The sequence below is a fragment of the Eumetopias jubatus genome, unplaced genomic scaffold (genome assembly GCF_037043125.1).
Source record: "Eumetopias jubatus isolate StellerSeaLion01/CBP00866 unplaced genomic scaffold, mEumJub1_p1.0 scaffold_4, whole genome shotgun sequence".
Taxonomy (NCBI): domain Eukaryota; kingdom Metazoa; phylum Chordata; class Mammalia; order Carnivora; family Otariidae; genus Eumetopias; species Eumetopias jubatus.
The window spans coordinates 89088682-89231640 of NW_028274810.1; the positions used below are offsets into that span (position 1 = coordinate 89088682).

At 48.5% G+C, this 142959-nt stretch overlaps 2 protein-coding genes and 1 pseudogene across 3 annotated transcripts; 1 reads left to right on the forward strand and 2 right to left on the reverse strand.

Moving 5' to 3' along the window:
• Positions 1–5882: 5882 nt before the first annotated feature.
• Positions 5883–46410, forward strand: STPG1 (sperm tail PG-rich repeat containing 1). 2 transcript variants are annotated; one of them, XM_088023028.1, is made up of 9 exons: positions 5883–5955; positions 13206–13324; positions 22881–22982; positions 27410–27580; positions 30789–30845; positions 32010–32118; positions 36054–36219; positions 43976–44166; positions 46334–46410. In XM_088023028.1, the coding sequence occupies exons 1-9, from the start codon at positions 5883–5885 to the stop codon at positions 46408–46410; spliced, it is 1065 nt and encodes a 354-aa protein (XP_087879154.1). The 2 variants fall into 2 exon arrangements, with proteins under 2 accessions (XP_087879154.1, XP_027969387.1); XM_028113586.2 differs by lacking the exon at positions 30789–30845.
• A 5923-nt stretch (positions 46411–52333) lies between these two features.
• Positions 52334–81270, reverse strand: GRHL3 (grainyhead like transcription factor 3). The gene is made up of 16 exons (XM_028113985.2): positions 81236–81270; positions 72093–72279; positions 68819–68880; positions 67086–67431; positions 66756–66829; positions 66138–66291; positions 65817–65928; positions 64277–64371; positions 61960–62118; positions 61295–61373; positions 61039–61172; positions 60462–60496; positions 59227–59315; positions 58053–58138; positions 56498–56562; positions 52334–52448 (listed from the first exon to the last, which is right to left on the reverse strand). Exons 1-16 carry the CDS (start codon positions 81268–81270, stop codon positions 52334–52336), a joined length of 1827 nt encoding a protein of 608 aa, XP_027969786.2.
• A 25270-nt stretch (positions 81271–106540) lies between these two features.
• LOC114217251 (U4 spliceosomal RNA) lies at positions 106541–106611 on the reverse strand (annotated as a pseudogene).
• Positions 106612–142959: the final 36348 nt, after the last annotated feature.

Below are 142959 nucleotides of genomic sequence, written 5' to 3' on the forward strand. Positions count from 1 at the left end.
CCGCAAAGCCTTCTTGAGTACTCGGGGGGTGGGGTGGGGTGCATATACAATTCCCTTGCGAGCCCTCCCCTAACAACCTGTTGACTGCGCTCTGTGCCAACCCTCCCAGCGCGTCCGCCGCTCCGCAATGCCTAAGGTCTCCTAGTGAGCCTAGCACTTGATGAGTGCTTCGGTAATGTACAACTGTATACAGTAAGCAATAAATGTAATCAACACGTGCTTGGAGCTTACACTTTTTTACTTACACGCATCTCATTTCAGATCCTCGCAATAACCCCCTGAGTGAGACTTTGACCTCATGCCCATTTTACAGATCATTTGGGCCCAGACCCCAAGGAGGAGAAAGCCAGTTTTGGTTCAGATCTGGAGGCAGAGAGAGCTCAGAGGGAACACCTGAGAGCAGAACGAGGTTGGCATTTCGTAGGAACTACCCAAAGGACAGCGTGGCTGGTGCAAGATTTTTCTGGGGCGTGGGGTGGTACGAGCTGCCATCAGAGGACGGGCCAGGGACAGAGGTTTGGATTCATCCTAAACTTATGCGGGGCCACTGCGTGTTCTGAGCAGGGGAGTGACAACATCACTGTGACTGCTCTGAAGCTTGTAAAGGGGGGGATTCAAGGAACACTGTATGTCTGTCCTTGTATCGTTGCCCGTATCAATCTTTTTTCTTTTACTATTATACACAGGGCTTGGATGAATGTTAGTCGTTGTCTTCTAACTAGGATTTCCTGATAGACAAAATTCTAAGGCTCTTGGTCTATCACAAGATATTTGAGGAGTCATTTAGATAACCCCCTATTAAGTTTCCCCACTAGTTCTGATGTAATTAACCCGAACCCTAAAATTCTGGCAGTTTCCCTAAGGTTTTGTTTTTTGTTTTTTTTGGTTTGGTTGGTTTTTTTTTTTTTTTGAAACGCCTCTAACGATTGGCCAACAACTTTTCACTCTAAAGAAACAGGAAACCATTGGCTAGTTACTCAGGAGGCGGCCTAAAGGGGGACTCTAGAATGTTAGGCCGGTGGTTTCCATAGCGACGGGAAGGCTGGGTAACCCAGATTCAGCCCAGGGAGACCCAAAGAGGTAGGAGGCAGTTCCTGTCTGGGAACCGGTGGCAGGGTCGTGGGGAGGAGGACCTGCTGGGTGCGCGCTGGTTGGTGCTCCATGGTGGGAAGAAACCGCAGTCGGAGGTGCACCTCCCTGATGGTGTGCCCTCAAAGCCCCCACCTAAAGGGGTGCTGATTATCGCGGGGTGCCCTCCCCATGGGGCTCCTGTGAGGGGCGTGGCCACCTGAATCCCCTCTGCCTCTGCAAATATACACACAGATGGGGGCTCTGGTGCCGGGCAGAGGGTGGATGAAAAAGAGCTGAGTTCTAACCCTGGGTCCGCTCCGGTGGGGGGGAGGGGGGAAGGGGGGGCGGGAGGGGAGGCTTAGCAAAATCTTCCCTGCCCTGCGCCTCAGTTTATCCATCTGTAAAATGAAAGGGTAAGATTGGAATTTAGTGGTCACTAGCCGGCTGCTAAAGCTCCTTCTCCCGGCTGCTAAAGCTCCTTCTCGCTCTCCGACATGCTTTCTTAGTTTCTCATAGGAAAAGTATGAAGTGGATTATTTCCCTGAGTGCGCTTTGAAAAATGTAAAATACTTTCAAGATGCGCCATAGCATTTTGTATAACTGAATTGATAAAAATCTCATGTCCTCAAAACTGCTCATGCAAATACCGTAAAATTCCACATAAGGTAACAGTATACATGATTTGGTATGTGTTGACATACACTGCACATTGATATGCATGTATAAATGTATAAAATATGTGATAATACTATAACATAAATGATAAAGGGTTTTTTTTTAAACATATAGCAGAGTGGAAACACATTTGTATTTATAGTCAGGTGAGTTAAATCCTTACAGAATGTAGCTCCCAAAGGAAAGAGTTGTATTATGACTACATCAGTATGCATTATGGCTAGAATATATCTACCCCTGGTATTCATTCATTACACAGATGTTATTGAGCAACTACTATGTGCCAGGAAACAGACTGGGGATTTAGTGAGGATTCTATTCTTTTGGGGAGACCATAAACAAAGAAATACATATAATATGTGATTTTGGGTAGTAAAAAGTGCATTGAGAAACATAAGGCAGGGTCAGGGGTAGAGAGAGAGCCGTGGTGCTCCTTAAGAGAGAGTGGCTAAGGAATACATCCCTAAGACAGTTTGAGGAGAGACCCAGATGAATTTGATGACAGGGCCAAAAGATGATACCCAGCATAGGGAAGGAAAAAATCCCCATGCTACAAGGAGGAATTGCAGATGCTGAAAATGTCCCATGTCTTTAGGTGGTGGGATATGACAGCTGCCTTCAAATACTTGAAGAATAGTCATATACAACCGTGGCTTTCAAACTTTTTGATGTGACCCATGGTAAGAAATGCATTTTATATTGTGGTCCAGCACATACACACATGACAAAAACTTCACAAAAGACTGTAGGCTGTGACTTGCGTTTTGAAAATCACCAATGCGGAAGAGGGGTGAGATTTACTCCAGGCTGATTCCAAGGGGTGGGGTCAGGATGAGTGAAGGGGCAAAAACATGAATCAGCTTTGATACAGGCAGGAACTTTCTAGTAACTGGAACTACCCACCAGTGAACTGCCTCAAGAATTTTCAAACTGAGTTCTGGGGAAGCCCAGCATTCTGTGAAAATTCGACGGCCTCAAATATTTGTTTTATATTTTGAAAACTATGATGTAATTAACCCGAACCCTAAAATGCTGGCAGGGTTCTGAAATTCTGAACCCTAAAAAACCAACCATATCCACTTAGGGCTGCCAAATGTCAAAACTGAGCATGTTAACATTTAGTGTTTGCTGCCTTAGCGGGTATGATATTGGTTAAGAGTGAGCAGAAGTCAGGCTTCCTAGGTTCAAAACCTGATTCCACCTCTTACTTCTGGTGTGACCTTGAGCAAGTCACTTAACTCCTCCCTCTAAACTTCAGTTTTCTTACCTATAAAATGAGGATAATACCTCACTGGATTGTTATAAGGACAGCATGAAGTATTCTGTACAAGGTATTTAAGACTATAAGTGTTCAATAAATGATAGCTATCATTTTAAGCTGTTACTACATTATTCCTGTGCATGTGTTAAAACCTAATATTCATAAAAGCCTACTGTGGACCAGGCAGCAGCATCTACTTCATTATATGGATCATTGTATTTATTTATTTTTTTAAAGAAGGATTTATTTATTTATTTATTTATTTATTTATTTTAATTTTATTCATTTATTTGACACAGAGAGAGACAGTGAGAGAGAGAACACAAGCAGGGGGAATGGGAGAGGGAGAAGCAGGCTTCCTGCGGAGCAGGGAGCCAGATGCGGGGCTCCATCCCAGGACCCTGGGATCATGATCTGAGCCGAAGGCAGACACTTAATGACTAAGCCACCCTGGTGCCCCTGGATCATTGTATTTAATCCATAAGCACCTTGAGAAGAAAGTACTGTTGTTATCATTCTCAGTTGATGGAGGGGGCAGTGGGCTCAAAAGATGAAGTAACTCATCTAGAATCAGAACTAGTAAGTGGCAGAGCATAACCTTGAACCCAGGGATACTCTTGATTTACTGTACAGGTGCTCACCTGGGAGTTGCTTGGACATATGCCATTGATAAGGAAGGTGGTATATCTTCATTACTCTTTTTCGAGATTCTAGGCCCATGACATCCTGTCATGAACAGTGACACGAGGAATTTTGCCAGTAGGGCACATTTGGGCAGTGCTCTGTTCACACCTGGGCTGCACCCGCTCTCATCCTGGCTTCACAGGTATGTATACCAACACTGGAAAGCATTATCAATAGTGTTGTCTTTAGGTGGTAGGGTTGTGGATTGTTTTAGAAAGTTTTTTTAATTTCTTACCTTTTCCAAAAATTGATAAGGTGCCTATATCACCACTGTAATAGGAAGCTTAAAGTTTTTCTAATCACTTGTAGTTCTAACATATTAGTGCATTTTAATTTATCATTTATTTATATATTTTAAGATTTTATTTATTTTTTAACAGAGAGAGAGAGACAGCAAGAGAGGGAACATAAGCAGGGAGAGTGGGAGAGGGAGAAGCAGGCTTCCCCCCTGAGCAAGGAGCCTCATGTGGGGCTCGATCCCAGGACCCTGGGATCATGACCTGAGCCGAAGGCATACGCTCAACAACTGGGCCACCCAGGCGCCCTCATTTATTTATTTTTTAATTAAACTTTTTGTTTGAGTGTAGTTGATAAGCAATGTTACATTAGTTTCAGGCATACAACACGGTGATTTGCCGAATTTGAACATTAAGCTGTGCTCACCTCATTAGTGCGTTTTTAAAATAAGAGCTTTATTGTAGCTAGGGAAGTAGATGGTAGAAGTACTAAGTACTTAGTAGAAGTACTAAGACAACAACACAGCACTGTAGGGTGGTAAGGGAAGGGTGGGTGCTTTTATAGATCCTAAAAGACATTTTTATACTGGAGTGGCGGTGTTGCTGTGAGCATTATTGATTTCTGGTGCTTTGAATCTCTCAGCTTCTTGGAGTGTGTTGCCAATAACTCTCGTAAATATTAAAATTTCAGTATAGAGTGTTATGCAGAGAAGCTTGAGCATTGCCGCTGTGAGAGAGTCAAGTGAGGAACAAACACTGAAGGTGGAAAGGATTGGTAGAGCACGCCATCATTCGTTCAGTCCTTCCTTTGTCAATAAATGACGTGAGTGCTTGAGGAAAAAAAGATGGGCGAAATAGAACTCATCTGTCCATGAAAGATTAACTGCTATGGAAACTGAATCCTGCTCCTGCTGTTAACAACTAAAACCCAGACTCCCATGAAGCAACTGGTTTTAGACATAAGATAGCTTGGTTTGGCATTTCCTCAGAAAGGAAAAACAAGGCGAGCCCTGCAGTTACCCGAGCTTCCTGCTGGGGGCAGTTTCCAGGCCACCGTTCAGGGAGAGGGGACCCAAACAAAGTCCAGCTTTCTGGGTTGGGGAGATAGAAATCAGAGTTCGGGGAGCCCAGAGAGGTTGGGATCTATAGGGAAGAATGCCACAGAGGAGGGACCTGCACAGATAAAGTTCAGGGATAGGAAGAAGGTTCTCCTCAAGTATTGGACTGATTGGTGATGACCATGACAGTGAGATACTACCATTCAACCACTAGAATGCCTAAAGTGAATAAAACTTATCAAACAAGTGTTGGTCAGGATGTATAGCAATTGGAACAACCTATTGCTACACACATCGATGTGGAAGAATCTTAAAAGCTTTGTGTGAAAAAAGTTACAGAACGGTACATACTGTATGATTATATATATATGACATTCTAGAAAAGGCAATTGTTGGGACAGAAAACAAAGCAGTAGTTGTTAGATGCCATGGTTGGGAGGGTATTGAAGGCAAAGAAACACAGGAAACCCTTTGGGATGATGGCTGTATTTGTGTGTGAATTGTGATGGTATTTGACACAATTGTAAACATTCACCAAAACTAAAATTGTACACTTAGAACCAATGAATTATATTGTATGTCAATTATCTTGATAAGGATACATTTATAAAATTCAGTAACTCTGTAAGCAACATCAACAATGAACACTTACAGAATTCCTATTACAGGCAGTGCAATGTGCTTGGGAGTTAGGGTCATAGGACTAGGTAAATCCCAGCCTCTACCCAGAAGATTGCTCAGTCTGTTCTGCAGATAGAACAGAACCCAATCAACATAGTTAACGAGAACGTGAGATGGTCCCTACAAATGCTGTATTTTGCTGTTCCAGGTACTTAGAAGAACATGTTGTAGAGTTTTTCATCAAACAAATGGAACATGTCACAGAACTTTGCTAAGATGGTTAACTCGACACACAAAGACCAACACCCTGACAAAAAATGTTCCAGCCATGCCAACAAATTACAGAAAGGTCTTGTGAATTTATTAACAGATATCTTTGAGGGGAGGAGAGAACTCTTATTTTTTTTAAGATTTTACTTATTTATTTGAGAGAGAGAGAAAGAACATGAGTGGGGGGGAGGGGCAGAGGGAGAGGGAGAAGCAGGCTCCCCGCTGAGCAGGAAGCAGGACTTGGGGCTCCATCCCAGAACCCTGAGATCATGACCTGAGCCGAAGGCAGACGCTTTAACTGACTGAGCCACCCAGGCGTCCTGAGAACTCTTGACATATGTACTTTTTGGCACATAAGAACACATTTTAGAGGAATATTGTAAATTCTGCGTCATACCCATAAGGCCATCCTTAAGACATACCAGATAGATGGCTTTGGTGGCTCCTCACTGCTTCTAGGGTGATGACTGGGAAGAAACTGAAAAGAAAGGATGAGAGGGGAAGTAGGAAGAAGTCTATTCCCCACACTTGTTATTTCTAGGTATCTGGTAAGAATCTCAGTCCTCACACTTAGGTGTGTAAAGAGATCTTACTTTCTTGATTCCTAAAATTAATGCAAGCCCCCCACGCTGCTGGGTTGGGTGGCAAGTTGAACTCCAGCCATTATGTGTACAAACCCTATGTCCTCCTTGTTTCAACTTTTGGATCCTTCTCAGTAGAAAGAGGTGGTGTGATGGCTGCGTGGGGGAGGGGAAGGAGCACTCGGGTCATTGGTCATCCATCCACATGGGGGAGAGCTCTACTGTCCCAGCCCCCAGACTCCCTTTGGTTTTGTTGGTATGCGCTAATTCTGGACCACACCTGGGCTTTCGGAATCCTTACTGGGGCTGGAAACCTCATTCCAAGATCCTTACTCCACCACTTTTTCTTTCTTTTGGGGTATTTCCCCCTCTCTGGTACACTTCTAGAGTCCCTGCTACTCTCCAACCCAGAGCCGGACCTTTCTTTCTTCCTCCCATCCTTCGATTTTGTGCTCTTTAATACTTTTAAAAATTGAAGCATTCAGAAAAAGTACACAAATCATAATTATACAGCTTAATGAATATTCACAATGAAAATACAACTGATAGAATCACTCTCTCAGACCAAGAAAATAGAATCACAGCAGTATCCCAAAAGCCCTGTCTTGTCGCTACCCCTTCTCTGTGAAAATAAATACCACAGCTATCCTGACTTCTAATATCATTAATTACTTTAGCCTGTTGAACTTTTTTTAAAAAAGATTTATTTATTTATTTTAGAGAGACAGAGACAGAGTGCACCTGCACGGTGGGGAGGGAGGGACAGAGGGAGAGAGAATCCCAAGCCGACTCCCCATTGAGCTTGGAGCCCGTGGGGGTGGGGGCGAGCTTGATCTCATGACCCCGAGATCATGATCTGAGCCTAAATCAAGAGCCAGATGCTTAACCCACTGAGCCATGCGGGAGCCCCTACTCTGTTTTTGAACTTTAGATAAATTGGAATCATACAATATGAACATTTAGCTTCATGTTTCATATATCAGTGAATAGTTTGTTTTTGTTGCTATTAAGTTTTTCTCTGTTTGAATACAGCACAATTTATCCATTCTACTATTGAAGGACATTTGGGTTGTTTCCAGTTTGGGGCTACTATGAATAAAAGTTCTTCTAACTAGGCTCGTACATGTTTTGGGGACATACGTGTAATGTATGTATATCATCAATACCTCAGAGTAGAATCGATGGGTCCTAGGATGTGTTTATGATCAGCTTGGTGGATACCGCCATTTTTCCAAAGCACTTTTGCCAATTTTACTTCTTTACAAGCAACGTATGAGAATTCCAATTGCTCCACATCATCACTGGCATCTTTTGCACACAATGGTTTTAATTTGCATTGCTCTTTGATCGATGAGATTGAGCAATTTTTCATACGTTGGTTGACCTTTAGAATATTCTCTTTGGAGCAGTGATTGTTCAAGTTTTTTGCCCTTAATTTTATTGGATTTTTTTATAAAGATTTTATTTATTTGACAGAGAGAGACACAGCGAGAGAGGGAACACAAGCAGGGGGAGTGGGAGAGGGAGAAGCAGGCTTCCCACCGAGCAGGGAGCCTGATGGGGGGCTCGATTCCAGGACCCTGGGATCACGACCTGAGCCCGAGGCAGACACTTAATGACTGAGCCACCCAGGCACCCCAAGAGTTCTTTAAACCATTCTAGAAATGAGTCAATTTGTCAGCTACAGGGAGAGTAAATACCTTCTTTCAGTCTGTGACTTTCCTTTCCATTCTTAATGGTGTGCTAAGCAACAGAAGGTATTAATTTTAATATAGCCCAATTTATCCATCCTTTCCTTTTTAGTGTGTGTCTGTCCTATTTGAGAAATCTTTGCCTAGCCCCAAATAATTTCTTCTAGAAACTCATTTATTGAAAGGCCATTCTTTTTCTACTATTCTGCAGATCTGCCTTTGTTATAAATCAAGTGTCCATGTATATGCAGGGCTACTTCTGGATTCTTTATTCAGGTCAAATACTACACTTTTTTTTTTTCAAATACTACACTGTCTTAATTACTGTAACTTTATTTTTTTAAATGTTTTATTTATTTATTTGAGAGAGAGCGAGCATGAGGGGGGGAGGGTCAGAGGGAGAAGCAGACTCCCCGCTGAGCAGGGAGCTCCGCTGTGGGACTTGATTCCTGGACTCCAGGATCATGACCTGAGCCGAAAGCAGTTGCTTAACCAACTGAGCCACCCAGGTGCCCCTAATTACTGTAACTTTATAACGAGTCTTGAATCTACTAGTAGAAATCTTTCAACTTTGTACCTTATCTTGATGATTCTTGGCCCCATTGCATTTCCATGTAAATTTTAGAATCAACTCATTAATGTCCTAAAGATAAAAATCCATACTGTCATTTTGGTTTGGATTGCATTGATTCTAGCAATGAATTTAGGGATAATTTACATCTCTACAATATTGAGTTCTCCCATCCATGTGCATTTCTTTTATTTAGATCTTCTTAATTTTTCTCAAAAACGTTTTACAGATCTCTATGTAAAGATCATGTGTATCTTCTTTATGTCTGGGCATTTGATTTTTATGCTGTTACAAATGGTAATATTTTAATATCCTTTTCTAATTGTATCCTAATATAGAAATAAAACAAATTGACTTTTGTATATTGACCTTGATTCTAGCGACCTAGATTGATTGATTCAGTGATTACCCCTCATAGGTTGTGTATAGATTCTCCTCAAATTTTTCCATGTATAATCTTGTCATCTGTGGATAATGACAGCTTTATTTCTTCCTTTCTGATCCATACATTTTTATTTATTTTTCTTGACTCTTGTACTGGTTGGAGTCCTTTGGGACAGTATTAAGAAGAGTGACAACAGTCTCCTGGTTTATCTATCTCAGGAGAAAGCTTTTAATGTTTCACTATTCAGTATTGTGTTTGCTATAGGCTTTAGCATAGATAGCTTTTATCAGATTAAGGAAATTTGCTTCTATTCCTAGTTGGCTAGGTTTTTTTTTTCTTTATCCTAAAAAGACATTAGATTTTATGAAATGCTTTCTGTATCTACTCAACAGATACTTCACCAAAAAAAGATATGCAGATGGGAAATAGCATATGAAGAGATGCTCAGATCATTAGTCATTAGGAAATTACAAATGGGAACCACAATGAGATCCTACTACACAGCCCATGGGATGGCTGAAATGAAGAAGCCTGCTCATTGTGGATGAGGATGTGAAGGAATAGTAACTCTCATACACTAATAGTGGAGACGTACAAAGGCACAACTTCGGGAAAGAGTTTAGCAGTTTCTTTTTAAAAGTTAAACATTTGAGGGCACCTGGGTGGCTCAGTCAGTTAATCGTCTGCCTTTGGCTCAGGTCCAAGTCCTGCGTTGGGCTTCCTACTCATTGGGGAGCCTGCTTCTCCCTCTGCTGCTCCCCTTGCTTGTGCACACTCTCTCTCTCAAATAAATAGGATCTTAAAAAAAAAAACAAAAAAGTTAAACATTTGATCCAGCCATCCCACTCCCGAGTATTTACCCAAGAGAAATGGGTAATGTATAATATGAATATTATATTTATATACATATATATGTGTGTGTGTATATATATATATATATACACACATACATAATGAAAATGTATGTCCACTCAGAAGACTTGTATTGGAATGTAAATAACAGCTTTTATTTGTAATATCCCCAAACTGGCAACAACTCAAATTTCCATCAGCAGTGGATTAATGATTGTCACATTTCTATACAATGAAATACTACTCAGCAATAAAATCAATGAAGCATTGGTACTTCAACAGCATGGATGAATCTCAAAATAATTATGCTGAATGAAAGAAGCCAGACAAAAAAGAATACATGCTACGTGATTCCATTCTGCATCTACTGAGATGATCATATGATTTTCTCTTTTTCAGTTGATCAATATAGTGAATGACATTGACTTTCAGACGTTAACCTACCTTTGCATTACTGAGATCAACTCCACTTGGTCATGATGTATTTTTTTTTTTTGTATACTGTTAGATTTAATTTACTAAAATTTTTCTAAGAATTTCTGCATGTGTGTTTATGAGGGTTATTGATCTGTAGTGGTTCTCCCCTGCCCACCATGACTCTGTCTCATTTTGGTATTAGGGTGATGCTGGCCTCCTGGAATGGATTGGGAAATGTCTTATCCTCTTCAATCTTCTGGGATAGATTATAAAAAATTGATAGGTAGAGTGTTCTATAAATGTCAATTAGGTCAAGTTAGGTAACAGTATTGTTCGAGTCATATATCTTTTTTTTTAATTTTGTTTTTAAGCCAGGCGCCCTCAAGTCTTGTGTATCTTTACTGATCTTTACTGATCTTCTATCTACTTATTTAAATTATTGAGGGAGGAACTTTTAAATCTGACTATAATTGTGGAATATTCTATTTCTTCTGGTAGTACTGTCAGTTTTTACTTCATGTATTTTGTATTTCTTGCAATTGGGTGTATCAGCATTTAGGCCTGTTATATTCTCTTGAAGAATTGACCCCTATTTGATTATGAAATGACCCTCTTTATTGCAGGTAATATTTTTTACTCTGAAATCTGCTTTGCCTGATATTAATATCTAGCTTTCTTCTGATTAGTGTTAACATAGTGTATCTTTTCCCATTCTTTTATTTTTAACCTATTTCTGGGATATATTTAAAGTATATACATATATATATTTTAAGATTTTATTTTATTATTTTTTAAGATTTTATTTATTTATCTGACAGAGACAGAGACAGTGAGAGCAGGAATACAAGCAGGGGGAGTGGGAGAGGGAGAAGCAGGCTTCCGGCTGAGCAGGGAGCCTGAGATGGGGCTCAAACCCAGGACCCTGGGATCATGACCTGAGCCGAAGGCAGACGCCTAACGACTGAGCCACCCAGGCGCCACCCAGGAGCCACCCAGGAGCCCAAGATTTTATTTATTTTAGAGAGAGAGCGTGCAAGTGGGGGGAGGAGCAGAGGGGGAGGGACGAGCCGACTCTGCACTGAGCGCAGAGCCTAATGCTGGGCTTGATCCCAGGACTCTGAGGTCATGACCTGAGCCAAAATCAAGAGTCAGACCCTTAACCAACTGAGCCACCCAGGCGCCCCTAAAGTATATTTCTTGTAGGCAGCATATAGTTAGGTCTTTCTTTCTTATCCCTTTTGACCACCTGTCTTTTGATTGGGATTTTTTTTTGAAATTTAATGTGACTCTTGTTGTGTAGGTTTAAGTTTAGCATCTTGCGGCTTGTTTGCTCTTTGCCCCATCTGTTCCATTTTTACTTTTTCTGTCATATTTTGCATTGAGTATTTTTTTTTTGTTTCTATTTTCTATTTTTTGTTTTTATTTCTGTTTTATCCCCTTTGTTGGCACCTGGCTTGCTTTAGTGGGTGGAGCATGCAACTCTTAATCTCGGGGTTGTGAGTTTGAGCCCCATGTTGGGTGTAGACATTACTCTAAAAGAAAAAGGAATAACTTTTTGCAGTGTTTTCTTAGTGGCTGCTTTAGAGCAAGAGTTGGCAAACTTTGGCCTTTGGCCAAATCTCACCTGCTGCCTGTTTTTATGAATTAAATTTTGGTTTTGATTGATTGTTTATCTTTTCCTCGTTACGAATTGCATTTTTTCATCTTTGCGTGCCTATTAATTCTTAATTGAACACCATATATTTTTCATTTTATTTGTTGGGTGCTGGATCCTTTTGTAGTCCTGCAAATTCTTGTGCTTTTTTTCTGCAGTTAAGTTACTTGGAAACAGGTGGATTTTTTCAAGTCTGGCTGTTAAGTGTTATTATCTGGAACCCGGGCAGCAGCATTTAGTCTAGGGGTAATTTTGCTCTATTTGTGAGGCAAAACTCTCTGCATACTCTATGTTCTAGGAATTATAAAGCTTTCCATTCTGATTTGTGGGAATAGGGGCTATTCCTGTACCTGTGTTCAGGTGTTATTGTTCACTTAATTCTTTCAGTTGATTTTTTTCCCCAACCTTGGGTAGTGTTGTCATGTGTGTATCCTGATCAATACTTAGGAAACTACCTGAGGGGAACCCCGTGCAGGTCTCCAGAACTCTTTCTCTGTGTTGCTCTCTACTCTGGTTCTCGGCTTTGTGAACTCGAGAAGACTGGTCTTTCTGGGCTTCCCGATTCATTTCCTCAACTCAAGAGGACTGCCTGGATTCCTCCTTCCTGGGCTGTGGCCTGGAAAATTCTCCAGGCCGTAAGCTGGGGGCAATCTTACTGCTGACCCATTTGCTTCCCATTTCTCAGGGATCCCCATCCTTTGTGGCTTGATGCCCACTGCCCGGAAAACCATTGTTTCATATATTTTGTCCATGTTTAACTTCTATTTCCACAGCTAGGAGGGCAAATCCAGTCCCGTTTTGGTTGGAAATGGAAGTTCAATTATCCAGAGTGGTTTTTTAAAAATCTTATTTTTCTGGTTGTCTTCCTCAAGAGGGTTGCTTTTGTGCAGGTAGCTTCCCTCCACTTGTGCTCTCTGGCTCTAATTCTCTGTTAAATAAATAAGTAAAATCTTAAAAAAAATAAAACTTTAAGGGCTGCCTGGCTGGCTCAGTTGGTAGAGCATGAGACTCTTGATCTTGGGGTTGTGAGTTCAAGCCCCAGGTTGTGTGTGGCGATTAGTTAAAAATAAAGTCTTAAAAAAATAACAAGATAAAACAAAATAAAACTTTAAAGTGCTCTTTGTTTGCTACATTTGTCAGTTCTCTGGGCTAATTTTCATTTTGTTTTTGTTGGGTAGGTTTTACTGCTGCATATCCAACGCAATCCTCCATCCCTTTTAAAAGTCAGACTTCAACAATTCCGGAATCAGAGAAAAAGGGATTCAATAGTCAAGCGAAGAGATTTTATTATAAAAAGGTAATGACATCGTCTTAAGAGTCTCTTTTAGTTTGGGTTTGAGCGTCGGCAGACAGGCGCACCAGTTGGGCTGGTGCTGTTGCCCCTGTGACCAATAGAGGGCAGTGTCACCCAAGGAGCCACAGCCTCCTCTAGAATCCAGTGCTCTGAGTTTTAAGAATGAGTTGGGAAGGTATTAAATTCAGGGAGAACAACAGTGTCTGGACTTCCGGTGCCACATTGAACCCCCAACAAAGTTTTAAGAAGAAATGTATTTTAAAATTTCTTATAAAAATATAAAATTCAAAAATTGCAGGTATATGAAGTAAAAGGTAAAAATCCTTTTCTCTCCCGTCTCCCCCAGCTTCACTCCTTCTGACAGGAGAGGAAATAATGAGGTTTTCTTCAAATAACATACTAGTAAAAATAAAAGAGTCAAATTAAAATTGCCTTTGTGATGAAGGCCCTCCTCTTTTAAAAAACTTCCTTTAACAGTGTATTATTACTGTTCCTGTTTTTCCTCCATCCTCACCCTCTTCCCCACATATTTCTATGTCCCTTTTCCTCTTCCATCTGGAAAATTCTGCTTGGCTCCTGGTCCTCAGGCAGCTTGGGATTTCATTGGCTAAAGGCCCAAGGGTCTAACCTTCTCCTCTTTCACCAGCAGGGGGCTGAAGCACCTCACAGACGTCCATAGAGTCTTTAAAATTCTTCATTCCTTCATTCATTTAACCAAGATCTTTAGAATAACATTTTTTTGAAGGAGTCATCATCTTCAGCTACCTTTTGCTGCATTCTGAAAACGTTTTTGATCCCATAACCTTGCCAAGATGGCGGAGAGGGAAGGAGGAGATGTAGATTTTGAAGGCAAGTGAGTCAGGAAGGACTTGGGGCGGTTGCTCAGCAAGCCCCTTTGCCCCTAGGCCTGTTCCTGCTTTGTAAACAAGAATGCTGAACAAGAGAATGCTTAAGTTCCTTTCACTTCTAACATTTTAGGATTCTAAGAAAGCAAATAATAAAGAATATAGTATGTGTATGTGCACACGCACACACACATTTATTTTTTTATTTAAAAAAAATTTTTTTAAAGATTTTATTTATTTATTTGACACACAGAGAGAGATAGCGAGAGAAAGAGAGAGAGAGAGAGAGAGAGAGAGGGAGAGAGAGAGAGAGGGAGAGAGCACAAGCAGCGGGAGTGGCAGGCAGAGGGAGAAGCAGGCTTCCTGCGTGAGCAGGGAGCCCGATGTGGGGCTCGATCCCAGGACCCTGGGATCATGACCTGAGCCGAAGGCAGCGGTTTAACCAACTGAGCCACCCAGGCGCCCCCCCCCCACTTTTAATTACTTGACGGTTTTTCCCAAAGATGATAAATAAGGTATTTGTTCAGGAGTTTTCTCTCTTCTCCCCCTAGTTTCTGTGTGTTTTAACTGCCCCTCTGTCTCTCTGTCTCTTCTGTTTGGTGTCTTATTTGTCAAGCCCGTGATAATATATTTTCCATCTCTGGAACACTTGCAATTCCAATAAAAATAATAGCAGCCACCATTTACTGATGGCTTCTATGTGTGCAGTCATTTTTAGACCATATCTCTAATCCTCAGAACAATGCTGAAAGGAAGGGTTTATTATCTTAATTTAATAGGAGAGGAAATTGAGGCTTAGGAAAGTTAAATGACCCACCCAAGGTCATACAGCACAGGGCTTGGCATATAAGAGGCCCTACATGAATATTTGCTGAATCAACATGGAAAGAATTAGACCTCAAACCCAGGTCTAGCTCACTCCAAAGCCTCGTGTTCTTTCCACACACTGCCACACCCCCTTTTGTGGCCTGTGAAGCCACACATTTGATTTATGAAAGTCAGCACGTATGTTTCTGAATAGACCTCAGCAAAACAGCCCAAGCTCAAGAGAGGGAAAGATGTCAAGCAATGAGCGTAGGCACCATCCTACATGATCTAGTTCTGACGACTCAAATCCAGAAACCGAATGGGCCAGTGTTTCGAGGTAGCTTTCCAGCTAGTATTGCTCTTCAGAAAAGTTTTCGCTGAAGGAACCAAGGTGGCAACCTGCCAAAGCTACAGGCAGCATCAAATATAGAAAAAAATCGTTCAGAAATCTGATTCGCACTTTCCAAATGGAGCCACGTTGGTTTGACAATGTGGAAGTTTTAAGTACTTGAAAGCCTTCTGTAAATAAGTATGTAAATAATTTTGTGGCAAGAGCATGGGATCCGTAAATCAGTTTCCCTGCGTTCTGCCCCCTTAAAGAGCTCTGTGCCTTTAGACTGGTCACTTGGCTTTTCTTTTTTTTTTTTTTAAGATTTTATTTATTTATTTGACAGAGAGAGACAGAGACAGAGAGGGAACACAAGCAGGGGGAGTGGGAGAGGGAGAAGCAGGCTTCCCGCCGAGCAGGGAGCCCGATGCGGGGCTCCATCCCAGGACCCCGGGATCATGACCTGAGCCGAAGGCAGATGCTTAACGACTGAGCCACCCAGGCGCCCCCATCGCTTGGCTTTTCTGAGCTTCAGTTTCCTCATCTGAAACATAAGGAAGATTTGGACTATATAATTTTTTAGGTTCTTGAAGCTATAAAAGGAGAAAAAAAATATTCTCGTCCCATGCTCATTATTCTCATTTTTCTTGAGGGAAGCGGACATTGAGAAGTTAAAGATGTTGTTTAACATCACCCAATAATTTAGTGAGGCAATACAAATTAAAAACAGATTTTAAAACTCTGGTGTTTCACCACCCTTCTTAGAACATTAATCGTCCACACCCTGTGCCTGATCTCATAATTTGGTTGTATCCTCATATTAGTTCTGTGACCCATTTAACATCTTTAACACAGAGAACTGGTGTCTTGGGAAATGTGCACTCACCTTATGGGTCTAACGTTGTGGGGAAACACTGCCCAGCTCACGTGCCCCATACAACGCCGAGTCCTGGGTACAAAGAGTCCTTCACAGAGCTCGGCATCTTGACTGGCAATTTGCGCTGCTAGAAATGAAGTCTGCTTCCCTGCACAACTTATGATTATTTACAGATGTGCTGGTGACTCCGTGTGCATGAAGAGACATGCCTCATCTGGGACGGAACAGAGCCCAGGAACCCGATGGACGTTTTCTTCCTCCACCACCCTGTTTCCAATTCCTTTCTGGATGGTGGTCACTGCTTTCCAAGCCATGTAACACTAATGATGTCTTCACATCATTTTGAGAGCAAGGATGTTATAATAGTTAGGCCCTTGCCGGGGATTACCGTTCCATGATTCTAAACCTGACTTACCCCTTCCAGGCTCAAATGAATGAATGCTGGTAGCATAGGGCACTGTATTCTCTAGATGGGCACAGTTTAAAAATACATATTAATTTTTATATGTAGCTTGAGAGTAAATCCACCTTTCCAAATGGTAAGCAGGCCCATGTTTAATTTGTGATGAAATAAAATTAATACTGTTTCACTCACTAATGTGACAAGGCACTGAACCAGGGATATTTTACATGTCAAGGAGATTTAAGTGAAAGGAAGTTCAGTTTGCAGGGGCCACCATGTTCAGGGGATAATTAGCCCAAGTGTGCACTCAGCTGTGTGTTTGAACCACAACGGGCTCTGCCTGACCTTTTTGCTCTGGAAGCCAGACGTCGCCCTGTGGGTCACCAGCACGCCTTCCTAAGGAGTCTGCAGTCCCTGTTCCTGGAAATAAACACTTGGCTGGCACTGACGGCATGCCAGGCACCCCTCGAAGACTTTTGCATTTATTAACTCATTTAATCCCCATAATAACCCTGTGAGCTGAGTCTCATCATTATCTCCGCTTTTCACATAATGACCCAGAGACACAAAGAGGGTTGAGTGACTTGCACAGCCAGGGTGAGGCAGAACCTGAAGGACGCAGGCGGCAGCTTCTGGTTCCAGACACCGTTCCCCGTGTCTCCTGGGGACGGAAGCAGGGACACCCTCCTCTGTGCTCTGACAGCCACTCTCGTGCCCCCAGGCACCTTCTGCTTGGCCTGATGGTAGTAGGTGTGCACGCCGGGACCCTCCATCCCATTCCTGGAACATGTGAGCTGCTAACAGGTCGTGCTGCATCCTTGCGCCTTAGCCTGGGCTCTGGTCCGCCGTGGCCTTCCGCATATGTTTGTTGGGTTGAGTTCTTGCCGATATGCCACTCGGGACTTCCAGGGGCTGCTAATAAGCTGACATCAGATTTGAGCAAGAGGAGGGCTCTGAAAAAGAGAAGCAGGTGTGCTCTCAGGGACAATACCCACAGTAACCAATGCTTCAAAAATGCGGGTTTGACTTCTCTTGTCTGTGTTTCCAGCCCAGCCTGCTGCGCCAGCTGTGTGCAAACAGCTGGTGCCCGTTTTCATCTGTCAGGTGGCCGGTGTCCTGCTGCCTTGGCTCCCCCAAACTTATCTGAGGAACAAAGAAACAGTCTCTTCAAGAGACCTCATCCCGTTTCCCTGCTTGCTCCCTTCGGGCTCCCAGGGACCTTTCACTGCTGACACCCTCCCGCATTCTGAACAAAACAGTGGTGTTTTCTCGTGTGGAGTATGCTCGCTGCCTCTCTCCCTTTTCAGCCGTGACCAGAGGTGCGGAAACTTGATGCCGGACAGAAATAGATGTGGGGTGAGGCAGGGAAGGAGGGAAGGCAAGAAGGGGGAAGGGCGTCTTACAAGGGGCACATCTTAGAGTCAGACAGGTTGAACCAGAAGGGCTTCAGCGGCCTGGAATCCCTGGGCTCCGCAGAAGGGCCCTTTCTGTGACAGTGTCTCATGCTGAAGGCCACTGGTGGGCCAGGTAAAGACTGCTCAAAGCTGCTGCCAACTCCAGCCCCCTTTCCTGGGCTCTCTGGTGGACAACAGGAATGTGGTCTGAACACCACAGATCTCGACACCCCCACGTGCCTCCCTGCAGGTTCACAGATGAGGGGCCTGAGGTCTGGGGAGGGGACGTGCCCTGGGGGCAGATGCCAGATCTCCCACTGTGCAGTCCTCATCACTTTGGCCACGTCAACCTGAGTAAAAGCTTTCTGGCTTCAAGGAAGGCAACAGGGTCGATGGACACATTGTCCTGAGACCTTAAGACTAGAGGCATTTGTAAGAAGAAATTGTTCCCTCAAGGGCCCTAAATCCCTGTGTGGTTTTACCGGTGGATTAACCACAGCACAAGCCTCTGCTTCCATCTCAGACATGTCCGCCTTCTGTTAGATACTTCTAAGCCCTTCAGCAGACCCCCAGTTGTCATTCTTCTTGTGCACTCCTGAGAAATGCCAGCTCACCAGCCCCCAAAAGAAACCAAAGCAAGGTGGACTATCTTTGAAGAGTCAAAAGGCAGCTCTAGTGGGGTCTTTAGCCAACGATCCAACAGAGACGACATTTCCCAAGCCAAGAAACAGTTTGACAAACCATTGATTTGAGAGTATTAATTGGACAGAATTTCTGAAATCAGAACTAGAAAAGTCAGGCTATGTACCTGGCTCCAAGCCAGTGGATGCCAGGCTTCCTATAACCCATGGACATATCTGGGGGGAGGAGATACATGCCCTGTTCCCTGTTGCCTCCTCTTCAATTACCTATCTAACCTATCCCAGGATCAAGTAAACGTAGACCTTTGTTCCACCCTTGGCACCTGCAGGGGCTGCCATTTGGGACTCTAATCTTTCAAAAGGGCTCTCAAAGTGCATTTCAACCAAATGTCACCCAGATGCGTGTTGGGTCGAGGGGTGGGAGCACATCGGCCAGTCCTCCCTTGGTCAGTCCCCGTCTCAAGGTCTTTAACCCCCATGGGAAGGTTTGGCTCCATTGCAGGCAATGCCAAGAGTAGCAGCCACACACTGGCACTGTGTATCGATTCATTTAATCCTCACACGGTAGGGCAGGCCCGGGAGACAACAGTATGGCATCCACATCATCCTCTGGGCACTGGGCAGGCGGGCTGTAGAGCTCAGTTAAATCGTTCTTTTCCCTTCTCCCTCCCCACACCCATTTTTGCTTTGCTGGTTTATTGGTTTTTGCCCTCTGGGGTGGTCTTGGCCAAGAAACCAAGGGTGGCTAAGTTCACCCCAGGTGCAATCACCTGGGTTCTTCTTCCTGGGATCTGCACTGAGAGGCCTAAACTCACAAAGTCACAAAAGGTTAGTCATCGGAACTGTTATCCCAGAGGTGAAAGGTCTGGATTTTTATTGCCCTCCCAGCCAGCCATTCACCAGCCTGTCTAGCAGTTGCAGGAGAAGTCCTGAAGGCTCTGCAGTTGGAGGTTTCCCTCCGAGGAGCTTAGAAACCTACCTGCATGTTGTGTGAAGGTAGTGGTGTGCTGGTAAACCAGCTCTCCCCTCCACAAAGGAAAGTTCTGATTTATAGCGTTTGCCAATTTCTGGGGTGTAAATACTCCCACCTTGCTTTCAAGCTACCACTAGCAAAATCTCTGCCATTCTAACAGTCACCCTCTCAAGCTGCCATCCATGGGCCAGCTCTGACATACTGCTGCCTGGACATCTCAACAGGCAGCCCTCTCTCCCTCCAGGCTAAGAGGTGCCAGCCCTCTTCATATTTGGCCTGGACTCAAACCAGTTTGCGACACAGCGAAATTAAAATGTGATCAAGGTCCAGTGGGGTTGCTGGATTTAGCAAAAGAACACAGGACTTCCAGTTAATTTAGAATTTCAGATAAATGACAAACAACTATTTTAGTATAAGTATGGCCCAAATATTGCATGGGACATACTTACACTCAAATAGCTTTTCACGGTTTATCTGAAATTCAAATTTAACTGGGCAGGGTGGGAGGGAGCAGCCTTGCACGCCTTGTATTTTATTGGGCAACTCTAGCTCCTCAGGCACATGCAGGTGTCCAGAAAATGTGTGTGAGCTGATGGCCGTGTTGAGTGTGTGAGGGGACTGGAAGCCAGAGGTGCACGTCTTCCTTGTTCACTGTTTAAACCTGGGAGAGTCATGGTGATGTGTCCTGCTTCAGCTCCCCCTTGATTTAGGGGCTCTTGCGAAGCTAAGAGGCACCCAAAGGCATTGAGTCCGATGTCTTTCATTTACAAATGAAGAAACTGAGGCCCAGTGACATGACTTGCTCCAGGTCACTTAGCTAGTCACAGCACTGAGACGAAAATTTCCTGATTCAAAACTCTGTGGGGTTTCTTTTTTATCTTACACATTCTCATTTGAAAATCAATTTGGTTTAGTGGGTAAGAGTAGACTCTGTATGTTTGGTGGTGGTGGGGCAAAATGGGTGAAGGGAATCAGAAGGCAGAAACTTCTAGTTATCAAATAAGTCAGGGGGATGTGACGTACAGCATGGTGACCAGTTAGTGATGCTGGATTGCATTTTGGGAGTTGCTAAGAGAGTAGATCTTAAAAGTTCTCATCAGAAGGCAAAAATGCTGCAACTGTGTATGGTGACAGGTGTTAACTGGATTTACTGTGGCGATCACTTTCTAGCATGTACAAATATCGAATCATGCAGTACACACAAAACTAATATAATGTTATGTGTCAATTATATCTCAATTAAAAAAAAAGAGTAGGCTTTGTACTAAGACCACCTGGGTTCAAATTCTGGCCCTGACAGTTACTAGCCATGTGACCTTGGGCTTTATCTCTTTTGGCCCTGTCTTCCCGTCTTTAAAATGGGGATTAAAGGACGCCTGGGTGGCTCAGTCGGTTAAGTGTCTGCCTTCGGCTCAGATCATGGTCCCAGGATCCTGGGATCAAGCCCCACATTGGGCTCCTTGCTCAGTGGAGAGTCTCCTTCTCCCTCTGCCCCTCCCCCAGTTTGTGCTCTCTCTCTCAAATAAATAAATAAAATCTTTAAAAATAAATAAATAAAATAAAATGAAATGGGGATTAAGGGATGCCTGGGTGGCTCAGTGGGTTAGGCGTCTGCCTTTGGCTCAGGTCATGATCTCTGGGTCCTGAGATGGAGCCCCACATCCAGCTCTGCGCTCAGCAGGAAGTCTGCTTCTCCCTCTCCCACTCGCTCCCCTGCTTGTGCTGTCTTTCTGTCAAATAAATAAAGTCCTTTAAAATTAATTAATTAATAGTTAATTAATTAATTAAAATGGGGATTAAATGAGTTGCTGCATGTAAAGTACTCAGAACAGTGCCTAGCACACAGTGAGCGGCCACTCAATAAATAAATGCTAGCCCCACGAACAGCCCCCTAGAAAAATCTCTCCTGGGTTTCCCTGTAGCTCCTTGAATCTGCTCCCATGTGCTGATGTCCTCGGAACCTGGCCTAGGGCGCTGGTGCACCCCTGGTTCTGCCGCCCATCTCATGGTCTGCCCCATTCTCCCTGGTGATCAGTCCCCGCTCTGTGCACCTGAGATCATCATCACCTACAAAGTGGGAGTCAGTGCCCTGCACCCACCCGCTTTGAGCAACGCTCAAAGAATCCACTGCGTTTAAAATTCAGCACAGAGGAAGCTGTTAATCTCACTGATGGCTCTATCCCCTATATTAAACCATAATCAGACACTGCTCAGGCCAGACTGGAAAGTCCCAGAAGGCCCTGGTGGCACCTTAGGCTTTCTTTCTGCCCTGAGGAACGTAGTAGGGATGGTGGAGGCAGGATGACCCTCGGGGGCAGAGGTTGGAGAGATTTGATAACACCCCCATTGCAGAGAGTTTGTGTTTATCATGTCCTTAGCACTGAATTCAGGTACTGCCACTTATGGCAGTGGGATATTGGGAAAATTCATCTCCCCTGGCCTCAGTGTCTCCATCTGTAAAATGGGGACAATAACCCCTTCCTCGTCGGAGGACTAAGTGAAGCAACCTTTAAAAAGCTCATGGCATCAAGTAGACACCCAGTAAACTCTCAAGAGTGGAGCATCCTTGTCACTTCATGCCACTTGCTTGGCCAACTTCTGTCACCATATACTTCCCCTTGGTAACTAGCATGGGAAATGAGATGAAAGCTCGATTAACTACAAAAGCAGAAATGAGCTTCAAAATCAAGCTTCTGTTTATTCCTATCATACCTGCATCGTTTAGCATTTGAGCCCCATGAGCCTGCCTCTTTTTGTTTGAGAATTAGACATGGTCTTGTTTGGGATGAAGGTTGTTTTTGTTTCATTTTGCTTTATAAACAGAAACACTCCTTGATTTCTCTTCTGAAAGGTTGGTGAGGAAGCTGAGTCAGGTGGGTGCGGTTAACGTGAAATCTGTCATCGTTCCCTCACCTTGGGCTTGGCTTCCCCAATCAGCACACACTGACTTGCATATCAGCCACACTGAGCATCCCATCTTGTGCTCATTTCTCTAATGGCATGAAAAAAACAACAGCATTCTTCTGGAATGCAGGACGGCATGGTGGAGCGAGCCAGGGCTTTGGGGGTCCCAGACCCAGGCTGGAATTCCAACCCCCAGCACTTGGTAACCGAGACAGTGAGCGGGCAGGCTAGGCAATGCCGGAGGCAGACTATCTATCACCCATGAAGTGGTGGTGATGCCTAGCCTGGAGGATTACCGTGAGGCTGAGCGTTAGTGGATATAAAGCTTGTGGAAAAGTACGGTGGAAATGAATGTACCCCGATGACACCCCATTCTCTTCCTTTCAGGATAGCATCCCAGGTCCGGGGTTCTACAACGTCATTCACCAATCTCCAGTGTTCAACAGTGCTTCGTTGTCTAAGAAAGGGACGTGCACTTTTCCCTCTGTGGTGAGAACCCCTTCCTTGAGTAAGGCCACTAGTGGATCAGTAATTTCCTCCGTCCATTGCATAAACATGTATTGGACAGCTGGTCCCTTCTCCCCAAAGGCTGTGGTTCTAATTAGGAGAGTAACTGCTGCCTCAGGTGTCATGCAGGTAAATTAGAGCCTGTGTCTTTAAGTCATTATGCCCCCACTGCTACACATTGCCAAAGTGAGAAGAGAGGCTGGAAGGATATTTAGAACCTGATCATCCACATCAATTTTGTCATCATGGAGTGGACTAGGCAGATGTTTTCCTGAGATTTTTAGGCACCAGGGAAAAGTTCTCACCCTAATAGGATGTATTACACCACTTCGTCTAATTGGGTTCTTCAAATTATTGAGAAATCTTCTGGGAGCAAAAAGAAAGCAGGCAACAGGCTGACGTGGAGTGATCTTCTTCCCCTCCCTACTTCCCTTCTTTGTAAGATGTGGGTCTTTATCTTTGTGGATGGCTCTGAGAATCAAGGAGCTATATGAAGTGCCAATGTCCCTGACTAGACTTGGGCAAGGATTTTTTCTTTTGTTCTTAATTTGAGTATCTATAAATTGGCAAGAAGAAGAGATATAGCAAGGGAAAAGGCTCAAACTGGGGTTAAGATTAGCTGAGGTAGGAAAGTGAAAAAGAAGGCAAACCCAAACTAGCATCAACAAAACACATATGCCCTCTGTCCCTTTAAAAATTATAATAATCCCTTGCAAAATTGTATTATAATGCCTGACACTGGAACTGATTTCAAAACAAAACAAAACACCACACAAAGGATCCATTTAAGACACGCTGAATATAGCCACTTACTGGAATTTGATTTTGGCAGAGCTGACTTTGGAGCTAGCTCCCCATCGGCGGAGACATGGAAGTCAACCATGCCCCCGGTGAGCTCACGGAACAGCTATGCCTCTGCCTCGTTTTCTGCCCCAAGCCCTGCAAATAAAGGGACCTGAAAGCAATCGGCAATAGAAGTGCCATCTCACGAAGTCTTGGCACAGGAGACAAGACTTAAGACCTAAGCCTGACTCAGCAGAGGATTCTCGATGTGGCCTCAAGCACGTCACCCTTCTGTGTCCCGGTTACCTCATAAAAGTGGAGACTCCCTGGAGGCACTGGGCAAATCGCAATGAATGAAATGCTCTTTGAAACGGCAGACTATTGTAAACACGTTAAATATTATGAGTGTTACCACCTGAGTCACAAACAAGACCTCCTGGCACCTCCTAGGTTTTCTCTCTGAGAAATTCTTGGCCGTAGAGGGGCACTGCCCATTTCTGCTTGGTCCCAAAGAAGGGACGGAATGAGAGCGCACGAGCAATTCCCTACTAGGCTTTGTGCGCGGTAACTTTCCAAACGATGAGGCTGGGCCATCTGGAGAAGAGGCTCAGGGGAAAGTCCGAGTATTACGGAATCTAATCAGGCCTGTCAGGTCCTTAAAAAATTCAGACCAAACCCAAAAGGAAACAGACATGGAGTTGTGCAGCCTTTCCCTCCCTGCTTTGATGGATGGGAATTTATATTTATAGACATTTAAGTTCCTGTAACCAGCCTGCAGTGGCCGATGTAGATCTGTTAAGAGACCCGACATCTTACCTACTTCCTCCCTGCACCGATGTGAATTTCATGCCTTTCCCCCGCTTAGTGACTTTCACATTTGGCACCTCTTCCATTTCTGGATCTGAGGACTCTGAGGGTATGAAAAGTAGACCTCGTCAGAGAAAGAGCTGCCTGACTGACCCTGGTAGAGCCAGGAGGAGTGTGATTGTAGGTGAGGCTGACCAAAAAACTCTGTGGATCAATAAATTCTAGAAACTTCCTGATGACTATTGGAACCCCTACACCCAGCCTTTGGAGAGGACCCGTCATCTCGCTAAGTCCAAATAATTTAAAGAGCTGCGTTAATATATTCTAAATCTTTGCTCCAGGATTATTCATGAGGCTGACGGAAGGTTAAATTAGGCAGGTGGGAGGAGACTTTCATGGCCTTTCTCTATTTGCATGGTGACTGGAGTGGTTCTGGAAAAATCAGTAGGTGCTGGAGAGAGGTTCACAAATGCCAGCATGCAGCCAGATTGGAGCCCACAGGCCTGGCAATTAAAAGAAAGTCAAGGGGTGGGGAGGGTTGTATGGGTTAGTGTTACTTCAGCTATATTCTGAGACAAATTCTATCATAATGCTTTATGAAACTTGGCTTCAAATGAACAATTAGAACAATTTTTTCCCTATAAGTATGTTCATAGGTATTCTAGGCCAAAAAGATTTTATGATCTAGTTAAGTTTCAGGAAGGCTGGGTAAGTCAAGTTGGGTTTGTTTATGGTAGGACTTCTCAGGGTACTTAATATGATGGTGTGTATCATGAATCTTCAACATGGGAACACACTATGAGGCTTCTCAAGTTTATTTGGCTCTGGAACTCTCTTCCTGCTGCCACCACCAACACTAACTTATAGAACTGGTATGCCAGGGAACACTTCGGGAAATAGTGCTTTAGAAAAACGTGCTTGCCTCATCTGTTGGGTGAGTCAGGGTAGACATGCCACAAATGGGACCACCGGGGGTGGTGACCCTTCTTCTGTGGAAGTGAAAAGGAAAGATCCCATTGGGCAGCAGAGAGAGAGAGAGGGTAGTGATTCTCCTTGAACTAGGACATCCCACAGTCATTCATCAGCCGCTCCTCTTGTAAATGAAAACATGTATTGCTTTTTTCCTTTTGACTTTTCCTCTTTAGAATGGGATATCTAATCTATATCACATAGTGGGGGCTGACTGGTAATAATGTTGGTTCCACCCCTCAGCTAGCAGATGATAATCATAATATCCACTCCCCAGGTTTTTCAAGAGGATTAAACACAACAGCCCATGAAAAGCACTCAGTTAACTATTGCCCATAATGCAAAGGCAAAGCGCATAGAGGGCTGGGGTGATCTTACTTCTGGGAACATCAATGAATCCTGATAATTAGGAGAAGGCTGACATGGGACTTGAACCCAGGTTAGACTCTGGACAAGAACATGTTTGCCGCTGGGAGCACATCTACCCGTATACCATCAGTGGTCCATAGACTAGATGTTGAGAACCATTTTTTTTTTTAAGATTTTATTTTTATTTATTTGAAAGAGAGAGAGAATGAGAGATAGAGAGCACGAGAGGGAAGAGGGTCAGAGGGAGAAGCAGACTCCCCGCTGAGCAGGGAGCCCGATGCGGGACTCGATCCAGGGACTCCCAGGATCATGACCTGAGCCGAAGGCAGTCGCTTAACCAACTGAGCCACCCAGGCGCCCGATGTTGAGAACCATTACCACCGAGCACGGGGTGAGGAGTTGGTGAGGGTGAGGGTTAATGCCTTCCCACAGTCTCACCTGCTTTCCGTGCTTGTGTAGTTGTTGACCCCTATCCAGCTGAGGAAACCCAGGGCGATGTTCCCAAGCTTTTAACCATAAAATAATGAGAATTTGTTTGTTTTATCAGACTCCAATACTTGCCATACTATCCTAAGGTAAAGTGATGTTATCACCTAGTTTCTATGGCTTTTGCCCCTTTTCATTTGGCAAACATTGATTCTGCTTGTTTGTTGGGTTTTTTTTTTTTTTTTTTAACTGAAAATAGTTTATTTTGGCTTCCAGGAAGGAGTAGGATTGGTCTTACTGAAAGAGAAAAAAAAATTGTAGGGTTCTATGTAATCAGCAGTTAGGGGGCACCTGGGTGGCTCAGTTGGTTAAGTATCTGCCTTCGGCTCAGGTCGTGATCTTGGGGTCCTGGGGTTGAGCCCATGTCAGGCTCCCTGCTTAGCAGGGAACCTGCTTCTCCCTCTCCCTCTCCCCCTCCCCCTGCTTGCTCATGCTCTCTCTCTCTTTCAAATAACTAAATAAATCTAAAAAAAGAAATCAGCAATTAGGTGGAAGGTAGGAAGCATGGGTGGACAGCAAGCCCCATCGACCCTTGTGCCTTTAAGACATTAGAAGCAAACTTATTTAAGCAATTCAGATTACTTAATCTTAGAAACAAGATGTGAAGTTTTACTCAGAAGGAAAGCCTTGGCTGGAGGAAGAAAGTCTAAAGCTTCCCATCATATAAATTACCCAACAGCTGATGAGTCAAGGGTAAGTGGCCTGAAACGGGATTGGGTGGCAAAGCATTTATGGCAAAATTATTTTTGCCAAGTCCCAAATGTAAGATGAATAATTTGAGTTAGTTTACAGAAGTTAAAACAGGTCAGAACTTGTGTTCTCAAAGAGCAAATCCTCAAAGCCCGAGGTCAGTTTATCATTGTTACCTGCTGGAGTTTCAGCTTTCACACAATGCTTTCAGACCTAGTGCTGGGCACCATTCCTTTGACATCTGTCTTGTGGAGCCAAGAGATGATGATGTGAGGGTGCTGATTCCTTTGACTTTCTCCTTGCAGTGCGCCCGATTGGACACCATCATTTCTAAATACCCTGCAGCTAACGCATACACTATCCCATCACGTTTTGTCTCAAAGAAAGACTTCAGTAATTCCTGTTCCAGCATGTTCCAGTTGCCAAGCTTTGCAAAAGTCCTCAAATTTGAAACTCCTGCACCAAACCAGTACAATGTAAGAACGTTGCGTGTGCTTGTTAAATATATACTGAATGAATGCTTTCCTAAAATGAATGAAGGCGGGGAATGCTTTGGGAAATAGCATTCGAAGGCAATTGATAAACCAGTTAGCGTTTGTTGACTGTCCAGTGGGTAGAGGAGGCTGCACGCAAGGCTTTATGGAGAATTTGCACAACCTGGAGAAAAATGTGAGCAGCACGGAGGTCAGTGGGAAGCAGTGGGAAGACCACGCCCTGGAAAATACTGTAATCACTCCTACCACAGAAACTTTCTGGGACAGTATTCTCATCTGTAACAATTCTTATTTCCCATATTATCTGCAGTCGCTTTCCATTTACTTCTTAGGTTTTTATAGGGAAAGTAAGTTTCCACATTTCCATATCAGAAACTGGGTTTTTCACAGTAATGCTCCACCAATTACAATCACTTTGTAGTCATGGAGGCAGAACGGTATGATTAATGGTTAAGAGATGAAATCAGGTTCAAATGTCAACTCTGCCACTTTCTAACTGTGTGGCTCTGGGCATGTCCCTTCAGCTTTCAGGACTCAGGTTATCGATCTGCAAAATGGAGAAATGTGTCTGCTTCATTGTGTTAATGCAAATGTTAAATTAGGTCATCTGAGCTGAGTGCTTAGCCCAGCCCCTGGCGGATAAGGACTCTACCATCCGTGGAGATCCGCAGAGCTGTCTTTGGGGAAGTCATGTTACCTCTTGAGCCTCAGTTGTAAAATGGAATCAATTATACTCACCCTATAGGGTTATTATAAGAACCAAATGAGACAGTACATGTGGAAACACTCTAAAATACATAAGAAATTAATTGTATATAAGGTATTAATATGATTATGATATATTGCAAGATATTTTGGTCTTAGAGTACTTCATTTTTAATTTCCTTTTTCTTTTATAATACTTATAAATAATATTTATTTTTCTGACTACAAAAGCCCTGCTGATCTTCCGTGATTGATCCAATCAATTATAATGTGCTCAAAATGATGAATGCGCCTGCTAGGCTGGCACTGTCCAAAAGAAATATAACAGGAGCAACATATATCATTTAAATCTTGGGCGCCTGGGTGGCTCCGTCTGTTAAGCATCTGCCTTCTGCTCGGGTCATGATCCCGGGGTCCTGGGTTTGAGTTCTGCATCGGGCTCCCTGCTCGGCAGGGAGTCTGCTTCTCCCTCTGCCCTTCCCCCAGCTCACGCTCATTCTCTCTCTCTCTTTCGCAAAAATAAATAAAATCTTTAAATCTTCCCAGTAGCCACATTTGAAAGTAAAAAGGAACAGGTAAAAGCAATCTTAAGAATATACGTTATTTAACCCAGTATATTCAAGATCTAATTTCAATGTCTAATCAATATAAAATTATTAATTATACTTTTTATTTATAATAATTATACACATAATTATAAATAAAAATAACTAATGTTTTACATTCTTTCCATCTATCTTTACAACCCAGTGTGTATTTTATACTTTCAGCACATCTTAATTTGGATCAGCCATGTCCCTAGTGCTCGAGAGCCAGTGGCTACTATATTAGAACAACTCTAGATAGTCTTCCCCTGGGATAATCAGAGTCTGAAAATAATAATAATGATGATGATGATGAAGTACTATTCCAGGCCTATGTACTGTTCTAAGCATTATGTATTCATCTCATTTAATATTCACAAGAATCCATGAAGTAGGTTATCTCTTTTTTCAATTTACAGAAGAGAAAGCTGATGCTCAGGGAGGGGAAGGGAATTGCCCAAAGTTACCCTGCTCAAAGGGACCGTTTGCATATCAGTGAGCGCAGGTAGATGGCTGGGGTATACAGCTGGAGAGTGATCGGTCAGCATGTTCCGGCCCTGCTGGGTCTCCCTTCAGGGAATCTGTGGCTACTCTGTGCTACACCAGTGATACAGCTTAGATTCCAGCAGGGAGCGCATGACAAAACTAGTAAACAGGCAAACAAAATAATTACAAACTGTGGCCAGCTTTGAGGCAGACAAATAGTTGGACCCTGAGAGACAGAATATGTGGAGAATATGGGGGGTTGATAGCATCATGTATTTTAGACTGGGTGGTCAGAGAAGGCTCTGGGGCCGAGACCTGAGAATTGAAGGAAGAGCCAGAATTGAGGGAAAAGCATGTGCAAAGGTCCTGGGACAGCAAGCAGCTGAACCTTGAGGAACTACAAGAAGGTAGCTGGAGTAGCATTAGCTAGGAGGAGAGGGAAAAAGGCGAAGCCAGAGAGATAGGCAGGGGCTAGTTCGTTCAGGCCCCTAAAAACCCTGGGAGGGATCTTTAATTTGGTTCCCTGCGGGAAGCCTTTGAGGGAGAGACATCATCTGATGTACTTTATTAAAAAAGCTCCCGCCCGCAGCTGTATGGAGAATGGACCACTATTTGGGTGAAGAGTAGATTTTGAAAAACCAGTTAGGAGGCTGTTATACTAACAGGAGAGAGGTCAAGGCCTGGTCCAAGAAATTGATAATGTTCTTGGCCATTGCACCTTTGCCATTCCCGAGAGAGAGGGGGTTAGTGTTTCAGGCATCTGCCTCTGCAACCCACTGTGCACTCCTTCACCCAGCTTCGCATCTCCAGCACCCCCCGCAGGTCCTGGTATATGGTACACTTGCAGTAAATGCTCATGACGTTGAAGGAATTACTCTCATCATGTACAGTCGTTAATCTAGAAAAGACCGTTTCCCAAGTCAGGGCTCAGACCTTCTGCCAATGGATCAATTTTAAGTGCATGGTTTTTGTTGATTATAGTTTTAATGTGACTGTGAAAATAATTCATGCTCTTCATTAAATATATTCAAGTATTTTAGAAAGCCCTGAACTAGAAAAGCAGAATTCTCTTACAATTCTGCCCTCTAAAGCAAACCACCATCAAAAATAGGCGCAGTTTCTTTCATGGTCTCTTCCTCCCCCAACCCTACCTCCAGTATTAGGATTATGCTGTCCACGGTACACGTGCATTTTCTACTCAGCTGTATCTTGGATTTTTTTTTTTCCCCTGGTGATACAGTAAACCTGCTTCATTTTTTTCCCCCCAACCTGCCAATGAAGCTAGCTGACTGTTTTCCTCATCTAATGGTGAAATCTTCCAGTGACACACACTCGGAGTATACAAAAATGCTCCCTCTTTCAGTTGTTCTTCTGTCTGGATGAGGAATAAGGCTGAAATCGTGTTTTGTCTACAGGAGGCTTTTCTCAGACCTGGAGAACAATGGTTGAGTCAACTGGCAAGAAGCAGAAATGTGATAATCCTGTTAGCCACACCACAGGCGAGGTCTGTTAGGGCTTTTCTTTGCCTTTGCTTACCTCGATCCCTCACCTCTCTATTAGAATCCTTTTTCTCCATACCGTGTTATTACTTCCTCTCCGGCAACCCGGTTCCTGTCCCTCTGTTCAGTAATTAGCCTGCCCCATCTGATGTTTTTGTTTGCCCTCCCTGCATGCATTCTAGCCATTAGGACCCTGGGAAAAGCTAAATTCCTCCACCTTTGTAAACACAAAATCAAAATGCCATCTGCATTTCTTGAGAAACTTTTTTTTTTTTTTCCCCACAAAGGAGTATCTCAGAAAAATCAAACCATCCTGGCCCCAGCAAATAGTTTCACTCATTCAGTAAATATTCCCAGTCACTACATTTACGATTTTTATTGCATCTTTATCTAATGAATACAGGGGACTGACGGCAAATTGGCATTTAAAATATTTATGATTCACATATAGTAGAGGGATGATCTCAGGGTTCTTTTTTTTTTTTTTTTTCCTCTCTCCTATTATTTTCAGAGTGCTGAACATGCTGTATATTGTGTGGATCAGTCAAAATTCTTAATTTCTGGTCTGTCCAGAAAAGTCGAGACAAGGGAGTGTTACAGATCTGATCGTAATCTTAAATTACCTGATGGCCTTGTGTGCCCCAAATCCTGCGTTCATAGGAGGGCTGTTTGAACGGTAAGGACTCAGGATGGCGATGTGTAGGACTCAGCATCCTGAAAGGAATAAAAGTCGTAGAAAAAAATAAGGAAAACAATGCGCATTTGCGGTGTCACGGACTTGAAAAAGACACTTTTCTATAGGTGATGTCTCTTGACTGTTGTCACCCTCACTGCATCAACTAGAGCAGGGGTTACCTGATCCGTTTTACAGCTGAGGAAACTCAAGTTCAGAGAAACTGAACAACCTGTGCAGCATCACGCCCCATGTGTGGCAGACACAAGACCAGCCTGGCAGCCTGGTCTTCGGGCTCTCTTCTGGGCTCTGTCCTCTGTGCCATGGGGAGGTGACCAGACCTCTGCTGGTGATCACAAACTCCTCGGCCTCTCCAGCTCGGGTGATGGCAAAGGCACAGTCGGGGGGAACTTTTCCACTCTGTTCATTTTCTGAGGAATACCATGCTTGTGTTCTCCCCGCAGGCCTCTGTCTCTTACTGCAAGCAGAGAAACAACGTCTGTGCCCGAGCCGGGTTTATGTCCAAAACCCAGAGAGGATTTTTCACTGTCGCTGAAACAGGACCTGCCCCAGGTAAGCAGCCACCTTGCACTGGTCTTGACCCAAGGGTTAACATACCAGATCTGCTCTGTGGGGCACCATTGCTTCATAGGGAGTCTTTTTAGGAGTTCGGCTTTGGGTGGAGTGGGGTTGTTGAACAGGTGCTGAACAAAAAGGAGAGAGCTCAGGGGAAGAAGGGCTGCTCTGGAAATGGCCCCAAAGCAGCCTCGCTGACCTCCCTTTCCATGACCGAGCACATCTGCTCTGGGCTGCTAGAGGGGGAAGTGGCTTCTCACCACAGAAATGTGCACATTCCCGTGCCCCAGGCATCCTCACAGGCCCAGGGGTGGGGCACTCAATACGCTGAGTGTCCAGACCCTTCCTTTCCTCCTGAGCCTAGAGCGGACTTCATCAACTAGTCCCCAAACACTGGAAAATGGCTCCATTTACTGAGAGCCTAGTATTTTCCACGCAGTCCTCCCGCATTGGTCTTCCTGGGCCTGTACTCTCAGTCCTGTGTCTGGTGAGGAGATGGTGCTCAGAGAGCGGGAGTGACCTGCTCCGCATCCCACGGCGGACAGATGGCAGGCCTAAGCCCAGGGGTGTCTGACTGAGGAGACTATTGCCCCCATCAGCCCCCAGTGACTTCTGAGACCGCCCCAAGAGCTGGCCTGCAAGTGATTTCCCCTCTGGGCCGGGAGAGGTGTTGCTCCGCCCTGTTCTCTCAGACCTGCTCCCCGCTTCCAGCCTCAGTGAAAGGCTTCCAGAGAGGTCAGGGGATGCCACCACTGGCACTCTGGGAGCCCTCGTCAGAGTAGACCTTCCCGGTGGGTCCTCCCCGCAGGGAGCCTTGAGCCCCGGAGCTGAGGGAGGAGCAGGGAGGGTTTGCCTAGGCAATCACACCTCTTGAGGGCGGGGTGTGGATAAAATTGCAGCACACTTTGGATTTCACCAAATCCAGATTAAAGTTGAGAAGATCAGTCTGAAGCTGAATAACAAAACCAGCCCTAATTAGGAGGCTAAGCCCTGGCTAAAGCTCCCCTTGGCTTACATCATCATAGGCAAAGCCCCACCTTATTTGTTTATACAGAACAAAGGCCACATCCCTGGAGTTTGGCCAGAGGCCCTGCCAGTGAGCCCCGGGATGTGGGCACCTGCTCAGCCGGCCACATGCCCCCACTCCTTCCGGGAGGGTCCTCAGGGGCCCATAGCCCCTTGTAATGGAGCAGAGGGGGAGAGTATGTGGGTACCAGGATGTGTTAAATTCCTACTGTGTGCCAGAGGCTTTACGTTTCTCATCGAACGATCTCCAGACCCTGTGGAGGGTTTGGCTGGCACGCGATCTTGTGCTCAGAAAGCGTGAGGCATGCGATCTTGTGGTCAGAAAGCGTGATCAATTATTATTGATCCCCATTTTACAGGCAAAAATGATACTTAGAAAGCAGGTAATTGGCCCAGGGTCCCATCGGTGGATTTGAGTCCAGGCCCATCCCACTTGATACCTGGTGCCTCAGACCCTCCCCACCCAAAACTTGCCTGGGGAATCTGCCCCTGTGTGATAAACAATCAGCTTGGACCTCTCGGAAATAACAGGTGGCTCCTTCTCCTGCTGGGGGAAAACAGATGTGGAGCTGTGACTGGTGCCCCTGCAGGGCCCCTGTCCCAGCTGCTCCGAGGGCCTCTTCCTCAGGGGCTGAGGGCCACGACTGGCCTACCTTCAACTCTGAGCAAAATGCTCACCTTCACACATTTGCTGGTTGGATTTTGTGAAGTTTACGTTTGCCAAGCACATCATGAATGTCCTCCTCTCTATTTTTCCTTAAAAAAAAAAAAAGGCTATTAGATTAGGGGGAAACGCAGATGTTAAAGAGTCACTTGAAAAACGTGCATTTCAGAATGGGAATTGCACTGTGAGATCAACACCGTGTAGTCCTCCAGCCACACTCAGGAAAAGACAAGAAGCAAATAAACACCAGTGCTTACCCTTGGTTCTCTCTGGGCCGTAGGAACGTGAGTGTCTTTCTCTCCTTCCTTCTGCTTTTCAGCACTTGATAATCAAGGGGTTGCTTTAACCTTTCTGTGGAAGGAAAAAAAATATATTTTGTATATATATATAATATATACATATTTACACGGTCATGAGAGAAAAAGAAACAAAATATAAGAGATGCATACCGATATTATAAATATTGCTGTACTGGACATTTGCCTTTTTTTAACTTAAGCATATATTGGGAACATCTTTTCATGTTAAGAAACCTCCTAAGAATATAATTTTTGAAACGGATGTATGGTATTCCATGGCATGGCGGTACTGTAAGTTAAGGACCAAATGGCCTCTTACTGGAAATGTAGGTTGTTTTAGGCATCAAACATCTTTGTAGCTCATAGCTTGTGTACAATCAAGATTATTTCCTAGGGCGCCTGGGTGGCTCAGTTGGTTAAGCGACTGCCTTCGGCTCAGGTCATGATCCTGGAGTCCCGGGATCGAGTCCCGCATTGGGCTCCCTGCTCAGCGGGGAGTCTGCTTCTCCCTCTGACCCTCTTCCCTCTCTGCTTTCTCTCTCTTTCATTCTCCCTCTCTCTCAAATAAATAAATAAAATCTTTAAAAAAGATTATTTCCTTATATTAATTGCCTAAAGTGAAATTGCTAAGTCAAAAGTATGTAAAATATTTAAGTTTTTTTTTTTTTTTTTTTTTTATTGGTGACCAAATTGCTCTTCAGCAGAGAGGTAATTTATCCTCCTGCTTCTATGAGGCACCTGCTTCTCCTCACCGTTGCCACCACTGGGTATGATCATTTCAATAGAATCTTGCTAATACGTTAACTTGCTAATGCCCCATATTGTTGTTTTCAGTACATTTGCAATGGAAGAGTACATTTTATTTAAAACGAAATCAATCTTACAATGTTTAGAAAACTTGAAATATTTTTCCCACCCACAATGCTACCACTTTTCTGGGCTCCCACCTATTTTTATTCAGACGGATCCATTTGTACCTAGATGTCATCATAGTATATAGGGACTTGCAGGCATTGTTTTCACTCATCTTTATTTTCAAAAACATGGCCATGCGGCTTTATGGTCTCCATATTTATCATGGCCAGGGTTGACCTTCCACCAGACCGGGTTGCTATTCCCAGCACAGTGCCCCTGGTCTCGGACCTTCAGGCCACGCACCCCTTCTCACACTGCGGCTACTGCTGTTGTGTGTGTCTTTATGCTTAGAGCTTTTCCCGTATGTTGAATAATTTCCTTAATTTCTGAGTAATGGGAAGGCTGGGTCAGAGGATCTAGACATCCTCAAGACTTTGGCTCAGTACTGCCTCTTTGCACTCCAAAAACACCTGCACCCACTGACAGGGCTCCCGACAATTTAGGGTTGACCCTATCTCCTCTTCCCCCAGCCCAGAACCTTCTCTTCTTTGTGAAGCTTTGTGCGCAGCCAAATTCATTTTATTCTCTCACAGTTTCTTGAAACAAGGCATGGTGGGAAAGCATGGACTTTGGAGACAGGTGGCCCTGGGTCCACATAGTAGGTGCTAAATAAATATTTGTTGATTGCATAATAGTTACTAAAGGACTACTACGTGCCAGGAACTTCAGTATTACTCAGCTATCCTAACCACCCTGTTGTTGGAAGAATTATTCATACCTCATGGAGGAGGAAGCTGGGCTTAGTTCCTAATTAGATGAAATCTTTTTGGCAAATCTATTCAATATCTCCGAGTCTCCCTTTTCTCCTTTTTAGAATTGAGGTGACAATGACCCACCTAGCTGGGCTGCTGTGAGCATGTTTCCTAAAGGGTGAGTGTAATTTTCAGTTACTTCAGGCAGCCCTTCCATCAGACCATCGTGGAGTGATAGCCCCTTATAGTATTAAATGTATTCTTAGGTGTGAGATACTGCTTTTCATTAACTTGAGAAGAGTTCCTTATTCTGTTTTAAAATGTCTTTCTTCTTAGGGCATTATAATATCAACGAATCCCTTGTGAAGCAGTCGCCAAAGGTATTAATGTCTTGTTTTAAATCAAAAACTGGACGTGGATTAAAACTGACGTCAACAGGCCCGGGACCTGGTTATTACAACCCCAATGATCACACCAAAATTCTGAAAAAGACTCTTATCCCGTGAGTCCTGATTATTCTGATCTTTCTTTGGAAAGGTGGTTCTGGGGAAGGACCCAACATAAGCAGAAAAGAAAGGGGTGTCTCTGGTTGGCAGGATACAACTCCAGGTCACTCTCCAGGGGCCCTCATTGACATAGTGGGTGCACAATAAATACTTATTTAATGCATAATATTTATTGAGCAACTACTATGTGCCAGCAACTTAGCATCTGAACCATCATAACGACCCTGTTGTATGAATTATTATTCTTACTTCATAGACTGGGCAGCTAGGCTGCAATGAGACTGAGGATTTGCCTATGTGCACACAGCTAATTTGAAATGCCACTGGGAATCAGGCTCAGGACTAGCTGGATCTTTCCACATCCCTCCTGATGATGTGCTTTCCTGGTGCTGACATTATTCTACTTTTATAACATAAAATCTTTACTGGGGTGGCAGGATATACGGCAGCATGGGGCTGTCATAGTTTTGTGCCGATAGGTTGAAAGTCTAGACCGTGGAGTTGGTTGGATCTGCTGGATTTGACCTTCAGCTCTGCTGTTTTCATGCTGTGTGACCTAAGGCACTGTTCTAAGTCCTCTGAGCCTCCATGGTCTCATCTGTGAAGTAAAGTGGGGATAAATTCATGCCTCATAGTGTTGCTTTCAGATTTTATAGCATAGGTTTGGCATGGAGTAGGTGCAAATGGTGACAATATTAGCACAAATTTAAAAGGTGAAGATGGGGATTTGTGTTAACATGATTAATACCCTATGCATTTAATATCACTTTCACCAAACAGGTTCAAGAACTCACAGGGCTTATTTATTCCTCAGATGGTTCTAGAACTAGAACTAACTGTACGGTCAGGCTGCCTGTCGCCATCTAAGACCTCACCCCAGTATAGTCCTCTCCAGGCAGGATTGGCCCCTGGGGGTCAGGCAGGTAGCCAGGGGCTCATACCCACAGCGAGTCAGAAGTCCAGGCAACCGAGGGAGGCTGGTAACATCGAGCCTACTCTGATCTCCAGCGCAGGACAAGGAGACAGGACTGGGGAGAGGAGCAAAACAAGAACCTGCCGATCTGGAGAAGGGATTCAGAGCTCAGATGGAATCTACTGGGCAAGTCCCATCTGCCCTTTGGCTCTTGGGTTCTGCAGGTTGACCGCTCACAGGCTCCAGGGCTCAAAACTGGGGAAGGACGGTCTCCGGGAGCCAGCTCTCTCTGAACGTCAGGGTCTCCCGCCTCCAGGCGGGCTTAGGGCGCCACTGCACACCACCTTTCCCCTGCTGTGCCAACGAGTAGAGTGGGTAAGGGGACAGGCTTTGGAGCTAGCAGAACTGGGTGTGAGTCACAGCTCTGTCCCTTGCAGGGGCTGCTTCTCTCTGAGCCTCAGTTTCCATACTAGTAAGTGGAGATAAGAGTCTTATCTCCTAGGGGTTCTGTGAGGGTTAGATGAGAATTTTATCATTATAACTGTTGCTATTCGGTATCCAAGGCATATGAGCATATAGGGTACAACTCCTCTTTGGTATAGCCACTCAGGCCCCTAGCTTGAATCTGGAAGCTCCTTCGAGGAAGTAATGAAAAGGACAGTGGAGAACACTCAGTGTTGAGCTGCTTTCCCCAGAGAAGCGCCATTCTGCATTTGCTAAAGTTTGGATGAGCAGTTTGAAATCATTCTCATTTTATGACATTTGCACCTGTCAGTCAGGCTCTGTCGGTTTCTGTGTCTGTGCTGGAGGCTGAGGGGGTGCTCGGGTGAACAGGGCACCATACATACCTTCAGCTGGGTTCACCTGGGAATGACTCCAGAGCAAAGCAGAGGCATGTGCAACAAAATGCTGGATCATGTGGCCCCAAGGCTGTCGGCTACACAGATCCCGGAGGGCAGTCTTTCTAGCTGGGTGCAGTGCAGTGGCGCTGGCGTGTCTGGGGGTGTCTGGGGATCGCTGGCTGTTTTGTGATGCTTTGTGAATGACAGATCTTTGGTTAACAAGTCTAGGAAGCCCTGAATATGAACCCTCTGCCCCTGGGAGCATCACTGTGTGCATGGCCTAATTAAAGGCTATGAGATGTCCCGAAGTAAAGAAACTTATTAAACCCAGTGTCTCCTAAACTTGGGTTCCCCCTGGTGAGTACATAAACCCCCACTTGGGTTCCCCCTGGTGAGTGCATGGTGCCCTGGGCAGGACATTTGTGTTAACTTCCCCCGTGGTCTGGGGCTGCTCTCAGCACCTCCATGGGCCTTATTTCTTTATGTGTGAAAAGAGGGGGAGGTCTTTCCATTTCTGACACTCCAGGACCCCGGGTTTGCTCACCATGTCATTCAGGAGCACATACTAGGGGCAGTGAACACGGAACCAGCCTGGACCCACAAAGAAGGCCCAAAATACATATATTTTTAATTGACATGGAAAGGACACAGCCGAGAAATCTGTAAATGTACTTAAAAAACAAGAAGATAAACTTCAAGTGTGCGCTGGGTAATCTAAACAAGCATCCATTGGTTTATGTTCAATGATGAAGAAATGAGTTAATATAAAGAAAAGATACAGCTAAATACCCTCTATTGAGGGAGTATCCAGACTCCAGTCTCTCAAATTGGAGTTCTGTTTCCTCTCCTGTGTCCCTGAAGGGAAGAGAGGGACGGGAGTGGCAGGAGTGGGGGGGGGCACTCACTGGGATCATCAGGCCCCTAAGAAGGTCTGCGTTGTTTCCTCCCCATCTCTATGTAACTTCGTTGAGACTTTATCCACACCAAGTCTGAGCACTCTTCGCTCTCCAGGGCTGCATGGGGCAGTGGCGGAGAACCCGAGAGTCGTCACTGGGTTTCCTTGTGGCTAGTGCAAGCAGCCCAGGTTCCTTATTTGTCTTGAATTGCAGTGCTTGGCTCCTTATTTTGGGGGAGGGTCCCAGCTTGCAAAAATAACCTTTAGGCTCTGCTTTCTTGAGGATGCAGGAAGAATCGGGAGATATGAGTTGTCCCTAGAATTGTTGGTCCCATGTTACCCACCAACAAAAGTGAAGCCCAGGGAGTTGTGGGTTGGGTGATGTGCTCGGGAGGCCGGCCGGGGGCGAGGCATGGGCTTGTCTTGTCTCCACTCTCCCCCCTGGCCCCCAGAGCTGAGAATGAGCCACAGAAGCAGTGTGGCCTAGGGGATGTGTATACGCACAGGCTCCGAGTCAGACCAGCACTGAACCGCCCTTCCCCCACTCCCCAGCTCTGGGAGCCTGGGGGTGGGGAGGGGGCCCCTTAACTCCCAGGAATTCAAATTCAACTCTGCAAATTGTGAAATGAACACTTGGTAATGTGCTTGCGAGGATAACATAAGATAACCCCCAGAACTCACCAGGCCTGGCGCACGGTAAGCTTTTGATACACGTAACTTGTATGTTTATTGAGGTATGTGAGCGGGTCGGCTGTACTCACCTGCTGCTTCTTGAGTGGCCCCTGGAGGGCAGGTGCTGTGTTAAGGGCTGGCAGGATGTTTGGATGACCATGTCTGGGCTCCCTAGCTCAAGAACAGGGCACAGGTGTCTCTTTGCTGTGGCCACCTTCCAACGCAAAGCTAAGAGCATTTATCGGCTTACGGGGGGGCTTTCGAAGATAAGTGAGGTGTCCGCTTCAGGTCTTCAACACCGTCACAGTGATGAGTCAGTGAATTAGGGTGAGTCAGGATAAGGGCTTTTTAGAGATCAAACTGGTCCCTCCTGGGTGCTGCCTTCCACGCACGCTCGCCAGCAGGGAGGGTAAACGCCCACTGACATCTTTCTAACCCTTGATCTACTTCCTGGAGTTTCTAAGCCACTGGTTTTGCACAGACATGCTGTCCTGCCACAGCCAGAGCTGAAGAATCAAACCCTGTTGGCCCTGTGCCAATTTGGGTAATTATCATGACCCACCTAAAGTTCCCCTGGGATTTTCAATTAGATATGGGATGCTTCTTCCCAAGCGGCTGTAATCTGTCACCCTCTATACCCTGTTAAACAGATGCTGCATTCCACCCCAGAGGCAACCGGCTGCCCTTTAATGATGAGAAAAAATTGCCCCTTTATCCCTCCCAACCCTGGGAATCCCTGAGGCAGAGTGAATCGGTGTCTGGGAGTGTCCCGAGGGTCTCAGATGCCTTCCCCAAGTGACCTGCTGAGTCCTCCGAGACATTCATTATTCTTGGGCGATTTGCAAACAGCTCACATTGGGAGCTGCAAACATACTTAATCCAGTTGTGGCCAACTCAGAGCCTTTGATAGATGTTTTCTTTCTACGGGGCAGGACCAGGTTGGCTTTTATAACTGAGCAATGAGGCTCATAAAAGCCCCGGTCACAATGCACTGAGGGCTGCCCTGGGTCTGATCCAGCATGACCTTTGTGATCTGTCCAGCCCCACCCTGCCATGGAGGGAGCAGCCCCGAACGATGCTAAAACTGTCAGGTGGGGTTCAGATGTCTGGGCTCCCCGACTTGCTGAGACCCCTCCGCTTTTCTCTGCAGTTCAGCAAATGTCCTGGGGAGTAGGGATGGGGCCCCAAAGATGAGTCAGATGCAGTCCCCTGCCTTAAAGAGCTAGGCACGTAAAGAGTGTTAGAAAACCTAGCATGTTCTGTTCAGAGAAAAGAAGAAGGGCTAGAACGTATCGAGGGCCCAGCCGCGCTGAGCTAAGAGCTTTCATGGATGTCACCTAGCGTCATGCTCCCAGCTCCCCTGCAGGGCAGTACTGTTACATAGAGTATAGATGAAGGTGGTGGAGCAAGGTGTGGCATGCAGGTCCAGCTGACTCCAGGACCCATGCTGCTCTGTGGAGCCCCAGGAAGGGCAATGGGGCAGGGGGAGGGCAGTGGCCACAGAAATTTCCCTGGAGGATGTGAGACGTGAAGACTGATCAGAGTTGGCAGGGAAAGGAGGTGATCCTGGCAGAAGGAAGAGCACAGGCAAAGGCAAGGCGTGGTCAAACGGTGTTGTGTTGGGGGTTTCTGGAAGGTCAAATGGGAGCAAGGGGCATGGGAGGTTAGGCTGGATGGAGAGGCCATAAATAGGAGCTATTCGTTTAGCTTTTCATCGGGGTCTGTGAGAGTGGATGGTCAGAGACAGGTGGACATCCTAGAAGCCATGGGTGCATTGAGGGCTGAAGGCAGTCTAGGAGGCTCGGTAGTCTCTGCCTCCTTGTCCCAATTCCTGCCACATGCAGCTACAGCTCATGTTTCGTCCATGTTCTTGCCCCTGCTGCTTCCTCTGTGGAAAATGCCCCTTTTCTACCTGAAGAATTCCTGCTTATCTTGCTGGGCAAATGTTAGCTCTTCTAGGGTAGAGTTCTGGATTCACGTAATTGGAATCCCCCCCACCCCCGCCAGTGCAGTGTTTTTACCTCTATTCTAATATTTCTTGCTTTAAAAAAAATAATACAAGTAAAACACTAGTTATAATCTTCATAATCTGGCTGGAAAGTATTCTTATCCCCCATTTCACAGATGAAGGAACTGAGCCTTAGGGAGGCTGAGACGTCTCCAAGGTCACACAGCTAGTGAGTGTGGATTCAAACCCAAGTTTGTGTGGGTGCAGAGCTTGTACTTCCTTAATCACCAGCCACGACTATCACTAGCAGGGGACTGTCAAGCCCTTGGGAGCATTCAGGGTCTGTGTCTTAGCACAGAACAGTCTGGACTCCCCAGAGTGCCTGGCACATGGCTGCACACGTGGCTGGCGCTCTTTAAAGATCCAGAGAGCCGAGCTGCTGGTGCCAAGCCTCTCCTGGGCACGTGGATGGGGTGGAGGGCAAGGGACCTCTCTCGGCCCTCTTGCCAAGAATCCTGATGAGACACTGGCCCAGCCTCCCACAGACTGTCCCCAGTTAGGAGAGTAGACACCTCATGGCCTTCTCAAAGAATGGGGCCCGGGGGTGACCCAGACCCCTGGGGTGACCTCATGCAGTGGTTGGCTCATTCCGGCTCCAGCTTTTAGGACTCACGCCTATCTCTCAGTGATGCCAGTCCCACACTCATCAAATTTCTGGGGGTGCTTTGAAGGGATGACAAGCCACAACAAGGAGAAGCCTGCTTTCATTTCTAAGGGGAGAGGTGGCTGATCACACACTATAACCAGTTCTTCCATGTCAGTTGGAGGGGAAGAAAGAGGCATGGTTTTTTCTCCTTTCCCTGTGGGTACCTTTGTTCTAAATATAAGCATCCCAGCCAGCTGTCCCTTCGTCCTGAGATGTGAGCCTCAAGCAGATTGACGATGACTTTCAATGGCCTGGCAGTGGGAGTGGCCAGCTTGCCCCAGGGTGACTCTGTGTGAGGGGCCCCCTAGCCTCCCTTTCTGAGGCTCCGTTGCTGCACTGAGACCAAGCAGCGGGCTTGCAGGGTCATCCTACTAACAACAGCTGCTTTTATTGAGCATTTACTGTGAGCTGGTACGAAGCCAAGCGCCTTCTTTTCTCCACTCACCAAGTACCATACAGAGAGAGGGTGTTGCTGCTCCTTGCTGCAGGGACAGAGAGGTCGAGGGACTCGTCTGAGGTCTCACAGCCAGTAAGTGGGATAACTGGAATTCAGATGCAGGTCTGCGTGACTCGAACTCTCAAAGGTTCCCCTCTGCCGTGATGCCTTCCCCAAACCGCTAGGCCCTTGAGACTCGAGTTCTGGAGCTGATACTACCATTCATTGGTTCGGTGACTTTGGGGGACTCGCTTCCTCTCTCTGGGCGCCAATTTCTTTAGCACAGTGAGGAGGTTGGATAAGACATCCCCAGGCCCTCTCTAGCTCTCTGAGTTTAAAAATGCCCTCGCTTCCAAAGGTGTTGGCCAAAGGGCGGCAGGGCACCAATGGCCAGGAATCCCGGTCCCCTCCTCTGTTTGGGTGGGTTGGCTGACAGCTGGGGTGAGTCTCCTGTGGCTGTTCGGTGCTATAAGAACTTTCCCTTTCCTTTTGGTGAAAGACCTTAGACGAAGCCCCAGACGTGAGGTGGGAGTGGGCAGCCTTCTATTGCATGGCTGGGAGATGAGTGGGATTCCCAGAACAATCCCAGAATCCCCTGGGCAACCGGGGGACCTCTTTGAACCACGGCCTGGTGGATGGTCATAGCTGGAAGGGACTTTAGAGGATATCATATCCAATCTCCTCATTCTGCAGATGGGGAGACTGAGGCCCAGAGTGAATTAGTGACAGAGCTAGGGCTCCAGCATGGGTTCCATTGACCTTTCATGTACTCTCTCAATGCCGGGTATAAGAGACTCCTTTTCCCGAAGGGCAGGGAGATAAACCTGGAAAGGAACAATTTCAGTGTAAGTGGTAAGTGTGAGGCAGAGGGCTCTTCATTTCCAACCAAGTATTTTCCCACTCCCACATCCTGCCTTGCCGGGAAGACATTTATTAGGATTCTGAAATGTCAGTGCTGGCCAGGTCTCTTGATCTGGGGTGGCAAATCCCTGGAATTCAGGGGGCCTCGTCCCATTTCCTGACCAGTTCAGCAACAACATCTGTAAAGTGCCTACTGTGCTCTCGCTCTGTGCTGGGCCCCCCCGATGACTGTTGGAGGCGCGTCATCTCTTTGCAGCCTGACAACAAGCCTATGAGATTAGTCCTGTGAACCCACCATCGTGTAGAAGGGGAAAGTGAGGTTCCGGGCCCCCCTCCCCACCACCGGCTCACAAGCAGTGAGGTCTCCCAGGTCTCCTGGTGCCTGAGCAGTCCTCGTGCAGACAACTCGGTACTGGGCAGGTCTCGGCTCGGTTGATAGACTGCTTGAGTGCTATCTTCACATTTTGTCTTTTTTGAAGGAAAAATCCCATCCTGAACTTCTCGGCGCAGCCTTTGCCCCTGCCCCCAAAGCCGCCCCTCCCAGGCCCTGGGCAGTATGAGATCGTGGACTATGCGGGCCCCCCCAGGCACTTCATCTCCACTGCGTCCTTTGTGTCCAGCACCAGCCGGTGGACAGCAGCCCCGTCCCAGCCAGGCCTGCCGGGCCCAGGTCAGAGGAGTGTTTTTAAATGACTATAAAAACCAGATCTGGGATTGTTTGTCATTCCTGGGCCATCAGATGTCACTGATTTATAGGCTGTTTGCCAAACAGATTACAGAGGTTAGAGTCGATCTGGGAGACTTTTAAGCTTGCACCTTTGGAGTATGAAAGGGTTTTTTTGTTTTTAGGTGGAAGGGCTCTTAGAGTTCATCCAGGCCAGGGATTTGTAACCAATGACCATGGATGTCCAAGAGGCTCAGAGATGGGCTCCAGAGGGGTGTGTGACCCTGAATTTGCCTGCAGACTTGGAGCACGAAGACACTAATTTTTGGAGAAAGGGCCATAGCTTTTGTTAGATTGTCCAACAATTGCACGTTCTTAGAAATGTCTAGATCACTGGCCTGATCTGGTCGAATCACTCAATAGCTGGGAAGGGCCGGGAGAGCAAGGTGTGTGCTGAGCCACAGTGAGAGAGCTGCAGGCCAGAGCAGCAGACTACGCCCCCCTCCGTGCCCTCCACGCCCTGTCGTCATGAGACATGCCAGGGACTGTTCCCTGGAGCAGCTCCTGGGAACAGTCTAGTTCTGCCTTTTTCCAGTTGGCTGACACAGGGGGGCCCTGTCACCTTTGGGACCTACCTGAAAGCTAACAGCATGAAGGACCTACTCCAGCAGCTGGTCTCTGAACTCCCTGACCTCTCTGTAGCTCTCTTCGAGCCCCTTAGCTATTTGCCACCCCCTTATGTCAGCCAGAGCTGGTGGCGTTGAGGACGGACAGGTGTGCTGGTGGGCAGGTGGTGTGGGAGGAGGAAGGCAGAGCCGAAGGGGCTGCAGGTCTGCGTAATTCAGTCTTTCAGTGAGCACTGGTGATGCTCCCACCCTGGGGAGACAGAGGTGACTTAGCTTGGTGCTTACCCCCAGAGGCATCAGTCTGGTAGGGAAGACACCTTCCTCTCCACACATGCAGGTGAGTAAAATGTAAGGTGGACAGGAGGGGGAAAACCATCCTTAGAGCTTTGGAAATGTAGAAATGATAATCCAGTCAAGAAGACTGCAGAGGTTGGACCTGGGGGTCACTGGTCAGCCCAGGCAGAGCTCAGCTTGCTTGGGCAAAGGTACTAACGCTCCATACACATGGTGGGCTCCAGGAGGCCTGGGGCCCAGTCAGGATCCTTGTCTGAGCCTGTGTGGCCCAGGCCTCTAGAAGCTTTTCCTGAGGGTCTTCTCCCTTCTCCCTTCTGCACGTCTGGTGCCTAGGCGCAGACCACTTCCTGTTGCCGTGATCACCTGCGCCAAGGTGGACTTCCCTGAGGGGTATCCTGGGAGGAAGCCCCATGCAAACACCTGCCTTCTTGGCTTCCAGCGGGTGCAGATCAGTCTGGACTGCCTGGTGCTCCCATCAGCCTGGATCCTCATTAGCCAAATCAGCATCAGTCTGAGAGTTTCCATTCACCCCCAGGTGGTCCTGGCACCTGGTCTCCTAGAGAGAATGTGCCTGCAGTTGTCATGGCTTTCGCTTTTCTGGAAATTTCTTTTTTTTTCCCCCTTTCTTTTTTTAAGTAGGCTCCACACCCAGTGTGGAGATTGAACTCATGACCCAGAGATCAAGAGTCACAGGCTCGGGGCGCCTTGGTGGCTCAGGGGATCGAGTCCCGCATCGGGCTCTCCCTGCTCAGTGGGAAGCCTGCTTCTCCCTCTCCCACTCCCCCTGCTTGTGTTCCCTCTCTCGCTCTCTCTCTGTCAAAAAATAAATAAAATCTTAAAAAAAAAAAAAGTCACAGGCTCTATCTACTGAGCCAGCCAGGCACCCCTTCCCTTCTGAAAATTTCTGAACTAAATGAAAACAAAACCCCACCAAGGTGACACCTTGCTTCTTTCGAAGTATTGCTTTACTCCATAGTTTTTTCAAATCTGATAGAAAACTTTTGTAAATTTTCTTCTGTTAAAGAAGTTACAGGGAGTTAAAGAAGGCTGAAAGCCAGAGGTCAAGTCCTGCCTCAGCCAGGCCAGTCCCCTCCCCTCTCTGCCTCCCCACGTGTAAGATATAGGGGCCAGTACAGGACTACCCCTGGTCGTGCCAGCTCTGATGTAGAATGACAGGGGCTTGAGTAACTGGCCTTTGCTCTCTTAATATTGTCTCTCTCTCTCTCTCTCTCTCCATCTCTCTTGCCTCACAGCCACGTATAGGCCAGAATTCCCTGGAAAGCAGTCCTTTCTCTACAACGAGGACAACAAATGGATCCCAGTGCTGTAGGGACCTCGCACAAGCTCAGGGAGAACCCTGGCCACCAACTGCCCCACCCAGGTTCCCCAGGACGTTCATTCAGAGAATGCCCATTTTGTGCGCGACCGATGACTCCCCGGGGGGCAGCTCTGTCCCCGGTCCCCTCCACCCCCGGCTGGTGTAGAGCTGGGCTCCTGCGTTTGTCCTTGTCTTGAGCTGCCCCCTGGAGATTGGACTCCAGTGGTTTCCTGAGCAGAAGTGAGGAGTGGACAGAGCCTCCCTTGGTTACTTGGCCATGCACCTGTCCATGCTGGCTTTTGCAGGCCTCCCCACGGATGTAAGGGGCTGCTGAAGCTCAGACTCCAGGGAGAAGGCGGCCAACAGCAGATTCCGCATCTAGAAGCCCGATGCTGAGCCACAGCTCTGGGGTCCAGAGTGCACCTGCTGGGTGGACCACACAGGACTGCAGCCCAGGCACACTCCCATCCTTCAGCCTTGACTTCCAGACTTCCCCTGGAGTCTCAGGAGCTGGGAAGGCCCAGAGGTGCTTGTGACAGACATGAAGGGGTTACCTGGGCCTTTGCCTCCAGCTAAGCCTTCGTATCTCATGTTCAGGAAGAGCATGGCAGCCAGTCACCGTGGTCACTTGTGTTCATTACCCACCTTCAGGAGAGGCCACCACATCCACTTAGTGGCTCAGTATTGGGCAGCCCATGTGGGCAGGAGCCTGCCGGAGCCAGGGCCCTGGAAACTGTGATTCTGAGGGGCAGGGAGGCCACGTGCCACTTGGCGCCTGCAGGTTCTTTCTTTCCCCGGGATTTCCCTGTCCCCGGGCCTGGCCTCCATCTCCTCCCAGACCTCCTGCTCAAGTGCGACACAGTCTTTAGTGGATCTTTTCTGGCCTGCCAAATCGGTTTCCTCCTGGCAAGAGGAAGAGATTCCCAAAGAACCAAGGGGAACTGGAACTGAGCACATGTCCCGTCCTTCCCCAAGTACCATTGTTCCCATCTGCAAGTGCAAGGCTCTGGTGCAGCCCCCTTCCCGTACCCCACATAGTCAAGGCCTTCTCACTACCCGGGCCCCACCTCTGATTTTTCTCTGTGACCAGAGAACGGCCTTCCTGTCAGAATGGCTGCTGACTGGCCCTCCCTTTGTGCAGGGGTGGGTGAGGAAGAGGGAGGGAGAAGCATAGAATAACCATAGCCAATTAAATGGAATTCTTGCATCTCACAAGAGCTGGCCTTTTCGTGAACCCCAGATTCCCGCCAATGCCCGCTGTCTTGGGGTGTGTGGGAGGTGGCCTGGAGCACCTGGCGAAGCGCCGTGAAAGGCTGGACCTCGGGGCAGGGTGCTTTGTGTTCCCCTCCTGTCGGGTCCGTAGCTTCTCCTTGAAGGAAAAGAGTCAGATTCAAATTCCGGGGCTCAAGGTCAGCACTTCCAGGGGCTGGGCAGGTAGAGGTAGTGCGTGGAGGAAAGTAGGTAAGGCCGGGATGGGGAGTGGGAGCTGAGGCCGCTCGTCTAAAGGGGCATCCAACACGGCTCCAACTAACTGTGGCCACATCTGCCGAGTTTCAGCGGAATCTGGGAAGTCTTTAAAATGTGAAATCTCCTGATTGGAGATGTTGACAACCATCTTTCCACTTGAAATTTTTTGTTGGGGCTAAAGGAAACTTCTGCAGGCCATCCGTTGTCCCCTTGGGTTGTAGAAGTTCTGGAAGACCCTTGCAAAGTTGGCACTTGATGCTGTAACTTTCTTTGACCCCAGACTTTTGACAATGGGGCCAGACCCCAACGCCTTGATTTTTAGGTCCCTCTGACCCTGGGGGACCTTTAGCAGATGACTGGGCTGGACACCGCCAGCCCTGGGGTCTCTGTGGGCAGAGGCTGGGAAATGTATAGGAATATGAGCCAGGCCTCTCCTGCCCTTGGGCAGCCGGGCTGAGCACCGGCAGGTAAAGGCTGTCTCTCCAGAGGAGCCCCCTCTACGTGGGGTCAGGAAAGAGGGGACTCTGGGAAAAAGGGCTGCCCTTGGCCAGTCTGAATCTGGGTTCTATCAAAGACATGACTGGAGCTGAGGCCCTGAGCTCAGAGGGTGTGCCTTGCCCATGTCTAGCCTCTCTTAATATGTCATGAGCTGTCTATAGTGCTGTCCAGCCCAGCAGTTCTCAGAGCCTGGCCATACGTTAGGATCACCTTGGGAGCTGTTACAGAGACAGGCTGCCCAGGCCCCAACCCTTAGAATTCTGATTTAATTAATCTGAGGTAGGGTCTGGGCCTTGGTATCTGTATTAAAGTTCCCAGCATGATGATAATGTGTCCAGTTAGTGTTAGGATACAATGATAGTTTATTAAAGTATTTTCCGAATTTTAATGTGCATGCAAACCACTTGGATAGCTGGTTATAAAAGGCAGATTCTGTAGGTCTGGGATGGGACCTGAGAGTCTGCATTTCATTTTCTTTCTTTCTGTTTTTTTTTTTTTTTGAGATATAATTGACATAGAACATTGTACTGGTTTTTGGTGTAAGCATTTCTAGCGAGCTCTCAGGCGATGCTGATGCTGCTGATCCATGGACCACACTTAGGGTAGTGAAGGTCTAATAAATACACTTAATTGCTCAACTCCCATTGGCTTCCATTTGCTCACTCGTCTGCTGTTTCCCTATTTATCCTCCCCCTCCCTTTTTCTTTCCCTCCCTCCCCTCCTTCTCTTCATTCCCTCACTCACTCATACCTCACGCCTGCTTTCCTCCTTCATCCCTTTCCCCCCGCACTGGCTACTTGTCTTCCAGGGGAAAGCCACCAGGCAGGGGATGCACTCTCCACCAGCTGACGGCCACCTTTCTAAAGTCACTCCTGTTTGGAAAGGAATTACTTTAACTCCTTTCCCCCTTTGACCCTTTGGAGCAAAAGACGGTCCTGAAATGGCACCTGTCAGGCTCAGGAGGCATCCTTGGCCCCTGACCTCTCAGAGGGCAGGCCTCTCTTTGAGGCTCAAGTGGCTTTTGTAGGCATTGACAGCCCTGGTCTCATCATGTGGTGGCTTTGCTGAGGAGAACTGAGCCCTCGTGGCTTTACTGCGGCTGCTGGATGGTGGGTGTGGGGCTGCCTGGCTCTCTTCCCGAACCCTGCGGCAGGCTTTGCACGGATACTGATTCCTTGTGTGTATTAATGCAGCCAGACCCTGGCAGATGACAAAGGCTTCAAGGCCTGTATAATTATGGCCTCTCTGGAGCAGTGGTTCTTGACCTTGACTGCACACTGTAATCACCAGGGTGCTTTAAAAAGTTTTGAGGTCTGGGTCCACCCCCAGAAATTCTGATTTAAATGCTCCAGGGCGGGGGCATCTGGCTGGCTCAGTCGGTAGAGCATGTGACACTTGATCTTGGGGTCGTGAGTGCGAGCCCCACGTTGGGTGTAGAGCTTACTTAAAAACAAAATTTTATTTTTTTAAGATTTTATTTATTTATTTATTTGACAGAGAGAGAGAGAGACAGCAAGAGAGGGAACACAAGCAGGGGGAGTGGGAGAGGGAGAACTTCCCATGGAGCAGGGAGCCTGATGTGGGGCTCAATCCCAGGACCCTGGGATCATGGCCTGAGCCAAAGGCAGACACTTAACGACTGATCCACCCAGGTGCCACAAAACAAATAAAATTTTAAACAAAAATAGATAAAGAAATGCTCCAGGCCATGGGGTCTGGGCAGTGGGCAAAGGGATAAAAGCTGCCCAGGTGATTCCAAGGGGCAAACCAAGCTGGAAAAGCACCATCTGCCGGCTTCCCAGCTGCTTCTGGCAGGAAGCTCAAGAAGGAAGGAAATGATCAGATGCTGAGCACCTCCAGTGTGCCTGGCAATGTGCCGACCGGCTGCACACACTCTGCCATCCCACCCTCATGCATTGTCCTGCGCTGACAGCTTGGGTGACGTCGTCGCTGTAGTGAGGCCTGGAATGGACACAGCCATTTGGATGCCTATAGGGTCCCTCGAGCCGGTGCCATGCGAGCCGTATGGGTGTCCGAGGTCATAGGAGATGCAAGTAATACTGATCCTGGCTTCAAATGTTGATATTTTGTTCATTGTGGATTTGTTTTTGCCTTTATTTAAAAAAACCAAAAACCAAAAAACATTGCATTGATTTCTCTTGATTATTGAGCTCTTTGACTCCTCCTAATTTTTGTGCCTGAGATTTGGGCCTGACCCTGGCCCTGGCCCTGACTCCAGGCAGGGCCGTGGGAATTAAGACCACTGGCTCCGACTGTCAGAGCTGAGAGGCCCTTGGAGTCATCTGTGGTTTACAAACGGTTTAAAAGTTTTGTTCAGACAAAAGTTTATGGGAAATCCTGATGTGTAAAAGGGGAAGAGCTGATCCACCATGAGTGAAGTCGGGAGGATCCTCAGGGGCTGCAGCTGTCCCCTCCCCCACATCGAGATGGCCTCTGAGACCCACTCATCAGCTCTGGGGCTCTAAAGATGATAGTTACAAAGACCCATGTAGAACCCTCATTCATAGCTAAAGAAACTGAGGCCTAGAGGTGGTGGTGTGCTAGGAAGCTGGCAAAGGAAAGAAGGACAGATGCTCTGTCATTTGTTCCTTAGAGGAAATAAAGGCCTTGATTTGTAGTAGTTGTCAATTTCTGGGGCATAAGTACTCCCCCGTGTACCAACATGATGTCATGACTGCAGAGCTGGGAAGAGATAGGAGCACCCATTTCTGTAAGCTGCCGAGTCAGCTGCAGGGAAAATGACTTGGCCTGGAGTGTGGGAGCAGAGGTGGCACAAGAACTCAGGCCACATGGCTCCCAGCCTTGGGCTCTGCCTACTGGCCCCAGCTGTGTGGTCTGTGGCAAGGCCATCCTGGGCCTTTCCAGGACTTCTCCATCTCTAGTCAATGCTCCCAAGGTTATAACATTCAGCCTGTGTGACCACGCCAGACAGAGATCTCGACATCAGGATCCTGCTGCCTTCCAGGGGGCACCTCTGCTTCTCCAGTGCCCAGGACGCGCCACCAGCCTTCGAGTCCAGGGTAAACCACCCGCAGGACGGAAGGGGGCGGGCCTAATCTGCTTTCACCCTCTCTTCCTGGGAAGACTTTCACAAAAGGAACATGTGTAGTATTTGAAGTAATACATAGGGAGAATTTTATTACTAAATACCATATGAGTATACAAAATGCGTAACTGAATAACAGCTAAAAAAAAAAATAGTCCAAGTATGTGAAATACACATTTTTTGAAATGATAAAAATGTATCCATGAAAAATATAAAATGTTGCATGTATATACAATATTTACTTCTATATATATAACATAAATGACGATTGTAAATAAGAAATGTGTACATCAGGAACAGGCATGGAAGTTGTTTCTTTTACAGCAGCTACTTTGTTCCAACCAATCAGCTCGATTATTTACATCTTGTATTGAGGAAATCCATGAGAAAGAGAGTGTTTCCACTCTGGTAACAGTTAAAAATTGTTTACACTGAAAATCAAAAGAGTTTTCCAGTTAATTGACCAAAGGGTCTGAAGTGGACAGAAGAATCAAGAATGAAAGGCGGACAGGAGTCAGGCATCTGTGGGGGAAAGAGGGTCCGCTTCCACCCATCTGAATAGCCAACAGCCAGGAGATGGACTGAGAGAGCACGGTCTTCTGAGGAGACAGGCTGTGGGGACGTTAGCCAAACTGGCGCTGTCTCTGGCTGGGCCGGCACTGGCAGGAAATCCAGCGTAGATTCAAGCACGAGTTGGGGTTCAGGTCAGGACACCTCCTAGGTCCCTTCCTGACCTTGGCATTTGTGGGTTTGCAATGTGAGGGCCTCTTCCCTCAGGGAGGGCATTCAAGTAACAGCACTGAGGCATGAGGAGAGGTTGTGTGTGGCGTGGGGCCACTTCCCAGGCGGTTCCTTGCCTGGAGCCTACCCCAAGGGGTCCGAAGGGGGGTGGATGCTTGGGCCTTACAGCTCCTTGAGGATGATCTGAATCTTGCCATCAAGCTCCCCCATGTCCAGTAGGAAGGCGACGTGATTGCTGTAGTGCTGAATGATGTTGTTGTCCATGTTGACCAAGATTCTGGAAGAGAAGAGGAGATGTGTCTAGAATGTGGCAGGCCTCTTGTTTTCAGGGCCTCTGGGTGGTGAGGATGACAGTACTACCTATTGGGTGCCCCCAACATTCCAGACACCTCATGAACTTTCTCCAGACTGTCATAACAACAAAGGTGGGTACTCATTGTCCCACTTGACAGTGGAAGGCACAATCCCCAAGTGGCCGGGCCACACCTCCAACCACGGCCCCAACTGCACCAGACTGACTGGGGAAGACGCAGTGCTCCTTCATTCCCCAGGCCAGACGGGACTTGGACACGAAGTGAGAGTTCAAGCGCAAGAGGTGTGGTGGGTGGACCAGTGTGGTTTGGGTTCAAGAGGAGGCTGCGATGTGTCACTCAGGTGTGCCTGCCTGAGCCAGAGGCAGGTGCCACATAAGGCCCCTCTCAGTTCCACCCCCAGGAAGCTGAAACCTCATGGGTGGTGCAACAGACTCAAGGGGGAGGAGAGCCCTCTCTCCCCATGCTCTTCACGCAGGGACCTGGGCCAACCCAAGAGGGACAGGGCCTCCGTGCTGTGGCCCCCTGCAGAGCATCAAAGCCACAGTGTATGCCCAGGGCACCCCGCTAGCAGCCGCCTTCCTGATGAAAAGCCTCCTGGGCCCAACCACATCAGCCTCCCCTTTGTAAGGGAGGTGGGGGTCTTCATCCATCCACTCCACTAGCGTTGACTGAGGCCTCACCGTGGGCAGGGTCTTGCTCCAAACAAAAACAAGGGCCACACAGAGATCCTAGACCCTGCCCTCCAGGAGTTTAGAATCTAGTAGGGCCTGAGAAAAGGAATCTTCAGAACCCTTTTACTCCAGTTGGTAGATGGGGAAGCTGAGGTTCAAAGAAGCAGAGTCATTTGCCTAGGGTCACACAGTTAACACATGGCAGAGCTGAAACTTGCATCCAGACTTTTGTCTCTTTCCACTGTACCATTTTTTAAGAAAGAAAAACAAAAATCACTACAGATATAAGTTAGGAAGTGACATATATGAGAAAGGCAAAATCCAAGCCTGGGGGAGAGTTCAGATGGGGGCGAGGTTATCTCAAGTGGGGCAGGAGTGGGGGGCTGCGGGTCTCAGGGTAGTGCTCCTGGCAGGTAGCTGTCTGCTTTTCCAGGGACCCCCCCCCCACAGGAGGCGGTAGCGCCATCCCTGCCATCCCCCAGGTCCGGAGGATGGAGACCTTGCCAAAGCAGTGAGCCCAAGCCTCTGGCCTGCATCCCGCCATCTGTGCAGTAGCATCCAGATGCGGCTGCTTTCTGGAAGGAGGGCTGGGCTGAGGCTCCCAGGCTGGGGTGCTGACTGCCAGTGTCTAATTACAGGCTCCCACTTCCTCAGATCCCGTCAGCCATTCTTTCATCTCGCAGAGGGATCTCTGTCTGGGGGCTGCAGGCTGGGCCAGAGGGGTGAGCACTTGGTCAGCGGCCAGGTTTGTGTTGGTTTCTGATAGTGGTATTTCCGGGGTGCTTCTAGGTGCCAGGCACCGAGTGCCTTGCCTGCATGAACTTGAAGGCTGCCTCCCACCCACGCCCCAGCAGGGCTCCCAGCGGGCCCAGAGTGCACACCTCCACCCCAGGCACCCCAGACAAGCCCCCAGACCCCTCCCTCTCAGAGGTCAGTGACAACTGGGCCCTAGAGGCAGGGCTTGCTGGGAACCGCTGCCCCAGGATGTGGGCCTCTTGTCACTGGCCTGCCTCTAGCTGTCTTCTGTCCCGGTCCACCCGAAACCCTTGGCCAGCTGCCAGCAAAACAATGTATTTGTTCATCTTTCAAGCACTCAGTGGTGCTTGTAAAGCTGATTGTTATCTACCTTTGTCCACAGGACTTTCAGGAGGGTTCTGTGAAAATAAGTGAGGCCACTGATTAGAATTTTCTGTTCCTCAGAGGAAGAGAGTGTGACATGAGGGACATGTGGCAGAGGAGCTTGGCCTCTCCTCTCTCAAAAGGTTTTTTGGCGGACTCTTCTCATTTACGCATCTCAGATAACCTAGGACTGAGGTCTTGGTGGTTGGGGGTGTGGGGTGCCTCTGAAGGGCCGCTAAGTGATGCCCTGGGCTATGGGCCTAGGCACATAAAGGGCTGGACCACAGCCCCTATTTGCACACTGCTTAGCAGTCAGAGGAACAAGCAGGAGGCAAGATAAAATAGTGGTGCATGCACAGGCTTTAGACAGGCTGGGATTCCTTCTGCTGGTTACTAACTGTGACCCTGGGCCTACCTGAACGTCAGTTTCCTCATCTGTAGAAATACAGAAAATCATACCAAACTCGAAGGGTCAATGAGATGATGCCTGGGAGATACGTAGCCCAGCGCCTGGCACACAGAAAGTGCTCCACACATGGAAGCTTTTAAATTAGGATTTAAATAGCTGGCTAACGTTTAAGGGAAAGATCTGCAATTCTGCCAATGGGGCTGGGGCATCCTCGTATGCATACACCCGCCCCCAAATCACACACACACACACACACACACACACACACATTTCCTAGCCCCTCGGCCCAGCCTGCGGTGGGACCCATCAGGGAGGCCAGCAGCAGGGGGGCCGCAGCAGGGGGGCGAGAGGGGGGCACGGGCACTAGCACTGAAGGGGCAGTGGGGCTGGGCTTGTCTGGGCAAAGCAGAGCCTGCCCTCTGCGAGGAGGTGGATTCCACCCCAGAGAGCGTGTGAGCCCCAGTTTGAAACCGAAACTTGGAAGGAAAAAAACACACAAAAACCCTACACACTCACACAACCAAAACCAAACGGGTCCTTTCCCAGGGGCTGCAGGACTGCACGCCTCCCCTGCCCCCCCGCCCCCCGCCCTTCTGTGGGAGGCTGGGTGGGAACCAGAGAGGAGGGAGGACTGGAGGCCAACCCCTGGGCCTGCCTGGATGGGGCCTCAGCCTGGGTACAAAACCTGCCTGGCTTTGCAAAGTCTTCTGAAAAGGAAAGCCCGCAGAGTGGCCATGGGGCAATGCCCAAGCACCTTCCAGGGGCCACTAGTAAGTGTAGCTGGAGTTACACTGTCCAGAGCAGGAGGACAGGGTCTGAGCGGCGGGCAGGGGGCCGGGAGTGGGTCCTCTGGGCAAGGAATGATGCCGACAATTCCTCACTGCCCGGAGGCCCCACGCTGGGCTGGTGCAGGGACTTGGTTAGCAAGGGCTGTGAGGGTCCAGCTCGCTGGCTCTGACCAGGGGGACTAAAACCTGGAGTGGGTGGGGGGAGAAGCAGTCACCACATGGCCCTCCATCTCCCCCCGCTGCCAAGGGCTCTCCTGGGCAGGTCATAAAGGGTGCTGTGGTGTTTAGCACGAATCCCCAGGAACCCAGAGTAGGTGCCACACTGCCTGGCCCCCTGGAAAGTAAAGCTTCACTCCCTCCTGCCTCATCCAGACCTGAAGGTGGAGGCCTGTGGAGCATCTGGGGCGGGCTCCCTCAAAACCACGCCCAGTCACCACACCCTTTCCAGACTCCTGGGCAGCCGCTCCCTCCTTGGGCCCCTGACTCGACCGGTGGCAACACTGCTGGGCCCTTCTGCCTCCGTGTCTTTCCTTTGCTGCTCCTGGCCCTGAATACCGCTTAGCACCTCTGAGCCTCAGTTTCCCTATCTGTGAAGGGTGGGTCATGGTGTCTACCTCATAGTGTGGCTGTGAGAGTTAAGCGGGATCTGCGTAGCCCCACATCCGACACATGGTAGGCGGACGAGGAAATGGTAGTCAGGATCACCAGCATTATAATCAAATGACTTGGCTATTCCGTGGCCTCGGGACTTGGACCCGGGTCGTCTGACCTCTGGGCCTGCACTGGCCCTCTACCTGTGGTCTCTACAAAGACCCTTCCATCTGTCTGCCCTTCCTTTCCTTCCTGGTGCTGGTCAACGTCTGGTCTCTACAGGTGGTCTTGCCTGACTGGGGAATTTCGGCCCAACTCCACAGCCCTTGTCCTCACCACAAAGCCGACCCACTGGGAGCAGGCCGAGCTAACATTTTAGAGGGAAAGGGGCAACAAGAAGGGGAATGGGAGGGAGAGTTGTACTGAGCACTTACCCCCGCTTACATTTCTTGTAGACTTTGTAAATGTTCTCTTCAGGGAAGCCATACTTCTCAGAGATCTGGAAGAGAACAGTAGGGGATTTGTTGTCTGCTGCCCAAACTGGATCTATTCCAGCCTTTTATACTATGACTTTGTTTCCTGATTATAAAAGTAACACACATCCCTGCTGTGGAAAAATACAAAGAAGAAAATTACAACTGTCCGTAATCCTGCTTCCCAGAGATAAACATCTGGGTACACTCTTTCCCATCTTTTGGACATGGGTGCAGATTTTTTGTATTCCCCATGGATAGCTTCATAGAACTTCTTTTACTTCACATCGTATGTTATAAGTCTTCCTGCATCACAACAAACGCTTGACAGACTGCATGTTTAGTAGCTGTAATACATCCCAAGGAGCATCCACCAGGTCCCCCAACCCCTGCCTAAAGCCAGACCCACATCATGCCAGTGCCGAGGGCCCCCCACTCAGCAGCTGCCAACTCTGGGCAAGCTAGTGGCGGAGATGGTCATGCGCCTACCTCATAGGGCTGCTAGAAGAAGGGACTAAACCGGTTCAAAGATTCTAAGTGACATTAATGGCCTTTTGTGAGGCCAGCTTCTGGGGCTGGTTCCAGCCAAGCAGGACGGATGATCCATGAAGGGACCAGGCGGGTACAGCAGAGTGGAGAGAGCTTGGGCTGGACCGCAGCTCTGTCACTTCTAGCCACTCTGGCAAGTCACCTGACCTCTGGGAGGCTGTTTCCTCATGGAAATGAACAGATAATAATAGTACCCACTTTTTGGTGGTATTACAAGAATATGGTGAGCTAGCAAACGTCGCATGCTGACAAAATGCCTGGCACGTAGTGGGTCTTCAGTAAAAGGTAGTTGGTGTTACTACGGGTTCATTTTCCCTTCCCCAGCCCGCCCTCTTGGGACCCTCTGGCTGTCCTGTGTGGTTCAACCTTCAAGCCCAGCTGGCCCTGGTGGAGACTTGTGTTTGCTCAGTTTTTAGCTGAGCCACAAAGCTGCTGTGGGTTTCGTTCAAAGCTGTTTCACCCGCTCTCTGGCAGTTTGGGGGGTTGGGGAAGGTCTCCTTGCCCAGACGCCACCTTTCGCTGCCCCCCGCCAGCGCCCCCCAGCCAGCCACAAGCTGGAGGAATGAGGCCCCCTGGAAAAGAAAAAAGAGTGTCTCTGGGGCCTGGCCTTTTTGGGTTTCATTCCCATTAAAACAGAAACAGGTTTGCAAAGCCAACAAAAAGCTCTGGCCTGTCAGACAGCAGCCATCAGATTAAGGAGGATTTATGGTGTGTGTGACTCCCAGGGTGGAGCCAGGGTTCTGGCTGGGAGATAACATCACAGAGGCACGCCCCCACCAGCCAGGCCTATAGGCGCCCCCCCTCCCCCAGTGGGGTGGGACAGGTGGACCATCAGAAAGGCAGGGTTCCAGCATATTCATCCTCAGAGCCTTCCTGTGGGAAATCAGTACTGTGGAGTGAGGAATGGGGGACAGGACCACAGAGTAGGGTCTGGCCAGGGCTGTGGGGGTGTCACAGAGCCTCTTACCGCATTCCTCAGCCCCTTCAGGTCTGGGGTCTTCAACATGAGAGCATCAAACACCTCCTCGGTCTCCCTCCGCACGTACAACAGAACTGAGAGGCAAAGGGGTGGGGTTTAGTGGTGAGGAGAGGACAGATGAGCCCGGGAATACCTCAGGGGATGGGAGAATCTTTAAAAATATTATTATTATTTTTTAAAGATTTTATTTATTTATTTGAGAGAGAGACGGCACAGGGGGAAAGGGAGAGGGAGAAGCAGGCTCCCTGCCGAGCAGAGAGGTCCATGCAGGGCTCAATCCCAGGACCCTGAGATCATGACCTGAGCAGAAGGTAGATGCCTAAGCTACTGAGCGACACAGGTGCCCCCCAAAATATTATTTTTAACATAAGATTGGTTTCTGAAGAAAGGGCAAATCCTTGCTGAGGGTCTGTACCCAGATGGGGAAATACCACCCAGCTCGGCAGGTCCCACTCAGACTGTGCTGATTTGGGCAAGTTCCAATCCCTGCTCTACTACCTGCCAGCTAGGTGACCTTGAAGACATTTTTTCCATCACTGAGCCTCACTTTATCCACATGGGAAATAGAGGTGGCCCCACCCTCTATTTCACAGAGTTGTTGGGGAATTAATGACATGACATTTTAAATACCAAGTGCAGTACGAGGCTCAATTGAAGGTTGCCGGAAGCTTTTGATCTTAGCTACTGGTTGGTTTCTTCTTGATAATCAGCTACAGCCCCCAGAGGTTTGGGCATGTCCCCATCTCCCAGGAAGTCACAGATTCAGGCTGTCAAAGCCAGAAAGCCAGGTATGGAAACCCAACTCTGCTCCCACCCCCAGTAGAGAAGGCAGGGGGCTTGCCCAATATAACAAGCCTGCTGCCTTTTCCAGCTGCTGCAGGATGCCCATGTCCAACAAGGCCAGAGGAAGCAGAAGCCCTCCAGCTCCATGGACCTCTTTCCAAGCACTCTGGGTGCTCCCCTGACCCCCACCCCACCCTCAAGTTTTGGCCCAACTCCAGCTCTGAGGAGTAAGGCTGCCCCTCGTGCCCTCTCTGCTGGGACCGATGCTGCCCTGGCTGCCTGGGCCATGGTGGTTGTTTGAGGCTTTGGGGCAGGCCTCATGGGGAGCTGGGGGCTCTACGGTGGGCTCAGAGAACAGATGGGCCGGGAGTCAAGGTACCTCTCTGAAGATCATCTTCCTTGGCCTTTTTGGAGGGCAGAGGCTCAAACTCCTCCACGAAGGGTGAGCAGGTGCGTTTCAGAGGCAGCCTGGTGGGGGGCAGGAGAGAGGCGACAGGGAGGGGCTCGTGAGGAACCCAGGGGGATCCCAGAGTTGGAAGGGGCCCCAGAGCTCAGAAGACCCCATGAGGGCAGGCCCAAAGCAGAGGGATGGTGGTTAAAGCAACAGGTTCTGGAGTTGGGACTGCCTAGGTTCAAATCCCACTCACTAGCTGGGTGACTTGGGGGGAGTCTCTTAGTTCCTCAGGGTCCCCATCTATCCAATGGAGTGACAAAACAATGACGACAAGACTTCATAAAGTTGTGAGGCCGCAGGAGATCACGCAAACAGCCTCTTGAACCGCGTGTGGTGCGCAGCAGGGCCTCGGTGAATGCCGACTGTTGTTTTACCATCAATAGGATTCTTTTTTGAAAGAATCCACTTGGCCAGGAGGCAGGGAGAGGGGGCAGGGCTGTGGGATTGGGAGTAAGGCAGACTTAGGTTCCAGCCTGCGCATGCTACGCAAGCGCTGTGTGAGCTTGGCCAAGTTACTGCACTTCTCTGAGCTTCTGCTTCCTCATCGGTCGAGTAGAACAATAACCCCTGCTTGCCCGACCTGCTGGGGCTGTGCCGAGGGGATAAGTGACCAAATTTGGTATGGAAGCCCCTCATGAAAAGTACCCCTTGTTCGGGGGTGGGGAGGACACCGAGGTCAACAACAAACAAGCTTTCCCTTTTACACGCCACCCTCTCGTCCTGGCCTCAGGCCCATGAGGCCGTGCGCCCACTCGGGCAGATCTCTAGGCCAAGAGGGAAGGACGTCAGGAGGGGCCAAGGCGCCGGGCCCCTCCCTCGCCTCCTGGAGTCTGGGGGGGGGGGCGGGTGGACCCCTGGGTCAGTCCTGCGGCACAGCGTCCCCCCCCTGCTGTCCAAATCTGCGCTACCATCTCAGAGGCTTCTTCTTTCCCTTTTTACAAGCATGTGTCTCGCCAGAGATTCGCCAACTTTTCACATAAAACAAACCCATAAAAACGTGGGCAGTTTCAGTGAGAAAGCAGTGTAAACCTAGCTTGGGGGCTGGGGGCAGAGTCTCCAGGCTGTCTCCTTGGCGCCCAGGCCCTGGCTTGGGGGGCAGCACAAGCGGTAGGGGGCCAGGCGGAGGGGGTGAGGAGGCCCCTAGCTGCTTCTCTCCGTACCTGTTGGAGCTGCTCTGACCCGCCGAGGGCACGGCCTGCAATGAAGAGGAAAGACATTTCCATCACATGAGGAAGATGAGAGGGGCCCTCCACTGCTGGAGGCTTTCTGGGGGGAGGGGGCCCAATCTTTGGGTTGGGGGGAGGGGAGATGCAGTTGCAATGCCTTTCTAGCCCATTCCGCTCAGATTAGGTCCTCTTAAGCGAGCTGAGATCTTGGGTCACAGCATTGCCATGATCACCGTGATCCAGCTTGGACTCGGCCGCCATCTAATTTGGGGCTCAGAAATCAGAAACTTCCATGCGTGCCCCAATCATGCACGTTTCCACGGTTATAAGGTCCGTTTCTTCATTGACCTTCTTCTCTTCAGTAGAAAAGGTCACTAATGTTGTATGAACATGGGTACATTTTTTAATCCCGTGGGATTCAATAAAAGCATTTTCATTTTGATGTAAAAAATATCGGACCTACACACGTCTAAACTGGCCTGTAGCGGCCGAGTGGCAGGGTGTTCCCTGCCGGTCTGCGCCCATCAGGCCCCACCCAGGGGCCGGGACCCTCTCTGGCCGAGACCCTCACCCCTCCAGGACGCTGCAGGCCGGAGAAATGCACGTTGGGGATGAACAGCACCGGCGGGGTCTCCAGGTCAGCCTCCGGCCGCAGGTACGTGGTCTCATTGCCCCTGAAGCTGGACAGCAGGCAGCTCTTGACGCCTGATGGGAAAAGGAAGGCACTGCATCTGGGACCCCTCCGTTCACACCCCCAGTCTCTGCCCTCCAGTCTCCTTCTCCCCTTCGCCCCAGGCCAGCCCAGCCCCTGGCCCATCCCCACTGACCACTGCTGCTGGAGTCGGGGCACTTGACCTTCCTCCGGAACTGCTTCCGCTCATCATCCCGCATTTTCCTTTCTGCTCCCTGCAGGGAAGAGGGGAAAGGAGTTCACCAAGGGCCTTGGGAGGGGCTGGCTGCCTTGCATCTTAACTATGGGCCAGCCTTCCAGGGCTGCCAGCCTTCTAGAGCTGCTTTCTTCCCAGAGTGAAACCAGGAAATGGGAAAGTAGCAGCGCCCAGCCTGCTGGGCCCAGCCCAGCCCAGCCCCGTCTGAGGTCAGGCCAGGCCATGAGAGACAGACAGACGTGGAGAGAGAAGAGCAGACAGAGAAACAGAAGAGGAAAGTGGAGTCAGGGACAAGAAGAAGAAAGAGAAACATGAGAGAGACAAGACACAGAAAGAGACATGGAGAGATCTTCAGAGAGATCTAGAAAGAGATCTTCAGAAAGAGACAGAGAGGGGAGACAGAAGTGCAGAGAGAGGGAGAAAAATAGACTTAGAGACCAAGACCAAGACACCCGCACAATGACAAGCACACGGAGGAGGGAGACGTGTGGAGAGCAAGAAGCAGGGGGAGACAGACATGCCCCGCGTGGCTGGGGAGGACGCACGGGGGGCGGGGGGGGGGGCTGGCCCTTCTCCGTCCCAGCCCACCCCCCCACCCCAGGTACCTTGTCACAAAAGATCTTGATCTGGCAGACGGCTCGGTGCACCAGGCGCTCGGCACCTGAGCCGCAGTCGTAGGTATCGATCTGCAGGTTTAGGGGGACGCCCTTCACCCCCTTCTGCGAGGAGAAGTCTGTGCTGAGGCAGTTGACACCGATGAAGACCTGGGGACAGACAGGGGAGCTGGAGAAACAGCCTGCCCTGGGTGCCAGCCCTGCTGTCCCACAAGCACCCTGCTCACTGAGCCTACTGTGCCCCTGGGGAGCGGCACCCCTGGCAGGCGCCCATCACCACCTCTTTTACGGACGGCCAACCTGGTGCTCAGGGTGGCGTGCCGGCCATCCCCAGGTGACACAGGGTGTGTGTTGGGGGGGCGCCCAGGCTGGAGCCCAGGCTCTTCAGCAGCGGGTGAGGCAGCTCCCACCAGACTGCCAAGGGCAGCCCAAAGGATCAAGGCCCTGGGAGGGAGGTTAGGGGTCCTTCGTGGGCTTTCGTTAAGAGTCCAGAGCCTCATTTTTCTGCCAGCCAGAGTGAGGAGGTATGGAAGGGCCATAGCCCATTCCCCCCAGCTCCGGAAGACGACCTTCCTGCTGGCCCCGGGTGAGACCCTGCCCCTCTGCACCCTTGACCACCAGCTCCAGCCATCACTGGACCTGTCAACCCCCATTTTACAGCCAAGGAAGCACAGGCTCTGAGCAGAGGGGTGACCTGCTGATGTTTCCACATTCCAGCAGAATGAGCCCAGACGTGCAGCCACCTGGACTTCGGTTGGGAAGCTGGCCTCTGCCACTCACTGGCCACGTGGCTTGAGACAAGTGCTCTAACCTCACAGAGCCTCAGTTTCCTTATCTGCAAAATGGGGATAATTAAACCTACCTCACGTGGCTGTGAGGGCGCATGGAGCACCAAATGGGCTGGGCATGTAGTGACCTGTTGTGGTGAGTGGGACCGCTGGAGTCTCAACCCAAAGCCTAGGCCCAGCCGATGGCAGTCTGGGGTGAGTCTCAGCTGGGACTCCCTGGCAGGCTCACCTGGTGATTGTCTACCTGATTGACTCCTCCATGGGGTGCCAGGGCCAGACCCCACTCCAGACTGGCCACTGTTCTTTGGGACATTTCCCTCGGAAATGATCCTGACCTGCACAGGTAGGAGTGGGGTGCGGTGCCTGAGCAGACCCCCTTCCCTCCTTGGCTGTGGGGGCCAGGCCCCTGGGCGCATGCCAGACATACCTCCCCCTCAGCCAACTCAGCCCAAATGCAGCTCCCACCCAGCTGCATGAGAAAGACCCACGCCCGCCCGGGGGCTTAAGGGGCTGTGAGAAAATCCTAGCGGAAACCCACTTCTCCCTTCCTAGGAAACTCTTTCCCCGCCTCCCTGCACCAGAGGCCCCAGCTCCTCCTCCAGCCCCTGGCATCTGTTTGAATAATAATAATCCCTCGCTTTTGTGTCTCCCTTTGAGTTTTCAGAGCCCCTTCAGCTCTATTTTCTCCAGGCAGCCTGGACCGCCCCATAAGGCAAGCTCCCCAGCCTGTCCAGGCCAGAAATGCCCTGGCCATGCGCTGGACCCAACCCTGGTCTGAGAGGGTAGGCCTGGCGCAAGGAGGCAAAGGACAGGCCCAAGGTCACCCAGCCCCCGGCTCTCAGACCAGTGCCCTTTCCACAATGCCAGCTCTCCAAACAGAAAACCAAGGCACAGAGAGGCCGAGAAGCTCACAGCAAACTGGCCTTGGGCACTAAGTGGCTGGGATGAAAAAAATCACCAGAGGCTCCACTTTCAGGCCTCTCCCAAGGGTCTGGCCCTGTGCCCGGCTCTGAGACATGCATGATTCCAGGGGATCTTCACTACAACCCCAGGAGGCAGACTACTGTTCCCTTCTACTGGACCCAGGAAGTGATGTAACTGGGGTTGCGGCCTCCCTTGTGGACTCCAAAGCATTCCTCCTGCAACCCTGACTGGCCTGCAAGTCGGCAAACCTGGTGCATCGGTGGCGGGCTGTGTGACCTCGGTTTTCCCATCTGGTGAATGGGTGGATGGGATTGATAACAACAGCGCCCACTGCTGAGCCAGGCTGGGCTCTACCCTTTACTTAGTGCATGTGATCCTCATGTGAACCCCTCAGTCGGTGCTATCATTGTACCCCAATTTTGCAGCCACGGTCACAGGGCTGGGATGTAGGCCTAGTCTTTCTGAAAGGCTGTGCTTCTCCTCCGCTCTGTATCCTGCCTCTTCCACGGGCAGGCTCGTCAAAGCAGCTGCCACAATCCTAGATCCCCGCCTGGGGACTTCCGAGGGACCCAGCCCCGTCACAGCCATGCACTGACCTTGGCCTCCTCGTTGACATTCCACACGAAGGACAGGGCGTTGTAGGCCACCTCCTCGATGTGCTGCACGGTGTTGAAGTTTTCTTTGCAGTCAGCTGGAACCACAGGAGACCAGAAGGGGTGAGTCAGGAGGAAAGGGATCTGGGGACATGCTGGGGAGGGGGCGGTTAGGAGCCGGGCCTAATTCCCGGCAGGGATTTGTACCCTCTCCCCCAAGAACCAGGCTTCAATGTGGCGGGGGAACTGATGGTTGTGCCCTGGGTTACAGATGGGAAAACTGAGGTCCAGCCTGGGAAGCAGGTGTGCCCAAACCCCACAGAGAATCCCTAAGTTGGCCGGCAAGGCCAGGGCCCTCATCACTTTTGGGTGGAGGTTGGAGTTTGCAGTGGGATTGGGACTTGGGGGGTCTCCCAGATACGGTAGTAGTAGAAGGAGTAAGAGCAGTGTCAGTGGTGGTTAGAGCACCAGGAAGTGTAGTATCTCCGGAACCCCTCAGGCCGAGTGAACCGTGGGACGACCACCACTTACTGAACACGTCAGTATGGCGAGCCCTCAGTTAATCCTCACAATGATGCTATGAACACTCAAGTTTACACATGGAAAGAAAATGAAGCTCAGAGACGTCTGGTCACTTGGCCAGGGTGCCACAGCTTAAAAAAAAAAAAAAAAAGGCACAGCAAGGCCTGGAGCTCAGCTTTGGCCCCTGGACACAGGCTCCTACCCACTTGCTATGTGGCCTCTCAGACATGTCATGGGATTGTCCCTAGTGATATCATGTTCTCCAGGGCATGCGACGCCAAGGCAGAAGAAACAGCACTGGAGGCAGGCAGGGTAGCTGGCCTTATTCCATTTGACAGTTGAAGAAACTGAGGTCCAGAAAGGGGAAGTGACACAGGTCACACAGTCAAGAAAAGAGTGATGGAGTCAGAACCTGGAGGCGCGAGGATGGGCGGTGCCTCCCACACATCCTGGGGCCCGGGACAGGGATAAGGTGGCACCCTGTGTCCCTTCCCCAGGCCCTCTCCCTGCTGACAGAGCCGCAGAGTCCCAGCTCCCAAAGCAGAACTGCCCTGCACTGTCCTTCCAACCTTCCAAATCACACTGCAGTCTGCTCTGTTCTCTTAGGTATTTGTGTCTCAATGGGCTAAGCCCCCCACGGGACATGCAGGCCAGCATCCCAGGGGTCTATTTATCGGACACTGCTGGGGTCTCTAGGGCACTGTTTACCCCAAAGCAACACAGAAAAGAGGCCCCTGCTTCTAGCCCACAGATGCAAATCCCTGTAAACCCCACAGTGCAGGACCTGGAGACAGGGGCCAGGCAGGAGGCTGGGGTGAGAACTAAGTCCCACCGAGATCACAGGGGGCTGGGGAAAGGGGCAGGGCAAGAAAGACCCGATTGGGGTGTGTGTGTGTGTGTGTGTGTGTGTGTGTGTGTGTGTGTGTGTGTGTGAGAGAGAGAGAGAGAGAGAGACAGAGAGACAGAGACAGAGACAGGGAGAGACCAAGAGGCAGGGAGGGGGTTCTGGGGGGGCTCTCACCCACGTCGATGACGCGCTGCTTGGCAGTGGGTTGCCGGGAATGCCAATGCTTCCAGAAACGCAGCTGTTCCACGGGCACCTTCTCGTTGTCAAAGACAACCATCACCACGCTCTGCAAGCACAGCGGCCGCCGTGATCCCCGGCCTCGGGAAAGGCCCAGGCAGTCCCGATCCCTTCCCAGAGCCCTGGTCCAGCGCTCCTGCCCTTTGCCTCCATGTCCCTCCACTCCGTGGCAGTGGCACCGGCTCCCTAGGGTCCCTGTCAGGCCGGGCTGGCCCAACCATCCTAGCCCCTTCCCGAGCTGCTCCAGGGACAACGTACCTTGACTTTGTTGGAGGACAAGGCAAGGCCTTTGCCGCCTGCCGGGGTCCGCAGGGTGATGGGGTAGAACTGGCCCTTGTTGAGGTAGGCCATCGGCGACTCCCCCGACTTGATGTGGATGGCTTTGGGGGAGCCCAGGGTGTACTCAAAGTCACTGCGGGGAGGAGAGGGGGAGGACAGCGAGGCTGAGCTCGCAGGCAGGAGTATCCCAGAGGGCAGTGTGACAGGAGGCTGAGGATGTGCTGGGGATTTACTGGGGGACTTCGGGAAATCATTCTACCCTTGGGCCTCAGTTTCCTCATTTTTGGAGTTTCTATTTATGGTTTCATTGAGCCACAATCCTGCTGAATAACAAATAATGGAAACCAGAGAGACCCCTGAGGGGTGACAAAGCCCCAGGGGAGATGAAGGGCAACAGAACCTCAGTTTTTGAACAGGGCTCTGAGCTCCCTGTCACAGCCCAAGAAAGAAACGTAGAAATCTGTCTCTCTCCTTTCATGTGCCTTCACTCCCCTCTTCTCATTCACTGACGATGCCTGCTCTGGGGACAGTGTGAGGCTCTGTCTGTAGCCCCTGCCTACCGTCCAAGTGGCCAAGGTTCCAGAAGGGCTGAGTTACCTCTTGGGGCTGGGATAGTCCTCTGGACACGGCGGTTCTGGAGACGTTTTCAGGATATCTGGGAAGAGCAGCGACTGCAGAGAAACACAATCCAAAGAGAATAAATGGCCGCATTCAGGCTGCCGGGGCCTCGTCCCAGAGCTGTCCCATACAGCTGCACAGGTTATGCAGTGCACAACTGGGACAACAGTACATGGCAGACCTGCCTCTGCTCTAGGACTTTTTATCCCAAGGATTCCAAACCTCTGACCTCCTCACTGTCTTCTCTCCTTCTGCACATGCATGCACATATCCAGGGATGCTGTGAGCGGTATGGGGGTGGGCCCTCACCTCCTGTGGGTCATCTTTGAAGGTGCTGTCGGGCTGCCAGCGCTGTGTGGGTGGCACCCCATGAATGCTCTCAAACAAGGAGTTGAGGGAGCTGTTATCATACATATCACTGGTGGGCAGCAGGTAACTGTCCACAGAGCCAGCTTCCAGCTTGCTGGGGCCGGTGGGGAGGGGAGCTGCCTTGCCCTGAGTGGGCACGGCCCCCTCCAAGCTCATCAGGTTATTCTTCTTGAGCACATCTGGGTACTCTGGGGTTCCAGACACATTCTCTGTCAGGAATTTCATGAGATGCGTGGGACTTTCAAGGGGAGCGAGGTCCATCTCATATTCCATGCCATGGTAGTACCTGGGGACAGAGGAGGGCTGAGTGAGTGCGCCTCTTCTCTCTGAGGGGCGAGGGGACCCTCAGTCGGACTGGACTGTGACCATCACGCTGACCCACTGACCTTCTTTAATCCCATGTAATGTTAGCTCTTCCTGACGTGCATGAAGCAAGACACGGTAACAGGCCAGTTTGTCACAGGCATGAGCAGGGAGGAGAGTGTCAAGAACGCAACCAAGTACAGGCTCGGGGTCGAGGGGAAAAACATCTGCTTTATCTTGTATAACACTTGGTCATTTTAAAAACTGAAAGGTCATTTCATTTCTTACCCGGAGTCAAATGTCCCCACATTAAAACGACTGCAGTGCGTCATCTACACAGTGGGCGGGGGGGGGGGGGGGGGGCGGGGGAGGGGAGTGGATATTACTGTTAACCCAGTACAGTTAACATATGTTGAGAAAAAGGTCTGGAAGGTATACTCCAAACTGTTAAGCGGGGCAGGGCAGTAGGGTTACAGGAAACTTTTACTTTCTACTTTATATATTTTATAGAGTTTGACTCTTTTATAACAAATGGGTATTACTTTTGTAATCAGAAAAGCTAATAACACGTTTAAAAATTAGTTTTCAGAAAAGTCCCATGCACAACCCTACTGCTCCTAGCATGGAGGGGCCCTGAGCCAGCAGCGTGAGCCGTAATGCCGCCTTGGCACCTTGGATTTTCTGGAAAGCAGAGAGGAGCCCCGAAGGTTTCCCAGCAGAGGCCCTGCATGGTAGGTGGGGAGGCGTGGGGGAGGGGGGGGGAAGAGTAGAGAAAGGGCAGGGTCCCTCTAGTACCCATCTGGCCATGAGCATGGCCTGGGCTGCCTTCTAGGAGGAGGGGGACATCAGCGCCCCGAGGCGCTAATGCCAGGCAGAGGCCCAAGAGAGCCAGAGGAAAGAAGCACCTGAACCCAGGTGCCCCCTCCCCCGGGCCAGGTCTCCCTTCCCCATGCAGGGAGGAGGGTTTTGGAGCTAGGACAGAAAAGCTGCCTTCGGGGCTTTTCCTGGACCATGGCTTTGAAGTTTGTTTTCAGTAAACTCCAGCCCACATGGCCTGCAGGCTCTCCAGTGGAGCCTGGCCTCATTATGACTTGGTGGGCCCTAGTCTCTTGCCTTCAGACTCTTTCCACCTTAAAAAAAAATATTTTAAAATACACCTTTTACAGTTGCATTGGTGTAAAGATAGGTATAATCCAGGTTGGATTATATTCATTGTTTTCTTCTGATTTTAAAGTAAATTCTCACTTCCTTGGGCCCCTGAGAGTCCTGTGGGCCCTAGGCACTGAGCCTTCTGTGCCCGATGGTTAAGAGCCCAGAGATGGAGGGGAGCATGAGGAAAGGGGCCGAGATGGTGGCTGAGCAAACCTCACCTCTTTCCTTGGTCATTCCGGCCCCCAGTGCTGGAGGACAGGATCCGCTTCTCCTTGGGGCCCTGAGTGGAGAGGAAAGAAGGATTTATGCATTTATGGCAAGATCAACCCCCTCGGGCGGACTTGGCCAAACAGAGGAACTACCTTGGTCACTGGGGGAAAACCTGCCAGTCCTTGGAGTCGGCTGGCCAGCATTTAGTCTGAGTCCCAAGTTAGAGAGTGAGAAGAAGTACCCCAAGATTAGCTGTTAGGCATCCTGGAACTCGAAGTCAGGCAGATCTGCCTTAAGTTCTAACTTTACCACTTAAAAGTGCTGTGTGACTCTGAATAAAGGACTTCACCTTTCTGAGACTCAGGCAAGTGGGGGATTATAATACCTACTGCAAGAGTATTTGAAGATTTACTAGTAAAAATAATGCTTGCTGGTTTTTATTTATTTATTTTTTTTTCAGATTTATTTATTAGAGGGGGTTGCGGAGAGGCAGGAGAGGGAGAGAGAAAACCTCTAGCCGACTTCCCGCTGAGTGAGGAGCACAACATGGGGCTGGATCCCACAACCCTGAGGTCATGACCTGAGCTAAAATCAAGAGTCGGATGTTTAACCGCCTGAGACACCCAGGTGCCCCTTGCTGGTTTTTATTTTTAAGATTTTATTTGTAAGTAATCTCTACACCCAGCATGGGGCTCAAACACGCAACCCCAAGATCAAGAGTTGCATTTTCTTTCTTTTTTTTTTTTTAAAGATTTTATTTATTTATTTGACAGAGACAGAGACAGCAAGAGCAGGAACACAAGCAGGGGGAGTGGGAGAGGGAGAAGCAGGCTTCCCGCCAAGGAGGGAGCCCAATGCGGGACTCCATCCCAGGACCCCGGAATCATGACCTGAGCCGAAGGCAGACGCTTAACGACTGAGCCACCCAGGTGCCCAAGAGTTGCATTTTCTATCGACTGAGCCAACGAGGCGCCCCTTCCTTGCTGTTTTTTAGTCTAGTATTTCTTGTGCACTAGGCCCTGTACTAGTTACCTTCTATGTGATCCCTAATTTAACCCCTGCACCACTCTGTGATAGCTACTAAAATCATCTCCATTATATGGATGAGGAAACTGAGGCCCGGAGAGGCTCTGTTGTCTCAGTGGTTAGGAGCGTGGACTCTGGATCCAGATTTCTTGGGTTCAGTTCCCAGATATGCCACATACTGGCTGTGTGCCCTGGGGGGGGGCAAGTCCCTTAACCTCTCTGCACCTCATTGTCCGCATCTGTACAAGGATAATAATAGCAACACCCACTCCAGAGATTGTTGTGAGTGCTTAGACCAGCACCTAGCACATGGAGAACGCTACCTAAATGTGACTTTTCGTAATTATAATGTTGTTGTATCTTAGAGTATCCAGGTCATTTCGACCTCTGGCTAATAAAGCCAGAACCAGGTTTCCCCAACCCAGCCTAGGGACTCCAACGCCTGGGCTCGTACTCACACCCCATGGGAGAGCATGCAGGAAGGTGCCAGGCACAGAGCCTGGCGTTCAGTAAGAAACCATACGCTGTTACTTTTAGAAGTATATTGCCCAAAACCACACTGCCAGTTTGTGGCTAGATCAGGTCTCAAACTCCCAACTCCATCCCCCCCGCACATCATGAGACCCTGTCCTTGGGGCTGTTCTGAACCCAGAGGGCTCTGAAATGGGGAGATGGGGCAAGTGTTTTCACTAAAACTCCAGAACCTGTTCCCACCATTCTGGCCCTGGGAATGGCCCTTGGCCTGGGAAGATGGTACTGGATTTTACATTACGGTCCAACCTCAAACTGTAAATCCCAGCCTGGGGGTTAAATCCAGGCCTAGCATTCTGGCTCTCACCACATCTCCAGCCTGAGGCAGTCAATACAAATTTCTTTCCCATGGCCTGGGCCAAACACTATCAGCATGCTATGGGCCTGCTGGGGAGGAAGTAAGGTAGGGTAACCACACTACTCCATGGTGAGGACCAAAGCCGGAAAGAAAATTTGGGGCCTTCTCATATCTGAGACCACACTTCCTATCCTTGGCCTGCGAGTTTACACAGAGAGTGTGCCATCCCCCCCTGGGGTAAGGTAGATAAAATATTTCTTGGGTCAGGAAATTTGAGGGCTTATTTACAAAGTGGCTTTAAATCTTCACGTTCAAAGCCAGTTATCTCAATAATTGGCTGTTTATGTTTCCCATTCTCAAATCTGCGAAATTCTTCTTGGAGCAATCACCCAGCCCAGGGAGAACGAGAAAGTTTGCTATCATGTGACAATTCAGACGGATGGGTAGGGGCTGCCTGGAGTACGGGCTTGAGAAAGATTCTTCAGCTTCCTGTACCCCTGGTGAGAAGGCAGGCTGGAATCCCTGAGCAATGTCTGGCACAGGCACGGGAAGGGGGGGCTCTGTGGGTTAGGTATCTGTGATTGCCCACTGGTCAGACAGGAGAGGGCCTCCTTCCTGTTCTCAGGTGCTGACAGTCTCCCAGAGTCAAGGCCAAGGCCCTGGAAACAATTAGAGAATCATAAGGACCGTTTGTCAGGAGGTGTTACATTACACAGAATGGGCGCAAGGGTAGGAAGGGTAGTCAGACGCTCCGGACAGGGGCAGGTGATAGGGCAAGTGAAAGTGGCCTTGGGAAGAAAAGGAAAGGATTCAAGAGCAGAAGGCACGTTCTAGGCGGTGGGGCTGGGTAGGGGAATGGGGAGGACAGGGCGGCTGGGATGACCTAAGGAACAGGGGCAGAAAGAAGATGGCAGGCTGGGGCTGCTATTGTGAGGGGGTGTGTGTGGCCAAGACATTGATCCATTCCATCAATATGCACCGGGTGCTGAGTGTGTGGCAAGCAGTTATGGCGTGCTGAGGACTGAGTAATGATCACTGCGCGGTTCCCGTCCTCCAAGAGCTCAGTCCTGGGGGAATGAAGAAACAGACGCATGGCCAGCAAGTTTCTAAAGAGTTGCTGGCCCAGTCTCTAAAGAGTTGAGGATAATGATGGTAGCTGCTGAGGGTACCCGGAGGCACGGAACGGGAAACCCAAGAAAGCCTTCCCCTTTCTCAGTGAAGGAATGAGACCCAGAGCTGAGAGGAGGGTTTAGCCGGGGGAAAGGGGAGGGGGCCAGGCAGACGGACTAGCGTGTGTGAAGACCCAGAAGAGAGAAAAAGCACGGTGTGGGGCCGGGGCTGGGCCGTGGGGCCGTGGGGCTGTGAGGCCTGAGAGCGAAGGCGTGCATTCAGTCAGAGGGGTACGGGCCCAGCGGGGGCAGACGTACCATGTAGTAGTCGTAGAGGAAGCTCAGGGCTGCAACACTGTCATCGTCCCCATTGACCCTCATCATGGCCTTTGTGGCAGCCGTCAACGGGTTTTCCAGGTAGGTCTTCCAGGCCTCGTCCTCACTCGTGTAGGGGAACTTCTGGAAGTTGACCGGGTCATTCTTTAGCAGTCGCACAGACCTGAAACTGGAAGGCAAGTAGGGAAGGTCAGAGTCAGGCTGTCCCGGAGGAAGGTCCATGAATGCTCAGCCTCAGGACAATGCCCAGGAATTCAAAGAGTGACCAGTCTTGAAAACGTGAAACTGCTTCTTCTGTCCCCCTTTGGGCAGCTTGGGGCAGTAGAACGTACCTGACCTCGGGAGCGAGATGCTTTCGGTCTCTACCGAATGTTGCCATGTAGAAGCTGTCGACCTGGGGCTTCAGTCCCCTCATCTATGACCCCAAGACCCTAACCCCAACCTTGCAGAGCTTCGCAGAGGATTCAATTAAAATGCTTCCGTGTAGATACTTACTCAAGGGGATTTAGCATAAGAAGGATAGGAAATCATGACAAGCTGCAAACAACAAAATTTCCAGATAACCCAGAGTGAGAAGTTCCCCTCCAGACCATAAAAGACTCAGAAGGCTGGCCAGCGTTGCCAGTTAGGGAGTGTGGTGAGGAAGCATGTGGGCAGAACCCAGTCTGGGGATGTGGCATTTCAGACCAACACGGACTGCAGAGGGCCCAGGCAGCTGCCCGCCTGCCAGGACCTTGTGCTGGGGAGCGGGGGAGGAAGGGGATGCTGCAGGGCACACGGACAAGGCAGAACCGGGCCCTGTGCGGAAAACTCAGACACATACAAAGCAGGTGGCCCAAGAGACAAGCCACACGGGCTCAAAGGAAAGAGATCACGAGAGGCTCTTCAGAGGAAGCAGACATTTCAGTTGGGGGCCCTCAGCACTGAGGATTATATCATGCAGACATGTGAAGGGGGGTGTCGGCGGTGTAGGGACGTGATGCAGAATAATGATGATGTCATTATTAAAAGTAATATCTAATCTTTATTGAGCATCGGCCATGTTTTAGGTGCTGAGCTAAGCACTTTCCATGAATTCTCTCAATGAATTCTCACAACCACCGAGTAGGGTGGGTACTATTCTTGTCCCTATTTATTTTTTTTTTTTTTAAGATTTTATTTATTTATTTGACAGAGAGAGACCCAGCGAGAGAGGGAACACAGGCAGGGGGAGCGGGAGAGGGAGAAGCAGGCTTCCCGCCGAGCAGGGAGCCCGATGCGGGGCTCGATCCCAGGACCCCGGGATCGTGACCTGAGCCGAAGGCAGACGCTTAACGACTGAGCCACCCAGGCGCCCTATTCTTGTCCCTATTTAATAGACAAGGAAGCCGAAGCTCGGAGAAGTGAAGGGAATCGCTCGAGCTCCTGGTTAGGGAGTAGCCCTGAGGGCGATCAAGCTCCAGCAGGATGATGCTGTGATACAGGATAGTGTTCTCAAACTTGAGCTGCATCAGAAGGACCTGGAAGGCTTGTTTTTAAAAACACTGATTTCTGGGCTCCACCCCTGGTGTTTCTGATTCAGTAAGTCTGGCGCAGCTGGGAATTTGCATTCCTAACAAGTTCCCCAGTACTGCTGATGCCGATAGTCTGGGGACCACCCTTTGAGAATCACTGGTGTAAAACATGCTCTTGGTGGTGAGCAGAGGCACAGAAGTAGGAAAGTTCCAGCGTGTCCAGTTTAGAGCCGAGCATGTGAAGGAGAGTGGTAGCTGAGTAGATGGGAGGGGCTAGACCAGGACAAGAGAACCCCAGGAATGAACTGGGCACTTCATGGTCTGATGGCCCCCTTCCTAAGGGAGCCTCATAGACTCTCTCACGTTAGGGACACAGAATATGTATGAGCGCTTTCCATCCCTAAGCTCCGCTCCGTATAAGAACACTCCGAGGTAAGGATCATTGGCTTCGTTTTGCAGATGAGGGAGCTGAGACTTGGAGAGGGTAAGAAAATGCCCCAGATCACCCAGCTAGTCCATGACACAACCAGGATTTAAACCCAGGCTTGTCTAGTACCAAAGCCGTGTGCTTTCCACTGAGCCGCCCTGTTTTACCATAATGCAAGAAGGGGTGGCATTTCAGGCACTGTGGCAGGCTCGTGGGTGGGTGAGGAAGTGCCCCCCTGCTGGCCCGCGCTTGGGCCTACATTCCCAGACTGAGCTGGAACAGCAAGCAGCCCGCACCCAGGCAGACAGTGGGCGGCAGCTCTGCCGGGGCTTCACCCGGGGCCCAGTGCCCCCCCCCCGCCCCGCACCCATCTCCCTGGGTCCCAGGGTGCGGGACATCGGCTCTGAGAGGGAGGGAGAGAGCTGTCACACAGGAAAGAGAAATGACAGAAACCTTCCTGCTCTAGGGGTGCGGAAAGGGAGGCACACCCCGAGTTTCTGCTGCAATAAATCAAGGGCATTAAGATGGAGAAGTGAGAAAGAGGCCCCTCCCCGCTGCCTCCTGGGCCTGGGGTTAGAAGAATTTGCAGAGCAGGCCCAGGGTAGCTGGCCCCAGCCCCTCCCAGCCCCAGGCTAAAGGAACTCCCCGACTGAGGGGCTATGGGAGAAGCAGGGAAAGGCCCGGTGGACACCCTCCCCCCATGTCGGTTGGGATCCCCAGTGCTGAGCACTGTTCCTCTTTTGTAAAATGAGTCTCATAAAAGCACCCACCATGTAGGATTGTGAGGATTGAGGGCATCGCCACGCGAAAAATGATTAGAACTGACCTTGCCATGTAACAAATGCTTAACACAGGAGAGCCATTTTTGGGCTCTGGACCCAGCTTAGAGCCAGACATCGAGGGGCTACGAAGTGGTTTCAGACATGGTCACCCCACAAGTCAATGGCAGATCTGGGCCTACAGCCCCAATCTGTTGACTCTGGTGGAATGACCATTATCAGCTTTGAGGAGTTATTAGTTATCTCGTACCCTATTTAAAAATTAAAGTTTCGAAGACAGTGATAAGGTTGCATCAGGAAGAAAAGGTCAGTGTTTGCTGTTCATCTGGGAGGCTTTTCTGGCCTACGAGCATCTCCAGTCCATCCTGCTGGGATCCCCGAGCCTGAGTCCTTGCTACACAGTGGCTGTCGGACTTTCCGTGTTTACCATAGGCAGACACCGTGCCAACAGTTTTTCTGCACTATCTCTTCAACTCTGGGCCACAGTCCTGAGAGGTAGGTCTTGCGGAAATTGAGACTCAAACAGGTAATATTACCTGCTCAAGGTCACTCAGCTGGTAGGTGGTAGAAGCTCAACCTGAACCTGGACTCGAAGACGTTTTTTACCCCATACTAGTCTCCTTTCAGGATGCCTTTCTTATTCTGGAAATTCCCCTCCTCTGGACTACATTGAACCAATGGTCCACTGACAGAGAGACAGGGATTTTCCACCCACGCAAGGCAGGAGGCACCGAGTAAGAAAGCGAGAGGACTGGAAGTTTCTGGCCAGGAGCTGGGAACCCTAGTGTCCTGGTCCCCATGCCTGCTCATGCTACCGATCCACTTCATGTTCCAAGGCTAAGCATTTGGCTTCCAGAAAGTCTTGACTGGGGTAAGATTGGCACTGACTTGTGTGCCAAAGCCTGAAATCCAAGAACTTCTTGTACCCTGTTCTCTTAACGCTGGAATTGAAGATTGAGGGCCTGGTGGGTGAGAGATGTGAAGAGTTCCAAGGACTGAGCCCTTGTTATGGGTGACAGAGCAAGAACAAGGCGGGGGGCGGGGGCAACTGACCCCCACTGTGGGCAGTCACCTTCCCCAGGGCCTCCACAAACTTTCTGTTGATGCCCCTGCCCAAGGCAGAACTCCTCAACTACCAGAAGGAGGAGGGAGAATGGGGGAGGAGGGGATGGGAAGAGGACGTAGCTCTTTCCTCATCTGCTAAATGGGTCTATTGAGCGTCTTCTGTGTGCCCAGTCAGGAACGCTTCTAGGCCCTGGGGAATCAGCCAAGAACAAGACACAGATAAGGCTCTGCTCCCATGGAACTTACAGTTTAATTGGGGAAGACAGACCATAAACAAGGAGGTAAATGAGTTAATTTTAGTCAATGATAAGTGCTGTGAAGAAAATTAAAACACAGTCAGGTGATGGAGTCACCAGGGCTGGCTACTTTAGAGCGGGGCTAATCTCATGGGCTGTTAGGAGAATTAAGCGTATTAAGGTAGGAAATGGGCTTAGCCTCGAGCCTGCCAGAGAATAATCACTCAGTAAATAATAGCCATCATCATCACCATCATCATGACCACCATCATCTCAGAAGCCCCAAATGATAGTCAAGGGGAGACTCTGCCCGAGGTTCTTATATTAACATCCTCCCTAAGCCTCCTGTCTGTGAACAAGGTTCCATGTCAAAAACAAAAAAGAGACAGTGTAATAACCCCTTGCTTTGACTTTCACATTCATTATCTCATGGGGCCTCCCAACATACATCATGTGTTATTATCTCCACTTTACAGACCAGGAAATAGACAACAGGGATGTTCGGGGATCTGTTCCAGGCGACTGGCCAAGTGAGTTACAAAGCCAGGCCTCCTGGGATCTAACTCCACAACTAGTCACTTTTCCACAGACCACTAGTTTCCAAAAAGGGAAGGAGATGAGAAGGAAAACCCAATAAATAGGGGTGGCATCCATCTCTCATTTTAACAACTATTTGTCAAGTAACTACTATGTGTCAGGCCTTGTCCTCGGCCAACAAGACAAGAAGGTCATCCCCACTGTCAGGCTGCTTGCATTTTAGTGGCAGCAAGACAGTCATGACCACAAAAACAAACAAACGGCTAATGTCAGAGAGGCGAAGAAAGCTGTGAAGGAAAGGAAGCAGAAGCCTGACCTGCCTGAACTTTGGGCAGTGACTAGGTGTGGTCAAGAAGAGGGCTTGGGGGTTGGGGGGAAGGGAGCAGGGAGATCGGTGGGGAGGACCTTGGATCTTCCTGAGGAGAGGAGCCGCAGGATCCGAGGCATAAGCCTGGGACAGCTCCCAGAGCTTGCCCACCTACTGTGTGCCAGGGTTTTTGCATCCATTGCCTTGTTTAAAGGAAGGCCAGCCCCCTAAGGAGGAAACTCAAGTCAGAGATTTGATAATCCCTCACATTTGCATGGCGTGTTGTATTTTTCAACATGCTTCTCATACATTTGTCATCACCTCTGATCCTGCAACGCCCCTGTAAAGTAGGGAGGGAACGTATGACTCTCCCCCAGGTGATAGCAGGAAAAATTGAGCCACAGAGAGTGCCATTGGCTTGCCTAAGGCCAACCAGCTAGTATCTCATGACATCAAGCTTAGAACAGAGGTCTCTGGTTTCTAGTATCACGAACCTTCTCAAGGCTGCCTCCTCAGAGCCTCCCTGGCCCAGCTTCTCCTCCCTGGCCCAGCTTCTCCGCCCTTTGGAAGAGAGTTGAATAGAAGATCAAGAGAGAGGAGCTCCGGCATCTAGCTGATAAGCCTCCCTTCCTGAGCTCCCCATCTCTAGCCTGTGGGGATGTGCAAACCGCCCATGCAGGGGCTCTCGTGTGGATGGGGCCTTGCCCAACAGCTCACTCTGGGCCCACAGCATGGGAGGGGTGTGCTACCAGCTGATCCACACCCAGCCAGACTCTTGGCCTCCTGACTCTACGATGCATCACTCTGGGCACCAGGATGGAGGAAGCCCAGGGTGGTGAAGTGGGTTTCATCCCAAGTCCTGTTGGACTCTCGATGCCCACAGCTTTCTGGCTGAGCGCCACTTGAAACTCCCAATGAGACTAAGTAAATGTGTCTCAGCCATCAGTTGAGGACTTTGGGGTTCAATCTGGGGTGCAAAGGGACTTTCAAACTCTAGTTTCTCAGAGAAGGTATGACTTTGCCTAATGACACAACATAGAGCAGGACTGAGATTTGAGTCTTTTGGCTTCCTATCTGGTACTAAGTTGAATCACTGCCCTATCTCAAAGGCACCTCAATAATTCAGAGATGTAAAAGGAAGGACTCTTACTCAATGCTGCTGAAGGGAGAAGGAAACTCACCAAGGGGAGCTTGCGGGGCTCAAGCCCCGCCAAAGGAGGTGCCTGGCACAGGACAGATCTAGTGAGCTGGGTCCCACTTCCCTCCAGCCTGAGGAAGAAGAGTTCCAGGGGCCACCCGAGCTAGGTGTTGACACCCAGATACACCCAATAACTTGCCAAATCCTGTCATGAGCCACCCAGCCTTCTTAGCAGTGATCAATCACACTAATTACCCACAAGGAGGCCCTGCCACAGCTGCTCACGGAAGAATCATTTTTCAGTCAGCACCATGCAAGGTGTTCCCTAGGCAGGACAGGAGGGCTCCGGGGTTCTCGTGCTTGCCAGCGGCCCGTCTGGTTTCTGGATGCCCAGGTTGTGAAATGTGCCTTGTCACAGGCTGGGGGCTCTTTGGGGGCCTGGACGGAAACATGATGGAGTCCATTCTAGGGCATGGCTCTGTAGTGCCTCTACTGTGAATGAGGTAGTGTGAGCTCCTGTCTCCCGGGGTGGGCCCCAGAGCTTCACAGACCTGGTTCCAGTTTCAGCTCTGCTAGTTATGAGCTGTGGGACTTTATGCGACTTGACCTCTCTGTGCCCCGGCTTTCTTCCCTGTAAAAGGGGGAAAGACCGGAGTACGGACCTCACAGAATTTGGAGAATAGCTGCTATGTTCACTTGAGGCTTCACCGAGCAGCAGGTGCTAGCCCAACAACTTCTCGTCATTGTTTTACTTCATCTTTACAGCTTTGCGAGGGATTACTGTTGGAAAATGCAATGAGATAAGGCAGGTAATCAGCCGAGTGCCAGTGCATAATAATGTGAACTCTTATTACTATTCCTAAAACTCACTTTGTGGGGTAGCCCCCAGCACACTGCATGACAACTCACACCCTCACCTTCTCCCACCTGGAAATGGGACATCTTTTCCGAGCAATAGCAGGAGACCTGAAGCTTGGAGATGCCCAGATAAGAGAGGCAAGCACCATCTGGCTTCGGGTGGGCAGGGTAAAGGTGGTCAGGCCCTGGCCAACGCTTCTAGTTGCATGGAAATTAATTACGTGCCATTTTCTAATTATACCAGAAACTCACTTTCTCCTCTTTGAAAAAAACTCTGCCCTCTACGGGAATTCATCTTTCATCCTATGCTCTTCTTTTGGTTTCCTGTCCAATTTTTCAGGGGTTTCTTTTTTCCTCTTTCAACTGAGATGTGAAAGAAATTGAAATCCACCTGTAAACCCGGGGTGCCACATCCCTTCATTCCTTCATTCACTGATCCATTCAACAAACACTCACTGGGGGTTACTCTATAATAGGCCCTGTGCTGGGTACTAGGACACAAACATAAATACCACGCTGTTCCTGCCCTCAAGAGTTTGTAATTCTTGCTGCCCAGGTGCTCCACCCAACAGGGAAATAACACCAAATATTGGTGAGATAATTTCCCTTCAGGACATTTACTAGGTCAGTTGCTCTGACTTTTTAGAAGATGAAAGGATTGGAGGGAGGCAGCCAGCCAGGATTATTTTGCTCCATTTTGCAAATGCTGAGCTCCTGAGAGGGGAAGGCAGACAGAGGAAGAAGAAAAAGGACTGTTATTTAAAAGCATCAGGCCCAGGGCCCCTGGGTGGCTCAGCGGGTTAAGCATCTGCCTCCGGCTCAGGTCATGATCTCAGGGTCCTGGGATGATCTCAGAGTCCTGGGATAGAGGCCCACGTCAGGCTCCTTGCTCAGTGGGGACTCTGCTTCTCCCTCCCGCTCTGTCCTTCCCCACCCCACCCCTGTTCTCCCTCTCTCTGTCTCAAATAAATAAACAAAATCTTTAAAAATAAATAAATAAAAGCATCGGGCCCTGTGACTTTTCATCCTCATACTTGCCCTGTGAGGGGTATGTGGGGAGGGGGGGCGGGGTGTTAGCACCAATTTACACACAGCAACCGACAGCTAGAGAGGTTAAGGAGCTCATCCAAAAGTCACCTGGTCCGCATGTGGCAGAGCTAGACTCAGACATAGTGTGACCCCCCCAGCAAAACTCTCAGCCTGCTGATCCAGCGACTACGTGGCAGGTCAGAAGAGGAGCTGAGAACCTCCTGCCTCCCGGTCCTCTGCCAGGTCTTCTAGGCCAATGGTTCTTAAACTTGAACATGCATCAGAATCGCCTAGAGGGCCTGTTAAAACATATATTGCTGATCCCCACCCCCAGAATTTCTGATTCAGTAGGTCTAGGGTGAGGCTGAGAATTTGCATTTCTAACAAGTTCCCAGGTGGTGAAGATGATGATGTTGGTCCAGGAACCACATTTCGAGAACACCATTTGTAGGTGAACCAATAATTCTCTCTTTGAAAAATAATGACTCCCTCTCCTCACCCTCCCCATTTCAAAAGTAACATAGGTATGTAAAACACAATATATAAAATGCAAAATGGAGAGAAAATTGGAAGCAGAGCTAGATTCACCTGCTTTCCTCCACTAAGAAATAACCACTGTTAACAGTTTGGCATATCTCCTCGTCTTTTTTCGGTATCTGCAGAGAGAGGCGGCAGGGTGACACATTGGTGTGGAGCGTCATTTTAGCCCCTCCGTTAAGACCCAGTTAAGATCCCAGGTCTTCCTTGAGATCTTGAGCAAGCCTGGGGCAAGTCTCAGACCCCTCCTTGGCAAAACTGAATTTATACTCCCATCCTCACTGAATCGTCGGCAAGGTTAAAGGAGATAGTGTATTTATCAAGCACTGGACACTGAGTCTGCTGTGGAGGTCAGCTCTCAATCAGTGCTTGGCTGTTACCTTTTTTTCAACCAAAGGGAAAGCTTTGTATATGTTATATACAAAGCAGTATATGCGATTTGTGTTTCAGCCCTGTGGCCCTTCCCCCCCCCCCCCCCCCCGCTGGCCTTTGTCTGTGTGGACCCCCGTGAAGCCCTCTGTGGCTCCAGGCACCTGACGGGGCCTCACTGTGCCCGAGCAGCCGGTGCAGTAGCAGGAACCTCGGGAGTGTCCTTGCACCCCAAGCCTCCGCCGTTAGGGTTGTCTCAGCTCTAGTCCGCCTGTTTTACAGGCGGAGCTTAATGAGGGCTTTTAACTTTTCATTCACCAGCAGCGTAACTCCGACTTTTAATAACACACCTTGTGCACGACAAAAATTTGCTCCTGGCAATCATGGTTTCGACCACAAAACCGCAGCGGGGAGGCGTTCCTGGTTAACTCTTTCAGCGCTCCAGGCAGTCTGGAGCCTGGCACTCCTGGAGATCACATGGAGCGGAGACAAGAGGCCTGTGGTCACCCACGGGGACATTCTTTGTCCCCCTCCCACCCTCAGTCCTGTCTCTCCAAGGCTTTGGGGAGGGAGATTCCAGGCGGCGGGTGGGATCCCAGTCTGCAGACTGAGCAAGACTATAAGAGGGGAATCCTGGTGCGCCTCGCTCACTTCTCTCTCTTCCACTCGATAGACCTACTGTGTGCCGATCACTTAATCTCCTGGCTCCTCATTTCCTCCCCGGAGGAGCCAGCCAGCGCAGGTGCGCCTGGCACACAGTGGGCCCTGGAGCACCACTCTACTTGTAACTCCAGAGTGGCCGGGAAGACCCCCAGCACCCGGCCCAAGACCCTGGCGTGCCACTGTGTTGCCCACCCCCAACCCCCGCTCCCCGGGGCCCTGGCGGGGCTGTTTTCCCCGCGAGAGAGCCACAGGTGGTGAGCGACTTCCGTCCTCCCCAGGATCCCTTGCGGGCGGCTCTAGCCTGGGGGCAGCCGACGGCGCTGGCTGGCTGGCCGGCTGGCCGGCTGGCCGGCTGGCCGGCTGGCCGGCTGGCTGGCTGGCTGGCTGGCTGGCGGCACCCGAGGCGGGCTGCGTTTCCCCGGAGGCTGGTAGACGCACCCGGCAGGCGCTGGGCCCGACCACATGAAAGGCGGGAGCGCTCCACCCGCCAGCTGCCTCGAGCTGGGTTCTGATGCCGCCGCCATGCACCCCAGGACCCGGCCTTCGAAGGGCCGCCTTCCTCCCCAGGCCTAGGGATCGGGGCCTCGCGGTTAAGGAGCTGCAGCCCCGGGGCCGGGTGGCCCACATGTGGGAGCGCACTGTTTCCCCGGCCAGGTAGGTGTGCATAGCCCCTGTTGGGCAGAGGAGGACACCGAGGGTCAGGGAGGAGAAACAAATTCACCAGGACCCTGCGCTCGCTAAGTGGCAGAATTTCGCCCCATGCAAGCTCGGTTTTTCCCACCACACCAAGGCCTAACAAGATTTTGCCATTCTGTCGGAGCTCAGGATGGACGCTAGCACCAGCCCTCTTCACTCGGCAGGCACCGTTGGGGAGAATTCGGCAGCCAAGCCAGGGGCCACAGCAGCACCAACAGCAACAGCTCAAAACTTGCAAGCCAAGCACTTGATCCCCCCAACCCCCACTTATCAGTAAGGGTAGCTGAGCCCCCAGGCACTGAGGCTCTGTCATTGTAATCTCAAACGGTCGCTTCAGAGTCTGTCTGCAATTACTCTGCAGGCACAGTTCCCCTCACCCCACCCCAAACGGAGAAGCCTCAACTGTCAGCGGATCTCACTTCAAAAACCCAAATCGTTAAGGAGGAGAAAATCAGGAAACTTGCTGTTGGAGTAACCCAGCTTCAGGACGCTTACCCCCTGAGGGGCACCAATGAATAGATTCTGTCTGTAGCCTCTGCAGTATTACCGCAGATCGAAGTGGGATGAAGACACAGCCTAAGATTTTTGTCTGTTTTCAGAGTGTGGAAAAATAGCAAGAGGTTCAGAAATACTCACTGGTTATTTCTGTATGAAGTAACAAGGGTTTTATTAGCTTGCTCCTTACCAGGCTTTAAACTAAGCGGTCCAGATCCCCCCAACAACTCCATGAGGTAGGTACCACTATGGCCCACAACCTACAAGTGAGGAAACTTGAGACTCAGGTAGGTGAAGTGACTTGCCCAAGGTCACACGGCTCATTAGTGGCAGAGCCGGGACTTGAACCCACGTGTTGCCTCCAGTGCCCCTGCTCTTATTCCAGTTGTCAACACACTGTCAACCCCAGGGAATTTGTTCAAGAGAAATCTGATGCCCAGTGATTGTACTACGAACACAGTTGGCTAACCTAGGAGAACTCAAGAGCTAGCCGGTATCATGGAACACTGTCTGTAGTTAGGACCCACCAACTGCCCCCTCCGGTCTCACGTTCTTAAAACAATCTATTGAGGGGTAGCTAGAAAAAAAGATTGTTCAACCTTCAACCCTTGTCTCTGCCCACTCACCTCTGAGCATGGCAAGAGGAGGAGAGTCTGTGTTTTAGAAGCTTGGCTTCTGCCAGCTCCCTGAGCCCAAGCTAAAGCAGCCCCGAATCCCAGCCTCATCCCACCTTCTCTGAGATCTGGACCCAAAGTAGGGGGTCCATGGTGAAGGTCAACGGCAGCCAGTGGGGAGTCTAAATCCCAGATACGGGCAGGAAGGCACCTGCATCTTGCCAGGCAATAGAGATGACCTCACTGAAAACCACATCTCAGCTTCTTCAGCCTTAGAACTGCCTCTGAATAAAATCAACCGCATTTTATTAATGCATCTTCAGACCTTGGCTCTGTGCCTAGCATTTTACAGCTTTTATCACACTTAACTCTCTCAGGATTCCTACAAAGCATTCTTGTACCCACTTTCTGGATGAGGAAAATGAAGCTCCGGTAAGTTGAGTGACTTGTCCAAGATCACATGCCCCATAAGGAGCAGAGTCTGGGTTTGAACTTAGGTCAGGCTGACTACAGAGGGCATATGTTTAAACACCACTCTGTAACCTTCCCACTTGGGACCCAACAAACAAGTACCTTTAGAGAAACCCAACTCTGTGCCTAAGACAGCTCTTAGAACTACCTCAAAGAAGTTCCTTTTGGCAAGAAGATAGGAAAGCCTACATGGGATTGTGGCTGTCTCTGATTTCCAAGTCCCTTCACGGTATCAGTAAGTGGTGCCGAAAGCCTTCACAGTTTCAGTCCCGTTTTTCCCCACCTGGCTCGAAACTGCTCAGCGGACAGAGAGAAAAAAAAAAAAAAAAAAAAACAACCAAAACCCTATTTTCCCAGGGAAACATTCAACTCTAGCTTGAGATAGGGCTTGCCTCAACACGCCAAAGTGAAATCGTCAGCCCATTCATTTACCCTTACAAATTGCTCTGTGAATCCTGGCGCCGGCCTCCCTGCGCTTCCCCCTTCTGGAAACCCCATCAAGCCTCCACGCTCAGAGAGCGCCAGGCATCCACCAGTGTTTACTCACTCAAGTTCATTCGACATCTTCTTGCTCCCAGGCTCCCAGGCTCAAAGACCAAGACGCGCACCAGCACCGAAGCTCTGCTGCCCGACCGCTTGTCTCTAATTCTTGCCTGACACAGACATTCCCTGGCCAGAGAAGTGTTTGATTTATGTTGAGGTTTGAGTGTCCGGGATTTTGCTGACAGGTAGGTTCCCGGCAGTGCTGGTGCTGATTGGCTATGGGTACAGGTGCCGGCGACAGCAGGTATGCCTCAACAGGTGCAGCTGTTAACTCTTGGCCTGCCGCGTTGGGGGCGGAGCTAAGGGGGCCGGCTGGGTGGAGCTGGCCAATTCCTTCCTAGGTGAGGGGGTGGGAGGTGGAGATGAGGGAGGAGGGAGGGCAGCAAAAAGTGTTGGAGAGAAGACAGGTAGAGGAAAAATACAGAGACAGATACTTGGCTAAAGGAAATCTTGATTCCTGTTTCTAGTTAGTATCCCCGATACTCAGGAACATTTCCCGCCCCCCCCCGCCCCAATTCCGTTGCCCCTTCTTCTGCCCACCATCAAATACTTCACAGCCACTGGGGAGTTCTCAAAGGAGAGTGCAGATTCACCCCTCCCCCTGGCCTTTGAGTCTCACAGTAACCCACTGTGGTAGATATTGTACCCCTTCCTTCCCAACACCCTTTACAGATGAGGAAATGGAGGCTGGAGAGGTAAATAGACTTGCCCAAGGGCAAAGCTAGTGAGTGTCAGAGCCCGTATCTGAATCTTCAGTCATCTCCAAGTTTGGCTGTCCCTTCAGTCATCTCCACTGACTGGCTCTCGGTGGCCTCAATTCAGTAGGCACTCATTGAGCACCTGTTGTGTCCCAGGCCTTACTGCGGGTTCTGAGGAGACAGAGGCCAAGAAGTCAGGGGTCACTGTTCTGGAGGAGTTTACAATCTGGTGTGTGTGTGCCTGTTGGTGGCAGAGGGGTGGCCGGGGATAGGGTGGGAGGCAACCTTTTATTTGGTGTGATGCAGATCTGAATGAGATATGGGCAAACCAATGCGTCTGGTCAACACAGAAGGGATGGAAAGGTTGAAGTTGGCCAACTCTGAAGCCTTCACTAGCTGGTCATTTCACCCTCTAGTAAGTGCTTTCTTTCTCATTGGAAACACAGGAGAATCAGATGCCTGTCAGACTAAGAAACTGTGGAATAATTGCTGTGAGCTGCCTCTGTAAAGAACAAGGTTGGTAAACCCAAAAGATCCACAAACGCAAGTAGGAGAATGCTAGAGCTATTTTTAGAGCTTCCACCAGGATTAATTTGAAATTAAATCTAAGCCAGAGATCTTGGTATCTGTTTTTTTTCCCTCTCTCTTTCTGTTCTCTGCCCACCCCCTCTTCCCTTTTAACAAATTATCTCTTTGCTCTGTCTTCCTGGGAGCCTCACCTTGGCCCACTCCTTTCTCTCTCAGGGAAGGGCGGGGTTTCAGCTACTCCTGCCAATATGATGGAGGTTTTCAGGGTAAAGTCAGAATCCACAGGAGAGCCCTCTTGGGGGGAGGTCAGGCCTATGGAGAAGGGGTACCAGGTTTGAGAACTGTCAGAGGTTGGCTTCTCACCGGAGGCAGTGTGTGTGGCAGCCAAGGGGGCCCTGACAAGTAACAGTAAATAGTAATAGTAATTGCTAATAAAGCCACCAGCTCAGGGCAGGCCTTCCCAGCTGCCCTTGTTAAAGTAAACACTCAGTCACTGTATCACACCACTTTATTGAGTTCTCTGCAAAGCTCTTATAACTTTCTGATATTTTTCTAATTGTTCATTGTCTGTCTCCCCTTCTTTTAGAATGTGAACTCCATAAGAGTAAAGACCTTGTCTGTCCTGCTCGCTGGTGAATCTGCAGTGCGTGCCATGGTGTCGGGCAGACAGCTGGTGCTCAGTACGCTGGGTATCAGGCATCGTGCCACGCCTTTACACACATTGTCTCACGTCATGCTTCCAACGACCCTGTGAGGTAGGCACTTTGGTGATCCTTGTTTTAGAGCTGAGGAAACTGAGGTACAAAGTGATTAAGTGCATCACTCAAGCCGCAGAGCTTAGAAGTGGTAGAGCTAGAGCTGGGATTTGATCCAAGAGCAGAGCCCGGTGTCCAACCACTTCACAGATGTTACTGGCGGCAGGAGAGCCACTGGGTGCCGGCTGCAACTCAAAGCTCACTGCAGCCCAAAGGACAGCACCCTTGTCTGCCCGCCTCCTGAGAGGCTGGGAGTTTCTGTCAGCTGTGTTGCAACTCACAGGGAAAGGGCCGTGGAGGTGACTCATGTTGGCCGGGCTCAGATGGAGGCTGGGATTCCAGGCGGCATGTCTGTGCTCGCTGGACTTTTTTAAATGGGTCCTCTCTCTACTTCTGGGTTTTGCCTCTTTAATCACCCGCACCCATCTGCAGAGATCAGCAGAGGCCCAAATCATGGAGCAGTGGGGTCCCGTGTCTGCAAACACGGGAGGGCACCCTGGATGGGACGGAGGGGTAGACGGGGACACCGAGAGACTGTTTACAAGGTTGCCAGAACCCTCAGCAGGAGCTCTGCCTCCCAGATGTGAGGTGCGGCTGTTCCAGCCCTTCATTAAACGAATGAGAGGTGCCAGGGTTTGAGAGAGACACTACCCCAGCTTTGCCCCCAACCCCTTTTACCCTCCTGTACAGCGTGGGCATGGCCCAGGGCTAGGCTGGGCTGTCATCTCTTCCCTTCTTTGGATCGGCCCAATTCTTGTTTTTTTGGCTGAGGAGGGTGAAAACAGAGACCAGCTGATCACATGTGACATAATGGTTATATATTCATGAGAGCAACAGTAAATAATGGTAGCTGTTATTTTGCCCTTTGTATGTGGGAAGCCCCGCGCTGAGATTGTCTATGTTTTCTGGTAGTACTGCTCTGAGTCTGACAGATTCGGGTTCACATCCCGGCCCAACCATGCCATGTTGGCTAAATGACTTAGACTTTCTGAGCCTCCGGTTTCCTCAGCTGTAGAGTGAGTGTCATGTGAAGATGAAATGAGATGGTTCTTGTGAGGTGCACTGGGCAGTGCCTGGCATGTAGCGCTCCATCGTTGTTAGGAAAGACCTTTTTTTCTCATTTAATATTCATGTAAACTCCATGCGGAAGCTGTTCCCTCATGTTACAGATGAAGAAACTGACTCGGGAGTTAAAGGACATCTCCGAAGTGAAAAGCTAGTAAGTAAAAGAGTTGAGATCTGAACCCACATCTTTCTGCCTCCATTCTTGTAGAGTAGATGAAGTCAGGGATTGTCCTAGGCTCAAGTTCTGCCTGACCACTTCCTAGCTGTATGACTGGGTAAATCCCTCTCAGGGTCTCAGTTCCCCTCCCTCTAAGACAAGATTAATGAATCACTGTAAGGGGGGAGTTGCATATCAGCTCAGCTAGGTTTCCTTTTCTAGATTACTTCTGGAAAAGAAAAGTTCCTCTTCTCAACACATGATCTGCCCCCTCTGGAAGATGGTCCTTCATCCCTCCTTCTCCTTTCCGGAATTATCTCCAAAAGAGTGTTACACTCTTGGCATGTTAGGGAGGAGTAAAGGTTAGGACTACTGAGTTAAGTGTGTGCTAAGAGCAAGGGCTGTCTTGTTTGTCTGCGAAGGTTGGGTACTACACAGTCACGCTGCCATTGTACAGTACAGGACTTGCACCATTGGACATGATGGCCCTGCTAACAGTCCTTTTTTTTTTTTTCCCTAACATATTAAGACTTCATGGTTATCCAAAACTTAATGAAAATCTCTTGACCTACATAAAAATACTGAAAGGGCAAATTCCCAAATGTAACTTCTCTATAGGTGCAAAAATGACAGAATTTAAATTTTTTCCCTATTCCCTCTCCCCTACCAAGGTTCTGTACTGATCTTGCGTTGCTTTGTAATTCAAAATGCTATGCGAAACCCCAGTTTTGTTTTGTGTTTAATATTTTTATTTTTTACCTTTTTAAAGTAATCTCTACACCCAACGTGGGGCTTGAACTCACAACCCCAAGATCAAGGGTCACATACCCTACTGACTGAGCCCACCAGGCACCCCTACAAAAACCCCAGTTTTAATGCCCATTAACTAGGTGGTCCCGTGTCCCCATTCTTCCCGGAGCAAAAGCAGAGATAGAGCTAATAATAAAGATTCAGAGTCCTTGCTCAGAGCTTCCCTGTGAAGTGCATGAATGGAGAATGGAGGCTGCCCAACTCGCAGGCTCCTAGCAGGGAGCTCAGGAATCAGCTCTAATCTTGCCTTCATTCAAATTATTATCATTTATCAAGCACTCATCCCACGATACTTGCTTCAGATGCTTTATCCCATTACTGCCTGTCAAATGGGGTCACCTAATCCACCCCAGACGGACTTGGCTCCTGGAGTATTGACAAATTACTAAAGGATATCAACTCTGCGGTCAACTGCCTAAGACCTTGGACAAGCAGGTTTCTTCCTTGTTACCTGAGTTTCCTCCTCACTGAAGTGATGGCTGTGAGGATTGAAGGAGATAAGATCCTTAGTGTGTGCTCTTGTCACCGTCCGGGCCAGACGCAGGCCTAGGTGCTTTCTGTGCATATCCTGTCATTTTCTTGAGCTCCCCATTTTCCAGAAGAGGAACAGGCTCCGAGAGGTGAGGTAACTCAGCTGAGGTCACCTGGCTGTCTCCTTAGTGACAGAATCAGACCAAGGTCTGCCTGACCTTAAAGCCTCGGAAACCCGTTCTTTCAGCCTCCTGAATGCCTTTTTGGAACAAAGCCTTGGGTGGAGGGGTGGGTGGAAGGAAAAAGGGCAGGAGGGAAGAAAGGAAGGAAAGTAGATAGATTGGCTGATAGGATTTGTAAGGTAGGAAGGATTTATAAGCTTCTGGACTGCAGAAACCATACTGGGAAAACTAAATCTTACGGGGCACCTATCCCAGGCTCAACATGAGTGTTCAATAAATACTTGCTGAATAAATGAAAAGTGGATGAACATGTATAATTTACACAAGATAATTGACATTCTGGCCAAATCAGCTGTTGCCTTCTGCCCCCACTCCCCAGAGAAGACTTCCAAAGTTTGAATTGCTGATTGCTGTGCTCCCTCTCATTAGCATATAACTTTGGACCAGTGACTCCCTTCTGGAAGTTTCAGTTTCTCCATCATCCCTCAATGGGGTTGACTTGAGGATTAAGTTAAATAAGATCTCAGGGGAAAGCCAATGGCAAGTAAACCATAGGTACCTAATAAAACATAGCCAGGGTTATAGGTGAGCACCCAGCTTAGAAGGGGGTCCTCCTCAGCCACCACCTACTTACAGCCTCAGCACACAGCTTAGTTCCCAGCACTCAGCACTCAACCTCCATTAACACCCTGTTTGTGTGTGTGTGTGTGTGTGTGTTTGTGTTGTTTTGTTTTAAGATTTTATGTATTTATTTGAAAGAGAGAGCACAAGTAGGGGGCGGGGCAGAGGGAGAAGCAGACATCCCGCTGAGCAGGGATCCAATGAAGCTAGATCCACCCAGGGCTGGATCCCGGGACCCTGGAATCACAACCGAGCCGAAGGCAGCCGCTCAACCGACTGAACCACCCAGGGAACCCTGTTAGTAGCCTGTTTGATGAGTGAAGCTCTTTTCAGTTGAGAACATGTTTTCCTGTGCTTTACCTCCTCTGGTGAGCCACAGTGGATGGTGTGTGTAGTCAGGGGGTGATGTATTTTTGGCCCCATTTGAACTCGATGCTCAGAGAAAGCATCCCTACTTAAGCAAAGGAGTTTGGATTGGAATCTCAGATTTTGGATAAAGCATTACCCTAGATACCATTACAAATCCTAATGGGTCCCAAAAGTGCTATCCTGGGCATGTACCTAAAGCTCTGTAAACATTCCATCATAATATTCTTCTCTATCCCATCACTGGACTTAAGTAGAAGGATAGGCCACATACCCTACACAGAGAATATAGCTCAAATTCAAAAGCATGGAAGGAGGGGTGCCTGGGTGGCTCAGTCGTTCAGCATCTGCCTTCTGCTCAGGTCATGATCCCAGGGTCCTGGGATCGAGCCCCACATCAGGCTCCCTGCTTGGCGGGAAGCCTGCTTCTCCCTCTCCCACTCCCCCTGCTTGTGTTCCTTCTCTCGCTGTGTCTCTGTCAAATAAATAAAATCTTTAAAAAAAATAAATAAAAGCATGGAAGGAACTGGAAGTTGTGCTTGTAGAGGGTTGGGGTGGGCAGCATCCAGACCATTTTGTGTTCTGTACTTGAGATTTTTATCACAATTCTGCCATTAACACCACCTATATTCCTTCCTAGAAGTGCTTTGGACAGGAAGAATCATTATGGGGTCTAAAGTTGTCCCCAAAGGGTCCCCAAAATATCCCTTAAAAAAACCAAGAGAAAGTCTCTGAATACATAGAAAACAAACAAGTTATTTTTTTGTTTTGTTTTTCACTTATCAAGTTGATAAGGATGAAAGAAAATGCCAAACCCCAGTGTTGGCAAGGGTGAGGGAAACAGGCTCCCTCCTTGCTGGAGGGAGTATGAATCAGTCCAAATGTGGGCTTTAGATTTTAGCTCATCTTTGATCTAGCAATTTCATTCATAGGAATTTAGCCTAAGCAAGCAATCTCTGTGTGCAAAGAGTTATCTGCAAGGATATGCATCAGAGCATTGTTTATAATCCTGAAAAATTAGAATTAATATACTCTTCAACAGAAGCTCAGTAAATAAATAAGATACCCAAATGTAGTTGCATACTGAGCCACAGTTTGCAAGGTGCTGCAGAAAGCCCCTTAGTGCTTGGAAGTTATTTCCTGAGTCTATAGCGCAGTTGTTAGCATTTATGAGTCCTTACTGTATGCAGGGCCCTGGGCTCAGTGTTTAATCTCATTTAATCCTCACACCAACCCTATGAGGTAACTACTGTTATCTTTTTACAAATGAGAAAAGGGAGGCCCATTCATGAAGCAATTTACCCAGGGTCATTCCAGGGAGCCTCTGGGTCTTGAAGCTGGGTTTGAGTTCCTACTTTTGAGTCTCAAACTCTACTTTTAGTAAATTAGTCCATTCCTTTTTTTTTTTTTTTTTTTTTTACATAGGCTCCACACCCAACATGGAGCCCAACAGGGGGCTTGAACTCACGACCCCGACATTGAGACCTGAGCTAAGATCAAGAGTCGGGTGCTAAACCGACAGAGGTACCCGGGTGCTCCTAATCCATTCTTGTTTTTAAAATCCATTTATATGAATAGAGAACGGGAAGGACACACACCAGAGAGTATCATGGATCATGGGATCAGGGGTCATTTATATTTTATTCTTTTGGCTTATCTGTGGGCATTATTTCTTCTGTTAATAAAAGAAAGAAAGAAACTACAGTTATTAAAAAGTAACAAATCAGAGAAGGCTTGTCCCTGATCTCGGAAGGAAGAAGCAGACAGAGTACTGTCTGGAGATTTTCTGTGTTGCCAGGAACTGGTCAGAGCAGAAGGCAGCCAGGGAAAGGAGCCCCCATCCTAGGAGAGGGCCCACTGGAAAGAACAGAACCCAGCTGGCCCAGCCCTGGAGGCCCACTCTTTCCAGGGACCCGGACCCACCCCCATTGCAGGCCATCACCAGCCTGCATCTTAAAAGGGCCATTAAATAAGATACTGCCCATTTCCGGGGCGCCTGGGTGGCTCAGTCGTTAAGCGTCTGCCTTCAGCTCAGGTCATGATCCCAGGGTCCTGGGATCGAGCCCCGCGTCGGGCTCCCTGCTCCAAGCAGATCTCCCTGCTTCTCCCTCTCCCTCTCCCACTCCCCGGGCTTGTGTCCCTCTCTTGCTGTGTCTCTCTCTCTCTGTCAAATAAACAAAATCTTAAAAAAAAAAAAAAAAAAGATACTGCCCATTTCCAAATAAAAAGAGCTTCGCTGAGGAACGCCTGTTAACCCCCACCACTCCCATGGCTAAAAATGTATTTCCCCCTCTCATCTATCGGCAGGGGTCAAACTGGGAGCTTGGAGGGTTCAGGTGAGGGTTTCCTTAAGGAACTACAAGGAAAATGTCCAAGGCCTGGCTTGGACACAGAGCCCTGGTGTGTCCGTGCCGAGCAGGAGTAACTGGGGTCAGCGATGCATTCCTAGGTTAGAGTGGGGTGGGGCATGGTGAGGTGGGGCCTGCTCCAGGCTCAGAGAGGTTCAGGTAGGCACGATTAACCAACCCATAAGGTCCGTTGTTGTTATTTCTTTACAGTTTTCCTTCAAGGCCTGCCCCTGGTGTTTGCTGAGATCTGATCTCACTGGAGAAGGGGGTGGGGAGGGATCTGCCAGGGTCTCCTGGGCCCTGAACCTTCTTAGAAAGGCAAAGGCCATGTAGTCACAGGTTAAGTGCTCGACCTTGGACCCCAGACACTCAGGTTTAGATTTTTGTGAATCCATGACTGATGATCTGCCTGGAAGATTTTTTTTTTTTTAAAGACTTTTTTTAAAAAATTTTATTTGAGAGAGAGGAAGAGCAAGGAGGAGAGGCAGAGGGAGAAGCAGACTCTCTGCTAAGCAGGGAGCCCGATGCTGGGCTCGATTCCAGGACCCTGGGATCATGACCTGAGCCAAAGGCAGAGGCTTAACAAACTGAGCCACCCAGGCGCCCCTGCTGGGAAGATTTTTAAGGCCCTCAGTTTGGTGGCAGGTGGTCAGGCAGTGGGAAGTAGGAAGGGGAGGAGCTTCTGTGGCCTACTGTGTGAATATGAATCATTAAAAATTATCACGGGAGCTCTTATTTTTTGAGCACTTAAGTATATGCCAGACTGTGATAACACTTTCCCTGCCCTGTTTCACTCAATTCTTACAACTGCACAAAGATTTAGATACAGTCACCACCTCTAGCTTATAGATGTGGAACCCGAGGCATGAAGAGGCCAGGGAACTTGACGGGGTCCTACAGCCCTAGAATGACCATGCTGGGATTCGAACCCTGGACGTGTGTCTCTAAAGCTCAAGCCCTGCACCTCCAGTCTCCCCCTCCAGGTGACGTAGAATCTGTACGCAGAGCTCCCGCCCCAAACACACGCATGCGCACACATGTGCGCGTGCAGTACGGCACCTCTTGCTGAGATCTTGGATTCTGGAGCCGAGCTACTTGAGTTCATATCTTGGCTCTACCATTTCCTACTTGTGTGACCTTGGGCAAGTACTTTGATCTCTCTGAGCCTCAGTTTCTTCATCTTGAAAGTAGGCATAACTCCTACCTTGGAGGGATTTGAATGATTTCACACATGCATTTCTCACCGCTCTCGTAAGTCCTGGTAATGTCAGCTGTTGTTGCTGTCGTTAGGGTGGCTCATCTTGCCTCCCAGGGAAACAGTGAGTTCCTTGTCTTGTCTCTTCTGCTCTGGCCACCACGGCACTCACAGCCCAGGGCAGATGTGCCTGGTGATGGACGTTAGTCACCAGGCTCCTTCTCCTCAGAGGGGATGTGAGCATGAGTGTTCTCTCTGCCCAGACTCTGTCGAAATCTGAGTCATGCCTTGACAGCTGTCCCTGAAGAGATGCTGCAGCCTCAGCCCCCTCCCCTTTCACAATGAGCTCTGTCATTCACACCCTCCTCAGTCATGAGCAGACACCCCCAGGATTACCCATTAATGGGCCCTGAGGACACCTCCAGGAGGAAGAGACTTGGTAGGCAGATGACAGGGACCTGACTCTGGCCAGTGGCTTTGGCTGTTTGGCCATATTTCAAAACTATCAGTGGCCTTGGAATTGATTGATCACTCAGTATAGGGTCACCGTATTTCATTTGGTTGCACTTGGATAACTGACACCTTATGCTCGGCCCCATCTGGACAGGACAAGTTTGGGAGGCTTTTGTTTCACTCTCATCCACTCTCCAGGCTCCCTGAAGCCTGTGAGGTGGTTTGGGGAAAGTTAAGGTCCTCAACTTAAAAGACTTATTGTGCCTTAGATAGTTTAGTGTTAATGATTATGAGCTCCAGGTCTCTAGCCAAGCCTAGGTTCAAAACCTGACTCTTTTTGTTAGCTGTGACCCTGAGCTTCATAACTTGTTTCTCTGAGTCTCTTTCTTCATCTATAAAATGGCAACAGTCGTAGTATTGACTCCATAGGATGGTTGTGGGGATTAAATGCATGTGAAGCACTTACCACACTGCCTGGCACATGGCTGTCACCCATTCTTTTGGTAAGCAGTGGGGGAGAGAGCACTGGACCAAGAGTCAAGAGGTCAAGTGTTGAATTCCAGTTCTGCCGCTCATTGGCTGTGTTGACCTTAGGCAAGTTAACTCCCTTCGCTGAACCAGTTTCTTCAACTGTGAAATGAAAAGTTTGGGTTTGAAGGTCATTCAAGTTCTTTTTAGCTAAGATTTGTGATCTGTGACTTTGAAGGTGCCCCCCGCAAAAGAAAACAGAGTGGAAGAAAGAATTAGTACCAGATGTCTTTATCCGCCAGGATCACATTTCACAAACCCCGGCGACTTGGCACCATCTTCAGAAGTCCCCCATCCCCCACCCCCCCAATCCAGCAGCTACTACGCTGAAGCTTCTCAACCCCAAGAACTGTTTGCAAGACCCCAAGAGGCTTTCTGGAGCCACCATGAGACCCTAGGGTAGGCATGGGGCTAGAAAGCGAAGCCTGCATCACAATGAAGGGCCAGCCTCAAACATCGCGCACCCCAGAATGTTACCCTCAGTGCCTCAGGCAGCAGTTACTCTTCACTTCCTCAGAATGGATTAGTTTATGGCAAGGGAGGGATGTTTCCCCTCCAGCCCAGGGTGTAGTGATCTGTGATAAAACCGGCCCCACCAGGGAAATGGAAGGCTTTTCTTTCTTTCTTTTTTTTTCTTTCCCTTTCCTTTCCTTTCCTTTTTCCTTTCCTTTCCTTTCCTTTCCTTTCCTTTCCTTTCCTTTCCCTCTTTCTCTCTTTCTTTTGGTGTAGTGACCTCTGACACAGCCCCCACCCCCACCCCCTCTCATGCAGTCTGAGTCACCCCCAGCAGGGGGACAAATCTGGGGATAGAGGAGGCGTCTGGCATCCCCGGGAATGAGAGGCCTTCCCCACAGGAGTGTCCGTTAGTGCAGAGTCCCACTGAGTTATTCTTATGCCCTGTTTGACCCCAGGGAGATGCGGTTGGTGGGATTTACAGAAAATAAAAAGCAATTGGTTTCAACTAGTTCTACCAGTTTTCCCCTCTACAGTAAAACATCACTTAACCATTTTAACGTAACAAATTTCCTTTTACAGAGACAATGGGCTTTGGAGGAATTTATTGCTGGTAACAAACAGAGGCACTTTCTAGGAAGCCCTTAGTGCCCAACACATGCCAAATATTTTATATCCATTGTCTTATTATTTTCAAAAATTATTAGTTTCAACATGAGGAAAAAATATGATGATTTTCATTTTTCAGGTGGGCACACTGGGGCCCAGAGAAGTAAAGTGATTTGCTCAAGGTGAGCGGTGGAGCTGGGACTTGCACCTGGGCTGGAATTATCCCAGAACATCTGGCAGCCACAGCTTCGTGTGCAAACTTGCTGGAAGCCTTGTTGGTGAAGCTCTGCCTCGATGGTGATGAGACCCAGATCTGCCCGTCTTTTGTGACATCTCAGACTTTTCTGGAAGGCCCACCTGATCATCTCCTAGTCCCAACAGCTGGGACAGCTGTGGCACAGTGAGTGCAGGTGACTTCTCTGAGCCGGTCCAGGAAAGGGCAGAGCTCAGCCTCTCATTCCTCTGTGGGAAAGGAGCAGTTCTAGCAGTAGAGATTGTGATGGGGGACTCGGTTTCCTAGTCACTGTCATGTCCAGTGTACAGTAACCGTGAACTCTTTCCTCCTTTTCCTTCCATCCACCAAATGCAGCATCCAGATGCAGCCAGTTGTAAGGAGAACATTTCCATAGAAATTCTGCAATATGGATATCCTCTCTAGGCCCCAGTCTAGCCTGAGCCAGCTCCTCTTCTGGCTGGGAAGTTTCTTTCTGCTCAAGCCCTTTTTCTCCTACCTTCCTCAGGCAGTAGCTCCCCCTTCTTCACAGCACCTGGCTCTACCCTGCTCTGGCTCAACCTTCCCGGGCAGTTTGCTCCATTACCTCTGCTGGACCCCAATCGCTTATGAATTCTCTAAAGTCACATCAGGGAATCCCACAGATGCGGCCTGGACAACACAGGAATGCCCAAGTTGTTCCAGGCAGAAAAAGTTCTGGGATCAAACCACTTGGGCAAAGCTGCGCCCCAGACCCTCTTCTTAAAAATGAGCAATCACGGGCGCCTGGGTGGCTCCGTTGGTGAAGCGACTGCCTTCGGCTCAGGTCATGATCCCGGAATCCTGGGATCGAGCCCCGCATCGGGCTCCCTGCTCTGCGGGAAGCCTGCCTCTCCCTCTGACCTTCTCCCCTCTCATGCTGTTTCTCCCTCTCTCTCTCAAATAAACAAACAAACAAATAAATAAAAATCTAAAAAAAAAGTTTTAAAAAAAAAAGAACAATCACAGTCAAGTCTCTGAAAAGTCCAGCAGTCAGGAGACCTGTTTTGTTGTTGTTGTTGTTTTGCTTTTTCGACCCAGGGTTTCCCAAACCGAGGTGTCCACATAATTATCTTCCCTGTCCCTGCTTCACACCTGTGATAACAGGAGAACCGGCGATCCATGGTGGAACACACTTTCGGAAATTCTACCCCCGGCCTTCCATCCAAGTTTGCAGTTAATCTTGCTTTCATTGATGTAAGCCTTTCCTGTTTCTTGGGGCTAATCTCACAAAATAATCTAAGGTGATGCCTGCCCAGTAGGGTCTTCAGGAAACATATACTTGATGGGGATGAAGATTTTCTTAAGACTTGATGATGATGCCCAAGGTAGATCAAAGATTTTCTAGAATGTGGGAGGAGAGGGAGTAGGATTTGAAACAACAGCAGACAGTGCTTACCAAATTTTTGTTTTGGAGTCAGAGGACCAAAGCCAGGGATGGAGAATAATCAAACCAGACCTCAATCACAGATAAATTGTTTTTGGGTGAATGAACAAACAGATTTTCTGACTGGCCCAAAGGTTGGGAGACTGTGAATGAATGCTGCATGCATGCATGAATGAATGAATGAAGATCGAAAAACTGGTCCGCAGATTAGAACCTGTCACCCATGTTCAATGGAAGAAGCCAGACATGAAAGGAGGACTCTATGATTCCATTTACACGAAGATCAAGAGCAGATAAGCTAGTCTACTATGGGAAAAACAGAGCTGTGGTTGCCTTTGTGGAGTAGGCATTGACTGGAAGGGGCACAAAAGGGCTTTTGGGGGCATAGAAATAGTCTCTATCTTGATTCCAGTGGTGGTTACAGGACTGTATACTTTTGTCAAAATTCACCAAACTGTACATTTAAGATCTGTGCACTTATCTGTATTGTACATTTAATCTAAGAATAAAAACCTTACCACTTAGGTCTTCCTGGCAAGAATTCACTCCCTTGTCCATTATTTTCTCAAAGCACTTTGTCTACACAGGCAGTACATCACTTTTTTTTTTTTTTTTTTTAGATTTTATTTATTAGAGGGAGAGAGCACAAGCAGGGGGGAGGGGCAGAGGGAGAGGGAGAAGCAGGCTCCCCGCTGAGCAGGGAGCCCAGTGCGGGACTCAATCCCAGGACCCTGGGATCATGACCTGAGCCGAAGTCAGACGCTTAACCGACTGAGCCACCCAGGCGCCCCAGCACATCACTTTAATAGAGACTGCCCTCCAGGAGAATTCTTCATAAGTGTGTCTATTTCCTTCCCCCGCTGCATGTGAGCTTCCCCCTGGAGCCCGCACATAGCAAGCAATGAACTAACATTGGTGAGATTGAGTTGAGGCCAGATTCATAAAAATAAAGGAAAACAACAGTAGATCTCATGTATTAAGCACCTGCTGTGTGTCAGGCTGTATGCTAAATTCCTCACACATTCCATTATCACACACACAAATTCATCACACACACACACACACACACACACACACACACACATAAAACCCCCACAAGATAAACAGAGTAGCCATTAAGTCTGAAAACGGGCAAATAAGAATAACAAATGCAAATGGTTTAGCTATATTACATTATAATGCAGACAAAAGCAGAGTATATTGCCAACTTTCTGGTCAGTGTATGATTGTGTGCGGATGTGTCTGTGTATATGATTATCAGTCTCCATTTTACATGGAGATAGTGAGACCCAAGGTCACAGAAACGTGTAGGACTGACAATAGCAGACAAACCCAGCGTGCCTCAGAGGCGTTGAGCTGGACTATTTCCAAGGCGGCATCACATAAATCCAGAAGAAATGTGAGATCTTCCTGGCCAAGGGACTTGAAAACGGTTTCCTTGAAATTGAAAATTAGCATGTACGTGTGTGTTCTGAGAGGTGTAAAGGCTCTTACGGGCTCCCATGGGTCCCGGAAGGGGATGCTTAGCAAGAGGAGGACTTGGGTGTAGAGTCCTGACTGCATGGACCATTTATCAGCTACATGGCATTACCTTGGGCAAATTATTCAATACCACTCAGCCTGGGTTCTCCCACCCTCGAGATGGGTGTAATAACCGTTTTGAGGGAGGATTCAATGAAATAAAGCTCGTAAACCTCTCAGCATGTTTAAGTTTTCAGTAAATGTTTGTTGAGTTTATTACTATCATTTCGCTGTTTTCAGTAGGATTTCAACTCCCTGCCTCCGCACGCCTCCCACCCCCCTCAAACAATTCTTTGGCCTGCTTCCAGCCTCTGCCTTTCCTCAGAGGGTGGAAGCCCAGGGTGGGACACTCTACGAGCAGTGGTGACAGGTAGTTGGAATCGGGAACGGTTACCACTGTGCCCAATCAGCGCAGGGAGTAGAAAGAGTCAGCCAACTCCCTGGTGGGTAGTGACTAGGGGATCCCTAGCTGATTTGGGAAAAACATGAACCCTTGTTGTTTTGTTTTGTTTTGTTTTTTTAAGAATCCTTGCCACCTGCTTTGGGTTTCTGCTTGCCTAGTTCATTCTGAAATGAGGACTGGGGCCACAGTGACCCAAGTGCCCACCTTTGAATTGCATGTGAGGTCCCAGCCTTGGAGGTCCGGGGCTGGTGGGAAGACTGGACCCCTTTGGCTGGAACTTTGCCCTTTGGGATCCTGCGTGAGAGGGGCTGGCTGGGGATGAGGTTCCCCTCATTGTAGTTCTGAAGACTAGACCTTAGGGTTTCCTGGCTCTTAGCCTGAAACACCCCCTGGCAGGTGGAGAGCGTGGCAGGGAAAAAACCCGCTTGACAGTTCAAGTGTTTGGTCTTCTTGGTTTGTAGAGTCAATAGGCCAGTGTTATTTGAAATAAAGTAACAACCCATGCTTAGAGAGAGCGAGCGAGAGAGAGAGGCAATGAAAATGCAGATAAGTATAATGAAGAATAAAATAATACATTTAATAAATAACTAATTTTTCATCCAAAGAGAACCACCGTGTTCTTCCCTACCTTTCTCTCTGCTTACAGGAAGGCCTTGGCCCCAGGCTTAAATGCAGAGACTCTCTGAGCTGCACTCTAACCCCAGCTATTCACATGTGGGCTAGTCTCCTAAACTGTCTGAACCTCACTTCCTCAACTGTCAAATGAAATTAAAAACAGCATCTATGATATTAAAAAGCTTATTTCAAAAATTTTTAAAAGAAATGATCTATGTTATAGGGTTGAAATAATGCCGTGCTCTTATCATAGCAAATACATATTCTTTTTTTTTTAAAAGACTTTATTTATTTGAGAGAGAAGGAGAGCATGAGCAGGGGGAGGGGCAGAGGGAGAAGCAGACTCCCTGCTGAGCATGGAGCCCGATGTGGGGCTCCATCCCAGGACCCCGGGGTCATGACCTGAGCCGAAGGCAGATGCTTAACGACTGAGCCACCCAGGCGCCCCGCAAATACATATTCTTACCAGAAAAATGACATCACTCCGTAGATACTCTTTGTTACCTGCCTTTTTTCTCCCATTAGGCAATAATGTGAATCTCTTTCCAGCATTAACTATTCAATGAAGACCTTTGTATGGAAGACCTGGTATCATTTACCAGTCACCCAAGGATAGACATTCCCGTTACATCCAGTATTTCATTGTTATAATCAATGCTGCATTAATATAACTACAGCTACTTCTTTGCACCCAGCCACAATTATTTCCTTGGGACCAATCTCAGGAAATAGAATTGCAGCATTTGAGGGTAGGCACAATTTTAGGACTTTTGATACTTGTTACCAAACTGCCCTCCAGAGAGACTGTACCAACTTCCTTTCCCACCAGTAGGGAAGGAGAGTGACTGTTCTCTGCACCATCACCAACACTGGCTTTTATCATTTTTGTCCATCTTTAAGCACTTATTCTTGAGCAAGGGATTTTCTTTTATCTGTCTGATTGAACTGGGAACTCCCGGAGGGCAGGGTAGGGAGGTAGTTCCTTCATCTCTGTGTAGTCCTGTGCCTAGTACATGTTCTACCCAGAGTAAACATTCAAGAAATATTTGAACTGAGTCTCAAGCCAAGAGTGATTTTTGAAGTGCCCTGGGCAGACAATTCTTATTTTTTTTTTAATTTTTTTTTTTTAAGATTTTATTTATTTGACAGAGAGAGAGAGAGACAGCGAGAGGGAACACAAGCAGGGAGAGTGGGAGAGGGAGAAGCAGGCCTCCCGCGGAGCAGGGAGCCAGATGCGGGGCTCGATCCCAGGACCCTAGGATTATGACCTGAGCCGAAGGCAGACGCTTAACCGTCTGAGCCGCCCAGGAGCCCCCAGACAATTCTTATTAAATGCAAGACCTAACAATGAAGGATTCTACCTAGATGAAATTCAGGGACTATACACAGAGGAAGACAAAGGCATTTCCAGAAGCACTGCCCTGATATTCAGATGTTAATCAACCAAGTGATAAGTTCTGAGATCAGCCTGGGTTGGGGCCACTGATCTGCCCTCCGATTTGCATGTGTAACTCGAGATCCACTCCAGTTTCAAATACTTAGGGGAGCTCTGAGCCAGGATACTTAGGTTTCACACTGTCACCATCTTGGCGGTGGCCCAGGACACGTCACTTTATCCTCTTGGGTTTGGTGTCCTTATCTGTTCAGCGGGGAGCTCAACAGTGTTTCCACTGAAGTATATCAACAATCATGGGATTCTGCCCCCCTCTGCCCTCTAGCATCTACTGAGGATTTATTATGCCTCCTATCTGTGCGGGGGGTGGGGGGGTGGGTGGGTTAACATGATGCAGCAGGAACTTTGGACAGCCTGGGTTCGAAACCCTTGCTCCGAAACACTGTCAGTATATGCACTTGGCAATGGACTAATAAGACCTGCCTTGGAGGGTTTCGTGGGGAGATTAAGCACCCTCATCTGTGCAAAGCACTTAGGACAGTACTTGGTACCTGGTAAGCACTAAGTGTCAGCAACCATTATCTGATTTAAACCTCAAAGTAACGCTGGGAGGGAACTATTTGCTATTGACTCCATTTTAAAGATGGAGAAACCCAGAGCAGAGAAGTTAGACAAATGGTAAGGAGAAAGCCAGCACTGATCTCATGTCTGTTGGACTCAGGACTTTTCCATTTACAATTTGAAAGATTCATATTTAATATAATATTAAATTTATATTAAGTATTTTAAAATATTAACTATTAAATAATATTAAAGTTATATTAAATATTCAAGCTGGAAAACAGTCCAGATCATCTAGTCCAATCCCCTCACTGGACAAGGCCCGGAGTGGAAGGGACTTGCCCAAGGCCACCCCGCAGGGTAATGATAGCGCAGGGCCAGGCTCCAGCCTCCCGAAAGCCCCTCGGGAGCCAGGTGCCTGGTGCCAGGGGGCAAGGAGGCCTCTCCTGTTGCTGCCCTTGTTCCTGGGCTAGTGAACAGAGCCCGGGAGCTTGTGCGGACCTGAGCAGCTCTGCAGCACAGCCCAGGCCAGGCGCCAGGAGAAGCCATTGTTGCCATTGGCCACTGCAATTACTCCTTTTGCCCGTAATTCTAGGTCCGGGTCCCCTGCCAGGGGGGAATTAATCTACCAACTCCTGCCTGGACTTGCCCTCTCTACCGCTGCCCTTGGTGCCAAGGCAGGGTGACCCAAAGCGGCTGCTCTGGCTGCCCAGCCAGCCCCGCTCCTCCCTTCAGGTCTGCCACTGCGCCCGGTGAGCTGAGGACGAGAAGCTGCCCTCCTCCTCAGCAGCTCGTGCCTCTGCTGCCTTGTTTGCAGCCTAATTTCTTTTGAAGGATATATTTTATTTAAGTCAACAGATAAAAAATATGATTTCAACATACGGTCAACCTAATAATTAACGAGGTGTTTTTATATTCTTTTTTTGTACAAGTCTTCGAAATCTGGAATATATTTTACACTTACCACACATCTCAATGTGGATGCTACATTATTTTTTTTAGGTTTTATTTATTTATTTATTTATTTATTTATTTATTTATTTATTTGACACAGAGAGAAAGAGAGAGAGCACGACAAGCAGGGGGGAGTGGCAGGCAGAGGGAGAGGGAGAAGCAGGTTCCCTGCTGAGGATATGGGGCTCGATCCCAGGACCGGGAGGTCATGACCAGAGCCAAAGGCAGACACTTAACCGACTGAGCCACCCAGGTGCCCCTGGATGCTACATTTTCAAGGGCTAGTAGCCCAAAAGTGGAAACAACCCAAATATCCATGAACTGATGAATAAACAAAAGGTGGTATATTCATTCAAAGGAATATTACATATTCAGCCATAAAAAGGAATAAATGCAACATGGATGAAACCTTAAAAAAAATATGCTCAGTGAAAGAAGCCAGACACAAAAGAGCATATACTAAATGATTCCATCTATGTGAACTGTCCAGAACAGGCAAATACATAGAGATGGAAAGTAGATTATGGTTGCCAGAGGCTGGGGGCAGGGGGAATGTGGAGTGATTGCTAATAGGTATGAGTTTTCTTTTTGGGGTGGCAAAATGTTCTGGAATTAGTGGTGATGATTGCATCACCTTGTGAAGATACTGACAGCCACTGCGTTGTATACTTTAAAATGGCAAATTTAGTGGTATTGAATTACATCTCAATAAAAAAGTTAATGATAGGGCGCCTGGGTGGCTCAGTTGGTTAAGCGACTGCCTTCGGCTCAGGTCATGATCCTGGAGTCCCGGGATCGAGTCCCGCATCGGGCTCCCTGCTCAGCGGGGAGTCTGCTTCTCCCTCTGACCCTCCTCCCTCTCGTGCTCTCTGTCTCTCATTCTCTCTCGAATAAATAAAATCTTTAAAAAAAAAGTTAATGATAAAAATATATTAAAAATATAATGTAGTCCTACCAAAACAATAAAGTGGTCCTTAATAGGAAAATATTTTATACTGATCCAGTTTCCAAATCTAAATAGAAATTAATTAAACTTAAATAAAATTTAGAATTCAGGTCCTCAGTGGCACTAGCCTCCGAGAGTCAAGTCTCGGTAGCCGCACGTGACCGGTGGCTACCATATTGGACAGGGCAGCTCTGTGGTATTGCTGCTTTGGGCGATGGAAAGAGGTTCTGACTAACCACCCTCGGCCACTTCTAGGTGAATCCTGAAGGGATGGGAGGCAGCTTGGTACTAGGACAGGGTGGTGGATGATGAAGCATTAAGAGAATAGAGGCCCTTTTCTTCCCACCATGAGCAAAATCATATCAATTTTATTCTTCCTTTCCAACAACCCTTTTTTTTTTTTCAGATTCTATTTATTTATTTGAGAGAGCACAAGTGGGGACTGGGAGGGGCAGAGGCAGAGGTAGAAGGAGACTCCCCGCTAAGCAGGCAGCTCGACATGGGCCTCCATCCCAGGACCCCGGGATCATGACCAGAGCCAAAGGCAGATGCTTAACTGACTGAGCCACCCAGGCGCCCTCCGCCCAACAATTCTATCTCACAGATGAGGAAATCCATAGTATGTCAAAACCAGGAGAAATCCTCAAGATAGCCAATTTTTTTAAAAAAACTTACACAAAATACAGTTCATTCTGTGTTGTATAGTTCTGTGGGCTTCAACAAATACATAATATCTTGTGTCCTCCCTCTTTCACTCCCCAAGTTCCCGTGTACAGGGCCCGTCTCTGTACTGCATGTCAGCTGTCATACCTAATCCCCTCAAAAATCCTATGCAGTGGTCATTCGGTGCAATGTGAACCCAGATCCACCAGCTCCGAAGTCCACATCCTTAACCACTGCTTTATGGGATTCATTTACTGAGTCCCCAGTGTGGACCTGGTATTCATTCGAGTCCCCTATTTCACCCAGCACTCCACCTCACATAAGCCTTGCTGAGGGGCCAGATGCATAATCTCCTGGGAAGTGGGCCCCCTCTGAAGCTTGAAGCCTCCTATCTGCAATAGCAGCTTTGGGTCGGCAGGCCCAGGGGAGCCCCGGGCCACTCAGCCATGCCTGGCAGAAGGGAGGCTCAGGCGGACATCCAAGGAGCCTTGCCCAGCAATCAGCGGACTCGCCCTGTTGCGGGGGAGGGGCTCAGGTGTTTCTCCCCATCCCTGGGAAACTATCACCTGGGTGTTCACAATCAGTTTTCAGGCTTCATCAGCCAAAAATGTTGTTTTACTCTCAAATGGCCTGTTTTCATCTTCCTGATCTTCCAGATCATTTTTGTAAACCCCTCTCTTTCCTCAGTAGGGGGATGTCAAGACTTTCCAAGCCTAACTGCGGGTGGGGAGGGAATCATGCTGTTTTTGAGGAAGCTGAAGAGCGTACCAGAAGCCTCTCTCTGAGGCCTTGCTCACCCTAGCTCCTGCTGAGAACACTGCCCCCCCACCCCCCGAGGCTCTGGTCGCCCCAACCCAGGTTGAACCAGCAAATTTCTATAAACACCCCCCGCCCCCCCACCTCGGAGAACCATACAGTAGTTCTAACCCCCGGCCTTCAGGATAAAGCAGAGGTTAGGAGAAACCCAACTTTTGAGGTCTGTGGAAAGACAGCTGCATACTTTATGACAGTTCTCACTATGGGAAGAAGCCAGGACTAGGGGGAAAATATGCTACAGAGGCAAACACAAACGATGAACGATAATTTCTCATTAGCTTCAACTTCTGGGCTGAACCAGGAAGGGGGTATAAAAGCAGAAATTAGCTATGACATCTAGATTTTTTTGTCTGAGTTGGAGATCGTTTGAGCCAAGCTTGCGTTCGATTTACCAGGGCTATCCTGGGGGTTACTTTTTTCTCTTTTGGGGGGGTTACTTTTTTCTTGAATGCTCAAGTGTAATGGATGTTTGTTGAAGGAATTTATCAAAATCTCCAAAGGCAATAAATAACTAAAAATTTTAAAATCACATTACTCTACCATTCAATGCGAACCTTCCTATATTTTCAACCTTCCACCGATTTTCCTGTCCGTAAGCGGACTCTTTCACACAAAATTGGGAATGCACACAAGGTGCTATGTTTTATAAACTTGTTTTTCCAAAAGAACCAGATCAATGGTTTTTCTTTGTTGTTGTTTTCTTAAAAGACCGTCTCAAGACGGTCTTCTTAGGCACACCAGGGAAATTGTTAATATAACCAGAAAGGCTCCCCTCCACCAGCCTCCTGGGAGATGAACATGATTAAGCACAGCGACTTGAGGGTGGCTTATTAAGGAGATAAATTCCATTTCTTCTTGTTAAGCGTGGCTGTTAAACACTCCTGGGCCCAAGATGAAAGGAAAGAGATGTGGCTGAATCAGCACTTTGCATTCACTGTGCCGGCCACCTGTTTTATTAAGCGTGCCCGTGTGTCAAACTCCACGGAATGAAAAGAAAGGTGTTTTTGTTGACTGGGACTGTACCTCCTCGCTCTGGTCCTTCCCTTGCCCACCTCAGCCTGAGAGAGCTTGAGGATGTGGCTGAAAGCACCTCCCAGATCTAGCTCAGAAACCCGAAGCTCAAAAAAGCAGTGACTATGACTCTGCTGTCTCTGGAGACCAGTTCCTAGCCCTCTGAATTTTATTTTATTTTATTTTATTTTATTTTATTTTATTTTATTTTATTTTATTTTATTTTATTTTATTTTATTGTTTTAGAGAGAGAGAGTACAAGTGGGATGGAGGGGCAGAGGCAGAGGGAGAAGTAGGCTCCCTGCTGAGCAGGGACCCCCCCCAAAGAGGGGCTCGATCCCAGGACCCTGAGATCATGACCTGAGCCCAAGGCAGATGCTTAACCAACTGAGCCACCTGAGCACCCTAGCCCTCTGAATTTTAATTAGCAATAATCGAGCCTCAGATAAACCTCATTGGCTACGATACTGCCACTGCGCAAAGCTAGCCCTCTGAATTTTAGAAGAATGTATATATAAAATCTCCTCAGTTCCACGCTAGCTGTATGTGTTGGGTTTGCCCCTCCAGTGACGGGAAATGGTGAGCCTCTGGCCCTTGGGGATTAAGAGCCACCTCAGCCTGACCTGAAGTAGCTCCCACCTGCCCAGTAGAATGAGCCAGACATTTCTGTTCCTCAACCTGTCCCTTGTCCTTCCCAGTGAAGAAACTGAGTTGCCTGGGACAATGTCAAACTTTGCAAGGCCGTAAATGACCTATAAAAATCCTAAGACAGAATGCTCAGGAAGGAGGAAACACTAATGAAGGAAATCCTGAATGTCCTAAGCCTGCTCATTAATATGGAGGGACATAATAACAGGCAAAATGGAGAAGCTCATAAATGAGGATGAAGCCTCAGCCTCATTGCAGGTGGGACCTGGCAGATGGGAAGCTGAGGTTCGTGTCTGGGGTTAATGGAATTGTGCCTGGTCCTTGGGATTGCCTCATGGTTTCTTCCCGCCTCCCCGGGAGGGGTGGGTAAGTCTGAGAGAAGGGATCAGAGCACAGTCACCAGAAATCAGAGTGATACTTGCTCTGGGCCACAGAGGGAAGTGGGTCACGGGAGACGATTAGAACTGCAAGCTTTGTCTTAGAGAGGTGCTCCCAGATCAGTAAATGACATTCCCCACCCTTTCCCCCTCCCTATTGCACATCTTCCCCTCCCAGTCATTTATCACCGGAAACCAGGGACAGGAAACAGGAAACAGGAAACAGGAAACAAGGGCAGGACTACCTAGGGCTTCTAAAACTCCTTTCCCTCCCAGAGCTCCAGGCTCTGCACTGTGGTCCCTATGAACCTCCTGGCCAAAGATCAGCACATGGAGCTGGAGAGGAACTCATGGAACAGAGAGGTTCATCAATCGGAATTCACTCACACAGCAAACTGGGATCTATTTCATTCTGTGGCTTATAGAGATCCCACAACCTGATGGCTTAATATAAGCAAAATGGAAACCCCGTGACTCAGGCCACACTTTCATGAGTCAGAATCTGGAGAAAATTGGAAACGTCACATTTGGCACGTCCAAGACCAAGAGCTTTCCTCACGCCCTGATGACTATATCTAGGTAGACTGAGATTTAGAGACACTTGTATGGTATCTGACCCTTACTGGACCCTTCTCTATCCCAGGCAGTAACAGATACTTCCGTATCTGTATAGTTTCTCACGTAGTCCTCACAACAAATCCGGGGGGGAGGGGGGCAGTGGGAAATCCAGGCTCAGGGATGTGGTGTGACTGCCCAGGATCACACAACGTCAGAGCCTAGAATCAAACCCAGGGCTATGTGGGTTCTAGAGCCCAGTCTCCCAATTGTTCAGTGACAACCAGATTTTGGTGCTGTTTGGGATACAAGCTGGGGTGGAGGTTAAGATCACAGGACATGGGCCAGAAAGACCTGGGAGCAGGTCCTGCCCACTTACTTTGGGGTGCGTCACTTTGCCTCCTTGAGACTCAGTTTCCTCATCTGTAAAATGGGGGAAATAACATCCTTTGTGAGGATTAAATGAGATACTTCAAATAAAGTGCTTAGCTCACCGGGCTGGGAGTGCCGGCTTCTGGCAGCACCCAGGTGGGAGGGGCTGGGGAGGGCCCAGGCAGAGCTCTTAGAGGAGCTGTGGAAAGCGGTGCTCATCATATCCACAATTTCGATGAAACCCATAATTATAACCCCTCCTGCCAGCCCTGGCCCTGGGGCAGTGATAGGATCTTTGCAGCTCTCCAGGGTCAGGTCTGATCACCACTGGATGGGCAGATACGGTGCCGCGGGAGACGGGTGGGGAACAGGTGGGAGGGGGTGCTTTTCTCTGAGTCAGGCGGCCGGCCACACCCAGAACCGCACCGTGGGGCACCCACCCAGACAGAGAAGCTGCCGTGGCCCCTTTCATGGGAGATTGCAGAGTGAGAGAGCCAAAGCCCTGGAGTTTCTGCCCATCTTCTGTTTTTTGTTTTTGGTTTTATTTTTCCCCCAAAGCTTATATGCCATATGCTGAGTCTGAGCTGAATTCATATTAAATATCAGCTCCTGTCAAATGAACTTTGATCATATCCCAGGCTCTGGGCTAGGCACATTTTAAGTATGAATTAATTTAACCCTCACAACAGACCCATGGTGGGCAGTATCCATTGCTCACATGTATATAGCAGTTACTATGTGCCAGGCACTGTTCTAAGCATTTCATGTTAGTTAATTTGTCCATGAATAATCCTATGAAATGAGCACTATTACCCCCTTTGTACAGATGGGGAAACTGAGGTTCACACAGGTTAAGTAACCTAATCTGCTCAAGGTCACATGGCTAGAAAGTGAGGGAGCCAGGCCTCAAAGTAGAGCATTCTGGACCTGGCCACATACTTACGGCTACCCTATGAGCTACTATTATTATCTCCATTTGGCAGATGAGCAAACTGAGGCTCAGCGTGCTAGTCAATGTCAGAACCAGGATCTGGTGCCAAAGCCCATGCTCAACTCTTTATACCTGACTGGCCTACATCCTGACTGCAGTTGGTCTTCTTTCAGTGGACATGAATGATGTACAGGGGTGGGGGGACTGGGGTGTAGACAGCCCCGCCCCTAGGAATAATCACAGACCCGAGGCCCATTGAGGTGCTATCATTCTCATTTTATGGGTGAGAAAAATGAGGTCCAAAGAGGTGGGATCCCTGCCCAGCCAGACAGCAATGGAGCTCAGACTTGAACCCCTGCCTCCTGCCCCGAAGCCCAAGTGCACCCCTCCTTGCAGTCAAGGTGTCTGAAATTCTACTCTAAGGAATTCATTCTTTGGGTCATGAAGGTTTGGTTTTCAAATTATTTAAAAGGTATTTGTTGAGCAGTGACGTTGTTCCCCACATTGTGCTGAGTCAGGGGCTTTCAGATGTTTGTGGAGACTCAGGAGCTCCAAGGGAGGGTCCCAGGCAGGTTCCTAGGTGACCACACAGGCAGGGGTACCTACCCATCTCCCCTTCAAGAACTGTTTTCCTAGTATCTGTTTTATCGCAAGATGCTCATACATTTTCTTTTGGAGAGAGAGGTCCACCCCTAAAAATGCTTGAAAATTACCATGTTTGATCCTGAGGACACAGAGATGGTATGACATGTCCCTGGCCTCCAAAAGCCATCAGGAGACAGACACACAGACAAATCCACTGTAGTACAGCAGCAAGCTTAGTAACCCCCCAAGTAGGCGTGAAGTGTGTAGGCAACTCAAAAGAAGTGGTTAGCTCTGGGGCAAAAGAAGATGCTGAGTGGTCAGGGAAGACTTCTCCGAGGAGGGGACATTGAACTAAGTTTGCAAGGATTGGATTCTCTGAGCAATGCTTTTCCTGGTGAGGAAAAGCATTCCAGATAGAGGGAACAGCATGGCAAAGGCACAGAGGTGCGATGAAAAATGATGCATATTGAGAGAGCCCTATGGAGCCCTGGAATTGAAGATCTGGGGACACCATCATACTATTATCCGCCTGATGAAGCAGATAACGCATGAGACATGGACTCATGGAACAGATAACTTTTAAACTGTCACTGACTTTTACTGTCAAGATATTATCATATCTGCAGGGTCAGAAATATTTTTGTTTACTATGCCAAGTACTGGTTAGACTGTGGGGACAACGACATGAACTTCATAAAGCCGCTTGCTGCATCCTGCCCTCCAGCATCCCAACATCTGCGGTGGGAAGGGGTGTGAACGCGCAGCCCAGGCTGCTGGTCAGTGAGAATTTCCCTGGGTAGGTTGTGGGGGTGGTGGGTAGGGGTTGGGGCTGATCAAGCGTTAGCTATTGAAGCCCGGAGGCTGGAAAGGGTGTGATGTATTCCAACAGGGACAGCCAGGGAGGGTTTCATGAGCAAGGTGGCATCAAAGTTTGACTTGGGACGTGGGGAAGATTGCAGTAGACAGGGATGGGAGAACACATTCTGGGCCAAGCAGGGAAGAAGAGCAGCAGGGAAGGCCTGGAGCCGGGAACGCGCAGGGTGTGACTAGGGAACAGGGAGCATCGGGGCTGGGCTGGGCTGGGGCGCAGAGTCGGTACAAGAAAGGACGGGGAAGAAGATAAGACCAGAAAGGTGTGTTGGGACAGGCTGCAGAGAAATGGGAAAGAGGCAAGGAAGGGAGTCCGGACCTAGTGATCCGGGCAGTGGAATCTGGGCATGGTCCTGAACAAGGCACAACCCCACCCTAGTGTTATCATCACCCTATGGGATGTGGGATGTCTACCACCTGGAAGTGCCTCTGAGGGACAAGGGCCATCACAGCCCAGAGGGACAGTGTCTCATAGTGACTAGGAGGGTAGCTTCTAGAACCAGCTGTGTGGATTCAAGTTCAGCCGCCTGCTAACCGGCCCTGTGACCTTGGGCAATTTACTTTGCTTCTTTGGAGCCTCGGTTTGCTCATCTGTAAGATGGGGCCAGTAATATTTAATCTCCTAGGATTGGTGTGGGGCTTAAATTCGTTAATACACTCAAAAGCCACAGCACAGAACCAATCACATGGCAATTGTACCTGTTATGCTAATGCCTGTTCATATCCCCTGGCTCATTTCATTGCTTGCCCTTTCCAGCCATGGTCAGAGGATGAGAGCTACGCATCTCCATCTCATTCGTGTGTTGGTTCACTTGACTGTTTGGTTGCTTGGTTGTCAGGCATTCTGCTTCCTCCTTCCCTGTCCCTTTTCAGAAATACATAATGAGTGCCACCACTGTTCATTGACTCCTTTTCCCCATTACTGGGTTTATTCTCTTCAATATTAAAAGTTTCTTAAAATTTAAGTTCCCATTATTCTCCCAGGCTATATATTCATAGTTTTATTAGAGTGAAAAAGGTATTTGGGGCCACTTCGGATTTTAGATACACTCGATTAAGCTGAAAATATCAGTAGCATTAGATACCACTCATGAAGACAATTGCTACATTGTATCTACTCTCCACACTTCCATGGCTTTCTACTTGCGTTCGGGGAGGTTTGTGGTAGAAAGCTCTGCTCACACCTGGTCCCTATTTTTTCATCTCAGCTTTTCCAGGGCACCGATCTGTGCTGGGCCCTTTGCCGAGCCCGGGAGCATTAATGAGTATGTAGCCCTGCCCAGGGTGAGCGGCTATTCTGACCCCAAGCCTGAGTATCCTGAGCATTAACCATCACCCAGTGGGATCTGTGCTGAGCAGTGTCATGGGAATCCCAAGGAGAGAACAGAGCCCCAGGGCTACCCCAGAGGTGATAGGAGCGGAAAGGAGATAGCATCACTTCAAAGGGGAAACTTCCTGATTTGTCCTGGTGTCATGAAGTCATTTTATTTACTATAATTTTCAACATTCAGATTGTTGTCTGGTTTTGTAGGTACAGCCGGAGAGGGGAAGGATGGGCCAAAGAGTATGTCAGAAGGATGCCGGCCTGGTGCTTTGATGCAGATGAACTTCTCCAAACCTCTGGCCCAGGCAACCCCCCACCCGGCCCCAGTGCGCAGATGCAGGGTCACTGGATGACGGTGATTATAGCAACAGCGGCCGGTTTTTTGAGTACCTACTATATTGTCAGGCACTGTGCCAGGTAAGGAGAGAAAACTGAGCTCAGACATTGACAGAGTCAAGATCACACAGCCCCCCGGTGGTCTGGCATGGTTACCAGGGAGCTTGCAGAATGCCACACTGAGCTTAAAAGCGAAAGATGAGAATTATCCTGGGAATAAGGAGAAGATGGAAGTACATGCATTCAGTCCTCATTATTCACAGATTCTGTATTTGTGAATTTGCCGACTTGCTAAAATTTATTCGCAATCCCCAAAGCAATACTTTGAGGCACCTTTGTGGTCATTTTTGGACGTGCATAGTGTGCGGGGAAATAGGAGTTGCTCAACATGCACTTGCCCGGCTGAGGGCTAAGAAGGTAATGCTCTGCCTTCTTGTTTCAGTTTTTATGCTATAAATAAGAGTCTTTTTCGAGGTCAGTTGAGTGCCACACTTTTCATGTTTCTGTGCTTTTCCTTGGTCATTTCGCTGCTGAAGATGGCTCCCAAGTGTAGTGCCGAAGCGCTGTCCAGGGTTCCTAAAAGCAACAAGGCTCTGATGCGCTTTACAGACAAAATATGTGTGTCAGAGAAGCTCCATTTCGTCTTGAGTTACAGTGCTGTTGGCTGTGAGGTCAGCGTGAATAAATCAACAATTTATATTAAATAAGGTGCATTTACACAGAAACACATAAAGCAAGGTTACAGTTTGGTCAGAGGCTGGCAGGAACGTGTGCCTGTGTGTCCCCTAGGAGCGGCAGCTCAGTGTTCGCTGAGGCTGTGTCTGGGGTGACTTTACGGAAGACCGTATATAACAAAATAGGAGTGCTTCTCCCCCTACCCCACGGAGATATGTACATACATAAATACGTATATATACATATATTCTCCTTCTTTAAAAATGTTTTAACAATTCAGAAGAAAATTAAACAAAACATTGAAAGTCCTCCTTTACTTTCCCATCCAGACCCCTAGCCAATCGCTCTTTCCCCAGTAATAGTTTTTTGGTGATTTTCAGACTCTTAAAAAAAAACATTTAAAAGATATATCTATGATTTTTCTGACCAAAGTGCAAAGATTTCTAAACCTTTTACATCAGACTCTTACATATGTTTACGGTCATATCCAAGGACATATGCCCTTATTTGGGGTTGTTTTTCAGTGAACCCTAATGGGATGCTGCTGTCTATGTAATTGTGCAGTTCCCTTCTCTCACATGACAGTAGGCAGTGCTGCACTTTCTTTTCTTTCTTTTTTTCTTTCCTTCTTTTCTTTTTAATTTTTATTCATTTATTTTAGAGAGAGCGAGCGTGCGCACCAGTGTCGGGGGGAGGGGCAGAGGGAGAGGGGGAGAGAGACAATCTCCAGCAGACTCCCTGCTGAGCAAGGAGCTCAATCCCAGGACCTGAGCTGAAATCAAGTGCCCCAGTGCGGCACTTGGGGTTTGGTACCTACAGACCTGCCTCACCCTTTATAAATATCTGTGTGTCTTCTCTCATCTCCCCCTTAGAAGGTCACTGAGGTTGTTTCCATTTCTCGTTATTACAAACATTTCTGTTCATGACAATGGGTCCATTGGGCCCTTTTGCAGATGGGGCTTCCACTCCTTCCCAGAGGTCCTCCACGGGGGACGGGGGGGCGGAGGGGGGGAGACCGGGCGAAGGCTGGTGCCGAGATGGGGCAGGGCCAGAAAGAGCACTCCGGTTTACTTGCTGTGAGAGGAACAGGAGGGCAGGGCGGTGGAGCTTGGAGGGCCAGGAGCCTCGCTCCGCTCCATGGCGGTGCGGTGCGTGTGGTCCCATTCCTCAGTCCCTTGTGCAAACACCTGGCTTTGTCACTGGCTGAATAGGAAAGTCAGCCCCAAATTAGCACTAATGTGAGGGCGTTTAACCCTCTGTGAGGCCCTTTGAGAAAGCATAAAAGAACTTTTGCAGGGGCTGGGCTGTCCAGCCCAAACAGGTCTGACTTGGAGACACATGCCCAGCAGGAATGCCAGGCCCTAGGGAGACCCAGCAGCTGCCCTCTTCAGGTAACCCAGAGGGTGGGATTTTGAGCACAGACCCCCTTAGTCCTGCCGGTCTGAGCTTCCAGGGGCATGTCAAGCTGGGGCCACCGTGCAAGGGGACAGGGTTTCAGTTCAGGTTAGCCCTTGGATATCAGAGAGGCCTTCTGAGCCTCAGTTCCCTCATCCATAAAATGAGGATGACAATAGTAAGAACGTCAAGAGTCTGTTAAGAAGGTTACAGGAGAGGGTGCCAGGTCACCTTCTCGGGGAGGCCTTTCCTGATCACGCTGCCTAGAACCTCAGCGTCCCCTGGCCCAGCCCCCCATTTCCTTCCTATTTTATTTTCCTCCGTAGCACCTGTCACTTTCTCGCCTGCTCTAAGTTACTTACTTATTACCTGTCTTCTCCAGCCATAAGCTGCACAAGGGCAGAGCTTCTTCCCTCTTGTTCACGGCTACATCCCAGGGGCCCAACGAGGTGCCTGGCGCCCAGTGGGTCTGACAAAGGGTGGCTTCGGTAGTGGCAGATACTGTGGCTTTCCTCTTACACTCAGCGTAACTCCCCAGGGCACACAGACAAGCCCTGCCTGTGGCTCTGGGCCATGCTTACCAGCATTACCACCCTCCTCAGCTCGTAAACCGGGACAGACAACGCTTCGGGTCCCTGAGAAGCCACAGTAGAGGGCTGGGCCTTGCCCCCAAGTTTCCTCGGGGTGGTGTGTGCACACTGGTGTGCGTGCATTTGTTAGCACGCGTGTCTGGCTGGCCTCTCCTCAGCGCGGGAGGCTCACGGGGCCACACTGTACATCGGAGCCTTCCTTTCCTCTCAAAATGGAGACAGCTTGTCACTGCCGTGAGGGAAGCGGCCCGCCGTGTCTCCCCGGGCATGTCACAGCCTGCATGCGCTCGGGGTCCCGGGCAGTGTGGGTGAGGCCCTGGGTTTGCCCGTCCCAGCGGCCTGTGCTTCAGAACAGGCCTGCCTGGGCCTGCTCACCCCTTATCTGACCACAGAATCGGGGAACTGATTGAACCCCAGGTTCAAGGGGAGCTCCACCACGGGCCCTGAGCTGCGAGGCACCCCAGCCTGAACTTCCAGGCTTCTGTCACAGTCTCCTTGGCCTCGGCCCAGCTTTTATCCCGCAAGATGCCAAGTCGAAGGGCCTCCCACATAGGTGAGGGAGGCTTTAGACCCGCCGGCCAACCCTGATTCTGAAAGGGACGTTGATGTTCTCTGAGGGCCAGCTATGGGTCAGGCCTGTGTGAGGAGTTGGGGATGGAGGGTCGAGCCACACAGACCCAGCCTTCCTCTGCGGAGCACCTGGTCTGGGCTGAGGAGGCAGGCATTAAACAGCAAGAGTTCCTTCAATCACAGCTGGGATGAAGCTGAGGCGGGAATGACAAAAGACTGTGGGTACTCCTCCCGGGTGTGGGCTAGGCTTGGGGGCGAAAGGATAACATTGAAGCTACAGCCCGGAAGGATTGTTGATGTCAGTCAGGTGGAGGCGCCGGGGCTGGGGTGGGTTGAGGTGAATTGTGTCACCAGAAGAGCAAACAGCATGTGCAAAGGCCCAGAAGCAAGGCTGCACACAGTGTTCTTTCACGCACACTGGCAACCCCCCAAGAAGAAACATCTTGTCTTGCAGATGAGGAAACTGAGTCTTGAGGAGGTTCTGTAACTTGCTGGGGTTCCGCAGCTGTGCCCTAAGCCCATGGCCGTTTCCTGGGGACTCGACCTGAGTCACCCATCCCTCCAAAAGACCAGTCCCATTGACCTGTGGAAAACGTTCCAAAAGGCTCAGGATTTCTGGGGAGGAACCTCATCAGGGAGGAGAGTGGGAGGGGGAAAGAGGCAAGCCCGCTTCCGAGGTTATCAGGAAGACAGTTCCGGGATCCAAGCCTCGGTTCCCAGCCTGGTTCCTCCTTGGGCGCTGTCCCATCTGATCCACCTCTCTCGAGATGAATCATAATGCAAAGTAGGCCAGATGTGTATAGGTAAGTAAATAAACCAAACATGTGGCCCAATTCCCTGCTCCTGCAGGAAGCAGCTCTGCCGAGTTTCCAGGTAAAACCGAGTGTGTCTTGTGATTGTAGTGAATCACACAGTTGATTTTCCCTGTGCTACTGAATGAGGTCAGCTCGAAGAGGCGATACACAGCAGGGGGAGTAAACAGAAGGTGTTCTCTGCCAACTCCTGGCGACGGCCTCAGTGAGGCAAGGGTCACTCACTGTGCCTTGCTCCACGTTTGTTTAAAAGTTCTGTGAGATGCTCTCTTGTCCCATGGTGAAAAGCCACAGCTTGACGTCCTGGGCTGGAGTAGCTGATGTCATTTCTGAGAAGGCTCTAAATGGCATTCTCCGTGCTCCCTGACAGGCACGGGATGACCATGATTGGAGCCTCCAACTGGTAAGTGAGGCTGAGGCCCCACCTACCCCCACGTAGCCACACCCACCTGGGTGAGCATTGAGTAAGCAGGCGTGAGGCATCCATCTGTGTAGGGAACGTGTGCAATCCCCCATTTGCCCAAGAGAACCTGCTACCTGCTGCAAACCTCGGGGTAGGGGGGATCCCAGCCTTGCCTGGGGTCCAAGGGCCTTTGGGAAGCAGTTCAGCAGGAATGTCTGGTCCTAAGGGCAAAGGTGACCCCCACCCAGCTTCAGGAATGGGCTCTCCCCCATTCTCCTGTATCCATTCAGGGATTGAGGAGGGTGGTGTGTGGGGGGGTGTGTTTCTGGAGACATTTGAAAAATCACTCCAGAAACAGCTGCCTGAGACCTTCTAAAATGGGGCCCATGGTGAGGCGAGGTAACTTGCCCACATGCAGTCACATGGGGCAGAGTCAGGACTGGACTGGGGTTTGGACAGCCTCCAGAGCCCCCTCCTACCCTGGATCAGTGTTGTATATATATGGAAAAAAGGTCTGGAAGCATGTACATCAAAGTGACTGTTTTTTACTAGTGGTATTAAAAGGGGAGTGTGGGGGGCTTTTACTTGCTATGTTTTCACATTCATGTATTGACTCATTTTTTTCTTCACAATATTTTTTATTGTCTCATACTTTCACATTTGGGAAGAAGTGAAAAGATGTTTTTAACATTGCGCTCCAATCTGGCAGTGTTGACCAATGGCTTTAAGCCATCCTGAGGAAATACCGCATGTAGTCAAGGAGGTACAGGGCTGTGTCCAGGGTTGTTGCTCTTGCACCCACTGTTTTATCACCTTACGCACGGATGACACGTTCCAGATGTGGTACGACTGTTGCTGGGACATTACACAGCCTTTCAGAGTAGAACATTCAAAGAATACACAAGGGCGTGGGAAGACCTTAAGGACATAGGGTTAATTATCAGAAAAGGATAGGAAATTGCAGATACAGTATGATGCCAACTGTGTTTTTAAAGAAATTCTATATAGGAAGTACTCGAAAAAAATACACCAAGTATTAATACCAGTTATCTCTGAGTGGCAGGGTTATGGTGACTTCAAACTTCTTTCTACTTTTATTTACTTTTTTTAAAAAAAGATTTCATTTATTTATTTATTTATTTTTTTGAGAGAGAGAGAGAAAGAAAGAGCATGAGCAGCGGGGAGAGGTAGAGAGAGAGAAGGGGAGAAGCAGGTTCCCTGCAGAGCAAGGAGCCTATGCGGGACTTGATCCCAGGACCCTGGGTTCACTACCTGAGCCAGAGGCAGACGCTTAACCAACTGAGCCACCCAGGCGTCCCTTACGTACCTTCTTTCTGCAATCAGCACATACTGAACTTTTCTGATCGGACATAGCAACAATAAAACAACAGCGTTTACTGTGTGCCAGGCACTGTGCTGAGCATATTATGTATATTATCTCATTCATCTTCACAACAAACCTATGAGTAGCTTAGAGAGAATGAGTTATAAATGTTAAGTAATTTGCCCATCAACACCCAGCTGGTGTGAGGTGAGGTCGAGTCTGAGTCCAGGCGGTCTGACAGCAGAGGCCAGTCCCAACCACTATAAATGCTGTTTTTCTTTGAAATAAAGATGGTGCTCCTAGGGTTGGCTCTTATTCATTATGCTCATTAGATAGGAAGACCTGAAGCAGGCCTGCCATGTACAGTTGGGCAGGTTGTGGTCTGCACAAGAGAGCATGTACTCTGCTTGCTAGGCTGTGAGGCTGGGCAAGGAGCTATATCCACCTGAAGGAAGTGGTGCCTTTTCATGGAAATGCAAACTAAAACTTCATTGGGTTACTACTACACACTTGCTAGGAACAGTAAAGAGACTGGCAACAGCAAATGTTGATAAGGCTGTGAAACAACTGGATCTCTTATTCATTGTTGGTGGTAATATAAATTGATGAAACCCACTCTGGCAAAGAATCAGTCAGTTTTCTATAAAACAAAACATATACCTACCCTGTGACCCAATACTTAAGACTTACACGCCTTAATATTTACTCAAGGGTAATAAAAACATATTATCACAAAGAGGCTTGTATAAGAGTGTTCATAGCACGTTTCCCAGGAGAAACAGCCCCGGTGTCCATCACTAGGAGAATGGATAAATAAACTGTGGTATATTCTTACGATAGAACATTACCCGATAAAAAGAATGAATTACTGATATGAATAACAACATGGATAAATCTCAAAAACATTACACTGAGTGAAAGTAGCCTTACACAAAGGGTATATATTGTATGATTCCATTTAATGAAGTTCTAGAACAGGCAAAACTAATATATCATAGAAAAATATCAGAACGGGGCACCTGGGTGGTTCAGGCAGTTGGGCGTCTGCCTTTGGCTCGGGTCATGATCCCAGGGTTCTGGAATCTAGTCCCACATCGGCTCCCTGGTTAGCAGGGAGTCTGCTTCGCCCTCTGCCCCTCCCCCTGCTTGTGCTCTCTCTCTCTCTCTCTCAAATAAATAAATAAAATCTTTAAATAAAAAAAAAGAAAAGAGGGAAAAAAAGGAAAATATCAGAACAGTAGTTGCCTAGGGGTGTGGGGAGAGGGAGTACTAACTGGGAAGTGACATGAGGGAAGTTTCTGGGGTGATGGGAATGTTCTATATCTAGACAGGGCTTGGGGTGACACATGTGTATGCATTTATCAAAACTTAATAACCGCGCACTTAAGATTTGTACATTTCATCATATCTATATTTTACACCCAAAGGACAAAAATCGTGAACAAATATTAAACTCTTTAATAACACACATGCTGAAGTATTTAGGGGAAGTGCACTGATGTCAGCAATTTACTTTGAGATGCACAAAATAGACATAGTCATGAATGGATAGAGAGATGGCTTTAGATGAGAGAAAAGCAAGTGTAAATGTTCATAGGAGGATCTGGGTGGTAGATCTGTGGGAGTTCACTGTAAAATTCTTTCAGCATTGCTGTATGTTTGAAAATGTTCCAAATAAAATGTTGAAAAACACACTTGCTACACACAAGCACAATATTGCATGAAAGAAGCCAGATAACGAGAGAATACGCGATGTGTGATTTCATTCAAAACCAAACAGATGCGATCCATTGATGAGATTAGAAGTTAGGTTAGCGGTCAGGGCAGAGGGCATGAGGGGGTTTGCTGGAAAGGTTCTGCTTCCTCATTTAGGTGCTGATTGGAGTGTTCAATTTCTGGAAATTCATGATTGGTTCACTTTTCTGTAATGTCTGTTACTCTCTTCTGAATATATATATATATAATATACTTGAACAAAACGAATTTTAAAAAAGACTTGCAGTGGGGGAACGCCTGTGTGGCTCAGTTGGTTAAGCATTGGACTCTTGGTTTCAGCTCACGTCATGATCTCAGGGTCCTGGGATCGAGCCTCATGTCAGGCTCTGCGTTCAGGGGAGTGTCTGCTTCTCCCTCTCCTGCTCCTTCCCCAGCTCACGCTGTCTCTCTCTCTCTCTTAAATAATAAATAAAATCTTTAAAAAAAGACTTTAATCAACATATGGTAATAATTCCCCTATTTACCCTACTTCCTTTGACCCTAACTCCTCCCCTCTTCTCCAGGACCCCTCTCTCCCCAACCTCAATCAGTACAGCCACCATCCATGACTCTGAAACTCATTCTCCCGGGGTCTACGCCGCATATAAAATGGAATAGAGGAGCATATAAAATGGAAAGGAAAACTCCTGGTTTGCGGGACAGATTTGCGTCCAAATTCTGATTCTGCCACTTACTAGCTGTGTGCTCTGGGACAGATAACCTTCACGGGTCTCTGTCTTCTCATCGGTTAAGAGGCATAATAATATAACCACCTCAAAGACAGTGAGGTTGGGATCGAGGGGGACAATGCACGCACCTTGCCTGGCCTGGCGCCCATCACAGAGTAAATGCTCACTAAATGTTCCGGGAACCGAAACGCTGTTACCCTTCCCCTTCCGTCCACACCGCCGGGAGCTCACGCTGGGCAGCGGGAAGGGCCTGGGGCTTGGCTGGGTACTTTGGGTCCCTCAACTTCAACTTCTCTGAGCCAGTTTCCCGACCTACACAGCGGAGCTAATAATCCCGACCCGGCCGAGCTGTTGAGGGGAGCGGACAGCCGTGAGGCCCGTTAGCTCGGAGACCTCAGGGGCTGGGGGCTTCCCGACCCCACTGTGGCTCCAGCTCGTCTCGCCCCAGGCTTTTGGGCCAGCGCGCTGGCATCGTGAGGACGAGATGTCCAGAGCTGTGAGGCCCTGGGATCCCCCTGGGCAGCAGCTGGCTCAGCCCGGCAGTCACTGCAGCTGCGAAGGTGGTGGCTGCCCTTCGGTGAGTCACGTGCCACCCTGTCACCGCACAAAGGAAGCTCTGTTCTGGCACAGGGCGGTGTGTGCTCAGGGCGCCGGCAAAACCAAGGGCTTCCTCTGGGCCGCAGGCCAGGCCCTGCCCTGAAGGGGGGCCCCAGCTTTCTGACGCTGTCTGCCAAGCCCGGGATCATCAAGATGCACTCGCTCCTGAGCTTCAAGCCAGATGCTCGTCCTCCTGCCCAGTCAGCATTCAGCCAGGGCCCGGTTCACTTTCCTGGGGACCATCGGTCATTCTACTGTGCAGTGTGGGCAGCCGGACACCCTCAGACAGAGAATCAGCCCAGCTCCTGTCCCAGAGGGACGGGTGCTGAGGACCAAGTAGGTACTGGGTAAGGTTGCGTTGGGGAGGAGAGCACTAAGGGCTTCACTGCAAGGCAGTGTGCCAAGGCATGACGTACCTCGCGCATTTGGTACTATTATTATCCCATTTCTCAGATGAGGAGATTAAAGTTTACAAAGATGAAGTAACTTGCTCTGGAATCCAGATGGGGTGACCCTGGAGAGCCCCTACTCTTACCTACCCTTATGTTAGCACCACAGTGATCATGACCATGATCCCTAACATTTACTAAGTACTGAGGACATATCAGGTACCATGCTGAGCACTGTGCTGTATACATTATTGTCGTCAGTTGCTCGAACAACCCGATGGAGGAGGTATTATGATTAATCCCTGTTTTATGGAAGAGGAAGCCAAATAAAGAAATGACGGCTGGACTGAGCCTTGGAGAAGAACCGGACTTTAGCACATGCCTTCTCAATAGAGCCGGGCATTTGGACCGGCATGTTCATGCTGATGATCTCATTCATCTCCACAGCCCCAATAGGCATGAATTCTCCCATTTGCTAGATGGGGAAACTGAGGTTCAGAGCACTTATGTAACCCATTACACAGCTAAAAGTGCTCGAGTCAGGGTTTAAACCCTAGGCAGTCCATCCCCCAAACCCACACTCCTATGTCCCACCAACATTGCTTTCTTGTTAAAGGAAAGGTTTTTAACATTGTTTTTTTTTCAGACTAGAAATCGTTTTATAGATTATTTCTGATTTTAAAATAAGTGCATCTTGACTGTAAACAAAAATCTCAACATTTTGATGTATCTCATGGGATGCCTGGTTGGATCAGTCGGAAGAGTGTGCGACTCTTGATCTTAGGTTTGTGAGTTTGAGCCCCATGTTGGGTGTAGAGAACACTTAAAAGTAAATAAACTTGAAAAAAATATTTTGATGTATCCTGTGTAAATGTGTATGCATACATTCGAGAGCGTATAATGAGTATGTGCATGCATGTGTGTGCGCATCTGGAAACAAGAGTTTAAAGAGGGAGAATCATGACCTACTAGTTTGAAACCACCCTTTTGCCTTAGCCTACCACAGACATTTTAATATGCTAACAGAACAGTAATAATAACCTCATTCTTTCAGCAAAATATTTATGATATCCATAAATATTTTCTAGGCACTTTCTCTAGGCTCTGAAAATATAGAAATGAGCAAAAGAGACAAGGTCTCCCCCTCACTGGAGTTATCAAGCCATAAATCACAAAAATAAAAATAAAATGTTCATTTCTGACAGTGCTATGAAAAAAACAATACAATATATTGGGGGCAACATTTGAAAGGGGGGTCATAAAAACTTTCTTTGAGGAAGTAACATTTGAACTGAGGCCTGAGTGATGAGAATGGGCCAACCTTGGACTGGATCCAGGTAGAGGGAACAGCAAGTGCAAAGGCCCTGGGATGCCTAGAAAATTAATAATGAGTATGAGCATGCCACGTGGTTTTTGGGGGGATTTTCTTTGTTTTTTTTTTTTTGTTTGTTTCCATGCATGAGTTTTGTTTTGTTTTTTTTAATTTGAGAGCACACACACGAGAGAGCTTGAGCAGGAGGAGGGGAGGAGGGGAGGGAGGGGGAAAAGCAGACTCCCCGCTGAGCAAGGAGCCAGAAGCAGGGACTGGATGCCAGGCCTCTGGGATCATGACATGAGCTAAAGACAGACGCTTAACCAACTGAGCCACCCAGGCTCCCTTCAAGTGTGGTTTTAATAGCTGCCGGGAGCTCTACTTGATACATTTCCTGGCACCAAACCCAGTCTTTCTTTTTTATCTTTATTTTCACCGCTTCGGGGTGTGCTGTGGAGGTGGGTTTAAAACCAGGGGTTTTCAAATCCTTTCTAGATGTAGCCAGAGTGCAGTGCTACCTCATCAGCAGTTCGTTATCTTTAGCGATAATTGGTCACATGAATTATCGAGCGCTTAGTATGGGCCCGGTCCTTGTGAAGTGCTCTGAGTGCACCATCTCCTTTATCCCGCCCTGGTGAGCGTGGGCTGGAGATATTCACACCGCCCTCCTTCCCTCCCTTCTTCCCAGGATACCCATCGTGGGGAGGCAGAGATGCTATCAGCGCAGTGTGGTGATTATGAATCTCGGGCCTTTGCTCCTATTTAGAGAATGAGGCAGTGGCTTTTGACCCACGCTCTGGTCCAAAGCCAGCCTCGGGGCCTCTCCCTCTCCAGGGGGTTTGGCAGCTCTGGTAACAGAATCTAATCCGTGGCCTCTCTCCTTATTATGGTCAAGAATTGGGGTGGGGCAGTGGATGCCCGTGGAGGGAAAGAAGGAGGAAAGCCTGAAGCATGAATCAGGCTCTGGTCCCATGCTTAATGGGTACCTGGGAAGTCTGTCTCACCATGGTGGCATCCGAGAGGCTGGCATGACTATTGAGGCTGGAATCTGTTGTATCCACCATGATGACACTTTGGGAGAGGCTTGGTGGTCACGTGGGGTGTATTTTCTTCCCCACTGGTCTCCCACAGTCTTCTACTCTGAGCCTGGCTGTCCCTGGGGAAGGGGACAGAGAACTATTAAAGAGGAATTTTGGGGGAGCAAACCCTTCATCTGGGGACTATTCTGTTTATCCACTCGTTGGTTCATCTGCCTGTCCATCTGTCAGTCCATCTATTCGCTCATCTGTCCATTCACCTGCTCATCCATCCAGCAAATGTCCATTTTCAAGGCACACTTGAGGAATATCAGAGCTACACAGAGGAGTAAGACACAGACACTGCTGTCCGGAACTTACAGTCTCATAAGGGAAACAGAAATAAACTGACAACAGCCATACACTTTGGGAGTAGTTTCTAGGGGACCTACTAAGCTGTGCTGAACTGTGGCTGAATTACTCAGAGTCAGTGTGGCCTCTGAAGGCACACAGTCTGGGCTCAGATCCAGCTCTGCCCATTATTATTGCATGAGCTTGGCTAAGTCACTTCACTTCTCTGAGCCTCAATCCCCTCCTCTGTAAAATGGGGATAATGGTAATACCTACTTCATCCATTAAAAAAAGATTTATTTATTTTTATTTTAGGGAGAGAGAGTGCATGAGTGGGGGGAGGGGCAGAGAGAGAGAATCTCAAGCAGACTCTATGCTGAGCATGGAGCCCAACGTGGGGCTCGATCCCAGAACCCTGAGATCATGACCTGAGCTGAAACCAAGAGTCGGACGCTCAACCGACTGCACCACCCAAGCGCCCCCAGTTGTTGTGAGGATTAAGGAACTCTGTGTGCATGGCGTGATGCTATGTAGGAGGCATGTAGTAGGCGTGCAATTATTGGTTATTTCATTTCCCTTCAGATGGAGTTCTGTCATAAAGGGACTTAGCGTGTAGTGGGGGAGAATGACCATGTGTTTAGCCCTTAGTTTGCCAGATGCTGTGAAATCCTTGTTTATTTCCACATGTCATCTGTACAAGACTGGGAGAAAGGTTTGATCCTCCCCCATTTCAGAGATTTGAACCCTGGTTTCCCGTACTTCGGAGGCGACACTCAGACTGTGTCTATACACAGCTGCCCATGGTAGAAGGTAATGAGTACTCTTATTAAGGTCCAAGCATATTATTCCAGAAACAGAATTTCTCTGGATTTCTTTCTTTTTTTTTTTTAAAGATTTTATTTATTTATTCATGAAAGAGAGAGAGAGAGGCAGAGGGAGAAGCAGGCTCCCAAGGAGCAGGGAGCCTGACACGGGACTCGATCCCAGGACCCCGGGATCATGACCTGAGCCGAAGGCAGACGCTTAACCATCGGAGCCACCCAGGCGCCCCTCTCTGGATTTCTTGATGAGAGTGGGGTTTGAGCCCCAATCTAGAACACCATCACATAGGAATTGCGGGTGGTAATTGCAGGCATCCCAGCCGGAGAGCACAGTTTGGGCCGAAGTGTGAGCAGGAAAAGGAACAGTGTATTTGGAGAGTAATCTTGGAATGATACCATTTATAAAACTTGAAGATCATTTGAGTCCAAACCCATCTTGTCACAGGTGCCCATGAGGAGGGCCTGAGAGGAGCAGGGTCAGGCCCCGGGCCACACGTAGTGAGCGGCAACGCTGGGGTCCGCCCGGCAGTGTTGGGACACAAAGTCTGAGGCAGATTCGGTTAGGGTCAGATCACAAAGGACCTTAATTCCGAGGAGTTTGGAGTCCATCCTATAAGTGGAGAGCTGTAGGGGCGCCTGGGTGGCTCAGTCGGCTGAGCATCTGACTCTTGATTTCAGCTCAGGTCGTGATCTCAGGGTGGTGAGATCGAGCCCTGAGTCAGGCTCCGTGCTGGGCGTGGAGCTGGCTTAAGATTCTCTCTCTCCCTTGCCTTCTGCCCCTCCCTCTCCAGCCCCTGACCTGCACATGGACTCCTTCTCTCTCTCTCCCTCTAAAAAAAAAAAAAAGAAAAAAGTGGAGAGCTGTTGAAGGTACTCAAACAGGAACAAATCTTGGCCTGACGATGGCAGAGCTGGAGGGGCTGCAGACCCAAGGGGAAAGAATCCTGAATGGGGTCCAGGGGACCACTGGCCTCTGGGAATATGAACGGCTTCAGCTGATCTGGAGCTCTTGACCATGGGCACTGTCTGCCTGACCCTCAGACAAATAGGTATGTCTGAGGATCAACAATTCTAACAAGGTGGTTGGATTTTCTAAATTAAGCCTCCCCCTATTAAATGCCCTCATAGAACTCTGTATTTTTTTCCTTTAGGACACTTACCACAACTGTACCGTTAAAGTTAACTGTGAACGTCTGCTTCCATGGTTAGATGTCAGGAACTGTCACCTGTTTGTTCAACACCAAACATCTGACTCTTAGCAAGGGACTGGCATAGAAGGGCTTAATCAACATGTTTTGGAATGAACGAATGAATCAATCAACCAATCACCAAGTTCAGCTCTATCACTTTCCAGATAAGAAAGCCAAACCCAGAGTGCGGCAGTTCATTCACTCAATCTGACACATATTTCTTGACCACTTACTAAGTACCAAGTGATCTAGTGAATATAGTGAACGAGACAAATGAGGTCCCTGTCCTCGTGCAGATGAAGGAGGAAACAGACAAGAAGGAAGTTCTGTTAGACAGGGTCCCTGTCTTCAGAACAAGGTTTCGTTTGGAAACAGGCAGGATTGGCCAGGAATGACTCTATTTCCTTACCCACACTTTATCCCTCTGCCCCTCCGTACATGTTGAAGGTATCAATTTAAATGGATATGCAATACCAACTCTCAGGCATTTTCTGAGATCATCTGGGCATGACAGATTTGAAACCATCAGTGGGGTTTGTGGAACACACATCGGGCTCACGGTACGAAGGGCCAGCCAAGAGATGAAAGCCTGGAGCCCGCACCATCTCAAAGGTTCAACTCTGCTTGGAGAGGCAAAGAGAACTGCAGACATTGTCATTGTTGTTTTAATTTGCATTTCCTTGATTATTAATGAAGTATCTTTGCATACATTTCTTGCCCCCTTGGGTTTCCTCCCCTGTAAAGTGCTTGCTCATAGCTCTCATTTTTTCTGTGGCCCCTCCTCCTTTTGCATAGAAGGAAACTAACATTGTAAAAGATCAAATGACTTGCCTACGGTCAGATAACCACTTTTCCATAAAATTACAGAAACCATGTTATTTATTATATGGTGTCTAGCTCAAGATAGGCACTCGAGACTTGTTTATTGAACTGAATTTATTTATTTATTTTTAAAAGATTTTATTTATTTATTTGAGAGAGAGAGAGAGCATGAGCAGAAGGGAGGGGCAGAGAGAGAGGGAGAAGCAGGGCCCCCCCGCTGAGCAAGGAGCCTAACGCAGAGCTCCATCCCAGGACCCCAAGATCATGACCTGAGCCAAAAGCAGACGCTTAACCAACTGAGCCACCCAGGAGCCTCTTGACCTGAATTTAAATTAATATAGAATGACCTCAAGTAAAAGGCAACATCAGGTGGTGAAAGGAGCCTGGGCTCTGGAGTCAGGAGGCCCTGGTGGGCTCTAACTCAGGCTCTGCCTGGTGTCTACTGTGTGACCTCGGGCAAGCACTAAGCCTCTCTGAGCCTCGATTTCCTTATGCATGGGGATCTATATCTATACCCAGATCTATATATAGATATAGATTCCCAGGTGAATCGGGGCACCTACTACAGGGCTCGCTCAGTAATCATTCATTTTCCCTTCTAGTCCCTTCTTGGAGGAACGCAAAACGGCCAAGTGCACAGCAGTGGAGAAGGCCGAATCAAGTGGGCATGGACGATATGGTAGGCTGAATAATTGCCCTCCAAAATGTCCACTTCTAACCCTCAGAACTTGTGACTATATCGCCGGACATGGTAAAAGGGATTTGCAGATGCAATGAAGTTAAGGGTCTCGAGACGGGGCGATGATTTGGGTGGGCCCCGTGTGTTCACAAGGGTTCATGCAGGACAGGCCGGAAGGTCGGAGATGCACGAGGGAGATGTGAGGACAGAGCAGAGGCTGCAGTGGAGGACAAGTCCACGAGTCAGGAAAGCAGCAGCCTCTAGAAGCAGAAAAACAGAAGGAAACAGAGTCTCTCCTCGAGCCTGGGAGGGAGCTCGGCCCTGCTGACGTCTTGATTCAGACCCAGTGAAACCCATCTTGGACCTCTGACCACCAGAACTGTAAGAGAATTCATTTGTGTTGTCTTAACATGTTAAGTTTGGGGTAATTTGTCACAGTGGCAACAGGAAACTAATTCAGATGACATCTTAGAAAAATCAAGTTTCTGAAGGACGGGAGAGATACGAATTGATGGTGAAGAAGTAATAATATCTCCTTGTGTGTGTGTGTGTGTGTGTGTGTGTGTGTGTGTGTGTATTTTGTACCAAGCAGTGTTTACATCCCTTGGTTCAAATGATCTCATTTAATCTTCACACCACAGATAAGAACCACTATCCCATTTGCCAGCTGAGAACACAGAGACCCAACCAGGGCAAGTAACTCAGTAAGCCAGTGGAGAAGCTGGGATTCGAGCTCAAGCCCACCTGTCACCAAACCACCTTGTTTCCCCCAGCCCCCAAGTGGGAGCACGGGTCTGCTGTGGCAGAGGCCACAGGGGAGTTTCAGAGCTGTCGGGCCTCCGCCAAGTCCATTCAAAGTGCATTTATTTGCACATCTTCCGTGTGCCTCCCATGCTGGTGCAGGGGAGACCCACGCTCCCTGGGGAGGCCAGATGCAGTGAGGCAGGAGAGACCCACTCCGAATGATGCTAAAAACATAAACATAACCACCTCGTGAAATACCCGGTTATGCCAAATGCGGTGGAAAGGGAGAGAGAGATTGGAGTTAGCAGGGTAAGCTTTTGAAAGTGGAGTCTTAACGGGGCCTTGAAGAATGTGTAGGAGGGGGAAGAGTCCACGCCAGGGCAGCCCAGGGCTGGGGAAGGGGATGGGGTCCACACAATCCCAGGCTGGGATGTGAGTTTCAGGATGTATCAAAAGTGCAGTCCCGGGAGATCTTACACAATTTCTTTTTTTTTTTTTTTTAAAGATTTTATTTATCCATTCATGAGAGACAGAGAAGCAGAGGGAGAAGCAGGCTCCCAAGGAGCAGGGAGCCCGATGTGGGACTCGATCCCAGCACTCTGGGATCATGACCTAAGCCGAAGGCAGACGCTTAACCATCTGAGCCACCCAGGCGCCCTCTTACACAATTTCTTAAGACAAACCCAGAAGACTCCAAAAGCCAAAGGGATGAAGGAGAGAAATGGCTAGGCATAGGAATGGACAATTCACAAACACACAGAAGGATGTTCCTTCTTATTAGCCATCAAAGGAATAAAAATTAAAACAAGATGCAAATATTCACCTACCAAATCAGCCCAGATTTGAGAAGACGATAATGCTCAGTATTGCCGAGGGTGTGGTGAAACAGGCACGCTCATTCATTGCTAGTAGGAGTGGAAATTAATACAGCCCTTCTGGAAAATAATTTAGCAATGTCTATCAAAAGCCCTGGTATGTTTACATCCTTTGATCCTGCACCTTCTCTTCAGGGAGGCTAGCCCAGGGAATCTAAATAAGGAAAATCTTTATATGTGAGAAACTCAACTCCATCTTTGTCTATTTAGTAAGTAACAACTTAAATGTCCCAAAGGGGAAGGTTAAATTATGGTATCTTTACCTAGCCAATATTATTAGCCACTAAAACTAATGGTAATAAAGAATTTAGATTTAGTTTAATAGTTTACATTGTTAAGTGAATAAGGCAGGATACCAAACGGCATGCGCAGCAGAAGAGCCACATAAAAACAAAGTATTTTTTTATTGTGGCAAACAAAACAAAAAAACAAAACCACATAACATAAACTTACCCTCTTAACAATTTTTAAGTGTACAGCACAGTATTATTAACTGTCTGCCCATTGTTGTACAACAGATCTCTAGACTTTTCCATCTTGCACAGCTGAAACTCCATACCCAGCAAAGAGGACATAGTCAAAGGGACTATAACAGTGCTGTATGGTGACAGGTGGGAATTATACTTGTGAACACAGCATGATGTATAGACTTGTCAAGTCACTATGCTGTACCCCCGAAACCAATGTAACATGGTGTATCAACTATACTTCAGGAAAAAAATAAATAAAATTTAAAAAGATGTTTTAAAAAGGACTTAAATAAAATATACCAAAATTTGTGCTTGTCTTTGGCTGGTGGGTCTAAATATGGTTTTAAAAATTCTTTGCACATTTCCCTTTTTCCAAATTTTTAGACATGCATTAATTACCTTTCTAATAACAAAATAAGATGCATTTCTTTTTAAGGGGAACAGAAAAAGAAAGTGGGCCCAGGAAGCCTGGGAGGTAGCACATTCTCAAATTCGTCACATCCGATAGAGCTGATAACCTGGGGCAAAGGCGACCCTAGGCTCAAGAAAGGACTTCTGCCAGACATTTTGGCCTCCCAGAAAGCCAGCTGCCTTCCAGGTAGGGCCTGAGGGCAGGGACACAGAGGCTGCTGTGTCCTCCAAGCGTCTCCCACTCCGGGTACTGATTAGAGATAGAGCCAGTTGGCACTCACCGCCCAAGACAACTGTGATTCATTCGTCCCTCTTGCAGAGAATGTTAAATAGCTGTCTGCTCTTGGCTCTCTAAACCCACCCAGCCAGACAGCCCTTGGGGACTGAAAGAAGCCAAACCCCACCCACCGCGTGCAGAGCTAGACAGAGAGACTGACATGGATTTAAGAAGAACCGTGGTGTGCGTGAACCAGGAAGTAGGAGCAGGGGACAGAAATACATCCATCCAGCACTGCTTCCTGGGTCCTCTGCTGTATCGGAAGCTCCTTCAGGCCCAGAACTTTTAGTCCAGCACGTCCGCCCTCCAGCCCTGATTACAGGGTTGTCTACCTTGTAGAGACTTCATAAATAGTCATTCATTGGGCGAACCAAGAGCATCCTATCATTTAGGCAAACAGCTTATTTGAGGTGTGGTGCATTCATCTTGGGAAATCACCAAGAGGCTGGAAATTTACAGCACTAGGCAGAGGACTGGCAGGGAGGAGATCTTAGTTGGGGGACTGGGAAGGATAGAAGGCTCATCACAGAATCCCCTTATATTCTTCCATCCGTCCGCACCCCCACGCTGCTGACTCTGAGTGCAGCTACTGCCCGGCGGGGCGCCCCCTCCTATCCCCGAGAAGCACCATGAGGACACAGGGAAGTGAAGGACAGCCCGAGTCCTTCCGCAGTCCTACTAGGGTTGGCTGGAATATCTTATACTGTCCCCTGAGTGTGAGTCCCAGCTCTGCCACTTAAGAGCCAAGTCAGGTATCCAATAGGCAACAGACTACAGAATAATTATGTAGGGAATCTGTCATTTTTTAAAAAAAATCAGTTTCTGAGTTCTTCCAAATCTGACATAAGTCATCGCATTCCCACAACAACCTATGATGAAGGGGCTACTCTTCTCCACATTTATAGACAAAAGAAGCCCAGATTCAGAGAGGTTTAGTACATTTCCTGCAGTCATAGGTTAGTAAGTGGTGGAGCTGGGATCTGAACCAAGTCTGATGACTTTACTGCCTAGGTTCTGTCAGCAGGCCAAGCTGCCTTCCGTCCACACCTACCTGAAGGCACGGCTGAGAGGCTCAAGAGGCTCCCGTACAGGAAAGTGTGCTGGGAACTCCAACACATAGTATGAGGTGGGCTGGTGGTGAACATGGGAGTGGGGGGGGGAAGGGACTGGAAAATTTCATGACCACCTACCACACCTGCATCTGTCCCACAACCTCCTCTACTCCTATGAGGGTGGTTGGCCCTCAGGCGGCCCATCCCTCTGGAGGTGGGCAGGAAGGAATTTTCCCTGCTCTGGAACCAAGAGTGGTTTCACAATGAGGGCTGTGTCTCATGGGTTCTCTGTGTCACCCAATCTATCTATCCATCCGCTGACAATGTCACGCGCTCAGCACAGTGCCAAGCCCCTGTCGCCACTGGGGGCCCGGGTCAAGCTAGTGGATGTGGGTCTTGGCCCCGTGAAGGCTGCCTGACTGCAGGGCTCTAAGGAAAGAGAGTCTAACTAGAGAAAGGTCTCTCTCAGATACTACTGGACATAAATAAGCACAGGCGACAGGTCACATGCCACATTAGCTGCTGATTGACTTCACCACACAACTCACTACACATTCAACATGGTTACTGAACACCTTCTCAGCGGGGCTGGGTGGTGCAAGGGTCAGCCTACATGGGCTCCAGAATCAGACAGATCTGGGTTGGAAGCTGGTGCTGCTTCTTCCTCATTGGGTAACATTCACTGAATCACTTCACCCTTCTGAGTCGCAGTTGTCACATCTGTCAGCTGTAAAATGGGGCTAATGTGACCCGCTCACAGGATTTCTGTGAGAAGCAGAGAGGTGATCACTCATGGGCTTTGGCACAGTGCCTGCCATACACTAGTTACTTAGTAACTATACCTGCATGTGGCCAGTGCCGGTGCTACTGGGGGTGGGGAGAGGTAAATAGGATGAGTATCAAAAAGCTTTGCCTTTGAGGATTTCATATTCAGTAGCGGAGGCAGAAAAGTACAGTGCTGTACTATAATAATGACTGCATATAACATACAGTTATTTCATTTAATCCTTGTCCAAGATCAAGCAACAAAAAAAGTTGCAGAGGCAGGATTTGAACCCAGGTCTGGCTTACTAAATGAGATAATGTGTGTGTGTCCGTGTGTGTGTGTGTGTGTGTGTGTGTGTGTGTGTGAGAGAGAGAGAGAGAGAGACAGAGACAGAGACGGAGACAGAGAGACAGAGACAGAGAGACAGGCGGGGGTTGGGGGAGATTGAGAGAGAGAAAGAGAACAGGAGAGATTGATTTATTTGGAGGAAAAGGATTAGATCCTGAGTCAGGAGACCTAGGAATGAATCTCTCTTTTGGATCAATTTTCCTAGTGGCTATGTATCAGGAAACAAACAAACAAAAAGCATTTGAAAACTAATGTGTCAATGTGTTATGCACATGTCAGGTTGATAATTCTTACATACCGAGGAGGAAACTGAACCCAGACATGGCCTTAGAGATAGAAAATTACAGACCCAAGATCTGAAACTTGGTCTGATTGTTTTGGGTCCAATTTTATTTTTTAAATAAGAATTGTGTATATACAAGTAGTACAACATGATGTTTTTACATATACAGTGAAATCATTACCACAGTCAAGCTAATTAGCATATCCAACTCCTCACATAGTATTTTTGGTGAGTGTGGTGAGAGCACCTGAGATCTATTCTCAGCAAATTTCCAGTATACAATACAGTATTGTTAATCATAATCACCTTGCTGTACATTAGATCTCTAGAACTTACTTGTTTTACCTAACTGCAACTCTCCAATTTCCCTCATCTCCCCCGCCCACAACTACTGTTCTATCTCTGCTTCTATGAATTCAACTTCTTTAGATTCCACATATAAGTGAGATCATGCAGTATTTTTCTTTATGTGTTTGGCTTATTTCACTTAGCATCAAGTTCTTCATGTTCATTCATGTTGTCATAAATGGCAGATCTCCTTCTTTTTTAAGGTTGATTAATATTCATACATGTATATATAACAAGCACTTTATCCCTTTGTCTGTCAACCCACACTTAGGTTATTTTTATACCTTGGCTATCGTAAACCATGCTGCAAGGAACATGGAAGTGCATATAACCCTTCACGGTACCGATTTCATCTCCTTTGGATATATAACCAGAAGAGGCATCGCTGTATCGTATGGTAGTTCCACTTCTAATTTTTTAAAAGATTTTATTTATTTATTTATTTATTTATTTATTTATTTATTTGAGAGAGAGCAAGCATGAGGGGAGGGGCAAAAAGGGAGGAAGATGGACAAGCAGATTACCCCCTGAGCACAGAGCCGGAAGCAGGGCTCAAGCCCTGCTTGATCTCATGACCCTGAGATCATGACCTGAGCCAAAACCAAGAGCCTAATGTTCAACTGACTGAGCCACCCAAGTCCACCTCCACTTCTAATTTTTTTTTAAAGATTTATTTATTTATTTATTTATTTATTTTTAGAGAAAGGGAGAGCAAGAGCAGGAGGAAGGGTAGCGGGAGAGAATCTTTCAAGTATACTCACCACTGAGCAAGGAGCCCAACATGGGGCTCGATCCCACAACCCAGGAGATCATGACCTGAGCTGACACCAAGAGTCAGACACTTAACCAACTGAGCCATCCACGCGCCCCATCCACTTCTAATTTTTTGAGGAAACTCCATACTGTTTTTCATAATGGCTGTAGCTATTTACATTCCCACCAAAACAGTGTACAAACTTTCCTTTTTCTCTACATACTCACAAAACTTAATTTTGTCCTTTTGATAACAGCCATCCTAACCAAAATTCATTGCAGTTCTGATTAGCCTTTCTCCAATGATTAGTGATGTTGAGCACCTTTTTTGTTTACCTTTTGGCCATTTGTATGACTTCTTTGTATAATGTGTACCTAGGTTCTTTGCCCATTTGAAATCTGGGTTTGTTTTGTATGTATGAGTTCTTTATGTATTTTTTATATTAGCCAACTATCAGCGATACGGTTTGCAAATATTTTCTCCCAGGTCGCCTTCTCATTTTGTTGATTGTTTCTTTTGATGGGCAGAAGGTCTTTAGTTTGATGCAGTCCCACTGGTTTATTCCTACTTAGCTGCCTGTGCCAGCCTGACCTCAGTCTGTGCTCTCCCCCATGGGGGACGCCATGCAGCCAGCCTTGAAGGATGGGAAATTCGCCACATGTCTGCCAATGATGCAATATATTGACCAATCATTCATTGTTCATCACTCCTTTTGAGGAAGTGATGGATTTGTACAACAGTAGTGGTGTCTCCTGGGTGACCTAATCATGACACTAGGCAGTGAAGCCAAGTCAAGAGAAAATGCTTTCACCAAGCCAGCACATATTTATGACCTACTGTGTACTCAGCGCTATGCTAACCCCTCAGCACATAGCACCAAGCTCTTCCTACACTTCCAGGTTTGTGAGGAGCCAAGGCAGGCACCCACCAAATATCCAACAACACAAGACTCTAAACTTTTACTTTGAACTCTAATTATTAAGATCTTGGAATCAGGGGAGCCTAGCTGGCTCAGTCCGAGAAGCATGAAACTCTTGGTCTCACGGTCTGAGTTCAAGCCCCATATTGGGTGTAGAGATTACTAAAACATCAATAAATAAACAACAACAAAAAAGACCTTGGCATCATACAGAGCTGGGTTCAAAACTGGGCTCTGATACTCAATGTCCGTTGTGATTCTGAGGTAGCCACTTTACCACTCCGAGCCGTGATATGGAGGTAGGAGGAAGCTAAGTGATGAGGGCTGATACCAACTGCTCCCACATTGTGCAAGACAGGGTGGGTTTCAGGACCACTCAGGGGAAGCACTAACAGCCTCGCGGCTAAGAACTGGCTATGCAGCTTATCAAAGACAGAATGCTAACGGTTCCATCCTAGCTGCATGCAAGTCACTCAACTTCTCAGAGCACTGCTTCTTATAAGGAAGAGAAGGCGGTGACAGGAAGCTTCCTGAAGCAGGTGGGGCTTGTGTAAGACCACAGGAAAGGAAGCCAGGCCGGGGAAGAGGAATAGCAAATCTCCACGGATGAGGCCGCACACGGGCACACCTGAGATTGTCGACCAGACTAACAAAGAATCTGGGGTATGCTAGCAGCCTCCCCACGGCCTGCCAGGTGCCTCCCATGGCACCACCCCCTCCTCCAGAGACACGGACGGAGGCCCAGAGGCACCAAGCTTCTGGACCACCGCCCCCGCCCCAGGGTGAATTTCCGGTCCCAGGGTGCACCGCGAGGCCTACGCCCCCGTGGGAGGCTCTGATTGGTTTACCGTCCAACACTGAGCTCTCCTATTGGGCAGAACTTCATGCCCACGGCCTCAATCCGCTGAGGTGGGGCGGCAGGGTGGCCCAGCGAATGGATCAGTCCCCAGTCACAGCCAGCAGGGTGCCACTGCTGACAACTTTCTGCACTGTGAGAGTTCACAGGTTGAGCTGGCACATATCCCTGACTTAACGTGCCACCACTCAGTGTCGTTTGATCCACAGATGGATTCGAGTCCGTCCTTCATGTCCATATTTATGAGGCATTGGCCAGGGTGGTGTTGTCCATGGCCCTGGAACAGCATCTGTGTACCCACCCCAGGACCAAGATGGGGAAATTACTTCCTTTGCTCATGAATTAGAAGCCTAGATAGTATTTTATTGATGGATGCCATGGCTTAAGCACCAGGAAGAACATCGATAATCATGATGCAGATGAAGCCCGTGTCTACAAAGAATGTCTGCTTCCTCGGAGAGAGAAAGAGACATTTGCAGAAATATAATACAAAGTGGAAAGGATCTATGCCTCAAAAGAGATGAAGACAGGGTGCTCTGGGAAGGCCTCATGGAGTAGCACTGGAACTCTGGAGCAAGAGGGAAGGAGCAGATGGCTCCTTAGGATAATGCCACGCTGGCCATCACTGAGTGTTGGGGACAAGTGCTCTCTCTCTCTCTCTCAGCAGGAGGCAGGGGAGTGTGATGGTTAGAAACACAGGTCTTAGAGTCAGTCCACTTGGTCTCAAATTCCCGGTTTTTCGTTTCTAACTCTGTGACCTTCCCCCACCTGCCACCCGAGGTAATAAGGTTTGAATGAGGAGGGTTATTACTAATTGTCAAATGGATAATCCCATGCTCACAAATCCACACGGCACAAACTAAAGAAGCCACAACGTCAGGACTGGAACTGTGGACCCTTCACTTTCCCAGACACCATCCCCTTCCCCAATGGCTTACAATGTTCGCATGATAAGGAGAGATGATGAAGCAGACAGACTGGATTTTCTCAACCTCATACCTACCTGCTCACTGGTGGTCCTGGGTGATGCAGAAAAGGCTCAGGGGAGTCCCTGAAGCCAGTTTCCCTTCTTGGTCTGACATCTGCCAGGTTTATGATGTTGTTGCTGAATGTGCCCTGACCTTCTTGCAGGCCGTGATCTGGAGCTGAGCTTTCCCTGGATGAGGTGCACCCCTTCACTGGTTGAGGAAGAGAGAGACTGACCCCTGCCCTCTATGGCCTCTCATTAAGAGGGGGTCAGCACTGAGGGACATGCAATTGTTTCCAATCCTTTAATTCTCCATGTTTCTTAACTCTTTCTTCCCCACATCCTCCCCCAGGATCTTAAGAACAGGGGAGGCCTCTAGCGTGACTCTAGACCTTTCCCAGCTTAGGGTCAAGTTTCATCATTGGTTGGCACTCCCCTTCTGGTTGTTGGTTGTTGGTTGTCACCATATTCTCATCAGTAAGAGCTTTATTTTAGGTGTTTATTTAAAGTAGGCTCCACACTCAGAATAAGACCTGAGCTGAGATCAAGAGTCATATGCTGAATGCACTGAGCCACCCAGGTGCCCCAATAAGAGATATATTTTACAGGCCCAGCAAGGAAAGGGTTGTTGGGCCTTGCTCTGCATATTGTGATTGCCTTTATCTTAATACTAACCCCAAAGTAATCATCTTTGCCATTGTCCTGTGTACTCCTCAGGGACCAGCTCTGTTTCTGATTCATCCCTGTGTTCCCAGAATTGAGCACAAGGCCAGGTGCAGAGTAGGTGCTCTGTGAATATTTGAGCAGGGTATAGACAGATGACACAGCTCATTCATTTGGGCCTAGGCACTCGGGAGCCCACTTCCCAACAGGAAATTGTCCCAATAAGATTTCAACCTCTGACCAGATCTAGGTTGTTGGCTGAAATTTCCCCATTTGATAATTCATCTTTTGGGGTTTCTCATTGCTTTCCCTGGCCCCCTGGAGTTTGAATTCTCTTTTAAAATCAGCCAGTCAGTGGTTCTTCACCTGGGATCTGGAAGAGTTTTAAGAGGTTCACAAATCCCCCAAAACTCTGTGCAGAATTTTCACAGGTGAGAGGGTACTGTTTTCTGGTGGTGACCACTAACCTTCATCAGATTTCAAGAGGGCCTGGGAGGAGAAGAGGTGAAGAGGTACACTCAGGAGGAGGGCTGCACCTGGAGACTCTCCGAAGTCCCAGATCATCAGTGTTCCTGTAACTTTTATTTCACCCGTCTTGTCATTGATAGAGTGGGGAGAGCAGAACTTGCCTCTTGCCTCATAGGGTCTTTGTCAGGATTCAGTGCATTTTTGAGGTCAGGTAAATTGGACTGGGTCTCCTATGTACACCCCTCCCACACACTTAAATTTTAAAGAATTTCCATTGTTCTTAAAGACTGACCATGGTCCCCTTTCTCCTCACAAGCCTGGCTTCTTCCCACTAAAGGATCTTTGCACTTCCTGTTCCCTCTTCCTGGAGTGCTTTCTCAGATAAGCCTCCTTGCCTGGATAATTCCTGCTTATCCTTCAGATCTCTGCTCAATATCTGTTCTTCAAGGACGGCATCCCTTACCTCCTTGATCTAGAACCAGATCAAAACCTTGCTTCACATGCTCTTAGAGTGAACTGCGCCCTGCTGCTGTGGTAATTTTGTGATTTTATGTCGATTCCTGTGATGCCTGAATAGATGTCTGGCACCACCACTGGACTGTGGGCTCCAGGAAAGCAGGGACCACACCCGTTTTCCCTTCCATTTTATTCCACCACTTGGTGCAATGTGTGCACACAATAGGCACTGAATAATGTGTGTTAGGAACAACAAAACTGTCTTGTTTTTGCATACTGGAGTAACCCCAGCTGATTTTTGCATACAGCTTGTTTTTGCATACTGGAGTAACCCCAGCTGAGTTTCTCTAATGCCTTTTTATGGTTTCTCTAGAGTTCCCCAGGAGGGCTTGCTCACGTGGATGGTGTGCAATGGTCATTCTGGGCGTGGACTCTGGAACCACACTGCCTGAGTTCAAATTCTGGCTCTACCATTCACTAACCATATGGCCCTGAGCAGGTTATTTATTCTCTCTGTGCCTTGGTTTTCCTCATCTATAAAATGGTGGTGGATTATACCATCTACCTCAAAGGGTGTTTGTGAAGATTTGCTGAATTCATATATAGAAACCCTGACAGGTAAAGGGTTCTTGAAGGGGGAGTTGACGGTGGCCAACATACAACAGACTTCCCAGTCTCTCTTTAGCTGCCTTAGGCTGGGCATCAGGAGACGTGCAAGGGCTGAGGAAAAGGCAGCCCTGCCCCGGTACCCACCCAGACCCATCTCGGCCAGCCTTGCAGTGAGTGTGCTTGACCATCGTGCTCAAAAATAAGACACCGATTAGTCTGATCCAGTGGTGTGTTCAAGCCAGCTCGTACCAGCTCTCAAGAGCCAGTGTGGGCATCTCTTCCTAACTCTGCATTCTGTGATGTCAGATTGGTAGCTTGAAACCAAGCACAGAGGGAGTCTTTACAACATAAAAGTCAGAAAATGCTACACATCAGAGCTTTTTTGGTTCTCCTTGGACAGCTGGTTGTTAAACATTTAACATCACACCACTACCCCAGTCTATATCCTATGTCCACACCAGAAAGATCATCATGGTGCTTCCAAAAGGCCATGGGGTACTTATTACTCCAGTTGTCTTTAGCAAACCGGACAGCTGAACTGCGGGGATTGGCCAGCCACACAGAGACAAGGCCTTGTGACCATCCCAGTCACCCTGAGCTACAGCGTTAGTGAGTTGGTGCTTTGAGATCTTCAGATGACAAATCAGATAACGTGATTACAGCTGTCTTCTGGATCAACCAGAGGGTCTGAAAAGAGCAGTGTGGCACAACAGACACAGCCATGGACTAGCACTTCTAGGCTTGGTTCCCTGGCACCTTGGGCAAGTCAGTTCTCCTGTCTGGGCCTCAGTTTCCTAAGGAAGGAATGGAAGAGGCATTGACTAAGGTCCCTAAGGGCTCTCTCTAAGAACCATTCTCTTTCAAAGTGCAGAGTCAGCCCTGGATCTCTCCATGTGGCCTTAGACAAGTCCCTTCATCTTTCTGAGTCCTCAGTTTCTGCATCTGTAAGTGGGGAGAATTGTTCTGAAGTATAAGTGAATTGTGGAAATCATGCCCCCTGCCCTCAAGGGGTCCCAGTCCTATTGGAGACATAAAACATATCCACTTGGATCCATGAGAAATGAGTTTCCCAAAGTGGGATTCAAGAAATGGTTTTAGTCAGCATGCAGAGTTGTATTTTCTATTTAATAATTGCATACATATGCATTTATTTTATGGTGTTTCAGGAAGAAAAAATCGTAAATAGCAATCCACACCCAAGAGTTCATGGATACTATTGCTATGAATAACAACACATTTTTATTTATTTTTTTAAAGATTTTATTTATTTATTTGACACAGAGAGAGACAGTGAGAGAGGGAACATAAGCAGGGGGACTGGGAGAGGGAGAAGGAGGCCTCCTGCCAAGTGGGGAGCCCAACGCGGGGCTAGATCCCAGGACCCCAGGACCACAACCTGAGTCGAGGGCAGATGCTTAACAACTTACCCAGAAGCCCCAACAACACAGTTTTAAAGTGAATTGTTTAACATCCAACTTAAAGAAAAATGTCCAGTACATTAAAGTACAGATCATAGGGGAAATTTCACAAGTGAAGCTCCGTGAATACTGAAATCAAAAGTATTCTTCCCAAAATGGAGGAAGCAGGCTTCCTTTGATTCTGATGCTCTAGGACAACAGGTGGAAGTTGCCACAAGGTAAACTCAGGCTTCACATATGGAAGACCTCAGCAGCAATCCACAGGGGAGAACTCCAGGATGGGGGCCTCTAGGAGAGCTTGGCAGGCTGTTTGGCAGGGTTGTTCTAGAAGCCAGCAGATCAGTTAGGGTGCTTTGGGCTGAAAGCAACAGAAACCATGCCTCCAAGTGGCTTAAACCAGGAGGGATTTTTATAGGCCTCATAACTGAACGTTGGGCTGGTTCTGTAGCAGCCCCACAGTGTCTTCAGGGTCCTGTTTGTCTCTCTGCTCTGTGGTGTACAAAGCTGACCCTACCTAAGGCTCCTCTTGTAGCTAGTGAAGGATGGCTGCCTTCTGGATGTCGTGCTTCCTCTGGCCACAGCTAGAGGAAGAGAGAGGTCTTACCTGCCATCAAACAAAAGTCCTTCCTTTAAGTCTGTCTGGGACAACTTGGATCACCTCCCCATCCCTGAAGCAATAACTGTTGCCAGAGGAATGCTCTTCCCTGCTTGGCTTAAGCCTGGATTTCTGAACCAGTCACTGGACATGGGATCACCAGGAATGTCCTGAACTAAACTGGGCCGAGGTAAACTTCCCTGACTATATTATTGCTGCCCTGGGGGAAGAATGGAACAGTTGGAGAGATATCCCCAGTGCTCTTCATCACCATCATCACTATCATCATCATTGTGGGATGACCACCAAGGTCATTTCCTTTTCTTTCTGAACACACAGCTGGACTACATTTCCCAGACTCCCTTGCAGTCAGGTATGGCCATGTGACAGTTCTAGCCAATAGAATATGGGCGAAAGTGATGTGGACCACTTAGCTGTCTGGAATAGGAAATGTTTCTAAGGCAAAGTCGGCAAACTTTTTTGGTAAAGGGCCAGATAACAAGTATTTTAGACTTTACAAGACATATACAATCTCTGTCGCATACTCTTCTTTCTCCTTCCCCCTTGCCCCTCTTCTCCTCTTCCTCCTCCCCCCACCTCCTCCTCTTCTACACAATGCTTTGGAAATGGAAATCCATTCCTGGGTTTAAGGCTATATAAAAACAGACTGCTAGCTGGATTTGGTTCACAGGTAGAGTTTGCAACCTCTGTTCTAGGGTAGCACTGGGACCCACATGCGGAAGATGACAGAGGCACAAGGTGGAAGGAGCCTAGATCCCCAAACCACTGCATAGAGGAGAATCCCCATATAGGAGCAGCTCACTGACTGTAACTGGAATGAAGAGAAAACGTTTCTTTATTTAATTTTTTTATTATGTTATGTTATGTTGGTCATCATACAGTACATCATTAGTTTTTGATGTAGTGTTCCATGATTCATTGTTTGCACATAACACCCAGTGCTCCATGCAGTACGTGCCCTCCTTAATACCCATCACTGGGCTAACCCATCCCCCCACCCCCCTCCCCTCTAAAACCCTCAGTTTGTTCCTTGGAGTCCATATTCTCTCACGATTCGTCTCCCCCTCCGATTTCCCCCCTCATATTTTTTTAACATTCTTTTCTTATTATTAAGCATAACATATAACTTATAGTTTAACTATTTTTTAAAGATTTACTTATTTATTTTGGGAAAGCAAGAGTGAGCATGTGAGTGGGGGGAGGGGCAGAGGGAGAGGAAGAGAGAGAATTTCAAGCAGACTCCCTGCTGAGTGTGGAGCCTGATGTGGGGCTTGATCTCATGACCCTGAGATCATGACCTGAGCCAAAAGCAAGAGTTGGACGATCAACCAACAGCCACCTAGGGCCCCTTCACTATGTTTAAATGTACAATTTAGTGGCATTAAATACATTCATGTTGTTTTGCAACCACCATCCATCCCCAGAACTCTTCATCTTGCAAAACTAGAACTCTGTCCCCCTTAAATAATAGCTGGCTATTCCCACTCCCCCAGTCCCTGGCCACCACCATTTTACTTTCTGTCTCTATGAATTTGACTACTCTAGGTACTTCATATAAATGGAATCCTACAGTATTTGTTTTTGTATCTGGGTTATTTCACTTAGCAAATGTTTTCAAGGTTCGTTCAAGTAGCAGGTGTCAGAATTTCCTTCCTTTTTAGGCTGAATAATATCCCATTATATGCATACACCACATGTTTATCCATTCATCTGTCAGTGGACATTTGGGTTGTTTCTAACTTTTTGGATATTGTGAAAAACACTGCTATAAACACTGGTATACAAATATCTGTTAGATTTCCTGCTTTTGATTCTTTTGGGTATATTCCCAGAAGTAGAATAACTTTTATTGTTTCAAACCTCTGAAATTTCTAGAGTTTATTGATTGTAACAAGTCTTGACAAATGCAGTTGCTCATTGTCACTATGAACTAAGGGATCTCTTGGGCACCCACTGTGTGCGCAGTACTAAATGAAGGACTTTATATAAATTTTGTTTGGTTATCTGATTTAATCTAAGCAACCCGGTAAAGAAACTGAAGTTTGGAGAAGTTAAATCACTTGTCTAAAACTACATAACAAAGAAGCCATCATCTCTGCACTTGAGGAGCTCCCAGGTAGTGGGGGAGACAGACAAAAAAACAGA

Excerpts from the sequence above, each read along its gene's own strand:
- STPG1 (XM_088023028.1), top strand. The coding sequence starts at position 5,883 with ATGGTTAACTCGACACACAAAGACCAACACCCTGACAAAAAATGTTCC. Across the intron at positions 5,956-13,205 it reads TGCCAACAAATTACAGAAAG|GTTTTACTGCTGCATATCCA; the intron begins GTCTTGTGAATT and ends TTTGTTGGGTAG. Across the intron at positions 44,167-46,333 it reads GCCAGGCCTGCCGGGCCCAG|CCACGTATAGGCCAGAATTC; the intron begins GTCAGAGGAGTG and ends CTTGCCTCACAG.
- GRHL3 (XM_028113985.2), bottom strand. The coding sequence starts at position 81,270 with ATGATTGCCAGGAGCAAATTTTTGTCGTGCACAAG. Across the intron at positions 61,374-61,959 it reads TCAAGATCTTTTGTGACAAG|GGAGCAGAAAGGAAAATGCG; the intron begins GTACCTGGGGTG and ends TCTTCCCTGCAG. Across the intron at positions 61,173-61,294 it reads CCCCGACTCCAGCAGCAGTG|GCGTCAAGAGCTGCCTGCTG; the intron begins GTCAGTGGGGAT and ends TTTTCCCATCAG.